A 131,505-nucleotide genomic window follows, 5' to 3' on the forward strand; every position below is an offset into this window, starting at 1 on the left:
CGGTTAAACCAAATACATTTCTTACTTTAATGGAAACATGAATTCTCTTACGATGATAAATACACATCGTTGATCAATATAACATTAGTATAGCATTCATTGAATACTTCATAATGATTTTCTTTACAAATTGAAGGCACTTAACTTTCTATCTAATAAAAGAAACGGGGTCTTAATGTATACATATATTCTAGAAAATTCATGCATTGAAATAATCCAGTAAAAGATTTATATTCAAATTAATTTGTAAAATTGACTTACACTTTGGACAGTACATGGAATTTGAACATTATCTTTCATATGACCACAGAATAGATTGAATTTACTGTCTCACAGATGATATTCAGTGACTGAACAAAAGCAAAATGTAACAATATATAAGTGTATATTAATTCCAAGATTGAATTTTCTATATTTATGTAGGTAAATTATTGTAAAGACGGAAATAATTCTGGAGTGATTTAAAACTATGAAATTGATAATCAGTAAAAATTAGATGTCACTGTTTATCTAGTTTTGTGTCACATATATCCTGATAAATAATCGATTTAACTTTTTATCCCCATGACCTGATCGTTAATATACTGTGAAAATGGTAATCACATTTGCATGCATGTACTTATACTATAGATATATATATACATATTTAAATGTATTACCTAGTGTATTTGTAGGACTATATTTCTGTACGTTTGTGTGTATCGACTTATACATATGTACAGTTTGCATTTATCTACAGCTGTGCCCGTTTGTGTTAATTGACCTAGAAACATATGTATGTTTGTATTTCCCTACATCCTTTTGCTGCTACATCAAATAGGCCATCACATAAGTTAGATGTTGCACTACTCACCTAAGTTTCATGGCGAATTTTACTTAAGAATTTGATGCTATAAAATGTCACAATTGCAAAAATAAATATAAATGTAGATGTATATTCGGATTACCTACGGTTTATGATTCACTGTTTATTACTTTGTGTTATATCCTATACGGAACAACATTGGAATAGACAGAGAAAAAAGAGAAAAGTGCTACAATTGTGCCTGTCTAGTATACAGCATAAAATAAATTTTATAGCCCTACCAATCACTAGAGATTTTCTGTCCTCTCCTCATCTGTCTAATCCATAACCCATTATGTGAGTGCACACAAAAACAACAGTAATAATAATGATAATAACGATGACGACCACCTAATTCAGTTGCTTTGTCTGACCTCATATGCCTACACAATATGCGATAGTTGTGTATATGCTTATTGTGTATTGAAAATAAGGTAAAAAGTAATCTGAAACACTTCTATCGGTAAACATAATAAGACTGATTTCAAGGTGAACAAAAATATTGTTTGTTTAGATAACATGAAAATACCTGAAAACATCTCTTTCTTCGAACAAATGTACTACTAGCTTCTTTTAGTCAAGTAGTATAAAATCATAGGTATATGTTTATTTTCAGTTGTACGGAAAACAACAGCAAGAGTACCTTAGGTTAAATATTTTCATTTCAAATAAGAAAACAGTGGCAGATAATAAATGACATCCCTAAAACGAATGTAATAGTTTTATGCAGTATCTACGATAAAAATGCATAAATTCAAAGTAAATTAGATTTAGAACTGTTTATACAGTTAGTTAGCTATTATATCACATTTATCATAAGCCCATTATTCTACATTTATTCTTTCAACTTCCAGATTGACCTCATAACACTTTCGTTCTTTTAAACTTAGATAAATAGCATAAGTATAGGTAGCATATGTACAATAATTTGACGTTTGATGAGAGAAACCAATCATACCCCGATCTTCAGAGATGCTCCGCATGTATTGCCTTACTTGTGTCTAGGTTAGGTATCAAGATTTTCAGAATCATGTTGTGAATACGTTAAGCCAAAATTTCCTCTTATTGTATCAAGTTTATTTAGTGTTTTAATGTTTTGATGATAAGACACTCCATAAAATTATTCGATCAACACATATTTAGCCATATATTTAGGAGGCGTCTGATATGATCTACTAAGGCTGTAAATCTGTGTGGTAATTACTAACTACTTTGTTATTTAATAAGATATTCCATTCTTTTATAAGGCTCTCATGCTATGGGTCACAATATTTGAAGCTGATGGCTTGGTTCCATATAACAATTTCGTTAATACCATAGTTAATTAATTGAAAAACTACCCAGCTGTGATCAGTATTGATATGAAATATGTAAATAACTTTAACACTATGATAGTTAATAGTCTAAGTTTTTACAAGGTTCTGATTACTTAGTGAAACAAAAAATAACTGTTACACAACTAACTGTCTGTTGATCATACACATTATCAAAACGCAAACAATAAGAACTAACTTTTGGAACTTGTAACCACATATGTGTTCAGCATACCAAAAGGTAATTTAAAACTAAGAGATGGAAATTCAAGGGATATGAAATGTGTCCTTGAATTTGTAGCTGATTTGCTTCTTATTGTCCAATATGTGTGCAATATCTATCATTTTTCTATTCATTTAGTGAGTGGATTTTATATTTAAGAGCATAAGTTTCACTTGTGATTTCATTTTAAGCTCTAAAGTTCACTTTATTTACTTCTTTCCATCCGTCAAATCGGAATGAACTACAGTAGCGCGTTCACAGAGGACATATGTAGATAATTTTACATAATTAATATAAAGTCCTATGCGAAAATTACATTCTTATATGATGCACTGAACCCTTAAACAGACAGAATAATGCTCGAAAATTCTAGATATTGCACTGTCATATGTAAAAAAAAGCTATTTATTAAAGCAACTACTGTTTTTACAGGGTTTGTTACTTGTTCCCTCAACAAAATCTTTTACACAAAATCTCTTTAATTAAATTACACAATAATGAACGCAATTAATCAGAATTTAAAAATTAATTTAATAAAATACGTGAATTTAACTTGAATGGTTTTAGTTTCCAATTTTAAGCCATCTATTAATTCCACTTTAACAGTAAAACTTATGATTGAAATCATGAGTCAATTGAAGCTAGACCACCATGGAAAACGTGGAAGCACTAGATGGCCGTTTCGTCCTATTATGGGACTCTTCAACAGTGCGCATCCACGATCCCACCTCACGAGATTGAAACCCAGAACCTACCTGCTAAGGAGTCCCAAAATAGGGCGAAACGGCTGTCCAGTGCTTCCAAGTTTTCCATGGTGGTCTAGCTTCAGTTGACTCATGATTTCAACTATGAAAATACTGAAATTTCCACAAAACCCCTTCTGATAAAACTTATAATTCAATCTTTCGGTTTTGTTTTTACTGTTTGTAACCATTTTCATTGACATTCATAAAAAACTTTTCCAAATCTATGTTTTGGGAATCGGTTGAATAAATTATATTCCTTCATTTATGAGAGAATAACATGTTTCTGTCCTACTTAAGCATCTCAGTAGAAAAACTTCACAACAGTAGACAAAATAAAAAGTGAATAGTCAGGATTGAATTATCTAATTCATTGAGTTAGAAAATAAAACGATGGTTGGCGTACCCTTCAAACATGAAGATATGACGTACAGAACAAAACAAAAGAAAACCAACTAAACACTTTGAAAGCTATAAGAATAAGCAAATAAAATGATCTGATTTCATAGAATTTTAAAATAAACGTACAAATGATACCGGGAGACTTTATTTACAATGATAAACTGACTTTATTCAACCATGTTTTTCAAAATTCAATGTATAGATTCTATTCTTAAGCTTTATATGGAGTTAGCTATATTCACGTAATACGTAATTTAATTACTCTTCATTCGAATTTGTTAAACCAGTAGTTTTTAATGTGTCAATAAAACTCAATTCAAACATGATTGCTGCGTTCACTAACCGTAATCTTCTTGGTATGAGTTACGTTGAGAAGTACTTCACTAAAATAAAACCTATATGTACATGAAACTCATTGATATTTTCTAAGCGGTTGAACATTAAGGAAGAAAATTATATTTGTAAAAATTTCACCTATTGAAATTTAAGCAAATCCAACGTTTCAATTGTTAATGTGGTCCAGGGCTTGCCAAGGAAATATAATTAAGTATCAGAATTATAGAACATGCATGAATAGTTCACCGGTTAACTTCATGCGAAACAAGTCGTCCAACAAAGTTAACAGTGTTAACTCCTGAGTTCAGTGAAGCACTGGCTCATGCAATAGGGTAATTTTCAATTCACATATATTGGTTGTTTGGGTCTTCGCAATGATATTTGGGACTGTGATTGATCAGTCTCTTTTGGCATTTGGGCATCCTGTGGAGATCGCTTCGATATTCTGAGAAGAATTTCAAGAAAAGATGATATAGATAGTGTGAATTGAACATGTCACAGCATGCATAAAATAATGATAAGTAAACAAACAGATTTACGTTTCATCGTGTTAACCAAGTATTCGTCGTACATTCAGTAAACTAACTGATTAGAACAGGCGAAAGTAATCATTGTTGTCCACATAATAAGAGATGGATTAAATGAAGCGAAATATAATAAGGAGTCTATATTTACTTATTAATCATTAGTTGTCATGAGACAGTTGATATCATTTCATCTCTGCTATTAATATTGTTTGGATTTGCTCGTATATGTCGGACATCAACTACTATTCTCTCTTTGTACGAACTAAAACCCTTCTGCAGGATTCTTATGCCATTGAAATCAGTGGTATAGCCCGACTCTATTGCGTGTAGTACTATCGCTGACTTATTTTCTAGTTTTTTGAGATCTTCTAGAGATTCATAAATGTGCTCCAAGAAAAGTTTGTATTCCTTAACCAACACATTCGTCTCCCGTGATATCTTATTCACATATGTAGCATTACATTCACAACATTTAATCTGATATTCACTAATTTATTGTTCCCCCTTTGCTAGTGGGTCTTTGATTCCTAGTAATTTGGAGTTTAGAGTATTGTTTATTCAGAAGAATAGTCTTATATTGTGACGATTTGGTATCCTTCTGGAAATGTTCTGAAGCCCCTTTGCAATGTAAGATCACCGTGTTCACCTGTTCTTTTGGTGTATCTTTTCTCTGATTTTTCGATTTCTTTTTTTTGTACAGTCTCAAGGATAAATATTCATCGTCATAGTGGACATAACTAAATCCATTTTAGTTTATTTATCACTAGATTCAATGACAAGTTTTCAAACCCTACCTTTCAGAATCTTCAAAACTGCCACCCTTGTAAAAAAAAAAAGCATCTGCTGATTTGCAATCCAAATATTTTACGGAATATATTGATTTCCAAACAATCATTACGTTTCATTTCAGTTATACGATCCAGAAAATGCTGTTTGTGTTCATTGGGTCCCATCTCTCCAGTAAATTTGATGCCATCAGATATACTGTTGACAATTTCTAAGAAGTTCATGTAACTCATTCCATTTCGTAAGAATAAAAGTGTCATCTGCGTACGTCAATCAGATTTTTGTTGGATGAACTTAGTTCAGAAACTAGTTGTTCTCCTATATTCATTTCGACGAAAATAACAAACAAAGAGAATTAAATGGAATCTACTAAATACATATAACATTATATTAATGGATATGGTTTATATAACTAAATCTTTAGACATCATTACATCTAAGAAGCAAAATAAATAAGAGTATGACTTTAAAAAGATAGGTGCCTTGAATATATTCAACAGTAATTACAACGGTAATTACATTTAATTATTCCGTTTAGTACAGAAAACACCTTTAACTTCCAAGTATTACCGCTATAAACCATAATCGTAATGAATCATAAGTTGCTTTTTCTTTAAAGAAAATCGCCATGTTAATGAATACGTCAAAAATCAAACACAATTTAAAAATAAGTAAATACATGGTCTATCGAATGAACAATCTAGATTAGGTATGATATAAAGAATGTTTATTGAATCCTTTTGTGATTACAATACTAACTGAAAAATACTGTCAAAGGATTTATTACAGTTATTTCTAACTGAAAGAAATGTTTACAGTTAGATATAATATACATTAAAACTTTATTGACCAGATTTATTGGTATAAACCCCAATTATTCTAATATAAATTTTATTATATAAGAACTTTCGTCTAAATTAGAGCGAATAGTTTCACAACATTTGGGCGCCGTGTTGATGTAAGACATTAAATAGGAAGAATATATTTGTAAAAATCTCAGCGAATGAATTTTGAAGTAAATCCAACGTTTCGCCTAGCAAAATGGTCCAAGCTTTTTCAAGGAAATACCTTATCTTTTCGAAAACTGAATATAGTTGAATGTAAACATAGATCGAACGCTTTAATAATATCTGAGGTAATTAGAGGACAGCGTTATTTAAGTTCATTATCAGAATCTAAGAGATTATAGGTAATATCTAAAGCTTTCTTAACTGCAACATTAGTGAATAATGAGCATACATCAAAACTTGCCATTATTTCATCTTCTATGCGAATATCAGTGATAATGTCTTTGAAATCATTAGAATTTTTTATTCCGTATTTGATTACGCTTTCGTATGATTTTAGAATCTTATCTAGGTACCTGGAAAGATTGTAGGTTGGTGAATTTGTATAATCAACCACAAGTCTTATTGAGACATCCGTTTTATGTATTTTCGGTAGTCCATAAAATCTACATGGTTTGTTGCTTTTTGGACATAGAGAAAACAATAGAGATGGTCCTAGTTCGGACTTTAAAGTCTGTAGTATTTTGGCTGTTTCGGCTTTCAACTTATTCAAAGTTGCTCTACATTTGTTATTCTTGATTTTTCTTTTATTTCCTTGAAAAAGCTTGAACCAGATTGCTAAGCGAAACGTTGGATTTACTTTAAAATTCATTCGCTGAGATTTTAAAATATATATTAGTCATATTAAATGTCTTACATCAACTCGGCGCCTAAATACTGTGAAACTATTCACTCTAATTTAGACAAAAGTTCTTATATCTATTGATATAAACCCCAACTATTCTAATATAAATTTTATTAGTCATAAAAACTCAATCGAAACTGAAGTTCATGCTGAATTATCCATGTTTATATGTTTATATATATATAATGAAACAGTAATCTTAAGTAGATGTGTAATTAATAAACCTTGGCAATCACATAGAATTTTCAAAGTTGAAAGCGTGAGTCAGAAGGGGTTTTGTGGATATTATAGTAATTTTTAATGGTCGAGATCGTGAATCACTTGAAGCTAGACCACCATGGAAAACCTGGAAGCACTGGACGACCGTTTCGTCCTATTGCGGGACTCCTCAGAAGTGCGCATCTACGACCTCGCATCGCGGGATTTGAACCAAGGACCTACCAGTCTCGCACCGGAGCACTTAACCGATAGACCACTGAGCCGGCATCTAACGGTGTTAGTGTCTAACTCCAACCAATACACGAAGTTGAGCAACCGTTCACCAGTTGTCTTCAGCGAGTTCCTACCTCACAACAGACGTGGTTTGAATGTTATTTAAATAAAAAATTATTTACTAGTCTCTTACATAAAACAGTATCACAGAATATTATCACTTTTGTTGTAGTCATTAGACATAAATTAGAATATCTTGATAAGTTCAAACTGTTGTATCATAAAATTTATCAAATAGCCTCATGCGTTAATATGCTCAATATAACTAATAGCAGTTCAAGCTGTTTAATCTTACAATCAATATTTTGAAACCATCCTTCACAAACCGTTATCTCACAATTTATAGTACTCTAGATGTTAACACATCAACTTTTTTTTCTATGGAAATGCATCTAATCTTAACGATAGAATATCGTTCTGAATTAGCCAATAACATTAAACAGCTAAACAATTCTTCAAGTAACAGAAATAATTTAATGCTTCATTGAAGAAGAATGAGTTAGATCAATACACAGAATATTCTCTTCGTTGATAAAACTGTACGATCATGTTTACAATTATTTCTTAAATTTACGAGTCTAAACAACAAATTAACAATTAAACTATCACTTGTTAAGAGTAAATAATTAAACATTTATCAGTAAGATGTTTTAAATGGTGAAGATTTGTAGCTCAGGTGGGTGATTTCGATAGAGTTTTATTCTCTGAGCTTGATGGTTTGATCTTCGAGCTTTCATCGTCCTTCTAAACGACATCATCAGCACAAACTTCGAGTAGAAGTGAAGTGTTTGAATTTCTCCACATGAAAGCTCCACCACCAAGCCATCCAGCTCAGAAAACAAAACTCCATCACAATGTTTTAAATGTATATTCCACTGGATAATGATACAACATTCACTGTTCTTTTAAATGATCATTTCTAAAAATAGATTTATGTCAAAACTGATTTCATATACATGTTAGACAGATTAATTTTATACCCTTGAAATAAATCATAAATACATAAGACCATAACTGTTATATAAATCAAATAGACTTTATTTCCAAATGTTCATTTTTGTTCTGCTTTCAATGTTGTTGTATTAAAATCTTTATCTAGGGGTGAAAAGCTTACCGATAATAATAATAATAATAAAAGGAAACTTTCACACATATTGATATAGATTTACATCTATGTGAAACTTATCTATTTTTCCCATATGTCAAAATTCATTTTTAAGTAGAACTTACCTCACAAGAAGTAGATATATTAATTTGATTGAATTATTCAACACATGTTTGGTTGTTCTCTGTGTTTTTTTCCTCTTTGTTTTCAATGAATTATGATTAGAAACATAATTAAATAAATCTATTCTCATACATTTACATCATTTGTCTTGAAAAGTAAACTTTCTTAGATGAAATATGATTGAATGCATGAAATAGTTTTGTCATAATTTAAAGGAGATGTTGATGAAGAAGAAGAAGAAAGGACCTACATGAAAAGCACACTTATTTCTCTTTCCTACTTTATTCTTTACTTCATTCTATTCTTGACACTTTGATTATCATTCCTTCTAGTCTCTTTTTTATACATTTATTTACTATTTCATATTTATTTCTGATTTTTGGTTGTTTACTTATTTCACATTCAATTTGTTTCTTAATAAGTAATACATGATTGTAATATTCAATTTACTCTGTCCTTAATATTGGACTAAAATTAAAAATCCATTTATGATAGTTCAATGATTATTTCAATGGATAGATAGATGGATAGAAAGACAAAAAAAATTTATGCCATTAAAAATAGCCAACATTATCATCTTTCATTTATGTATAGGATAGTGAATTTGACACATTCGAGTAATGTTTATACAAATGTCAATTATATAAAGAAATAAAATATCTCATATATATTTAGTTCATTCTTTTAATGTTTTGATAAGATTTTGTTTCTTCCATGTATAAATCTTTTACCACTATTTCCCTTCTCTGATACATACTTCGTATCCATCCATCCATCCATTCATTCATTGATCAATTCAATGTTTTTCTGGGAAATTTGAAAAATTCAAAAGTGGATATCATTTTTTGGCACAATTTTGTTACAAGTCAACAATATTTAAATTTAAAAGAATGTTCGTATATAGTTTTTTTGGTTGAAAATAACTTTGTTTCTAATGAAAAACATCAACAGTTAATACTATTTAGTTATCTGTAGTATATGAGTGAATAATTTGAACAAATGGTTATATTATACATCAATATATTTCTCTCCAATGAACAAATCAATAAACCCTGTGTAACAACCCGAAAATAAGAAATACAGCTATAATTAAACATTTTGTAGAAAAGTGTAAGGTGAAACAGATGATATAAAGAGGAAAATGAAGAAAAACAAGAGGGGAGATCAGAGGGAGAAGAATACCAACTAAAAGAAAATCAAATGTAAGAGGAATGAATTGATAAATGAATCCAAATGGATAAACATACATACGAATAGTTCAAATATATTCATCATTAGTTGTTGTTTTTTTTACAAATGTATACATATTAACTAATCTTCATTTGTGGATATGTATGCGTATTTGGGCATGAATAGATGAATTTACACAAGCTTATATACTTATAAGTACAACATAAAGATTTTCGCGTAACGAAATTTCACCATTCAAACCTACATATAGTAGTGAATAACTTAATCTTTCTATTTGTGATATTCTTTATGATTGGTTACATTTCATTAAGTGCTGTCATTTGAGGTTGATGGACTTGGCACTGATAACTGATTCGAAAAGTTTACTATTCGAAATTCGGTCAGGGTTCGAAAACACTCTTTTGAAATCTGAATCTTTAGTAAATTTGCCGAAAGAATTCTTTTTATTTATCTAAAATATGGGTGATCAGTGACTGGAAAGAAGAATATGTGTCTAGAATTTATTTAGAAGTTATATAAAATTATGAGGCAGCTCGATGCTCTTTCTTTATGAAAATTATTGCAAACCCAAACGACATATTATCCACCTCGCTATTGATAGCTAATTAGTTGTTCTCTAGTTCTTACATACCAAACGAAGCTGGAGGTGTGGTTCGCGAGTTTAACGCACATAAAACTCCCTTGGGTTTTGATGTTAATTAGACTATACGTTGTCTAAAGCCAAATCTGTATGTGAAAAAATTATTTTACCATTTCTTTAATCAAAATGGTTATTGTCTTCTTTATGCTTTCTCATTTTCATCTTGTTTTCCATCTTATTTTCATCTTTGAACTTCATCAATGATTATTTTCCTGAATCCATATCATTTTCAACCAATAAACATAAACGTTGTTGATTTGTATTAGTATTATTGGTAATTTTTCTCCTTTAGTCAAAAATTATTCTCCTATACAGTTACCTTAGTTTTCCTATTTCAAAAGTCACGTCATAATTTCCCATCATATTATATCGCTTACTTTCTGGTACTTATTCTTAACACATCTACTTAATCTCCTGACTCATCAGGTCACTCTCTTATCCACTCGTATAGCTTGTCATGGATTTACAAACTCTATATACTGGTATTACACAAATACAGTTATGTGGCGTTAAAAAGTATGAAATTATTACAAAAGGTTTAGTTTGCTAACCTATTTGTTAATGTTTAGATGACTAATATGCAATGTTAAACATGAATAAGTTTGTAAGCAAAGATGGATAGCAGCTAGCAGTGGAATCCAGGACGCGCGTTTCGTCCTATTTGGGACTCGTTAGCTGGATGTACCTGCATCCTAGAGTTGATGTTAACTTGACGAATCTCAAATAGGACGAAACGCGCGTCCTGGATTTCACAACTAACCACCATCCATCTTTGCTTATAATGCTTGTAACTTAAGGCAATATCGAGTTAATACTCACAGTATGCACATATGCCAATAAGAAACTGATCAATTGCAGTCCGAAATACCAATTGGAGGATTCAAGTAAACAGTACAAAGTGAATTTGAATAAGTTTATATCCTAAATGAGATTGTAAGATTAATGAGATGAATAAATATGGGTAACATAGGGTGAAAGAGATAATAACGTAATTAAAAACTAAAATCTATGTTTGCTCTGGGATTACGTAATGCATAGGATTATATGAACTAGATAAGAATTAGTAAATAGGATTGCGTGTTAAATAAATTTCCCAAGCGTTTGCAAGCGTGATAATAATAATAATAAGACAAATTTATGATAATACAAAGAGGAAGATCGTGTGTACATTAGTCAAATAATATTCTAATTTCTTCAAAATATATTGACTACTTGAGTCAAAAATTTCCCAAGTTAAAAAAGCGGTTGAAAGCGGACACAGATCTGCGACTTTTTAATATAAGCAGCTATTAATTCAACAGTTTAGAAGATTCTGAGCTTGACAGACTTAAGCAGATAACTATTAACATGATTTGTTACAGTAAATGGCTGATCCATATTAGCTATATAATCCTTTTGCTTCAACACTAAGTATATTACAGTAAGTATTTTACAAAAAATCCTATAATTTTAGTCCATTCATTTACCTTCAACTTAGTTATGTTTTGGACCATTAGTTTAGATATATAACTACAGAACCTGAAGGGAATTTATTGAAAATGGTATTCGTCTTTAACATATAAGTATTTTTAATACGAGGATTTTTCACCGATTGAACTATTTGTCTTAATTATTTTTAATAATTGAATTCATGAGTCGATGTATGCCAAACCACATTGAAAACTTGGAAGCACTGGACGGCCCTTTCGTCCTAGTATGGGACTTCTCATTAATGTGCATCCACGATCCTGCTCGCGGAATTCAAACCCAGGATCTTCGGTCTCGTGCGCGCGAACGCTTAACCTCTAGGCCGCTGAGCCGACACCCAACAGTGTTAGTGTCTAACTTCGATCGATCCATGACTTATTAAATAATTTAATTTCTAACACCAAAACAAATTTCATAAAATATACGACATAATCATGATGAATACATGCTTAAAATTCCATAAAAAATACACCTGAACAAATAAACAATGTTTTTGATTTATGTTGTCAGTATGCCGTTCATTCATGCAATCTTGAAAAAGTAGAATTATTTTAAGGGGCATTTGTCTATTTGTCTTACATAAATTTAAAAAAGTGGGGAGATATTTCTAATAAAAATAAAACCAACCTTCTATACGGGAACACATTTACTTTAAAAGAGCCCCAAGCTGTTTAAAATGTATATCCGTATATATATATATATATATATAGCTACCTATATATAGCTACCGATTATTATTATTTAGGTTTGTTCTTTAATTGACACATGTATGTATGACTCTAAGACAAGCTAGAACAATGAAAATGTAGTATCATAATTAATAGTTACAGATGAAACTTTCCGGAACAATAAAAGTTAGTTAAAGATAAATATTTGTGAGTGAGCGAATGATAGTAAGTTCCAAACGTAATTATCCTAATTTCTAATATGAGTGTTGTAAGTGAGGGAAATCTGGTGCTTGATTCAAGAAACTGCAATTTGGACACCATAAGACGAAGGTGATATATGAATATTTATTATACACTAAAATAAATTAAAATTATAACTGAATATTAATAGATTAATAACTTATTGTATGAGCATAAATTTCAAATATCATAAGATATAACTAATTTACAATGTTATGTAATTACTACTTAAACTAAGATTACATGTCAAGGACGATCGCTAACAAACAATCGATATTTTCAGATCACACGATAATTACCTATTAAGTTCCTTCACAGATTTCTTCGATTCTGTGAAGTATGTTCATGCATCATCATTCTAATCATCTTAATCTTTGAAACATTTATCAAAAGCTTCCCTGTTAAATTAGATATCTAATTAACATTTATATCCTCTATATCTATTTCTTTTGAATTAAAATTGGTATTATTCAATATATCTTTTTAACGATCTTATATTTTAAATCAAAATGTACTGGAATAATGGAATGGTAAAATAGAAGATATTATTGCGCAGTTACCATTAGGTGACGAATGTTTGATTTGAAAATAGCACAATTGAAGGACAAAATGTTTCTGGTGCCATTTTTCTGTTTATTTTATTAGCATATTGAAGATAACTAGAATAATCTAATCATGTAAAAAAGATAGTTTCTTTTTTCGTGGATATTTTATTATTTAAAATTCCAAAATCAGATCATGATAACAAAACGTCTAATAGCAAATGACTATGATATTCACACTTTTGTCACTTGGGCAAATACAGGCTTAAATAACTTTTCCAAGTATATTTCACTTCACATTATTGTCTATCTAGTTACTAAGTTGAAGATATTATGGTGGTATTCCGTTAGGATTGGATAAATCTCGATCTTAAAGTGTACCGAAATACTAGTTTATCTAATCTGGCGGTTTAATAGTAAATCACCCCTAAAAAAAGGTAGTAAATAATAATCTCGGTCAAGTAAGTGTCATGCTGATTATCCAGACGTAATCAATACTAATTAAGGTAGATTTTCATCATAGATTAATATGGATTGAAAAACTATCATAATAAGGAAACATTGAACGGCTGCTTCATTGTATCGTCAACTCAATAATAAGTTAATCTAACCATTCCACATAAGATGGAATCTTAGCTATACGGCAAAAAAAATCACTGAGTTGGAATTTCAGTCAGTTTGAAGTTTGGCGGAATTTTCATCTATCATTGGGTCACTGTTTTCTTTAGGATTTGGTTCATCCCACAAACTATTGTTTAGTTGTTTTGCAAATACTTCTGTTAAATGCTAACTCTAATATTAGTTGAAAGGTGAAGATGATTTGAAAACAAAATATTACACACTGGTAAAGATTACCATAAACATAAATGAGATTTCCCACACTAAATTATAAATTAGTGTATGTATGATAGATGAAATTCCCTATGTATGAGAAATATACTTGTGACGCAAGGGTAAAGTAAAAAATTATTATAAGTCACAAAAGCAGATGATTCCATAGGCGTTCTCAGCACTTTCATTATTTTCTAAGTGTTACCTAGTCTGGTTATGGTTACTTACTTCTGTTTATAATGCAATACTTGTTTTTTTTTGATGAAAATCTTTTACATTGATTGTTCATTGAATACCAATACGCGTCATGTTTATCGAAGCATTATAAGTGATATTCTATTGACTGCGTTCCAAGGTGGCCACTAGTCTAAATGATATGATATCACGTGAACATTGTTATGTTTCTAGGTAGTTGAAGGCAGTCGATAAGCTCCTTGCTAGCCAAAAAACCTTCGTATCACTAATAAAATGAATAAATTTCAGTGGATTGGATAGGTTTGAATAAAATACTCTAAAGACTGAAAAATGAATTTTAAAGATTTTCGCAATTTTCGTCTGTTGGGTTACAAAGATTGATAGTTTTTCCTATTGGTTTTTATCAAACATTTAGTTATACCCAGAATATCTAGAAATAATTAACGAAGTAACAATGCAACATAGGTTTCAATAAAAATGTCATATAAGTGAATAGTCAATACAGTGTCTTAATTCCTACTACGTTATTATTGGCCCTATATTTCTTTTTTGATTGATAGCTTAGAAAGAATAAACTACTATTATCACACACTGTCGAAATAAAGTGGTTTTCTCTACTAGTCAAAACATGCCAGCTGACTAAAGTGATGTGACAGGCAGGAAATTTGGAATTAGTTTCATCATAAAATGATGTCAGCTAAAACACCACTGAAAATCAAAAGACATCGAATACATGTATTATTCGAGTTCTGAACTCCATGGTAGTACTCGCTTACTAGTAAACCGTTGACTAAACCCAAGTCCTTCTAGTTTATTGGGGAATATTACACTATTTAATGTTCTATATTTCCAAATTCACATTCCTTATTATAAAGAGCGATTTTCGATCACTGTCATTGGAGAGTTGTTGATTCGTTTCCAGTTTAATTTATTCTTATTACTACAGTTTCTTACTAGAAGTTCAAGAAATGAGTCTCGAAGCCAGTTATAATTTAATGAATAGTTATAGCTTAGTTGGACAATATGTTAAGACTATTTGCACTCAAAGATAGTCACAAGCTAACTGAAGAACTATTTAAATTAAAAGATCACCGGTCAGCTTATTCTACATACACTAGGTTAATGACATTCCTATTTTTAAAAAATATAATCTTCAATTTTACAGCTCATAATAAAACTGTAGGAAACTTTGTTACATTTATTCAAGTATCTTTTAAGTAATTAATTTTATATTTTTAGTTATCGATTATAATTATTTCTCCATGTTTACAAAATCTGATGAATGACATCAATTACAAGCTGAAGTTTTTTTCATATTATCCTTTATCTTAAAATAGACAGGGCACCAATCTCAAATGATTGTATTTTTCAATAACTATTATACATATACTATGGATTATTGGAAGCATACTTATTGTTAAATATCCAGAGGGGAAAAACTTCAACAATTTGCATGAACCTATAAATGACGACAAATTAGTTTTATAATTATAGAAATACCAAGCAGATAGTCGAGTATACAATAAAGAATTGAATGTATCTTTCAAACTCTGATCATTTATATAGGTCATTGACAAAGCTTCACACTGAGACAGAAAATCTTTAAAAATTAGTATATTAATTACATTTTACTCACAAGACAATAAATGTCTTTCTAGATAAGTATCATTCTTGTTAATTGTATTTTAATCCTATGACCATGTTTGAAATTCATTAATTCTCTGAAGAAACAGCTTGCATATCTACTCATAAGTTTACATCAGACATCACGTTTATATTATTGCCATCTTACTATTCATAAATAAATCATTATCCATAATGGAATGATATCAGTTGAAGTCAATAAACATATTTATTCAGCACCCTATAAAACCTAATTGTATGAATATAACTGGGGAGAAATGAAAAGAACAGAAGCTTTATATTTGTCAAATAATTCACTTAAATATATTTATTCGCACAAAATTACACAAAGACTATAATCTATAACTGATTAGATAAATCTATACCTTTACTTACTATAAGTAAGATTACATAATTATGGAATATAGAAGTTGAAGTAACAAATATTATTGTTTATTACATTGTTCTATTACTGAGATCCAACCATGTACTGTAAACGATGCTAGATTTTTTGTTTAGATACCTTTGATCCCTATAATATTATTGCAATTAATTAATAATAATGCATTACAGTATTTAATAAAAGCTGTAAATTTTAATGGTATCAATAGTTTAATGGTATTATTAGTAATAACAAGTATTAATAGTAAGTAGTATAATTCATTTAACCCTAATAAACAATGAATAATGGTATTTATCTGATGATAATGATAATAATAATAAGGAAAACATTCCAATCTTAAAAAGTACTTTCTTCGCCAAACTAAAAATAAAAGAGATCTAATGAAAAGTATATAAGTACACTGGATACTTGACCTTTAAATTACTAACCGTTTATTTTCGTTTTACTGTATGAAGCATAAGGTGAAATATAACTAAATAGTTATTCATATTACATTTTCGATTAGTTTATTTCACTACTAAAAGAATATAAACGGAATAGGATTCTTTTTCCAAACATGTTTTTTTGTATATCTCTGAATAACAGTTCTCACTTAACAGATAGATTTGTTAGTTTCATATGAAAGAATTCTTGACAGAAATAATCAGTCTATGAATTAAGGCATGATAACCGTAATCATAATCATCATAAAGATACTAAATATAAGATTGTTGACCTGAATAACTGTGTATTACCTTAATATTTAAAATTTAGAACAAATTCTAATCTACCAGTTCGTTAAGATGAATGGTATTTTAAAAAGTTGTACCTAGATTATATATCATATATGTATATGTGTTACACATATTGTACTTTTCTTCACTTTACATTTTTTCTTTATTTGATGAAATGCTTCGACAAGGGTTAAACATTATTAATGGTCTTTGAAGTTTACTGACCTTATTTTGTAAAAAAAAAACTAACGTAATAACAGCATGAAGTTTTCTTGCTTGTGAAAGAAAAACAAATAAAAAATCGTTTCTCTTTAATATTTTCAATAATCTTTAAAAGTATGAAGTTACAGTTGTAAAATGTTTTTAAATTGTCGAAAAAAAATACCAAGTGACTTTATATGACGTGATACATTTGTTTGGACCACTTAACATTAGTTAAGGTCGTGACTTAGATCGTGACAATCCTCAAAGTATGTAAATACACCGACGAAGACTGATCAAATTTAGTCACGAATAGAAACCACCGGATAATACAGTCCATGACAAGTTAAGTTAAAATTTAAAACCTTTAAAGAATTGATTAGTTCTCTGGACTCTATAGCTCAGTGCATAATCAGTTGAGTCTATAAGGCGAAAGGTCCTGGGTTCGAGTCCCAGTATAGACACCAACATTGAGATGTTGGTACATTCAGATGATGAGTCTCGAATAAGACAAAATGTGCATCCTGAATTCCACCACAATTGACACTCCATCTACTCCATAAAATCTCATCAAACTTTAGTTTTGTTAACTACAAGGTGAATATAATAACAATTCTATAAGTATGTGAGAAATTTAAAAATGATCACTTTAAATTGTTAATCTCCTTGATGAAATATATGTTATGAAGATACATGATTTGAAATAAAATAATCAAACAATTTATTATTATCAGAAGGGGTTTTGTGGAGATTTAGTATTCTTATAGTTGAAAGCGTGAGTCAATTGAAGCTAGACCACCATGGAAAACCTAGAAGCACTGGACGGCCGTTTCGTCCTATTGTGAGACTCCTCATCAATGCGCATCCACGATCCCGCCTCGCGAGATTCGAACTCAGGACCTACCAGTCTCGCGTCAGAGCCCTTAACCGATAGACCGATAGATATTTACTAAAGCTTATATCTAGAAACATGATCATAGGATTACCAAGTGTAACAAATACTTATTTGAGATAATAATCCGTCCGCCAATAAATGTGCATTAATTCTACCTTCAAAATATGAAGACGAGAAATCACAACTTAAATCAACAACTAGTATGTTTAGAGAAAGACGCTAATGTTTTGTTTTTTTGGGAAAAGCGCTGATATATTGACATTCACGTTCATTTAAGTCATAAATTTCAAATGAGTTAAAACTCACGACTTGAGTGTTACCAGAAACTTTTGTATATATATAATAGGGCTTATTTTGTTGTTAGGTACATAGTTCATCATATAATGTTTATTTTACTTACTTACGCCTGTTACTCCCAATGAAGCATAGGCCGCCGACCAGCATTCTCCAACCCACTCTATCCTAAGCGTTCCTTTCTAGTTCTATCCAGTTTTTGTTCATTCTTCTCATATCTCTCTCCATTTCTGGGCGAAATGTGTTCTTTGGTCTTCCTCTTTTCCTTTGGCCTTCAGGATCCCATGTTAGAGCTTATCTTGTGACGCAGTTGGGTGACTTCCTCAAAGTGTGTCCTATCCACTTCCAGCGCTTCTTCCTGATTTCTTCCTCCACTGGAATCTGGTTTGTTCTCTCCCACAGTAACTTGTTGCTGATAGTCTCTGGCCAGCGGATCCGAAGTATCTTGCGTAGACAACATAATGTTTATTCACACTTTAATATAAGTATTTTACACTTTCAATATTACTATTATTATTATATTTTACCGCACTAAATCGAATTCCCTTGTGATTCAATATCTTTCTTCGTTATCTTTATTTCCTTAATCAAATCAGCGTGATTTTTGTCAAAAGATTTTCGTTTCTCTCCCATTCTCTAATATTAGTATTTAAATAACTAATATGAATACTGCTATTATTAATTAAACACTTGATTTACATTTTGTATTTATACCAAAAAATGTTAAACTATTTAATCTAAAATAAATATCTCGAAGTAAATTAAGTAACTGAAAACTGTGGATTACATATCTATTGATGCTATTAATTTAGAATGATAAACTGTTTCTGTTTAAGATTTCAATTAGATGTAACTGAATATCTTAAGACATTGATATTTTCACTAAGATTTAAGCATAACATTCATTACTTTAAGGGTCAAAGCATTTACATGCTAAACTAAATTATTCATAACGCTCGATCGATGTTCACTTTATAATCCACTGGTAGCATCGTGGAACAACTAATTAACTGTGTAAAATGAATAAATATTTATAAACAAGAAGTATTCATTAAAATTTAGTGATCCAATAGCTTGAGTTTAAAGTAATCGATAAGTCGAATTCAGGTTACATTAACAACAGATCTCTCAACAAAAATCAATTATATATATTTGAACCTCTGTAGTTACGGGTGTATGTATGTGTGTTTAGTTTAGTTTAATATTACTGAACTATACTCAACCAGGAGACTTGGAAATTCAGCTCATTGGATAAATAAGATACCATTCAAACACTATGACATATATTCTAAAGTTCATTTGACTTCTAACATGTCATAATTTACATTCAATATCATTAGTGTTACTATTTCGCGTTCAGTTTATTTGATTACAAACCCCACCACTTCTCATTACAAATTTGAGGAATCAATCACAAGGCTAGTCACTAGTACAGATGCATCAGTTATATCTTTTTTTGAATATTCTGGAAGAAAAATTCTATCTAATTAAAAGATAATTATTATTACTATTCAATTCCCCATCCAACTACCTGGAACATCAACTCTGAGAAGCAGGTACATCCAGCTGACGAGTCCCAAATAGGAAAAAAACGCGCGTCCTGGATTCCACGGCTAGCCACTATTCATCTTTGCTTATAATGCTTGTGAATTAAGGCTATATCGAGGCAATACTCACACTATGCACATATGCCAATTAGAGACTGACCAGTTGCAGTCCTAAACATCAATGGGAAGATTCAAACAAACAATACTTAGTGAAATAAAACTATTTGTGATCATTCTAATTTTTAATTATATTCCATACGTATTTCAGTAAATTTTATAAATGATTTCTTTACTTTCAACTTGGCCACGATCCAAGAAAAACAAAAAAATCAAAAGGATAGATAAAGTGGAAACAATCCAATAGAAGCACAAATTCTATTTAAATAATTTCTAATATTTTTTAGAAAGAATTTGGCTAAGAAGAGTCGATATTATGAATGAAAGTATAATTCTTTTTTGGTTCATTTCATTTATTATTTTATATCTAAACAACATGTTGTTATGATACAGTACAAACAATTCATTGACTTATTTCAGTGATAATAACAATCATAATAGTTAATCTTGACCTCAGTTATGTTTTCATTTCGATTATTCCAGTGTTTATTTTTCGATCTTATTCATATAAACAAATAACATGTAAAGTGATTCATCAGTTTTATTCTTGGGTGCATATAGATATGGTCAATGAATAATAAAAAAAGGTGAAATTAATGTAGGCAAAGAATTTCCTAGGTTGTTCATTTTTAAATCAACATTGTTATTATTCAGAACAGATCCAAGATAACAATTTTTTATCCTTCAGCTATGAAATATGAATATAAGAAAAGCTTCATACAAATAAAACGATTAAAGTTAAAAGAATACCTGAATTGTAACAAAGTCGTCGGGTCAATTGATATCACGTTACTGATTTGATGTCATATCAATTTATCAAAAGGATATAACTATTAACATTATATCACTGATTGAACCCAATCCTAAATAAATATGTTTTCTACTATTGTGTGATGTATATATAAGAAACGGTTTCTTTTTTTACTGATTTGTAGTGAACGAGAACACAAGTGGGGATAATCGGATGTATATGAATACATTACAGAATATCTTAGTAAAATATGAGAACTATACAGTGAATACTTCATTTGTAAACGTCCATTAGTTGTCTCAGACTTCATTGTTCTTGCATTTCCATACTAATTACTTTCTGTTACCGTTCTTTCCTCCTCGATCTTCGCAACTTTCTGCTCCTAGATATTCTATTTCTGACTAGCGTTATATACTACTTATGTTGACATAAGTAGCACACACCATAATACATACTACTTATATCTGACGACATCAGTAGCACACCACAGTTTTATTTCAAATCAAACTAGTCAGTGAGTTACTATTCATAGGATTACTTGACAAGTTAAATTTGTACATGAAGGTTAGAAGTTTCACTAAAATTGTGAAAAGAGCAAAGTAAATAATAATGCAGACCGAATTTCTCCCAGATAGGTATATTTTTTAATCTTCAGTCCTGTTTCAATCAAATAGTTCCGTGAACACCTATATTCAGGTCAATATAGGATTACTCCATGTACGATAAAAAAGGGTCACCCACTGATAGAATATTATAGAAGACATGTGTGTGTTGGGTAAATAATTGGTTCTATTGTATCGTGGAAGGTTCCGCAGTAGCAGCTATGCACATAACACTGAAATTTTTTACTTATTTACGTCTGAAAGTTGAAAGTGTTAAATGCTTGTAAGTAATCACAAGAAAACCCTGAACCTAGGCTTCGTCCCAGATAACACTCATCCCCAATGTGTATGTAGAATTTCCATGGGAACTGATGTGTTACTGTCCAACTCGAATTCATCCCGCCCAGCATAACGGTCAAAGAAGTTGAAATAGAAATATATGATAGGTGACGGACTTGCCGAAGAACTGAGGTATTTAAACCAATAAAGCGGTTTTCAAAGTTTCATTTTATTATCTGAATAATAATGTTGACTGTAAAAGGTGGGATCATTTAAGTCTGACTACAGAAGTAGTTGGTGAAATTTCTTTTATTTACAAGATTTCGAAGAGTATCGTTATAATACTTTGTTACTGGAATACTAAAATTTACATTTCAATATATGTTACAGAACTATATCATTTGTCCTGCCAAGCAACACTGTATTCCTCACGGTGTAGTCTCCGGTACTAATTGCAATCTGTAGTCTACAGTAAAAAATATTTAATTCACAAAGTAACATGTTAGACAGTTAGTTAAAATCAGCTACATACCTGAGACTTTCAAAAATTCGATCATAAACAAAAAATCTAGTTTAGTAGATGAATTCATGAGTCGGATAAAGCTAGACCACCATTGAAAACCTGGAAGCACTGGGCGGCCGTTTCGTAACTGGCATCAAGATGTATTTCCTGGAGTTCTAGTGAGAAGTAAAGACCAGTGGAGTTCAACCAGGTCTGTTGTGAGATAGTAACTCGCTGAAGACAATGGTGGACGGCTGCTCAATTTCGTGGGTTGGTTGAAGTTAGACATCAACACCGTTAGATGTTGACGCAGTGGTTTAGAGGTCAAGTGTCCAAGTGCGAGATCGAAGGTCCTGCGTTCGAGTCCCATGTGTGGAGTCGTGGATGCGCACTGTTGAGGAGTCCCGTACTAGGACGGAACAGCCGTCCAGTGCTTCTAGGTTTTCCATAGCGGATTAGCTTTAATCAAATCATGAATTCTTCTGGTAAATTACTACAGTCTCTATAAAACCCCTTTTCTGAAAATAAATAGTTTGTTACGTCCTCAACAGTAATGGTCAGCGGTGTATGTTGAAATCTATAAACTAAGTTTATTTGAAATAAGTAGATTATCGAACCAATCGCAATTCAAATAAGCTGACTAGAAAATCGAAGAAGTCGACAGTCATGATTTGAATAATTTCTAGTTGCCTCGCGTACACTACTGATCTTTATAAGAGGTTATAAACTTCATATTATATTTAATATTACGAACCCTACAGTTCCGAATGCAGAAGATTTTTGTTAGTTTTGAAAAGAAACATGATTTTATGGTTGGTGTCATTAGGTGAACATTTTAGTTTCGGTGTTCTCTAGCAGTAATAAACTATTTTTGTATGCATTTTTTTATTATGTTTCATGAAGAAAAGTAGTATTTTCTACTACTCAAATAAACGTAACCTAAAAATTTATTTTCCTCACGAATAGAAAAATATGTACTGATAAGAAAGAGCATTAGGAATAGGAGAGATTTTTCTGTTCTATCAGTTGAACAGATTGTATACCTAACTTAATCTTGTTGGAATATCGGAGCTAGCCGTTCCTGCCATCTAGATATTTCAACAAGTTATTTGTCTTCTTGTATGTTTTAACAGATCATTATATCAGTTAGTCACATAACCTTTTGGGGTGCGTTTTTGAAACGTTTACGATCTTTCGCAGCACAAGTTACAAAATAGCCCAATCAGGGGCATCCTAATTTCTAGCAATATGCGTCGAAAAGAATGAACATTATTCAGATGTCGATTCCTGAAATCCTAACATCTAACTGGCTATCACTCAATATTTATCGTCAATATCGATCAAGAAATAAGAAACGGAAACTCATTGAAATACTTTGTGCTGAGAATTTTATATTGTACTAAAAATATAATAATGAATAAGGTCAATAATAATGATAACAACAATAAATCTGTATCCCCTTAAAATATAGTGTATTAGCTCTTCATGATTACATTCAATCTTGTATACATGAATATTGGTATTTACAAAAGCATATTGAATTTCAATCGTTTAAAGATCCCCATCATATTAAAAGATTAATATTTGAACGAAGAATATTCTTTATTCACAAATCATTCTATATTATTATTATTATTATTGGTTAAATATCATTATTAATCTCCTCTAGACATGATTCATTCACTTCTCATTGATCCCTCCTTATTACGTCTTACTAGTTTTTCACACAATTTAGTCTTCCACTCGATCGAATTGTAATTGCACTATCATATCTCTCTCATCCTATCTGACCCATATTTATTCTGATCATGGATCTTAAATTTTCACTTTACGTATATACAGATTCAAGTTAACATTCTATACGAGTCATATCAACATTAACAATTTTATTCTATTTTGTTTGACAATCCTAAATTTACATGCTTTAAACGATGTACTTTGCCTTAAACCAGGCCATTTTTTCGGATTATTAATTTGGATATATTGAATTTCATTTTAAATCTAGGACTTTAGAGTTATTCAATTTAATAAGGTCTAGTTTCGATAAAACTCTATTGATAATTTAGTTCCTTTTTGTAGAGAACTAGAAGAAGTAAAACTACTTATCTTCACTTTTTCATCAGTTTCATTTGTGCTAATAATTTGTTTGTCTTCATCTATTTATGTCTATTTTCTTGGTTCTTTGTTAGTGAATGAAAAAAAAAGAAACGACGAATAGATAATTTCATAATTAATCAATTAAAATAAAAATTAAAATAATGTACTGACTATTAACAAATACTTTATCATTAATTATGAAATTTTTTTCTCTTTTTTTTCTTTTCCACATACACACACACATTCACTCTCTCGGTTTCCCTCTCTCTCTCACTCACACTTTGTTCAATTCTCCTATTGTTTACATGAAAAAAATGAAAACGAAAAAATTCTATTGATTTCAGTTATGATTACCTTATGTGGGGGACGTTCTACAAAACGGTAATAATAATGTTAAGAAATAAAAACAGAGTATAAAGTTGTAGTGAGAAATCAGGAGGGAGAGAAAAATGAAATATGGAATTTAAAGATCGAGAAATAAATTTATTTGTATAGTAAATTCTAATAATTTTAGTTTGTTGTTTTTTTTCACTTAAAAAAAGAATAAACTAATGAAAGAAAATATTGAGGCAGTTTGAATCTTAATAGTTGAATTCATTAGTCGATCTAAGCTAGACCACCTTTGAAAACCTGGAAGCACTGGACGGCTGTTTCATCCTAGTATAGAACTCCTCAGCAGTGATTATACATGATCCCACATATAGGGCTCGAACCCTAGACCTTCGGTCTCGCGCGTGGACGCTTAACCTCTAAAATATTAAAATTAATACAATCTACACAAACCCACATTCCGATATTAGTTTGAATTTTCATGGTTAAATTATTTAAACATACAAGTATTGTGTATATTACATTGGTAGAATGTAGTCAGTAAGATACTCTAGATAGTAACAATGACGTATCTTAACAACTACAGGGATTTATAATCTATCAGAAATTTATTATATGAAATTTAGAAATTTTTTTCATTGTTTAACCGCTAAAGTTTTCTGATGTGGTTATTCAGAGTACATTGAGACTAACGTAATTTTTGTAAATAGTATTGAAGCACAGAAAAGGATGATAAGGTAGAACAGTATATTTTGGCTTGAGTTATTACATTTTTAAACCGTATGGAAAGATAAAATTAACAAAAGAAAAGATGGAAGATAGAATGAAACTTTTCAAAGAACGTCTGATTGATTAGTGTATTGGAAATCTATTTCCCTAGCTAGTGGCCAAGTCCTGACTGATTTCCCAAAGAGAAGCAATGACCGATAGAGTTTAACTACAATCGGGGTATGACTGTGCTGGATGGTTGTTGCACTATTTCACTGGGAGATCAAAGTTAGAAACCCAGACAATTATTTCAAAAGTATCGTAATAGAGATGGGACCTGACTGTATTGTTGACATCCAGTATCGAAGATCCCAAAGTTATAAAAAAAATAAGGTCAAATGTTTCATAGTTAATTTTAGTTCTCCAGGTGATATCAGTCTGTATCAAAAATTGACTTGGTGGGTGAGTAACTATGGTACAATATCAAGGGTCTATAGAATATCTAAGTAGTTAAATAAATAGTTCACGGCTAGGAAGTGAATAGAAATTGGGGCATCTAAATATAAAACTTACTATTTCATTAAAAAAATTAATACTTAGACTCGTAACTACTCGATTTTAAGCTGAAGAATAATCATCAGACACATTTCGATACATCAAACTATTTTATTTCAATATCGTGAACAGCATTTTATTAGACGGGTAGTTATATTATATGTTTTACACCATTTAAGCATACTTTCTATGTGTTCTCCAACAAATGTATCCTTCTGATGACTGTTTATCTTCATGAGTCATTAATAATCTATTTGTTACTTTATCTCTATTATTATAATATTGTAGTCAGTCGTATGATTGGCTATGTTATTTTCACAAACGACCTCAGCGCTGTTGAATTTTTGTCATTTGAATATTTGTATACTGAATAAGAAGAGTTCTAGTTGTAATCATATTGTTTTACTTCGATTTACCTTATTTCGCTTTGTTTGTTTGTAAGCTCTTGATGGTTTTCTTGAACTATCTTGAGTTATGTTGTGTATATAGAGAATGTCTCACTAGAAAATGTTACAGTTGGTGACTTTTCTTTTCTTCTTTGTATTTAAAGCACTGCACTTTTTGTTCAAAACAGTGCTTGTCTAGATTTTTTAAATTTCATATGATATAGATTCCAGTTGCTTGTATAATTTTTCTGTCATTGTGATGATAAGAAGTGTTTGACTTATTATACAAACTGGGGTTCCTCGAAATAACATAGTTTTGACCAAACATAACTAGGTGAGCACAAATGGACGTGTTGTACTTAGGATTCAAAATCAGGCACACATCGAATAAAAAAGAATCATTAGTTCATACAAACATCATAGCCAATCTTTATGATTCTCTTTTATTTAATCTAACTCATTTATAATAAACAAATTTCTGTACTTCGCTTTGAGTTACAGTCTTCATGCAAGGGCAAATGATATAACTCTACTGAGGAAACCGAAGAAGGTGAAGCATGCCTGGAACATTCAGTTACATGATTGTAAGTTAAGCACTTTAACTAATTAGTTACTGCTCCATACTTCAACTTAATCTCAATATCACCAAGATTACTTACCAGGTAACAATTACGTTGACTACTGATAAAATCAAATAGCAGCATACGCTATATTATATTTTTTAAATTTAATTATGTCTCTACACCATATGTTTATTGTATAATCTCAGTAAATGAGTGCTTACATTTACGAAACCAAAATCTCTACTTCTAAACTATCAGAAAATAACACTTTATCCTCATAAATTGACTACGATTATTTTTTCGTGAATCCAAAAATTAGGATAGATGCTTATCATAAAGAAGAAAATATCCGCAAACACACGTGGTCACAATGATATGAAGTACCATTTTCATTTACTTTATATTATCTAAAGCCCAAGCTGTTATGTTGTAATACATATGGTTTTTTGAAATTTACCAGAAATATTCCAGCTAAGGATTTACAATCATATCGTTATTTCTGTGACCGAAATACATGGTGGATTTGTAAATCTAAGCTGGTTATCATGAACGTTCAATTTGGACTCATCTATATATGATATGCCTGTTAAAAAGTATAGTCTCAACAACTGTATCATCAAGAATAAATGTGCTATTTTATTATTTCAGGACCAGAAGTTATCCTATACAAACAACCAATTTTAATCTAATAAATAAAACCTGAACTGTATGTACAGTAAAAAATGGGGTATATTTTTTATGGACCATTTACTAACCTGAATATACTACATCGATCACTTCCATTAGTATTAAACTATGAACGATTTATGGACATCTGTTTTTTGGAACATTGTTTCTGCAATGAAATGATATTAGTTACAGGACCATTACTGAAAACTAGGGAGCACTGAATAGTCGCACGGGTTTGAGACTTTCATGAAGTATGGAGATAACATCTCAGCAGAGATTAAACAGCAGTTATAAGTTGTCAATCCCCCATTTATTTGTAAATTTTTTTCTCTTTTTACATTTTTTAAATAAAATGATCATAGTTATTAGCTAGTTTTCTTGAGTCTCATCTTGTTCGCTTTTTGTTTAAGTCGTAGTCAATGGCTTCCCATACCTTGCAATTTAATTGTCTTCCAAACTATTCAGGTTAGTCTACTTACCAGTGACCGATTTCAAAGGGATTTATGAAGTTCTTGTGAGGACCTGTAAATATTAAACTGTGACCATGTAGGTGATGATGGATGACTGTCGATGGACATTGAAAACCGACTGAATTTGAAAGTGTAAACCATTGGATGCAACTCTTTCCATGAAGCCTGATGGTCTTGGGTTGAATTCTTGGTCGGATTCTTGGTGTATATCTCTGAGGAGTCAACCACTGAGACGACGTAACCATCCCTGGTTTATACCAGTTGTCTAAATTCAGCCAGTTTTGAATACAAATTACTTGGTTAAATCTAATTCTTGATAATCCGTCATTCTTTGTCCCCTTTTTACTAGGGGATTCACCGGAGTTTGGGAAAGTAGAATCTGATAAAATTTCAACTACATTACAAACTTCCATAATCTTCAGTCTTCCGGCTAATATAAGAAAGTTATTTGATACCCTCATTTACTCTATGATATATATATATATATATATATATATATATATACATATGAAGAGACCTATTTCTGCAATCAATATTTACATGTCTGCTTTGAAAAACTTAGTTCATTAACAATGTCTATTTATAGGCGGAGACATTTATAGACAATAATTGAATGTTAATCTTAACCACATGGAGTTTTAATGAATAACATTTTGTTCAACAATAAAAGGTGAATTTTTAAATATAAAAATACATTTTTTTGTTTAAACATAAATTAAGGTTTTCTTATGATGATATTAATAATAATAACCAGTGTTGTTAAGAAATTTCAAATACATAGATTTTGTTCTTATTAAGGGACGATATAAATAAAATTCAAACAAATGGAGAAAAAAGGTGAAAAAATTTTTTTGTGTAAACTAGATAAAAGAGAATTCCTCTGGATAAAAACTGTGTAAGAATTGGAGGAATAGAAAGTCATAACTTGAAAAATTAACTCCACCTCTAGCCCCTCCGGAGGCTACTGCCGGTCTCAAGCCTGGATAAAGGAGGAGGGTTGGGCATGGAATTAGCGACCCTATCCCGCAGAAAACTAACTCGCCGAAAAAATGCTAACCAGAAAATTTATTCAAACCATTTAAACTCTGCCCTGGGGGTTGAAGGAAGAATTATGACGCCTCATGATGAAAGCCGAGTTCCTTCGGAAGTCATGAGGCTGATTCCCCTTCTAACAACCAAAAGGAAGGTCCAGGACAGAGCGGGTTGGAGAATGCTGGTCGGCGGCCTATGCTCCATTGGGAGTAACAGGCGTAAGTAAGTATGTAACCTGAAAAAAATTATTGAAGTTGATACTTTCACATTAGTAATAGGTGTTTATTTTAAAGAAGAAATAACGAACTGAAACTAGTTTATCAATTAAATTGAGCACATATGTTTATAGTTTGTATGAAGTAAAAAAAAGATTATACAATACAAAATATGAATCAAATGTAACGTTGAAGATATAAATTTAGAACAGACAAAATTATGATACAATGAATAAAGAAAGATTCATTTTAAAATAGCAGCAGTATTTTAATTTAGTTAGTGTAAAGTAATACATCATTTAGTAACGAAGTGAAATTATGAAAAATATAAATCATTCACATCAACCGGTATAAGTATGTTATGTGATTCTTTTTTTTGAAAGAAATCACAGTAATAAATCTCCATATGCGGATTCCGTTGAATGTAAAGTTTATAACGTCTAATTATTGATTTATGAGTTGTTTTGTCTTCAGAAATTATTTTTTTATTAAAAAACATTAAACATTGGTACAAGGGAGCACTAAATATATATGAGCCACACAAATCAAGTGATTTGTGTGAGAGTTGGGATACTGCCCGTTTGCCAAAGCCGAAGTAGGGGGTTCTCGTAGGGGGCCACTCCTCAAGCCTTTGACCTAAAGGTCTAATCCACAAGGGAGTGGAGCAACTTTAGGAGATGCAGTCCCATGATAGTTGAAGACCAATAATTGATTCATACGCCATTTGTTCCCTCAGGATACTGGATCCCATGTGCACTATTGGTTTGGAATCAGGGTTTTCCGATTCCTCTAGGTGTATGCTCCGTATCCACCAACCTGAAAGAAAGTAGTGTGTAGGACTTCTTTGGCAGTGGCTGTATACGTGTGGCCATGTGAAAGCATTTGGAGATGGATCCGAAGTATTTTGCGTAGACAACTATTAATAAACACCTGTATCTTCTGGATGATGGCTTCCGTAGTTCTCCAGATTTCTGCCCTATACAGTAGAACTGTCTCGACAATTGTATTGAAAATTCTTATCGTGATGTTGGTTGACACTTATTTTGAATTCCAGATGTTCTTGAGTTGTAGATATGCTGCTCTTGCTTTGTCAATCCGCGCCTTCACATCTGCATCAGATCCACCGTGTTCATCAATGATGCTGCTCAGATATGTAAAGGTTTTCACATCCTCAAAGCATATTAATTGAAACAGGAAGTTCAGCGAAGAGATCTCTTTTCAACAAATTTATTATTATTATTATTCGCTGAACTTCATGTTTTAATTTTAATGTTTAAATGGAAAGCATATTCATTGATCTGAAATTAAATTCAAAGAAAATTGAACATATGACATAAATGTCATAATAATCAATGAAGTAACCTAAAGTATTAAATACCGTTTTAATTATTATCACATATAATCAACTTTTAAGTAGAATCTGTTGTAACACATTATTAAACATGCATTATAATTGTTATTTAAAATATACACTCATATTATTATGATTATCTGTTTCAACTAAATAAACAATAATAATTCCACTATCAAATAAGTGAATTTTCATGTAGTTAATTTTGTTTTAATTAAATTGTATTCCTTCTTTTAAAAGATTGTTGATTCGTTTATTTATATAATATACCAATAATAACAGAGTAATAAATAAACATGAATTGACTTTTATTTATTATCAGGGTAACTATTTTAAAAGACTAATATTTGAACTATTTTACTTAAAAAGAAATAAGATGGTATTCATTTCAAACTAATAAAGAACATATGATGCTTAGAAAGAATTTAAGAAACCTTCATATATGAAATTTTGGATGATGAAGCATTTGTGAATGTGTAAATCAAATGAAAGTGTTCTATTTAGTTGTTTCTTTGGTTTTCATCATACCTATCAATGACTTTTATTATATAGTTTTAAATTTTGATTTTCAGAAATATTGGTTTCTAGGGGGGAATCATATTATTGTTTATTGTAAGCATACAATCTACTTGAATTCATCATAAACTTTCAGAATCCATTTACCATAACTTTAACAGTCCAATACTCTGACAAAGCGTTTAAATTTCGACAGTATCTGGTTAATATAAAGCGGTGGCAGAAATAGCATGTAAATACACCGATAAAACAATTAAATAAAATGGTCCCGTCATTATGTAATGTTTTTTTAGCAGTAAATTTCAAAGAGTTAGATTTTTGTTTTTACCTACTATAATTAGTCAAGATAAACATTTTAATTTTCTAGTGAATACTGAACATTTTTTACCAATGAATCAAGTCTATACTGTTTATAGATTCTATAATAAAGAATGTGTTGTTGTATCCAAATATTTGTAAGATGCCAAATTTCTATGGAGATATGCATTAATTTACCTAAAGTAATTACTTGTTAAATTTTTATATCAAAACATTATGTTTTCATTTTCATTTCCTATGAAAAAGATAGAAATGAATGAATTCAACGGTAAATTTGCTCCATTTTTGTTTTATACACATAGTATAATAGAATAACAAAAGTATGTTTCCGTATTCGATCATTAAAAACTTTAATGTTAATGGAATGTAAGGTTATGGCCTAGTTGGTTAATACAATCTTTCATAGTATCACCTTTTAAGAAAAAGCACAATTTAATTAATTAATTATAAAACTCTTTATTCTGAGAAAAATAGCCCCCCCCCAAAAAAAGTTCCGTACTTCATTTCTTACTATATAATGTAGTAAATGATTCTCCACTTTAGGAGAATCAACAATAATGTTGTAAGCCCCTTGAGAAATTAAAATTCTATTGAATAATATAATATTAATTGGGTCCACTCAATTCATTTCATCCTTTTTATAAACGATTACAAAACATGATTACATCATACATCTTGTTGAAATGTAGTAAAGATTTACGTGGATATAAAATAGTATTTACGAAAGTGACTATCAAGAGAATAATTATGATCTAAGTGCAGTTTTCACAAATAATTAACATTACTTAAATAGTTGAAAGCATGAGTCAATTGAAGCTAGACCACCAAGGAAAGCCTGGAAGCACTAGACGGCCGTTTCGTCCTACTGTGGGACTCCTCAGTAGTGCGCATCCACGACCTCACCTCGAGAGATTCAAGAGATTCATTCTGTTTTTCATATTTATCAATACTGTCTATACTATTACACTTCGTATTTTTTAGTCCATGTTGTTATTCCAAACATAAAAAAGTGATTGATAACTCTTGGTTCCAACGATATTTGTTGTCGATTGTTAATGCTTATTATTGAGAATGCTGGCTTCCGATTTCCTTGTTTATTCCTATCCTGTATGAAAATTAACGTCATCCTTTTTACTTATATAAGCTACAGTTATCAGGTTACTATTTCTATCCCATATGTAAAGGTTTCTCTAATTTTGGCAGTTCATTCATTAGGAAACAATTATAATATACTTATTCGATACCACATGTCTGCACAAAATAAAGAATACAGGTTCATTCAGCTGGCGAGTCTCACACAAGACGGAACGCATGTTTTGGATCCCACGACTAGCCATATTCCATCAGTTCTTTTTAAAGAATTCTTTGTTCAAAGTGTAAAACATTGTGGCGAATTTCCCTTAGTTCAAATTGTATGTGTAATAGATATAAATATCGTAGATGTCACCACAACACTAATTCTCGGGTATTTACAATCACGAAAGTTCTACTCTCATAACATTTACATTTTAGATATATGTGTCAAATGTGATGTTGTACAGCTTCTTTATTTTGCATTCAGTTCATACATTTTTAAAGTACCTGCATTTCTTTCTCCTGGAGGATAGTCAGGAAGGAAAGTCATTGCTATTACAGTGCTTAATATTCGCAGTATCTAACATTAAAATATTTAGAAAATTGGAAAACAGATATCCAAAAAATTTGAGAAGGAATCCTTGTCCCATTGTTGCTAAAGATTATTGTTAGACAAGGAAGTAAAAATTATATGCATTGATTAGATCATTCACACTTAAATAATGAAACTCATGAGTGATAAACTCTAGAATAAAAACGTTGCATAGGCGACATGCTGAACTCACAACATCAGTCCGTTTTCGGATTGATAGTTAAATGTCTTTTCAAAAACCTAATCTTAATCAATGTACATGTTAGAAACTAATTTTTAGGTTCCGACAAGGAAAAACAATATTAACTTTATCATGTATATAGCATAATTACTTACGCCTATTACTCCTTATGGAAAAGTATATGCCACCCATCAACAGTCTCCATACAACTCTAGCCTAAGAAATCCTTCCAAATTCTTTCCACTTGCTATTCATCCTTTCGATGTCTGCTTCAATACCCGATACAATGTGTTCTTCGGTCTTCCACTCTTACGTTTCCCTTCAAGATACCAAGTAGGAGCATGTCTCATGATGCAGTTTGGTGGTTTCCTCAATCCATATCCTATCCACTTCTAGTGTATTTTCCTAATCTCCTCTTCAGTTGGAAGTTGGTTTTTTCTGTTCCACAGTAGACTATTGTTGATAATATCTAGTCAAAGGACATTGAGTATCTTTTGTAGACAATTGTTTATCATTACTTATACATTCATGATGATGGTTGTAGTGGCAGCACATAGTATATTCACCGTAAAATAAAGAGAATCCTTAGTTAGTTTAATATTTCTATTCAAACATCTTAAAAAAATACATTGAAGAAAGAGAGGTTTCTTTGCAATTAACCACATATACTGATAAAACACAACTATATGTAGAAACAATAACGGGCAATTTGCTTTAAGCTAGTTATTAACGTTGGTAAAATTTATAATATTCGTGAAAATAACGGTAAGTTAATGATGATATATTTCTAAGATCTACAACAATAAAATAATTAAACTCATACGAAGAAAAAAAGAGAGAAAGAAAAATGTCTTTGTAAATTCTCAGGAATATGAAATTTTTGAAGGTACTGAAAACCACTAAATAGATGAAAATAAAAGGAATGTCAATTTAACGTGTTTTACGGCAAATTTTCACTTTGTTAAGCTAGAACATAAGGTTTTCCTTCTTTATTAGTGTTTTCATTCAAATATTCATCTATTATTCATCAAATAATTTATCTATATGTAAGATACATGGACGACACATTTATCATCTGTGATATAATATTGAATTAGAAGATATTTTACACTCCTTCAACACATGCCACTCTTCCACAAACTTCACGTTAGAAAGTAAGCGAGACCAGCCAATTTCTTTTTCTCGATGTGCACCTGGTGAGAAGGAGTAATGGTTCCTTCAAAAGACCATATATAAAAAACAAACATGGAATGGCCAGCTCACCAACTTCTATAGCTGGGTTTCTTAAGCAGAAAGAGAAATCTCATTCACTCTTTATGTTACCGAATACATCGGATATGTAGTACGAAATGTATTGACGAAGAACTCGCATTCCTCAGGAAAACTCTGATAAAAAATAGTTATCCGGATCGCTTCATAGATTAGAATATGAAAAGAAGTATTTGTAACAAGGGATCCGGTTGCTCCGTTCCAAAGAAAAACCTTTATATAAGTTTGGAATTTAAAGGGGATCGAACATCCAATGCAATCAAAAATCGTTTAATGACAGCGATAAAAAAACATTCCATATGATAAAACTGAGAATAACGTTCACTAGTATGAAATTGCATTCTGTATCCATAAAAGATAAGCTTCCCCGTCTGGTCGCCTCCATGTGCATCTACCAGTTCACCTGCTCTTGTGGAGCAAGGTACATTGGCCGTAGCCAGCGCTGGCTTTCAGCTCGGATAGAGGAACATATCCCAGTGTGGTTCTACAAGGGTGAGAGGAAAGCAGTTAGGTGTTCTATGCTTAAGCATCTAATCGACCAAGATCATTCTACTGATCCACAGGTTAATTTTAAGGTTGTACATACGATTCATCCAAATCTACCTAGATTTCTTCGTATTTACTTCCTAAAAATAGCCGGAGCTCTTTCCACCCACGAGCTCAAGCCACAACTATGCGTACAAAAGAAGGACGTCCTATCGTTATCGTTACATTGGACTCATTATTATTATTTTTACCAATATTATTATTATTATTATTAATGGACTCCTCCCTTTACTTATGTCTCGTATTCTAATTATTCTATTCAGAACTGCTCATTATATCACCTTATTTATTTTTTACACCTCTATGACTTTTAATTATTGTCACAAAAACATTTTAACCACCATACTATATTCACGTTATTATTCTTTACTAACTTATTAAGTCTATTGTTATTAAAACACAATTATATGAACGAAGAATATCCTTTTTCCATTCATTCTCTTCAGGTTCTACAATTATATATCTAAATTAATCATCCAAAATATTGGCCAGGTTTAATGCAAAGTACATCATTTAAAACTATAACATGTGAATCAAGGACCGATTGTCATATAAAATCAAATGGTTAGTGTTTGGGTGACTTCTATGAATGTGTGTTAACTTGAATAAGTTGATACGTTAAATGAAATCGACAAATAAGTGATCAGAATAAAAATGGTTAACATGGGGTCAGAGAGAGAGAATAGTGGAATTATAAATCAGAAGTTTCGTAATATATAGGACAATATGAATTAGGTCAGATATAGTAGATAGGGCTGGATGCTGAGTAAATTTCTCAAAAAGGTTAGCAAGTGTAATAATAATAATGACGATGGTAAGATGTGTAGATAAGATAAGTTTAGGATATAAAAATGAACATCAATTAAATTGCGTCACCATATTATAAAATTAATTATTAACTAGTTGGCCAGGGTAAAAGGAGTGGCTGAACATATTTCTTTTGAATGTAAAGCTCCGGGTTTTTTTTATCTGATTAGTAATTGTCTCAGCCGTTTGCAGGATTTTCAGTCTGACTGAATTAGGTATACTGCTGTTAACACGATATATTATTGCGAAAGATTGCTCCATGTTGGCTGTATATCCCGTCTGAATCAAGTGAGCTAAAATGGAGCTGTTCACCGTTTTAACTACACCTTTGCTCAACCACACTGAGAGGTACACACAAGTCCGAATATACAAGTTCCTAGAATATCTGCCAATATAACTTGCTCCACAGGAGCAGTTGAATTGATAAATACAGAAAGAAGTAGTTAGTCTAGGCAATTTATCTTTCAACTTCGGAGTGATCATTGGACGTATGGAAAGCATTAGTTGTAGTTTACCTGCATTAAAAGTTCTTTGGATTGATCGGCGTAACTTTAGTCTTAGCATTTCACTAGATGCATCGCCTCTCAATTGTAAGCATATATACGGAGGCTTTCTATGCACAGTTTAGCATTTTTTATGCTCTCTTTTACTGGCTATGTCTTCGTTTATAAATTTCTCCGAATATCCGTTTTTCTCAAGGTCGTGTACAATGAATATTAGATATTAAATTATAGTAGATTCTGCATTCGAAGACATATGTAAAATGACAGAAATTCCTAAGAAATATTTGCTTTATTTTATTTACAATATTAAAGACATGTGTTTACACTCAAGTGTTAAATTACCAACTGTGGTATGCACATACAGAATCCACTACAATTGTCTTTTCTCTAATCAACTTAAGTTTGAATTTATCTATCAAATCAGCGTATACGAACTACAGGACACCTGTACTGTATAGGGCTGAAATTTGGAGAACTACTACAACCATCATCAAAAATGTACAAATATTTATAAACAATTGTCTGCACAGGATACTCAATGTCCGTTGACCAGATACCATCAACAACAGTCTACTGTGGGGGAGAACAAATCAACTTCCAACTGAAGAGGAGATTAGGAAAATACACTAGAAGTGGATAGGATATGGATTGAGGAAACCACCAAACTGCATCATGAGACATGCTCCTACTTGGTATCTTGAAGGGAAACGTAAGAGTGGAAGACCGAAGAACACATTGTATCGGGTATTGAAGCAGACATCGAAAGGATGAATAGCAAGTGGAAAGAATTTGGAAGGATTTCTTAGGCTAGAGTTGTATGGAGACTGTTGATGGGTGGCATATACTCTTTCATGAGGGGTGATATGCATAAGAACAAAAAGAAGAAGAATGTTTCGTTTCATTATTCCTTTTCCTATTCAGTGTTGATTCATTCTTATCTTTAAGTCGTTTCTGATGATCAAACTATTATTTTGAAAATATTTTATATGTATCATTTTGTGCAACTTCTTATTTAATATAAACATTTTTCCATGCAGTATGCATTTTCTCTTACTCATCTAAAAATTCACTCGTCATACTACAGATAATGGTTTTATAATTAGTTTATATCAGAATATTGAAGATGCCACAAGTATTTAGAGTTTGACAAAGTTTTAACCAGTAACACCTATTATGAATCGTACCCACCAAGTGAAGTCAAAAGTCAGAAGCGAGGAAGTTCGAAGATATATTTTATGGGTTATCAATATATCGTGGATCGACTGATCCAATCTGGCTAGCAATTAGAGGAGATGTTGAGCACGGCATTTCCACCCGTGATCTGGTACGAATGCATGACCAAGCGCCTTCAGTTAGGTGAGTCCATTAAAACTAATGTGATCAGCATCCAATGTTGAAGACTTACAGAACTATTTATTTTGGGGATTTATTTATCGCTACAATGTGAATGACTTTGGGAATTAGTTATGTTACATGCTTTGGATAAATTCATGTAAATTGATCCATCAATAAGTAAATTAGTTGCAACACGGAAACTATGAACTAAAAGGAAACTAAATTCTATAATTAAAAGTTCTTTAACATGCAGTTTATATTAGACACTATCTTACTTGATAATAATTATCGACTTTTTTATCAATTATAAGTAAGTTAATTCACCTGTCAATGTTTTAGCAAAAACATACAACTTGGACTCAAAGTTTAAGAATGATTCTCTAACAGTTACAACTATTATCATTGTTATTATTATCATTAGTGTTAGTATTATTACCATTATCTCTATTTTTCTTATTACTACAATAAAATTTCTATTTAGACGTGTTAATAAGTATATTATGTAATTATTTCTCTTATTGAAAGAAACTCGGATCACTAATTTATTTTTTTAAATTTTAATCTACTGAACATGACAGCATAACTTTTATCATGTATATTTGATAATAGAACACCTTATCTTATATAATGAGGTATTTGTGTGAAGAGTTCCTGTAATTGCAAATTATTTTTCAACTAACGAAACAGTGAAATACAGAAAAATTGAGTCAAAGCTTCACTATAGTTTGTGAATTTTTTAAATGAACAACCATAGCCCCACACCCTACCTAACCCACCATAACTTTAGTCTAATGAACCTGATCCGAACGGTACACATTACTTATTTCAGTTAGTAGTCTGAAGTTATTGTGCTCACGTTTAGAAATAAGAGTTCTGAGTTCCTGATTAAGTTGATCCGTTTCAGTTGAGTGGTGTCATCATGAAGCTTTCTTGTCTATTTAAACAAAAAATATTATTACAAAATTAAGATGGAAGTGAGCTATCTGAGTTGTTATCCATCAAAAAATTTAAAATTTGTTCCGATATAGAGTCGTGGTTGTACATTATTGAATATTCTTGGATATTGAGGAAATAGATGTTCTTCTTTTGACAATGGTTCTTCATTTTTCGAAAGAGATTATTTTTTAAAAACCACTTAAAAAATTCATTTAGTTGCTTTGCAAACTTTTTATATTGTAGAATTTACGATGGTGCACATATATATTGTTATCATAGTTTTCTAATCCAATAGTAATTTAATTATTTACATAGTAAATTATTTTCTAATAATCAGAAGGGGTTCTTGTGGAGATTTCAGTATTTTCATGGTTGAAAGCATGAGTCAATTGAAGCTAGACCACCAAGGAAAACCCTGTAAGCACTGGATGCACATTTCTGAGGAGTCTCACATTAGGATGAAACGGCCGTCCAGTGCTTCCAGGTTTTCCATGGTGGTCTACATTCAATTGACTCATGCTTTCAACTATTTTCTAATAAACAATCATAAATATAATCAAAATTTTATCTACTAATGACGTCAATTAATTTTTTTTATTGTAAAAGATGAAAACAAAAGTGATGTAATCAAAACAAATGAAAAAAAAATGTATTAATATTTTCTATACTGTAACTTGTGTTATTTAGTTCACAAATACTTTGTATTATAAACAATAATGAATTATGAGTTAAAATATCTTCATTTCCCCAAACAAACAACAACAAAAAACACTCTATAATACATATCTATGTGAATACAGTTACCCGACGATATGTTTTTTCTATTTATCTAACTATTATTCTGATGGGAATGATGTATTTAATAACTATGTCTGATCTACTTTCTATTCTCGAATAAATTCATTTTTAAATAACGTTTTCAAACTTCAATGAACGAATATCTTTACTTGTATCATTTAAAATTGGAAAATATTATTCTAGAAGCTAAGTGGTACTCTGTCAATGAAGATTTAATTTGGTAGTATTCGGGGGAGGCGGAAGGAATTTATGATTATAATGTCATAATAATACTCCTATAATATGACATTATTGTAATATTCAAAATTATTCAATGATATTAATGATTTACTTTCTTTTTTTATGATGTCATAAGAAAGTGGATGTCATCTTAGAAAAAAACTCTCCTTTTTTCCAATCAAAGATAAGAAGGGAAATACATTAGGGTTGACACTAAATTTTTTACCATAAATTAATTAAACACAAAAAAGTTCTGAAAAGAGATTGGGAATTTGTTAAGGTTAGAAAAATGAACCATGGGATCTCAACTCAATAGTCGAAAGGTTAAGCAATCTTCACAAGTCCTGGAGGTCCTAGGTTCAAGACCAGACAGAATAGCGAATGAGCATTGTTGTAGAATTCTATACTAAGATGAAATAGTTATGCAGTAATTTCTTGTTTTCAACAGTTGCCTAACCAAAATCACTCAATTATGTCAAACCATAAAAACATGTGAACCGCTAGATTCCAACTCAATGACTCAGTTATTTATTAACACTAATCATAAGATTTTAATGTTGTAGTTTTAACCCAATATGATATAGTAGGAAGAAAATTGTTGAAAAAACTAGTAAACGAAGACGAAAAGGTGTTATTTTCAATGGTTTTTCAAGTACAATATATTCGTAATAAAAATCATCTTTGAAAGAAAAATGGTAATGAAAACAGATACAAATATTCGATAGATTGCTTAAAAAATATTTTCTTTTTTAAAAGAAATGACACTTTGTCTTTAATTTCTAACCAGTGAATACAAACGGAACAAACGGATTATACATGGCTGATAAGTAGATATGTGTAACAGTTTAATTTAAACAAATAATGATACCTTTTAAAATGTAGCTTAATTATGTAGTCACATTAAATACACTAACACCTGTCGCTTAGCCAATATGATTTTCATGTGTACAGTCAATCTAATAATTCATCCATACACTTTAATGACAGACATATTCAACTGTATATAAATGTACTCAGTGGCCTTTCTCAGCTAACGCTGTGTATGTTTTATATTGACTATTAATGATGTCTTGTATTTAGGCTTTAAATGGGAACTAAACAATCAGTTTTCTGGAGTGGAAGAAAAGCTAAATAATAGTATTTTCAGTACCTTAAGTTTATTAGTCATAATCAACTTAGGGCTTTGCACGTATGTTCAAAGGATCATGTTAGCGAAACATCAAAATGTGGAGACGAAATTAGTGATAGTAAAAACGATTGGACATAAAATATGGTTGGAGAAGAAAACATGAATTGATGGAATAAAAGATGTGAATTTTATAACTAGAAATCCAAAGGAAGATAAGGACTGAATACATCTGCACCATCTCGAACGACTCTGGGAAATGTCATTCAAAACCTCCAGGCAAATATCGCCGTTTTCTTGCCAAACAAGTAGTCTATACCTACCTACATTAATCACATCACTAGTCAATTAGTGTGTAAAATGATTTATCTGCTCCTAGCTTCCTTTGAACCTAACTTCACACCAGCAAACAATGCCTGTTAATGTGTGTGGTGATAATTCATGTGTAAAACATCTCCTAACCACCTCAGTTGATGAAGATTAGCAACCTTATCAACCAATCGGTTATCTAGCAACCTATGTCTAAACTCAATATTGCTCACTAATTGGTCACACAAAAACGTGAGCAACGCTTCGAAGGCACTTATGATCAAAGGCCTCTTTTCTACAGATATTTTTATTTCCACAGACCATAGTCCACAACTATAGAGTAGTAAAAAGCGTATGACCTCTCAGTAAACTCGTACCCTTTTTGAGAGACGGATATCTCAACCCCAAGTTGGCAATATTCACCTTAGATTGGTAGTATAAAGTTGTTGTTGATTAAATAAGAATGAGATTTTACTTTTGCAAAAATATTACCAAGATAACAATCAATGGAAACGAACACCAATCCCAACTATACTTGAAATAAACAAACAAAAATTATCACTGAACAAATATCCCCTAGATTAGTGTTATCTAAATTTGTACTGTATATTTCATAATTTTAAAAAGCCTATTTTGGTCTTTCACGTAGGAAAAATTCATGCCCCTCCCCCATTAAAATTTTATCTCTGCATCATCGTTCCTATATTTTTACAATCACACACACACACATTCGTACCCACTCATCTAGCAAACGGACAATCGGATAAGATAACCTTCTATATTTTTCAGTTTTTATACAACCTAGTTAGAAGACAATCAAGACAATGTATACAGATTTTAATCTACAATGTATTTTATTCACATGTATAAACTGACCCCGGTACTTGATTATTAAACAAAACAAGCATACAAACATTATATATATATATATATATATATATATATATAAACACACAAAGTAGTATCTACTCATACATGTAGGCGCAAACAGGCAATATGTATATACACTCGTACACTAAATTTACCCCTATGTAGGTACATTTATCCATTCAGCTAATGCACTAAACTTTTTACCTAAGGTATATATATGTATATACGTATAAATTATGTGTGTGCATGCTCTTCAAATAAAGTAGTTATAATAAACTGTGACATTTTAGTTTGGGGGGAAAAATATTAAAATAACAAAAAATTACTTCTTATTCAGTTGTCTTTTATTCCGAATAACTTATTAGTATTAGCATCAATTAACTTCTTTTTAAGAGAGAAAAAAAAGGAGAACAAAGAGAAACAAATTTATGTAATTTGTATGTAATAAGTAATTACATTTATAACTATATTTTGTTTTTATCAAAAAAATTTATCAAATGAAATGACAGTAGATTACTTTTATGGACAATCATTACTATATAGTGAAAACAATTTTTTAACTATATAAAAGTGACTGGATATTAAATAACCAGTAACAAATCGCTCTCAAGTTTGATTAAATACAATGAGGGGGTTTTTGTGGAGATTTTTAGTAATCTTTTTATATATGGTTGAAATCATGAGTCAATTGAAGCTAGACCACCATGGAAAACCTGGAGGCACTGGATGGCCGTTTCGTCATATTGTGAAACTCCTCAGCAGTGTGCATCCACGATCCCGCATCGTGAGATTCGAACCCAGGACCTATCAGTCTCGCGCGCGAGCACTTAACCGATAGACCACTGAGCCGGTATCCGATGGTGTTAATATTAACGTCTAACTTCAACCAATCCATGAAGTTGAGCAACCATTCACCAATGTCTTCAGTGAGTTGATATCTCCCAAAAGACTGGTAGGTCCTGGGTTGGAATCGTGGATGCGCACTGTTGAGGAATCCCATAATAGGACGAAACGGCCGTCCAGTGCTTCCAGGTTTTCGATGGTGGTCTAGCTTCAATTGACTCATTATTTCAACTATATATAAATCCAATGAGTTTGAAATAATAATTATGTGCACAGATTTTCACACTTTTATTTTTCCATATTTGTAGGATTATTTATTAAACCATAAGCATAACTGGTCGGAATGGATAAAATAACTGAAATACTAGAAAGTAATGGACAATCTAGGATTACTACCGACCCAAGACCGAATAAAGGAGAGCTGGACATAGGCATTAGTAACCCTACCTCTATAAAAAAGAGCATTACAAAAATCCTAGCCAGAACAAACTACTTACACCATTTAACTCTGCTCAGGGAGTTGAAGGGTCTTCATATCGAAACGTTATGACACTTCATGATGAAAACTGAAATTATTTGGAAGCCGCGAGGCCAAAACCCCTTCTGACAACCAGAGCAACAATTAATGTCAGTATGTGGGATGTCCGAATAATGAAAGAGACTGGGAGGGTCACTCAAATAGCAGCACAAGTGAAAATATTCTAACTGACCGTGCTTGGAAAAGGTAAAACTTATTGGACACAATTTGGACCAAATAAATCAACTTCGGGAACTCTTATTGTACTCTGGTCATGAAGAACAAAGTCCTCCCGACACCTGGAGTTGCAATGATCTTGTCCAAAGAAGCACGAAATGCGCTTATGGAGTGCGGAAGTCTTGGTTCCAAAATCATCAAAGCATCTTTCAAAACCAAGAAGGCAAGGATTACAACGAATGTCATCCAGTGCTACCCTTTCATAAGTGATGGCGGCGAAGATAATGAACATAAGTTTTATGAGGCTGGAGTCTATTGTAAAGAGATTGACAAGAAAATACTTAATTATCCTGATGAAGGACCCAAACGTTAAGGTCGAGATGGGCAAAACTTGTTGTTGTGTCTGAATGAAGAATAGATGACTGGTAACCTCCAGGGCTTATTTATAGACTATTATTATGTATGTTTACTTATCGTATAATTATTAAGTAACTAGATTACATATATATTCCTTTCATCATAAGCTTTAATTGGACTAATTGGTTACTGTTATACGATTAACCATTCTTAATTTATTCCCAATCTATTAGTTACAGTCTCCTGTACACACAGTCACTTTTGGCTTGATCTTGTATAATTAATATTTTTCATTTTGTGGTGTGATGCGGTCTGGTCTATTTGTACATGAACCACGTATGTCTGAAACATACGATTCATATAGTGGAGGCTGGTATTTGTGTTCTGGACTGAACAGGCTGCATTGGACGAGAAGTTTTTTTACACAGAGGACCAATAAGGATTCACAATTTACTCAACGCTGCTCGTGCTGGTTGATGTACCATTAGTTTGGCACAGAAACAAGGTCATAGAAGCCGGTATTCTGATTGGCGATTTTGTCATTTGATATTTGATGGACCATAGGACACAACACTTGGCATGGATGCATTATGGTGTGACCAATCAGAAGAGAAGGAGGAAAACTAACTATTTGAGGTTCAAGAGCAGCAGAACAGGTGCGTAAAGCAGCTTGAATGGCTCTTGAATCAACCAACTTAATTGTATCTACCGAACATTGAAGTAGAACATGTACACCTCCCTGAAGATGTTACCTCAACAACAATAAAAAAATGACCAAAACCATCAGGCATATCAAGAGTAAGAAAGCCACAGAACCAAACAACGTACCAGCTGAAACAATGAAGTCAAACACAGAGGTAAATGCAATGATATTTAATGAAGAGCAAGTACCAACAATTTAGAAAGAGGTACGTTTTATCAAGAATCCTAAGAAATGAGATCCTGGCACGCGTGTGAACTACATAGGGAGCATACTAATATCGATAACAGACAAGGTTTTCAAGTGTTGCTGAATTGAATGAAAGATTATGTAGACGCCTAACTTAGAGGTCAACAAACCGGCTTTCGTAAGGATTGATCGTTTATTGAAGATCACTGTTGAACAGTCATTCGAATGGAACGTATTGCTACACATCACACTCCTCGATTACGAGAAAGCATTCAACAGCATGGACATAAAAACCTTATGGGATCTTTCCAAAACTATGTAGTTCCTTAGATCATCACTATCATATTGAACTCCTATGAAGGAATGAATCTCAAAGTCATGTATTGAGAGCAGCTCACGAATCTACTCCACGTGAAGACTAATATCAGATAAGGTTGTCTATTTCTGTCTTTTTGCTAACTGTTGACTGGATTATGGAGACCTGAACATCTCAGGGTATGCGCGGAATGCAGTGGATACATTGGAAACAGATGGATGATTTGGAATTGATATGACTTTACGTACCCAGACAGATTTGTCAATAAACAAGGAAGATCTGATGCATGTTTCAATGCACGAATTGATAAAGCAAGGGCAGCATTCCTACAGTTGAAGAACATACGGAACTCAAAACAACTGCCAGCCAATGTCATAGTCAGAATTTTCAATGCGAACGTCAAGACATTTCTACTGTACAGAGTTGAAACTTCGAGATCTACCACAACCATCACCAAAAATGTATGAGCGGTAAATTTATAGTGTTTTAGGAATTCGTGCAAAAATTCATCTCATAGAAAATTCTCTTTCGTTTTTCACTGAATATTTTCTAATGGTTTTATTTTACCATAAGGGGTTTTGTGGAGATTTTAGTAATTTTATAGTTAAAATCATTAGTCAATTGAAGATGGACCACCATAGAAAACCTAAGAGCACTGGAAGGCCGTTTTGTTCCATCGTGTGATTCCTCAGCAGTGCACACCCACGACCCCACCCCACGAGTTCCGAACCCAGGACCCACCGGTCTCGCGAGCGTGCGCCTAACCCCTATACCACTGAGCCGGCATTCAACAGTGTTAATGTCTAACCTCAACCGATCCACGAAATTGAGTAGCCATCCACCATTGTCTTCAATGAGTTACTATCTCACAACAGACCTGGTTGAACTCCACTGGTTATTGTTTCTCACTAGAACTCCAGGAAATACCTCTTGAAGCCAGTCACCAGTGATAGAATGGGAATCAGACATACTTAAAAGCTGCTGCTAAACTTATGCAGTGTACAAACTGAAATAAATATTTTTAAGGGGAATAAATTGGTCAGGTATAAGTCGTTTGACATATTTCCTCTTCAATATAGACGGTTGTGGAGACTGTTGTTTTCTGTGGATTTTCACCTTCCACAAATATTAAGAGTTCAACGTGTTTCTTCTAGTGACTAAATTAGAAGGGTGATTTCCAAATTTATGCTGAGAAAACATGGGCAGTGGATGTACAGTAAACAAACTGAGGTTAGCATTGGAATCCATGATGCACGTTTAGTCCTGTTTCGGACTCGTCAAGTAGACCACTGGAGTTTACTCATGTCGAGTTTGAGATAAACTTTGCCTACTGTTAACAAATGATGGTCGACCAGTGTTGCGAATTGACTGAAGTTACAAATGTGAACTATTTTACTCCCAATCAGAGGTCTGAAGGTCCTGGTTTAGACCCCAGATAAGGTCTTTCAACTACACTTCCGAGGAGTCCCAAACTGGGTCACGATACTTTTCTAGTGCTTCCTGGGTTGATATCAGTCCATGATATATGACCACAATGTACTGTCAGTCGAATAAACCTATTACCTGATTTATATTCGTAATTCAAAGGAAATTGAATAAATAGAATAAATCACCACATTTACTTTCTTACTAGATTACTTAATTGTTAGCTGTAGCATGCTTATCACTTTTCTTGAGGTGTGAGAAATTTAAATAAGGGACAAACGAGTATGCCAGATTTCTTTTCATAATTTTGATTTACGTAGGAAATCACGGAACTGAATATTGTTGACAAAGTAATCCAAGTATTCATGTATTATAATGTACTTAATTATGCCCATTACTCCTCATGGAAAAGTATATGCCACCCATCAACAGTCTCCATACAACTCTAGCCTAAGAAATCCTTCAAAGTTATTTCCACTCGCTATTCATCCTTTTGATATCTGCTTCAATACTCGATACAATGTGTTCTTCGGTCTTCCGCTCTTACGTTTCCCTTCAACATTCTAAGTTAGAGCATGCCTCATGATGCAGTTTGATGATTTCCTCAATGTATGTCCTATCCACTTCTAGTGTATTTTCCTAATCTCCTCTTCAGTTGGAAGTTGATTTGTTCTCCCCCACAGTAGACTGTTGTTGATGGTATCTGGTCAACGGACATTGAGTATCCTGTGCAGACAATTGTTTATAAATATTTGTACATTTTTGATGATGGTTGTAGTAGTTCTCCAAATTTCAGCTCTGTAAAGTAGAACTATCTTGACGTTATTATTGAGTATTCTGATTTTGATATTGGTTGACAGTTGTTTTGAGTTCCATGTGTTCTTCAATTGTAGGAATGTTGTCCTTGCTTTGCCAATCACTGCCTTTACATCTGCAACAGATCCCCCACGTTCATCGATCACGCTACCCCAATACGTGAAATTTTCCACCTGTCTCAGAGTTTACTCCATTAAGTGTGATTGGGTTGGTGTTCTCCGTGTTGTATTTGGGGATCTTGCTTTTTCCCTTGTGTACATTGATGCCTAGTGATACAGAGGCTTTTTATATACTACTCGTCTTCATCTGCATTTGTTGGTGTGCATGGGACAGAATGGCTAGGTCATCCGTGAGGTTCAAATCGTCTAGTTGCATGCAAGCTGTTCATTGTATTCCGTGCTTCCAGTGAGATGTGTAGGTCTTCATAATCCAGTCAACTACCAGAGGAAAAAGAAAGGGAGAGTATAAGCAGCCTTGTCTGACTGCGGTCTTCACTTTGAATGTATCTGTCAGCTGTCTTCCATGCACAACTTTGCACTGTAGTCCGTCTTATGAATTCCGGATGACGTTGACGATCTCTTCAGGTATTTACACCATAGCGTCGAAGAATGTTCCATAATATTCTCCTATCCACACTGTCAAATGCCTTCTTATGATCAGGGAAGTTAATGTATAATGACGACTTCCATCCAATCGATTATTTAACGATGATCTGTGGTGTCTCGATTTGGTCTGCGCACAACCGATCGTTACAGAATCCTATCTTTTGATCTTGTAGTTGTGCGTCTACTGAATCAGTCGTCCGGTTCATCAACACTCTGTTGAAAACTTTTCCTGGTACTGATGATAGTTTGATAACTCTGTGGTTATCACATTTTCTCAGATCTCCTTCCTTTGGTGTCTTGATGAGATATGCTTCTTTCCAGTCTGTCAGTGGCGTTTGTTCTTCCTCCCAAATCTTCCTGGATAGAACGTGGGTTCGCTCATCCATAAGATACTTAGATAGATAATCCCATGTCGTTAGAGTTTTAATCAAATCTCAGTCAATAGTACTTGTCGCTGTTAACCGATTAGAAAACGGTGCTTTAAATGGATCATGTGGTTAACAAATAAAGGGTTGCACAAGTATATTTATTTAAATTGTCTGAATATATTTCTTACAGATGAGCAATCTTCACATAAATAGGAATTCTGGATGAATGCTTCAACCATTATGGCAAATCTAATCGGAATATTAAACATAAGAAACAGACTGGAGATATCATTTTAATGAAAAACTTTTAAAGTATATTTGAGTGTATGACTGAATAAATATCATGATAAAATGTAAACAGTGTTGGTTAATAAGAAAAGTTGTTATACAGAGTTTTGAAGATACTGATTTACGTGCTTTTCAGAGTAAGATACAAATCATGTAAATTACTGGGGAGCGATGAGTTCCTTTTAATCGTTTTTCTGTACATTACTAATTGACTTTGATCTTTCACACATAATCCTGAGATCAACTGCAAAGTTGTTTACATAATTCGCTTAACTTTCATATGGTCTCTTTTTTAATCTGATAAGACTTTTGTATACTCAAGAGATATATTTATTAGGTAATTTAATTTTAATTGGAAACCTAAAATAATAAATAATTTATTACGTCTCACTAATTTTTCACACATTTAGTCTTCCACTCGATCGAATTGTAATTGCACTATCATATCTCTCTCACCCTATCTGACCCATATTTATATTCTGATCACAGATCTTAAATTTTCACTTACCACATATACAGATTCCAGTGTTAACATTCTATATGAGTCATATCAACATTAACAATTTTATTCTATTTGGTTTGACAATCCTAAATTACATGCTTTAAACGATGTACTTTGCCTTAAACCTGGCCATTTTTTCGGATTATTAATTTGGATATATAATTGTAGAACCTGAAGAGAATTTATCGAAGAGAATATTCTTCGTTCAAATATTAGTCTTTTAATATGATTGGGATTTTTAAACGAAAAAAATTTCTATTTATTTAACTTTATGCTACTTTGATTAATTGTTAAGCCTTCATTTCTATGCATTCGTTTCATATAACTTGACTTATAGTTGCTTGTTATGCATTATTGCCCAAGTTCAACTTCAGAATCTCAATCTATTAATAGTTAAAGTTTACTTTTTTTCTGGATTTCTTTCTTTTTCTCCTGGATGAACTTTATTTACATACAATGCTTATATGCAAAGTATTACAAAAGTATCTATCCTCTGCAATAGTTTCTTTTTTTATATTTGTAAGTTAAAATAGTGTTGGCACTTAGTACCCTTGATATATAAGATAGTTTTCTCAATTATGCTATTAATGTTATAGATATTTCTCTAAGGTTCATGTTGTTAATATCTAAGAAGATGATAAAATGTAATATTTGTGGTGATGATGATGATGATAAGACCTGTTGTTATTGTCGTCACTATTACTATTACTACTAGATATAATAATAGTAGTACTATTAGTAATAATTGACTATTAATATTATCAAAAAGTTCTAACATTATTATGCAAAAGAATAAATAAAAAATCTTTAATTATACTTTTAGGACTTGCAAATAGTCCCAACTACAGAGATTTGGATGTAACCCTTTCCCATTTGTATTATGTTTGAATAAATAAATAAATATTTTTCGGAATTTTTTCAAGGTTTTTCTTAGTTAATTTCGTATGATAACATGAATATTAACATCGGAAAAAACTTTTCCACCAAATTATAAATTAAGGAAATTAAAAATTTACTTAATCTTTTATTCATGCCTGATAATGTTAAAGATGATTCTATCAAATATTGACGGTATTGTAGAAGTACCAATTTTTTTTCAAATATCTTTAGTCTTGTAACTTCTTAATGCTTGAATGTTATTACCTTTCATCACATTAATTAATAACGAACCGAGCGAAGAAATTTCTTCTCAATTAGTTTTTCATCATGGTTTTACACTAATATATATATATGTATGCTTTACAACAATAAAATAATACTCACCGAGTAGTTACGTAACGTGATAATTATATAATGACATATTGATTACAGAATAACATTGAACAATTGGAAGGAAAGGGGATTATAATAATCAAAGTAATTATTCGAAAACCAATCAGTTGCTATGTTGCATAATATATAAAAAGAAGAAAAAGTAATAAAATGTTTTGGTTCTTCTTTTTTACCAAATGTCAAAAGGGGAATTTTCATCATATTAAAATAAATTGGACAAAATTGTTAGCTGTACAATTAGAGTAAAGTTGACAATACCAATGTATATAGGTCAATGCTTAAAACTCACTGAGAAGAGAAAATAATTAGTAAATTTCTGTTGATTGCATCAATCATTTCCCTACAATTGAACTTTATAATCAGGTCATGTTTCTGCGAAACTATAAATCCAATCCAACAGTAATTGTCAACAGTCAAGAAACTAATCTATAAATTTCCATGTTTACAATTCTCAATTTTTTGAAACAATTAACTAAGTAGGTGTATTTAGTGTCTTGGCAACTAGATATCTATTAAGTTTAATAACCACATTGTGCTGAGGAGTCCCACAATAGGACGAAACGGCCGTCCAGTGCTTCCAAGTTTTCCATGGTGGTCTAGCTTCAATTGACTCATGATTTCAACTATGGAAATACTGAAATATCCACAAAACCCCTTCTGACTTACTTATTTCCTTTTGAAGATGTAATTTTAAATTACTTAAAATGAAGATGATTTACCTAGACAAGTTTCTTCTTAATAATATGGTGATGTTCAAATAATATTTATATATTTTTTCTGTTTCACACTATTTCACAAAATTTCCTTTCTTATTGAAATGCTTTGATATTTTCATCTTAACCAAGATTCAAAGTTGTTCGTCAAAAAAAATTGACTAGTGATATTAACAATTATTTATTGGGTAAATCTGATAATCTTGGCTTTCATCCGAGATTAAGAAAAGACGTGGATAGGACATACATTGAGAAAATCACCAAACTGCGTCATGAGGCATGCTCTAACTTGGAATCTTGAGGGGAAGCGGAAAAGAAGAAGGCCAAAGAACACATTACGCCAAAGGATTGAAGCAGATATGAAAAGGATAAATAACAACTGGAAAGAACTGGAAAGGATTTCCCAGGATAGGGTTGGATGGATAATGCTGGTGTGCGGCCTATGCTCCTCCACGAGGGGTAACAGGCGTAAGTAAGTAAGTAAATAAATCTGATACTCAATGATATACAATTATGTTAGATAGTTTCTGAACAAAACCAAGTAAATAAATAACGCTTACATTTTATTGAAGTTAATGTAAACTTTTATGATGAAGATGAAATTTTGAAAAAATATTAGTCCTATAACTTATAACATTTTATTAATGAACCTTTCTTACGATAATTTATCCCGGATTCTTAAATGGTAGGGTTTTTTCATAACAACGAGTTTGAACGTTACAAGATTCTAATAAGTTTTCAATTTTTTCGAAAAGGATTATACTGTACTTATTTTTGTGTGTGTGTGTGTAGTGATAGAGAGTGTATCTATTTGGCTAACTTGAAATGATCGGATTCAGCTGAATCCCTTAAGAGAAATACATGGTTCAGTCATAATGAAACTTCCTTTCAATCACGAACAATTATTATTTTTTGTTTGGAAATACTTTAAAATTTAATTAGATTTAACTATTGTGTCAGAAAATGTGCATAGTGTTTAGCTTCGATAAGAAAATATTTCTTTATTATATAAGATAATCAGTATTACACAATGATCTATGTTCATTCAATTATAAATCAATGGACGCTAAAATGTGACCTTCTAAACACCGGTATATAGTGTTGGACCCATAAGCATTTGATTGGTAGACTAACCGGCCGGCCGGTTTAGATTTACGACAGGCCAATAAGGAAAATCAATACTTTGTACTGAACTATCATGAAAGATAACCAGTTAAAAATTAAAGTATTTTACACGATTTTGCCAAAATTATTAGACGGACCAACAAGAGAACTCAATAAAGTATTTTATTGTTCTGATCGTGGTAATTTTAAACATTTCCCCCTGATATTTTTACTTTATCTTCCATCGGTTTTATGTTAAAATACAGGTTTGGATCAAATACTCAGTGTGTATAATTAGGAAGGCATGCAAAAGTAGGCACAGAAATAGATTTACATACTGACTATGGTGGGATACTATTGGAGTTTTCTAGCACAAACATACATTCAAATTAGGGAAGCACATATTTACACAAATGTATATATATATACATGTCATTTGTGTGCATGTCTATTTATCCTATAAAAATAAAGAGACACCTTGAACATACACCGACTGTGTGTCAGTTAGTAATGCCGGTAATAGAAAACTGCCTGAAGAAGAATAAGGTTATCGTTTATCAAGCATAAATTTAACAGAATAACTTTAATCGATCCGTAAACATATAAAAAACAGTGAACGAACATTACGAAAAAAAGTTATTTTCAATCTTAAGACAGTAAACTGAAGTGAAAGTTGATCATTAATTTACACATAATTCTATTCTATTTTACTTCTATCATAGAAAATTATATTCAATAAAATTTCACGTAACTTTGTATTGTATTCAAGATTATGAAGCCTCATGATAACTATCAATTTACAAATAAGTATAATACGTATGGATTTATTCTCATATCTATTTTTATATTATCGAATATATGCATAATATATACAAATGGAGCAGCGGTAAGTGAACTATTTTGCTCAACTTAACCTTTGGAATGCTCTTTTCAAACCTGTTTGGCCTAAATGTTCATGGATTATTTGATTCAGTAGTGTTACACAGAAACAGTGTTAGTCAAATGAATAAGTTAAACTGAAATAAGGTTAGTGTTAAGTTGTAGTAAATAATCTGAAAGGATATCAAACCACTAATTTGAAGACTTTCGATTGGAATCTACTAACCAGTTAGACAATGTTTCGATTTCAGTAATTGTCATGATACTTTTTATATTCCCTACAGATATGTTAAATAGTTAGATTACTATTTATACTAATTTAGTAAGGTTTTCTGTTATGTATTCTATAATCAATTCATCATATTGAAAGTGCACTACATAAACTTTCATATTTCCAATTTGTAGAAGAGTTATTTATGAGATTATGTGTTTCTTTTTCATATTTTTCCAACTATTACAGACGTGCATACCATCGCCGAATTGCACAGAATGCACTTGTATGGGAATTCCGGGGCCAAAGGTACGTATTATATATATAACATTATCAATTTCCTCGTGTTAACTATTGTTGATAATGAATGGTTCAGGTTATATATATTAGTTAACTAACTTATTTGATTGTTTATTTGGTCGATTGTGAAGATTTTATTCAGTTTCAAGATACGTTTTGTCAGTCAATAACTTTAGCTGGTGAACTAGTGAAAACTAGGGAATAATCGACTAGAATTATTCGTTTGATTGATTCATTCATTCGAAAAGATATTGTTTTTGGATGAAGGTGTCAACATTTATATAGCTGTTAATAGATGAATTTTTTATAGTTGTTAATCAAGTATTAAAATAACTTAAGCTAAATTAGGAAGTCATATTAATAGAAACAGAGTATAAACAAAGTGTGCAACATGTAATTAATAGTTTGTGAATATTACAGTCCCAAACTAAACAACACTACTTGTGTGTGTCTATATATACTTTCAAATATATTCTTACCAAGATTGTTAGGTACACATGTGATCAAGCTAAAAAAAATATTCAACTGGGTAGATGATCATTATCGTTCAGTCTAAAAAAGAAATACTTTTTTATTTTTAGATTATCAAAGTTGTACTACTTTCACTGTTTTTATGGATCATTCTTAAGGTACGATTGAAAAATAATTGACTTCAAATGTTTTTTAAATCTGCATTAATTGAAAAAAAACGTTACTAGTTGAGGGAAGGAATCTGTTATGTTTGCATATTTCTAGGGAATGTTATCTAGAACGATCCAATATGTTTATTGGAAAATAATGAACAAAGGGCGAATATCTGATTAGTAGATGTAAATGTTTTTTTTTAAGTTCATACCTATTGTGTTCATAATCAATAAAATTGAATAATAACTTTTAATCTATCCTTTTGGCTAATACATGACATATGTAAAAAAAGGAAAATATAAACTAATATTGATTTATGAATCAGTTGTATTCATTATATCAATTATAGCCTTATTTCCCCAAAATATTCCATTCTGTATTCTATTAAACAGAGACTGAATTGCTTAGGTATAATTTATTGTTTCATGGCATTCAATGCCAAATGAATGCAGAATGATATATATATATATATATATATATATATATATATATATGAAGACGTTTCAGCAAAGAGAAGAGTAGTTTTGATGTCGATATCTCTTCTAATTGATAAACGTGTTAAGCATTGAAAGAGATGACATAACATGTAAAGTAAGAACAATGCTTGTAGAGATTGCATCAATTTTGTATATTCATAAGTGTGTGTGGGACAGTAACATCAAGCTATGTAGTGTGTGGGCCAGTAACATCAAGCTATGTAATCCACTATACAAATAATTACATGTAGATGTGTGAATTTAGTTTACTCACAATGAATCAAAACAGTAATTATATTAACAATCAACAGTTTCGATATCAATGACGTGATATGAAAACACCAGATTCTATAAGGTAAACAATGCAATATTAGTCGATATTAGTTTTTTCTACAGTACAGTACAATTTCTTTCTCCGACTATCCCAATCATGTTTTCTAACATTGTCTAACTGATGTAAATTAATCTGATTGGTTGGAGGTATTTGTATATTCAAGAAAAAAGAAAAAAAAGTAGGATCATATTTGGTTACATGGCTTTTATATCATTTTGTGTGCCCTTTCTATTTCATAACAAGAAAATAATACGAAAATATTGGTCACAAGAAGTAATTTAGTGGTGATCAAATTATACACTTATCTCATTTAACATTATCACATGGATATTCAGTCTGCACTACAATGATAATAGAAAAGAAACATTAATAATAATATTGTTAGTGTATGCAGTTTAACATTTTACTTAAAAAACTATAGAAATATGACAGAATTACCCTTGACGCACTCACACATTCATGGATATGAAGGAGTTTTTGACTTGACAAGTTTCTTAGTTGTTTAATATGATGATGTATAAATAGGATTTATAATTCACGTCATTTGATCATTCATTTATTGGTTTATATTTGCATCAGTACTTCAAAGGTCACTTGGTTTGATTATATTTGATAACTATGTACAGCATTTTACCATACTGTTTGTATTGTTTAGGCTTTTTATTGACCAAGCTGACTTTAGACTATATTTTAATATATCCATTAAAAAATGAGATAAAATAATCGATCTTGCACATTTTTTATTACTGTTTTTGTTTTATTCTGCCACTCATTTTTGTGATAAAAAAGGGTGACGTTGGTGCTCGTGGACATGTTGGTAGACCAGGTCCTGTTGGACAACGTGGATTGCCTGGTCCACCTGGTCCAGAAGGTGAACGGGGTATACCTGGTATACCAGGTGATCCTGGACCCAAAGGAATTATGGTAAGTTAAGTTATTATTATCATTTAATAGCCGCTAGATATTTGTTTGAATGTTTGACTAGAAGATCTGTGATCATAACGACTGATTCACTCATGAGAAATGATACATGTATTGGCCAACACCGTCATAGAATAGTTTAGGTTACATAATTTGCATATACAATCTTATCTACATACAAATATGTTTGATGTAATTGACAGGTAGTATCGAAATATATGTGTTTAACAAACAAGCTATGGAAGTCATTGAATTAAAGTACTTTGTCGTGGTTTCTGTAGAAAATAAACCACATAGTCCACTAATTTTTCATCATTCTCAGATTGTTTTTTTCGATAGAATATCCAGTGGACTTGATCAGCAAATCAGACTGGTGTAGATTTTTTAAAATGTAACATAGTAACCAAATAAAGATTTGTATCTTAAAACTTGAGTTACGCTTATTCAATAGTTGAAGTTTAAATGGTGTAAGCCATTATCGCAAACCTAGAATGTGTATCTGTCGATCTCTAATTAGTTTATTTGATCTAAGTATATAAATTATCAGTTTTGATAAAGAAAGATGATCAATGACTACAGTCCAAAGTTTGAGATAAAATCACTTTCTTTAATACACACCAAAGAACACATATGTTTATCTACTCTGATGAAATAGCTCATATTAAGTCATCAAACATCAGAAATACAGTTTTCTAATTATTGGAGTATCATAAAATATATATATTAATTATATATGTTAAATATTAAGAAACTAGATATTGCATTTCAAAGGAGCTTGTCAACTATGTCTCCAACTAACAAATATCAGTTATCTTATGAATTTATCATTCTATTTCCAAAGAATCATTAAGATAAACTTATACTCGTCTACTGCATACAAACATATTTGGATTAACCTATCCAAATAATATTTGAAATGATTAATTTATAGAATCATAGTACAAACGACTATACATCAAAACAATATGACTAATTTAGGTGATATTTCTTTATTGAATATAATGTGTGGTGTAATATCAGTCACTTAGTTTTACGGAGAAAAAAGAGAAAAAAACCCAGTTGATATTTCCAATTTGATCATATTACCGAGTTTTGCCTACTAATAATTTTTGTTATAAAAAATTGTTCCGAAAAGAAATGAGAAGTTAATTTCTATGGTGAATAATTGATGAGTATTATTGTGCTGTATAAGTCTACGTTAACTATTTCGATTTATTTATTATTATTATTATTGTTGCTCAGCTAGTCAACAAACATATATTTACAGTAAAATAATTATCAGTATAATGTACTTATACTTATTGGTAATAACTAATATAAACTTTAATAGTTGAGATCATGAATCACTTGAAGCTAGACTACCACGGAAAATCTGGAGGCACTGGATGGTCCTCAGTTCGGATATCGCGAGGTGGGATCGTGGGTGAGCACTTCTGAGGAGTCACACAGTGGAACGAAAGGGCCGTCCAGTGCTTCCAGGTTTTCCATGCTGGTCTAGCTTCAAGTGATTCATGATCTCAACTATTAAAAATTGCTATAATATCCACAAAACCCCTTCTGATAATAATATAATCTTGTTTGGTTCTTACTACTAATTGAATTCTGTTAATGTTATGATTATTTGACTGGGTACAAATTTCACATTTTCAAGTTATTTAAGTGTATCGTAGTTAGTTACTGGGGTTATGTCTTCGTTTACTTAGTCGTTTAATTGTAAATATTTTGGAATAATTTCTATTATAGAATTAGTCGGAGGTAAACTTATGCTATATTGTAATTTTTCTTCCATTATGACCTAATGACCCACACATGAAATATACGTAGCATGATTAAATGGTATTTTCGTCGTAAAAACTTTACATTCTTTACCTCATCCAACAAAAATGATAGAGAACGAAACAAACCCTCAATCATGGATTATGATAGTGTAAATAATCATTCCCTCTTGATTTTGGTAGGTTACAGGTACAAGGTCAAAATTGAGAACGAGAGTGGGGTTTATCCCCACCCAATTACTTTATTGGGTGTTGTCTGGAGGTTAGACATCCGCGCGCGAGACTGAAGGTCCTGAGTTCGATTCCCGTACACGGGATCGTGGATCCGCACTGCTGGTTAGTCCCACAATAGGACGAAACGGCGATCCAGTACTTCCAGGTTTCCAATAGTGGTCTAGCTATGATTAGTACGCGATTTTAAAGGTGGTGTTAAATAGTTGAAAGGACATATAAACGGAAAAAGACATAAGATTCCGTGTCGTTTGGGACTGACTGGTGATGTATGTTCTCAGTCTTTGAAGGGAACCATACTTTTCGACTGATTCGAACCCACTTAAACAGGATATTAGTTATGATGTTGCCACGTTATTCAACTATGATCTTGGATGTATTCAAATGATATTAATTGAAGCTTTTCTTTTGTAGTTAACTTTTACATTGAGATTAATGTACATTATTTGAATTTTTTCAATTGCAGGGTGATAAAGGTGTTTTGGGTGTACCTGGTGTTGATGGTCTTAAAGTAAGTAACAGTTATTTAGGAAGAAAATGGTTTGTTTTTATTTATTTCATTTACATTTTACAAGCGTACCACTATTTATTATTTCACTGTTAACATACATAACATTAATGAATAAAAGCTATCGATAAGCCAAAATAAACACCAAGATACTTAGAATGATTTACATCGATCAGTTTTATAAATATATTCGTGACAAAAGAATTGTAGCAGTGCTTACCTGTGGAAAAAATCTTGTCAATTCAAAATGACAGTTTCTAATAGCTCCTTACGAGGACGAACTGAATTTTTAGGTATAATATATTTTCAAAAGAATTTACATAATCAGAGGCTATGCATTTTGTACTTAGACCATGATATAAAGTAAAATAACCATCATTCATACTGTTGAGAAGAAATCTTTAGAAGATGACTTACTGTTTGATTAATCAAAAACGATAAGTGAAATGCTCAAAATTTCGACTGAATGAAGACGTTGTTAGTAGATGGATTTATACAAATTCATAAATTGAGGATTGTTTTCAGTAGATTTCAAATTTATTTTGAGTTGGGATTGTTTGTATAAAGTGTCTCATTGATATTATTATCTGTAATCTTTAGTGGAACCTCATATCCAATATTTTATTAGAATGAACTGAAGAAAGACACTTTTTTGCTATAAAATTAAGCTCCATATGCACTGAACTAAATGAGTCATGTACATTAAATATTGTTATTAATATCAAAATTAAAAAAGTACATTACTATGTAGAGTTTGAACTAAATGTTAATGTTCTAAATTTTATACGTTGAGGCCTAAAATACGGATTATAGTAAATTCTGCTAACACGAGACCAGATAAAACACGACTAGATAGTTCAGAGACAAATAGGGAACAATATTTCAAGGATGACAACTTCGTATGAGTAGAATATAGGAGATGAAACATTGGAAATCATCTTTTATGTCTCAAGAGAGAATGAGATGAGTAGGCATTGTAGTACACATAGTATTATACAGCGAATTGTAACTAATAAGAATCAGTGTTAATAATGTGATTTTATCACATCACAATAATATTTAGGTGTGAATAATTGTTATTGAGACAATCTCAGCAAGTCATGATAAGATTACTTCAGATCAACTTGAACAGTTAGACAATAACTTTTATTCGATAATTAGACGCATAAAAAGTAATTTTTAATTATAACAGCCAATCATAAATAATGTAGCTTCTGGCTCTATTGTGGATTGACACAATTCGCCACAGAAAATTACCACTGTGTAATGCAAACCGAAGTAATCTGAATTAGAAATAGTATTTACGATTATAAAATAGCTTTAGAGAATATGATATTAATAAAAGAAATAGATTTGGGAATTGAAAAGCACGAAGTAACATTAAAACTGAGGATGTGTACTACAGAGACTAATGTTGACACATATTACCTATGAATGTTATATGATTCACTACATAAATAAATAAGTGTTATATTCATCCAATGAAAAGTTAGCAGTTATTCTATTAGTATTCTCTCATTAAGGATAATGATAATAGTTACAACCCAGCCAAATAGATTTTTTTTCACAATAAGAGTTATATATCACAGTTAGTTGAATATGTAAACAATCAGTTAAAATTTTAGATATACTAGTTTTATATTTTGCTGCTTAGGGTAATTTCTGAAATCAAGAAAAGAGTAGTACACTGATAATAACCAACAGTTCAGTGAATTTTATGGTATTTTTCGAATTCTTAGATAAATTTTAGTTTACTCAAGGTAGTTATATGGAAAACTTTCGAAGAAGTTTCATTGAAAATTTAAACCTTTATGTCTCTGTACTCAAAAAGGAAAATTTTGCTCAGGTATTCCTTAGTACTTTTATATAATAGGAAAGCTAACGAAAACTGAACATTAACAAACAAAAACCAGATTGTTCACATTAAAACAATCCAGTTCACTAGACAACATATAGTAACGAAAGTAATGATAAAAGACAATAATCATGTTTGTGAAAATTATAATTGAAATAATCTCAGCGATTGAAATTTAAAGAATTCCAACATTTCGTCCAACAAACTTGTCTAAACTTCATCATGGTAATGATTGAAATCAAAATTATCAAAGAATATTTAATGTTTAACAATTAAATCATATCTATACTGTGTTGATCCAATTAAATTCAGATGTCGACTTTAGTCGGATTAACGGTGCATATCAAATAAACAAGTTGGATAGAGATACGGTCCAATTACTCATTAAAAGTCATTTGCCAAACTCTTTCCAATGTATTTTGGTCCTTTCAAAGTCGATCTCGTATCCTGTTTCTAACGCATTTAACTTTATTGCCGACCTATTCTCAAGTTTCTATAGATAGACCGAGGATTTTGGAACATTTTCCAAATATTGTTTGTGTTTCTTCGACCTGGTATTCAACTGTCTAGATGTTTCTCTCACATAATCTTCATTTCAGCAATAAAAGTTTATCTCATAGATAACATACTGTTGTTCTTTCTTTGGAAACATATCCTTAACTTTCCCTAACCCTGATTTTATGGTATTAATGGCCCGAAAATACACTCATAGATTATGTTTGTTTATAATCCATTTAATTTATTTCGATGTTCATCTTATACTCTAAAGAAACAGGGATAAATTAAGAGGATTTAGAATAAACATAATCTGAGAGTGTATTTTCAGGCCAGTGATACCATAAAATCGGGGTTAGCGAAAGTTGGGGATAGGCTTCCAAAGGAAGAACGGTATGTAGCATAATACGAATATCACAAATTAAAAATCATTTATCAGTCTAAAAATACCAGAAGTAGGTACAAGAAAGACCTGCTACTAGTAGAGTTTTCACACTGTAACTATAATACTTCTGAAAGATGATATACAATTGTTAAAAGCTTGTATAAACACTAAGAACCCTAAACAACATACTTATGTTTAAATCTGCTAATTTTTATGAAGAGCACATCCAAGCCGTGAACACTAAATAGGATAAAAAGCTCATTCTGCTTTCCACTAGTAACAACTATCTATCTATTGTAAAATTAGAGTCTATCATGTTTAAAATCGTTTATAGCCATTTTTAATTTGTGTCATATATCATTGTATACAACTGAATTTTTTATTAGTCGTTTAAAGATCCCCATCATATTAAAAGACTAATATTTGAACGAAGAATATTCTCTTCGATAAATTCTCTTCAGGTTCTACAATTATATATCCAAATTAATAATCCGAAAAAATGGCCAGGTTTAAGGCAAAGTACATCGTTTAAAGCATGTAAATTTAGGATTATCAAACCAAATAGAACAAAATTGTTAATGTTGATATGACTCGTATAGAATGTTAACTTGAATCTGTATATATGTTAAGTGAAAATTTAAAGTCTGTGATCAGAATAAATATGGGTCAGATAGGGTGAGAGTTGCGACAATGCGATTACAATTCGATCGAGTGGAAGACTAAATTGTGTGAAAAATCAGTAAGACGTAATAAGGAGGGATCAATGAGAAGTGAATGAATCATGTATCGGGGAAATTAATAATGATGTTTAACCAATAATAATAATAATAATAATACAAAGGTTTGTGAATTAAATTAAGAGATACAATTATATTTGACTATGAAAGGTCGTAAGTACATAGTCAAATTAGGTCATCCAATAGCTAAGATTACTATTGATTAATTGGCCTTTTGGTTAGCCAAGGGAGGAGCAGGGGTTGGAGATATTTCTTCTGTACGCATAGCTCCGGTTTCCACACCCTGATGGCTACTGCCTCCGCCGTTTGAAGGACTTTAAGCTTGACAAGCTTTGGCAAAAAATTACTGACCCTATAAATAATTGAAAAGGATTGGTTTATACTGGCACTATGACCAGTTTACACTAAATGGGCCAATATCGAGCTGTTTACTTTCTTCACCAAACCTTTGCCTAGCCACATTGGGAGGTGTTCACGAGCACGAAAATGTAAATTCCTAAAACTTCGACCAATATAACTTGCTCCACAGGAGCAAGGATTATTGATTTGGATATATAATTTTTTATTAATTAGAATAAAATAATTCACATATTCGATGTTCAATCTGTTCATTATTATTATTATTATTATTATTATTTATATATTCGCGAGGGGTAACAGGCGTAAGTAAGTAAGTAAGTAAGTAATATATTCAGTTAGTTTATACTAATAATTTGATGTCAGTTAGTGACAATCATTAAGATCCCATTAACAGTTTTGTTATCATTGTCAAAATAATATTTTTTTACTATATACTGTAAATTTTATTTGTTCATACAGAAACTTTCAATCAAATGTCTACAATAAAATCTCAAAAGGCCTTGTAAATAAAAATTGGAAGTTTTTTTCTAGTAAAAATATTCAATGATAAAATTTCTTTTTTTTTCTACTTAGTGAATATTTTTTTGATTTTCAATAGGGTGCAGTTGGTATTAAAGGTCCGAAAGGTTTTCCAGGTGAAGAAGGCTGTTGTGGTGCTAAAGTAAAATATTTTTTTATTTAAATTACTTTATTTTTTTATGAAATAAATTTTGTGATCTATTATATTTAAGTATTTATTGGTGAGTTAATATTAGATTAGATTCTGTTTATTAAGTCTCTATTCGTCACCACGGTTGAATGACCTATCTGTAAGGAAGTTGAAAGCAACGATACTGAATACAAATTTTATTATCGACTGAAATTAACTGGGGAATCATTGAAAGCTGTTATATCCTAGTTCAAGACGTCATAGCAGTGCACATGAGTCAGCCTACTTATGTTAGGCATCTGTAGACAGTCGGTGAGAAACTCTGGACTTAGGTTTTATTCTAGTAGGCACCCACCATGAAGGTATACCTGATTCCTTTTTGGAACTGATGCACCTTTTGGTATTTGAACCTTCATCATCCAACTTCACAGTATGAGATGTTACCGTTGAGCTATATGGGCCCGCTACCGACCTTCTGTATGACTGAAATATTTACATTAGTTGACCTCTGAGTAATGACTAGTGCCATGTTTGTCTAGTTTATATATGAGTCTACAGATAATTAAAATAACTCATTCTGTCATTAAATAAGAATAAAGAGAATTCAGAGAAGGTTAGTATTATATATTTGGACAGTAGAGGGGTTTCAGGGGTCCACATTTCCAGCTTCAGTCAACTCAAAGTACCAGAAGTGATATCTGATCTCATTTGAAACAATGGAAATCAGCTAATTTTGATCTCTCATTGGAATCTGGAAACATCTGTCATGATGTCAATCATCAGTAGACACACAATTATTTATTTACCTTGAGTGATTTTTAGAGTATAGTTCAAACTGAAGGTCGTTTTGTCTTAAATTGAACTAATGTTCGCTCAACTAAAAATATTAAACTTTTGTAAACATTCCTTACTTAATTAGCCCTTATATTTTCAAGGAATGATTATAAAACGTTTGTGTCCTCAATGTTTTTCTACAGAGCTAACCGTAAGCTTCCTCTCGACTTTTAGTTGATGTTATGTCTCTGAATGTTTAGATATAAAAGTCAGGCAAAAATTACCCACCTATATTTTACTTGGGTATCAACTGCAATTTACAAATTACTATACGTAGTGATCTTATACCATAACTACGTAATTTCATGAGTCATAAATATAAATTGTTAGTAACTAGTATTTTGTTTCCCTACCACATGTTGTATTTTGATTGGAAGTTTAGGAGAGAAGGGAAATTCTACGTTGTATCGAATCTGTAAAAAGTGTTACAGTAGGTAAGATGAAAAATTTAGTGTTAGTGGGCGTAAGAAACAGTAACACCAACGACATACTATTTAAACTTAGATTGACATAATAAATTTTTTGTGATCATGTCACTATTTTATTTTGCTGTCAACTTATAATTACGAATTTCACAAGTTTCTGATTGTATTCTATTAAAAATCATATTTAATCGGGAGGGGTTAAGAGATTACTTTAGATTATTGATATTGTTCAATGAAATCTGGAAAACCATTAATTTAAAAAATGTGAAACCAAAGGTCCTAGATTTGACATATGGACAATTTTTGATACTATTAAGTTTTAACACTATTTAATGAATATTTTATCCATGGTAGTGTAGTTTCAATTGACTCATAATCTCAACTATTGTATATCTTATCAGTAAACAATTTCCAAAAACCTACAACTTAAGAAATTCCAGGTTTTCCATGGTGGTCTAGCTTCAATTGACTCATGATCTCAACTATATAAAATAAATCTTTGCATAAATTCAAAAGTATATATATAAATATATTTTTATATATTCCTGATGACAAATGTCATGTATAACTTGAACATATGTGGATTACTATGATAAACACACAGTGAAATGATTGAACTAAATGAATTTACTAACTGATTAAATATGGAGTAATTCACTTGCATTAGAGTAAACACAGAAATCATGTTTCACACTTAGAATCTAATTTAGCTGATTAGAAAAATATTTATATTCATTAAGATTGATTATTTGTCATCTAGAATATTCATTCTTAATAAGTAACCTTCGATAAGATTACTGAAAATATAAATTGATAATTTATCAGAAGGGGGTTTTGTGGAGATGCTCACTAGTGACTGACTCCATGAGGTATTTCCTGCAGTTCTAGTGAGAAGCAGTAACCAGTGGAGTTCAACCAGGTCTGTTGTGAGATATCAATTCACTGAAGACATTGGTGAATGGTTGCTCAATTTTATGGATTGGTTGAAGTTAGACATTAACACTGTTAGATGCCGGCTCAGTGGTCTATTGGTTATGTGGTCGCGAGGCGGGATCGTGGATGCGCACTGTTGAGGAGTCCCACGATGGGACGAAACGGCCGTCCAGTGCTCTCAGGTTTTCCATGATGGTCTAGCTTCAATTGACTCATGACTTCAACTTGATAATTTATCGTTAAAAATGTATATAAATACGTCTAGTTGTATAAAATAGATACATGTTACTTTTAAAGATAAATGTTTCGTAGAAGATAGTTGTCAAGTCACTATAAGCTTACCATTTAACAGACAAGTGGAAATAGTCTAAATTAGTGTATATATATCAAATATATTTATTGTAAATTAGTTAATATGATACATAATTTTTAGAAAAATATTTTTTTAATATACTTTTTATATTTCAACTTGTATTTAAACAATAGGGGCCTAAAGGTTTGAAAGGTACTCAGGGTAGTTATGGATTCGATGGACTTGCTGGTGAAAGAGGTTTAAAAGGTCCAAAGGTAAAAGTTTCTTTTTTTCAACATAAAATACTTGTATTTTTTTGCACAAATCTGCACATAAACTATTCATGAATATTTATGAAAGAATATGAATGGATAATGGTAATAGTTTTAATGAAAACTATTGCATGACTGGGTGTATATATGTTCAAAACAAGGAAACATAACAGGACACTTATTTACATATTTTAGCGGTATCTATTCATCTGTTATATCTAAAATATTGCCATCATCAAAAGTTATATCAGTCGGATTGTTACAACATTTGATAAAGATAATTCCATAATGAACGCTATTTTCCTTCCTTTTCCTCTTGTATTTAAGTACGTTTATTAATAATTAATAACCTAACGGGAAGTATTAGATTTCACCTTGTTGATTTTGCTGCTTTGCATTTATTTACTAATTCAAGCAATTCTCTAGTGAGAAGCAGTGACTAGTGGAGTTCAACCAGGTCTGTTGTGAGATAGTAACTCACTGAAGACAATGGTGGACGGTTGCTTAGTTTCGTGGATTGGTTGAAGTTAGACATTAACACCGTTAGACACCGGTTCAGTGGTCTAGATGTTAAGTGCCCGCGTACGAGACTGATAGATTCTGGGTCCGAAACTCGTGGGTGCACCCTGCTGAGGAGTCCCACAATGGGACGAAACGGCCTTCCAGTACTCTCAGGTTTCCCATAATGGTCTATCTTTAATTGAGTCATGATTTCAACTATAAAGTTACTAAAATCTCCACAAAACCCCCTTCTGAAAATTATAAATAATTATTTCAGGGTGATAAAGGGGAACCAGCTGTTGTTGATGGCATCGATGGTGTGGGAGAAACTGGACCCAAAGGTGAGAAAGGTGAACTTGGTCCGAAAGGTATTCGTGGCCGAGATGGAGCTAAAGGACAACCTGGTATGGCTGGTCCAAAAGGTTATCAAGTGAGTTGATGAATTGTATTTAAATTGATCATGTGAAGTCAGTTTTTAAAGACTAAACAATTTTCTAATTTCGATAAGGAAAAGCACTCTCAAGTTTGTAGTAAGTAGAACTAATAGTTTTATCAGTCTGAGATTCTACAAACTAACATCAGCGCTTATATCTATTCCATTTATAGAACTAAAACTATCAGTCTCTGATACCTCGAGATTGTCTGTATTTAAATTTGAGGATTATACAAATTTGATCTACATTCCTCACAGTTGATTAACCTTTTTCCAAAAACTCCAAACATGAAACCTTTCAGTGAAGGTTTCAGATAAAATCGGATCCAAAAAATAGTCCCACAAATGAACAAAAGCTATACTACTGAAAGGAGTTGACTCTTATCTGACCAAATTTCCATTATCAGTGTTCTATTCGCCTGAGTCATATAATTCGATTTAGATAGTTTCAGTTTATCCACTCTCTCCTAATGATATTATGGAAAAATGCCCAGTTTTAACTGAAGACTGAAATGAAAACATGCTGCAATATTCCACAACGAATATTCTATTTTGGATGTTTGATTATTTTGATCGGCAAATCTCCCCTACTTATAAACAACGATTGTAAAGTAAAGAATTATGTTAAATATTGATAGTCTTAAAATCTAAATTCTTGTCAACATAAATGTATTTATAAACACTTTTTTCTTAGTGTCAGACTGTGCGAGTAAGGTTTGCATTCTAGTGTTTGTAAATAACAAAATTGTGCATTTGCTAACATTGTTTTGAAATTTTCCTAACGTTTATTTTTTTAACTATTTGATTTTCCAAAGGGATTAAAAGGAGACCGTGGTGAACCAGGTTTAAAGGGTGAAAAAGGGGATACTCCCTCACCAATTTCTCTGCCATACGTAAGTATATAAAAGGAAATAAAGCATATTTTCTTGTCACTTATAAGCACAAATTTACATTGAAATAAATTAAACCATATCTTATACTTTATTTTTGTTTTCATTTCCAAATGTCACTAAAGTTTCCTAACCTGGGAAATAAATGACATTCTAGAACCTGGGAAAAGTAGTGTTTAATATTTACCATAATTTATGCTGTAATTTACTGCATCGTCGGGTGAACAGTCAGGAAAATATATTTTAATTTTATACTACCCATACATTTTCAGTAACATAGTATGTAACTTGAAATTCACCCCAAGTCTGTGTCCAAATAAATAACTCATTTTCTGTGATTTTAGGCAGAGCCGGGTGAGAAAGGATTCAAAGGTGAAAAAGGGACATCTTACGATGAATCAGCTTTATTTAAAGGACAGAGGTTAGTACCTGTTTTCACTGCAATGTACTGGACAAGGAGTGTTTTGAAATTTTACTCACTATTCAGTCATATGACATAGGTAACAGATTCAGAAGTGATCATATCAACTAATGAACATATTGTTTATTTGCCATTAAGCTCATTATAAATGAATCTGAAGTGAATCATTTTAGACGAACGAATAATCCAAACCAGTTACCCAGGATGAGAATTACAGAACTTGGTGAAAATATGTTACGCAATTTCTATGCTTTTAGCTTGTGAAATAGAAATATACATGATGAGGCGTCTAACATCTTTTGTTAAAAACTGGTGAAGTAATATTTTAGATAAACTTAACTACGAACTTTTTTTGTTTTATTTTTTGATGAAGAACTGGGGTTAAGGGTATAAAAGGGCTTCCTGGCCCTCGCGGTGATCCAGGTGATGAAGGTCCTACAGGTCCACGAGTAAGTTTTCTAAACATACGTTCACACAGATATATATTCATTAATGTTGTGCTTTGAATGTATATTTTATGCATTTATATATTGAGCCTGGTAGACTTAACTGTCCGTGAACTATTTGCTTTTTGTACTTCCTACTTTTAGAATTAGTGAATAGTGGTAAAATGGAAATGATTTACGACTCCATATTAAGCTATACGGATGAAAAATGAAACAGGAGTTAGTTTTTTCAATACTAAGTAATAAAAATAACTTTGCCATTTAGACAAACGAAACTGGGAAAAACACGCGTTATTTTTAGAAAACTTCTAAAAAATTCCTTCAGTATAATATAATATTACGCACAAACGTTGAATTCCTTTGTTTAATCTTTGAAAGAGTGGTAGGTGTGCACTCCTGAATTTCATTATGTGGAAGTTACTGGTTATATAATCAAACCAGCTCATAGTTTGATCTGTCTACTGATTAAACAATCTTTATAGGCTAATAATAGAAGCGTTTGCAGTAAGAACGGTGAGAACCTAAATGCTAAGCCAAAATATAATAATGAAGAAAATCACTACTATATAGTCACATTCACAAAATCCTGGTCAATTATTTTACTATGTACTGCTGACCAATATCTAATGAATAATCATATATTAAACAAATATAGACATTAATGTTCAAGATAAAAATATTCAATCTAAATGGATTTTATTTCTTTTCGTTAGGGCAGTCCAGGAATAAATGGTGTGCCCGGAACTCCAGGTCCCATTGGTGATGAAGGTACAATGGTAAGTGTTTTTTCTTTTGAATAAGACAGATTTCAAGTTGTTTTCCTCAGTTCATTCAAAGTCTTATTAAGAAAAGTCGTAATCAACATTAAGTATCTGATACTAACTGGGTGTATGCACAAACAGTTACAAAGGTTAACTCATCCAAGTTAAAGGATCAATGTACCAATAAGATTTGAAGATCAAATCCTATTGATAGTTCAACTTAAATTGGAAACTTCGGTTAGATCAAGTCAAACAGAAGGTTTGTTAAAACATTTACTGCTATGGTTTATGGCAGCGTAACGTTTTAATTAGAACTGGAGAAATGTTATCTATTAGAGTATCCAAACAACTACTAAATGTTAAAACTTCAGTTAGTTTTTATTGAGCAGCAGCATCATGCTGATTATGACAAACGTGCTGCAATTGCTCATCTATGCATAAAGATAAATCTATAAACCCATACGATCCTATAGCTACACAATATGAGACGATAATAAGCTATATTGATTAAATCTGTACTCAGTTATAGAAACCCGACAATGGCAACGTGTTTAGACGTAATTTGTAACAGTTTTTATAATCTACATTAATATAACTATTAAAATTTTTACGGATATTCCAGCATTTTAAAGTGTGATATAATTTACCATGTTAAAATTTGATTCATTTATCTTTTCGATTAATTATAAATAAAATACCATCCATATCAGATTAAACCAGGAAACAAGCGAATAACACCTACAAAACACTAAATGACTATTGAAATCTACTAAATAAACTATTGTAACTGCGAGAAACACTACACCTGATAAAATGGGTGCCCTCTTGATCTTTGTCTTCCTGAACAACAACTAGTTGCTAAACATCATAGTTTATCTTTGTTCGTGTCAATTGTGGACACACATTCGATTGGGAACATGATGGGATTTTTGACAGAGTTAACATGAAGATCAGAGAGAGACTTTAGTAGTTTGGTATTCTGGTTAATCAACAAACAATAAACATGTCGAAATCGATTCAATTTATCAACTAATTAGAAAAGTCATGGACAAATAGAAAATCAAGAATCAGGTTAGAGAGAGGGATTGAGACAATCAAGATAAATATCCAGACAATGATAGAATAAAAGTCAGCAATAACCAATTAGGATCAATGTTGACAGGTCAAGGTGTGAATTATATGTAAGGAAATTCACATAACTCACTTCTACCTGAAGTTTGCGCTGATAATGTTGTTCACCAGAACAGTGAGGAATTCACGGCCCAACCAACCGGCTGAGAGAATGAAACTTCACCAAAAGCAAACGAAGAGCATTTATGAAACGTTAGATGAGTGTCGAAATTTAATAAATTTTACCTTAGGTATTTATAAATAATCAATAATATTTGAAAATGATTCAGAGTTTCTTATGGTTGATGAGTGTTCACATTCACTCATTGCGAACTGGTATTAGCTAAATAACTAGTTACGAGATACTTTCTGTGAAAATTCTAGTAAGAAATCAGTAATCTTTAGGGCCATCCCAGTTTTTACGGAGATGGGCAATCATCCATAGCATAAAACGAAGATAGTGCTATTTAACAAATTGTGTTCAAAATGGGGACACTGGATTTAGATTCCCTGGGGAAACTGGAGGTCATGACTTCGTACTTTTATGGAAGTGTAGATATATATTAGTGAGGAGTCTCAAATGTAGCAAGCATCAGTTGACCAGTCTTTTGCCATACTTTTTCTTACGCCAGACATTGGTCAGTGACGAAAATTTTCTGTAAGTAATAAATATTTCCAAAAAAAACACCTTAGTAAATTACATGTATACACAAATATCAATCAGTAACAACCAGGTTTTCCTGAAAACAATTGTTTAGAATTCAGAGGTAGTTTATTAAATAATTTACTTTCTTCTTTTAACCCAGGGGAAATTCGGAAAGCCTGGTGCACCTGGTATACCTGGACCACCTGGAAGATTAGGCCAAGACGGTCTACCTGGACCTCCTGGACCAGCTGGTTTTCCTGGACCTAAAGGCGACAAAGGATATTCAGGGACTCAGGGACCCAAAGGTGAAAAGGTTGGTAGCAAGTTATTTTATGACATTTAATGCATAAGTATAAATTGTTTTTGCATTTTGTGAAACTTATTATACTATGAGTTTCCATGTAGAGGAACTCAAATGTTTGATCAGTAATCCTATATTTGACCATTATTAAAGGATAAAGCTATCATCTAGTTGACTTTACTATGGAAAAAGTGAGATAAGCATAGTAAATACCCAAGTTAATATAACTCTCTAATTCAGTGATGCAGTTGATACTTGCGAGCTTACGTAGCCAGCATGTATAGTGAATGTATTTGAATTAGTAAAACAGTTTCATAATTTGATGAAATATTGTACTAAAAATAATTCAAATAACATGTATATATGCATACAGTTTTGATATTTTGCGGCTTTAGTAAAAACACATATTCATATTTGACAGTGTTTTGGATTTGTACACACTAACTGATACACGAATGAGTAAAATATGTGACAAACAACTTTTTTAAACAATCTCATTAACATAAGTCTAAATTATTTCCAACTTGAACTAATGTAATTTAGGGTGTAAAAGGTGAAACAACTGATGTGGATGCAATGCCTGGGCCAGATGGAGACATTGGTGAACCAGGAGTGAAAGGGGATCGTGGTGATCCAGGTATGAAATTTTCATTAAAATAATCTTTATTTATCAGATCACACATGATTAATCAAACTCAAATAATTCTGTGACTATCGGGACTAGCTAACAAATATTCTTCGATTTCACGTATACAAGTTAGTGTTTTTAATCTAGGCAAATCAACATTTATGGAATATCATCGGAATCATGAACCTAAAAAGGTTACGTCACCACTGGAAACCTAGATGCACTAAACAAACATTCAGCCCTATACGGGATCGCTCAACAGTATGCGCCTACGATCTCACAAACGGGACCCGATCGAAGAACCATCGACCTGTAGTGCAGTGCTTCGTTAATAGTTCACCCTGATAACCGTTATGGTACAAGTCTTAACGGTGCATAATATCAGAAAGCAAATGGAAGCAGCAACTACATTTTTACTGATAATTGATGCAGACCAGAAGGTTGTAAGCACATGAGCAAATGTTAGCGAGCGAAGCATACATTACACGTATTGGAGATGGCTGGTAAGCCAACTCGAGAGCGAAGCGAAAATAATGTGTATTAGAGATGGCGGGGAAGCCAACTCATTTTAAGAAAGCGTTAATTAACATTTATAGTCAGACAAAAATGAATGACAGACATATGATGAATAAGATACGTAGTGTACATACACATGCGCTCACATAAAAAAGTAGTCAAGGTTAATAAGCGAATAATTAACAAGATCAAAATATGACTCATAATGGACGGGGTATTGGCTTGGCCAGAAGCTAGAATAAAGTATATGGGATTAACATATAAACTGGTACTACAGACCTCACGCGCGAATACCTAACTCCAAGCCATCTGAGCAGCAATCCAACGGTGTTAGTGTCTAATTTCAATCAACACATGACATTGCCAAATTATTTTCCATTGTTATACGTGGGTAACTACCTCGCGCCCGACACAACATAGCACTACTGGTTATGGCTTCCCATCAGAAATCCGGAAAATTTCTCTAGAGGCTAGTCACTAATGAGCACTTCATAATTATTAGCATGGGGTTGTGGCGATTGTTGAATTCCATTGAAATCATGAAACGATCTAAGTCAGACCAATGGACTTCTGCTCAGTGGTCTAGAGATTAAGAGTTCACTCAAGTGATCAAATGTCCTGGGTTCGAATTCTGAGCGCAGGGTTGTGGATGAGCATACCAAGAAGAAATGACCGTCTAGTACTTTCAAGTTTCCAATCATGGTTTAACTCAGATTTATTCATAATTCCAAAGTCAACAACCTCTAAAACTCGATACTAACATTCCTGAAATAAATGTTCAGGTTTTGAGATCAAATGTTTTGATAATTAATTTTTCCGACTGTTCTTATTTTTCAACCTGAAAAGACAACTATATACTGGTCCAACATGATTTCCACTCTCATACTGATAGTTAACTATTGGATAAAAATGTTTTATTTCATCGACCATACAATGGAATTAAATATATTTGAGTTAAACTTTATATTACTTATAGTTTATAAAGAATTATCATTACAATCCGATGTTATTTGGAAAAGTCATTAAAAGCATAGGATCACCAAGAGGGGAACGTACTGCTCAAATTGATAAAGTGATGATCATTGTTCTTGACTCATGGTACATGTGATTTCAAATGAATATGGGAAATAAAATACATTCGTAAATATACTAATAACATCACTATTCTACACTTTTTAGTGAAAATGAGAAACAGGTCTAGGATTTTTAAAATTACTGCAAATCGATAAATTACGTGACAATACTTGACAATAAAGATGTAAATAAACTGAAAACTTAGACTAAAAAATTTATGAAAGTACAGTAATTTTGGTCGCTTTATGATTGTTTTTCTTTGTTAAGAAAAGTTTATTCTCACATTTATTTCATAGGCCCTTATGGACCAAGAGGCTTACCTGGTGGACGTGGACCACGAGGAGACCCTGGACCTAAGGGTGATCCAGGTCCTGGATATGCACAAGTTATTATAGGTGAACCAGGAAGGAAAGGAGAAAAAGGTAAGATATATATGTCAGTCAAATACTATTGTTACGATGACTAAATTATCTTAATTATTAAATTTTAAACATTAATAGTCTGTTTTGTCTTACTGGGCACCAATTATAACTAATTCAGTTTTTGAGTATTGACACATGTGTCGGTTCGAAAATATAATCTGTATTACTGTATATTTAAGGAGAATGTATTTTAATGGTCAAAAAGTATACTATAATGTAGTTACTTATGTATAATAGTATTTCATTTGCTTAACAATGTAGAGGCTAATCGACTAGTTTCTCAAATGAAGACATGATCTGTCCGCCTATTACAGTTCTATCTCAAGAGTACATTTATACATACTTTAAAGTGTACGTTGATTGTTTGAATTATATTCACACATATCTTAATTACTGAATTGAAATTGTAGACCGTAATGGCAATACAAGTGCTAAAAATATCAAAATAAAGTTGATAAAAATTCTGCTTAATTTCTAAATAATTATTGACAACAGATTTGTATTTCATCGTTAAACCGATCTCACTACTTAAATATGAATAAATGAACCTGTACAACTTAAAATATAATTCAATTTAAGTGGTTTTTCTCACCGTCGCTATTAAAATAAGTTAAAATGATGGTGATTTCTAATTACTTTTTACTGTCAACTAGCTCAATGAATATAATTTTCCTAATAGTATTATCCCAAACAGGTAGTTGTATGTTTCATAATCAATAGCTTTATATATAAATTATTTTAGGTCTGCCAGGATTAGATGGAAAACGTGGAAAGACAGGACGACCTGGAATTCCTGGAACGAAAGGAGAAAAAGGTTTCCCTGGTCGAGAGGTATATGGAAGGAAAGGTGAAAAAGGTTCACGTGGATTTCCAGGACCCATTGGACCACCTGGTTAGCTATTTAGATTTATGTTTTACCCATGACATAAAGTTTACAAACTAACTTTACGAGTGTTTTTAACATACTTCCAAATGAATTAATTTTCCTTCATCTTTTGTAGGTGATCGAGGAGCTTCAGGTATACCAGGTCCTATTGGTGACCAGGGGGAAATAGGTCCTAGTATTGATGGTCCTCCTGGGCCTAAAGGAGTTAAAGGTCAACCTGGTTTACCTGGTATACGTGGGCGTGAGGGTGATCCTGGTCCTGCTGGAGAAAAAGGGGATTGCATTGTGTGCCCAGACGGAAGACCTGGTTTACAAGGACCGAAAGGTTTCCGAGGTCAACCTGGAATCCCTGGTGAACCAGGCTTGGATGGCTCACCAGGACAAAAGGGATTACCTGGAGCCCAAGGACGAGATGGTCTTGTTGGGGTGCCTGGTCAAAAGGCATGTAATTTATTTTTGATAACATGAATTAGAATTTTTGTATTTCTAATGAGTCAGCATGTGAGCATTTTGATACACAATAGGTGGCATTAATCATTTTAAAATTATCTACAGTAAAATATTTGGTATATGGTAAATATTTCAAGATCAATTGACTGAGTGAATCTTATCGGTTGTTTAAAATAATATATATTAGCTTGGTAAATTATTGATTGAATTACATTTAAATGAAGTTTATATGTTCACCTGACTTATACTTAATTGAGACACTGAGCAATGATTCGCAGAGAACGTATTGTTCACTTTAATTGGTCTACTGTTTTGCTGATACATTATATGGTTAATTTCCATAATCTATACCCTTATATCCTCCTTATGGAAATTTATTTAGTTGATACCCTTTTCCAGTGTCCAGCTTCTTATCATACTAAATGGTCCTCTTAGTTTTTTGTATACTATGTTGAATGATTAATGACAATCAATATGAAGTCATGGATTTTGATTTTGCACGTCTGTATTTATTAGCAAGATTCAATTATAATCTCATAAGATTGACATTTAACGACGGACATTCTATGTGATTCAGTGCAGTAGTCAAAGCATGACCACTGGATTCAGTTATTCGTAACCAATATACGACTTGAAACAAATGTAGATTAACTAAAGTCGCCATTTTTACATCTGCACAACGAGATATGATTAATATAATGAATACTAAAGAATTCAATATAATAGTAGTGTCAATGATAGTGAGAGATACTACACATTAAGAATATGGTTTGAGAAGGTTAAATGGAAAGATATGCATAAAGAAACACTGGAATTCAAGATCAAAAGGAAATTAAGGAGTAAATAGCTCTGCGTCACTGATCTACTGTGATCCTTTTTACTCAAAATCTCTAACCAACAACCACAGTTATCACGTAACCCTCAACCAGGCCATCTGTGTAGTCTAGGAAAGCTCATTTACTGATGCAATGTCTTGATTTGGTTACCTTCGGTCTGCTTTCGATCCATTCTTACTCTGACCAACACTGCTCATCGAGGTGCTTGATGGTTGCGTAAATGTAACACATCCTAATCACATTGGCCAACGTAAACTCAGTCTCCTCAACTGATTTACTTCTATCAGTATAAACCATGGTATCCTGGTGTTCACCTCCAACAATCTAGTTTCTAGTACACTGTGATTTTGCATCTTTTAGTTTAGCTTAGACATTATAAAGGTGATTACTAGAATTAAGACTACTAGCTAGACAACGTAATGCTAATTAATATTTACAAATAATCTACCATTTCTTTCAAATCTATTATATTACTTATCTTGGGTTATATAGGCATTTGTACTCTAAATCTTTCACACATCTAACATTTTATAACCAAGATGTCTTATACATGTAGTCTTGTTAGAAAATAATTCAGTTCACCAGTAAAGATAATCATGAACTATGTTTACAGTTATGGAAATTCAGCTTATTCAGAAAGAGAATGATGGAAAGAGTTCATTATGCAGTCAACCAAAGGGAATATATCCAAACTATTATTAAATGGAGTAGAGAGATAGATTAAGACTTGTAGTAAGAACAAAATAACATTGAAGTAGTGGTGCAGATATGATAAACCTATAAAAAAGTAAAAACTTGAATGGTTATGGTTAGTGGAGGGGGATTACGTGCTTTCGACATGTTGTGAATAATAAGATTATTTATAATAATTCCTATAAAACAGGCATGACAATGTAGCTAAAATGCACATTGTGTTAGTGTACTTGGCCCCACGTTGATATAGAGGATGAGGAATGTTTGTAAGGTTTATGAGTCAATCACAAACATTATCGTAAAGATTCAAAGCATAATATTCAATAATCAAGGTAGTGTTAAATGTAATAAAACCTCTTTTTGCGATGAATAATAATTTCTTTTTAATAGCTTACCTTATCACTTGGAAGCTATAATTAGATTTATTGTATGTCTTGTACTTACGGTGTTTCCGTCCATGACACGTTTAGGCAGTCTAAGTGTGGTGTATGCTACGTATGTCAACAGATGTAAGTAGTATGTAGCACGAGTCGGAAGTGGAAACCCTGATATCAGAAGGCTAAGAAGATCAAGTTGAAGCGAAAACAGAAACGGATATAGAAAGGAATTTAAACCTGGAACAATCATACAGAATGTGTAGGACAAATGATGTAATTTTGCAAATGAAGTATTCAATCTATGATATCTGTACTGAGTCAAGAGATTCTGTATGCATCCGGTCATCCTGAGTGTTCGTTCATTACATAAAAGCACTATGATTCTCTGGTATATATTCAAAGATTCTGTTGTAAATTTGCGGATTATGTATCCATGCTGATTGATAATTACTGTTTTCTCTCTAAAAATAGCACATTTACAAATCAAGCATAAAATGTTTGTCAATATTTTTTGAAAGTTGATAAATCTTTTCCATATAGTTAACTTTATGGAAGACCATTTATTGAAATTTGATTTAGAATGTCATTTTAAAGCTTATTTTATTTTAATAGGGTGAGAAAGGTGAACGTGGAAATGATGGTTCACGTGGACCCAAAGGCGAACCGGGTCCTGTTGAAATAGTAAATGTCACTGTACCAGAAGCACCACGTGGCGATGTTGGTCGTCCTGGTCGTGCCGGAGTAGTCGGTGAACAAGGTCCGAAAGGTTTTCCTGGTCCTAAAGGCTTACCTGGGCCAGAAGGTCCTAAGGTAAGGCATCATCGCTATAAAGCGTAGTCATGTGGCTCGCTTGTTTTAGATACAATGACCAGGCCTATGCTCACACTTCCTTATTTTACGGTTAAGGGCTGTTCTATTCCTATGACTGCTTATTTATTACCAATAAAAATTTGATTTAAAGAATAATGTAGTAAATTCTGGATTAAGCAAATGATTAATAATTCATCAAATCCGATATTAAATTGTCTATGATATGACATCTACGCTCAGAATATTTGGTGAAGTTGCCATCCTCATCATAGGCCATAAATATCTCTCAATGGAGCTTAAGGTGCTTAAGGTGTCTTGAATGCTAGTTTATAAAATACAGACATTCTACCACATTAATTACTGTACTATTGAAAATGAAAGTAGGCCAAAACTGAGTTGTAGACTTTTGAACGAACATTCGTCAATATTTGAATGAAAGGTTTGACAGAAATTGGGCGCCGAGAATATAGAAGACATTATTTATGGAAATTATGTTTAAAATAATCTCAACGGTCAAAATATAAACAGTAATTGAATAAGCACTTAGTATAGATTTGATTTGGTTGTTGAACATGATGTATTCTTTGATAAATTTGCCCTTAATTATTACCTTGAAGAAGCTCATACAAGTTTACTCAACGAAACTTTGGAATTACTTAAATTCCAATCCCTGAGATTATTTCAAACATAATTTCCATAAATACTAAATTGTTGATTGATAAAAATTTTTTTTCCAGATAACCACACTGGTTCATGACCTGACTTTTGCCCGGTTAATATATCACGTGGTAAGGTAGCCAATCAAAACACGACTTATACAACCTTCACACTGTGCCATAACACTGACGTACTGACCGGTCTGAGCAGCCTAGCGTCCCTATTGATCCTCTCCTTGCCTAGACCTGCTTGTTGAGTTAAGAACGCCAATAATAGCTCCCACTGTATGAATCATATATTTCAAACATACCTGGTTTATATACAAACCAATCAGACCACATCATAGATAAAATAGAAAATAACATTTGTACAAGATCAAGCCAAAATATGGCTGTGATTGTATGAGACTGTAATTGATAAACTGGGTATAACTTAAGAAGAGAAAACCGTATAATACTAGTCTGTAGGTTAAAATAAAGCTTATAATGAGGGGAATATATATATATATATATATAATATTAGTCCATTAATAGCTCTCAGAAGTTGCCCATTATTTAATCTTCGCTAGGATATAACAGTTCATACTTATCACAGAGCCTTGGTTGTATATGGTAATGAAGTGAATAATGTGAGAGGACTGACTGATTAATTTCTAATTAGACTGTGTTTGGTCGCTCAAAATGAATGAAAAATTTATAACATTATTATTTTATACCGTACATCCTAATTTATAGTCATCCAGTATGCTTATAAGTAGAATTAACAATGGTGTAATGAGGTGATTTTTTGAACCACCAAAATCAATAACTTTCATTTGCTATTTTGAATATTTTGTTTATATAGGGCGACAGTGGACAGCCAGGGTTACCAGGTTTCAGTGGAACAGTAGGAAAACCTGGAAGACGTGGTGAACCAGGTCGTGATGGAATTGTATTCGATGCACAAAAAGGAGCTTCGGGTATTCCTGGCAGAGATGGCATTAAGGGTGAAAAAGGAGAAAAAGGAGACAGAGGTAAGTAAATGTCAACACATATATTAACCGATTCCCATGGTTATATATATATATATAGTAGTTAGTTGGATCTTTTTCCATTACCAAGCAATGACTGTACATATTACCTTTAAAACGACAGTTTAGTTTTTGAAATAGTGAAGAAAGCTTCTAGCTTGTACAATCTCCAGTGAGTGCTTTTAGTGGTGTCTTATTTTGTTGGATAGATGGTTGAATTGGGAAGATTGTGTTGTTATTCTGAAAAACATTATCAACATCTAATGAACCTGGAAACCAGTTTTATAATTAATCTATCAGTTTCGGTGGCCTTGCTTGTGACTGATTATCATCACGGGTTTTGTAGTTTTCATTTGATTTCACACTTCCATTGACTGTCTCGTACGTTTACCTCTGTTTAAACGAGTAATTAAATTTTCCAATATGGATTGACACACCGCGTCAATGTAGACATGTTTGTCGACTGACTATTGATGTGGCATTGATGGTATTCTTGGGATCTTCATTACCCAAAATTTCGACGTTAACCCGAACGAATTCTTGTCTGTTTTGATTGAATGCATTAAATATTATCTTGTTTGATTGCTAATCTATATCAACTTTGTCCCATATAGTGTTTATCTTAGTTGGTACAATTTCTTTTGTAAATGACTTATACTGATGTCTTTTTCAGATTCCATAAGTTTTGTAGTGATTTCAGAAACGTTTTCCACACATTATTTATCTTCCTAGTTTCTGAGTATAGTCTAAATTAAAATACAGAAAAATCAAAATCAGTTTATAATAGAATGTCAAGTTTTTATAAAAAAAAATTATATCACATTGTTACTTGTATATTGTTCCTTTATTTAGGAATGGATAATATTGTTGATCAAATATTCGAGTATATCAAAGGTGAAACCGGTCCGAAAGGATACCCAGGAGACAAAGGATTATCAGGATTCCCAGGAGAAAAAGGTGCTTCTTTCTTAGCACAATTTTTTCCAAATTAGATATTGATTCTCAATTATGTAATCTTATGATTGAGCTGTACATGTCAAATACCAGAATAATGGTTCTTTTGTGCCAAGTAATTGTATACATGAATTGATAGCTGAATAGTTTATTAATAAACCATTTACACAAATGTACAGTATTACACATCTCTAAGAGCAATCAATTGATTTACTGTTATATTCTAATCTCTATTACCGTTTGCTTACTAATGTTATACATTTAGCAACACAGAAATTTAGAAGAGAAAAATGAAACTATTTCCTTAATTAACGTATAACCATAATACCGAAGATATGCTTCACTTCACTTACTAATAACCTTACAGCTAACCGCACTATTTATTACATAATAAATATGCTGAACAATCGATATTTAAGAAAAAAATTCACTTGGTATTATTTGGTTGAATCTTCCCATTGACGCTAGTCTTGGATTCCACTGCTAGCCACTATCCATCTTTGCTTATAATGCTTGTGAATCAAGGCTACATCGAGGCAATACTCACAGTATGCACATATGGCCAATAAGAGACTGATCAATTGCAGTCCTAAACGTTAATGGTAAGATTCAACGAAACAATACCAAGTGAATTTAAACTTCACCCCATTGCACAAGCAAGTGGCTATCAGGACTCAGTAGCTGAGTGGATAACGTGGTGGGCTTTGAGGCGAACGGTACTGGGTTCGAGTTCCGGAGTAAAAATCAACCCTCTGATACAGGTATATCCAGCTGACGAGTCCCAAATAGGACGAAACGTGCATCCTGGATTCCACTACTAGCCACTAACCATCTTTGATTATAATATTTAAGAAAATCTGATGGTAAAATGTTATTCATTTTTATATTGTAAACTTCACTGAAATTGCCTCATTGTCTTATAAAATTAGTCGTACCAATACTATTTTGTTTTTAAAATAACAAATACTATTTTTAGAATAACAGTCTTTGTACTCAGTTTTAAATGTTTAGCATTAAAGTAATTTTGTATGCAAACAAAAAAGATTAAATGCTTGACTTTTATGTTTCATTACATACTACTAAAGTAAGTTCGTTAATTAGTGCATACCTTCAAATGTCTTACTACAAAACTAAGTTAAACTAACGATGATTGTGTAATAGTTCTGATCAATCAATTTGTAATTTGTGTGAGTGAGTACATTACAAACAATGTGGTTTTAACATAAAGTGATCAGAAAATTAACTTTTATCAATAATGTAATATTAATAAAGTTTTATCATTTTCTAAAAACTGAAAGAGCTAATAATTTACTTTATAAACGAAATTTACTACTAATTTGACTAGAGATTACAGAAGATAATCATTTACGATTAATATCATTGACTATATAGAGATAATTTGTGAATTAACATGGAATTTATGTAGATACAAACGAATTTATATTAAAGAATCCCTATGTGAACCTATCCCCAATATTTTGAACATCAAACTCAGTCGAGTTAAGCTTGTAACTCGAAACAAATAGGAAAGTATTTTAAATACACTCTAATAATAGCTAGGTCCCAAATGAATACATTTAACTAGGGTATTACTGCTAACCGTACGTTAGTAATGCCTTAACCTTGAATCAGAAATGATATTCACAAATTTCGGATATTTACAAGTACATAGATACACAATGATGCCACTGATTTAGCTTATTCGTTTTTGAAAAAAACACTATTTAATAGTTAGATACAATGAGTTAGTTTTGATTTGCGACAACGAGAATCAGTACTTCAAACTGATAAGATTAAATGTGATAGCTTTTATTAAAACTGATCCCTAAATTCATAAAATGAATCGTGTGCACTGACTTAAATATAATACTCAGCTTTTTATTAATTTCTTCTAACTGATAGTTTTAACTGAATTCATGTTTACACTGACTACCGTTTCAAAAAACTTCAGCGACTAGGAAAAGGATCCATTAAAACAAATGCATTCCCTTAAATATCCGAGAGTTACAATAACAATGCTGTTTACTTAGTGTCTTAGAGATGTTAGAAACAGTTTTGATATTGCAAATGGATTTGAGCATGACTATTTCTATTGTACCTACTTTGAAGACTCCAAATACGAGCCAAGAAAGGTGCATATTTGATCACCTAATACTGAAAAGAGAAAAATTATAAGAATTAAATTTGTATGTTACTACGGTAACTTAAATGTGATCTTTAAAATATTTTGTACTATGTTTTATTTCCTAGGCAGAGAAGGTGAGAAAGGAATTGCTGGAATACCTGGAAAACAGGGGAAACCAGGTTTTCCTGGTCTACAAGGAGCTGCAGGTGAACGGGGAGACAAAGGTTTTATGGGCCCCAAAGGACCGAGAGGTATTCCAGGTCCATCAGGAGAACCAGGAAGAAAGGGAATAAAAGGTCTACTTGGCCCAAAAGGTCTTCCTGGACCTGCTGGTGACATAGGTGAACGTGGTCCATCTGGTCTACCAGGTTTCTCAGCGACTGGAGAAAAAGGTGAGGAAGGTACACAAGGATTCCCCGGCCCTCCAGGTAGAAAAGGAATTCCGGGTATTAAAGGTGAAAAAGGAGTTAGAGGAGCTGATGGACTACCAGGATTAAATGGTCCAAAAGGTGAAATAGGTGATCGAGGACCTAAGGGGGAAATTGGGGAACCGGGCGAGGTTTATCAGGGAATGAAAGGGCCAAAAGGTATAAAAGGTGAAACCGGTCTTCCTGGTGTTGATGGCCCTAAAGGAGATCCTGGAGAAGACAGATTCCCTACAATTGCAATGAAAGGCCTTCCTGGTCCATCAGGGCCTCGTGGACCTGAAGGACCGAAAGGTTTACCTGGAAATACAGGATTACCTGGGAGAGTTGGTCCTAGTGGACCTAGTGGAGCACCTGGGTCTCCTGGTGAAAAAGGTGATGCTGGCCAACCTGGAACATTCGGCCCCAAAGGGTTGCCTGGAGAGCCTGGAGATGATGGTGTGGAAGGGCCGAGGGGTGAAACTGGTGACGAGGGGCCAAGAGGTCTTCCTGGATCACTAGGACCTAAAGGATTACCTGGTTTAATGGGTCCTAAGGGACTTCCAGGAGAACCAGGAGGAATAGGAGTTGGAGTTAAAGGACAAAAAGGTTTACCAGGACTCAAAGGCAAGTAATTATTACTTTCGTAAAACAGTATATCTAGTGCATCTTGTCATTTATTTTGGAAGCATTTTTAGTGATATAGTATGAAATGATTTCTGTGATAAGTAGAGGAATGTTTAATAACTCCAACCTTTTTAATGACACGAAACAACACAATGAAAACAAAATCATAACTTTTTTTAAAAATTTAAGTATACTTAACTTTTGGTCGATTCTACCAAAAAAATTGACAATGAATCGTGATTCAAATGAAGGTATCAACTTACTGAATTCGAATTACAATATTTGCGTGGATTTTTCTAAAACGAACAATAGTAAATTCAATATACTGTTGGAACTCCAAATGAGTTTATAACAATTTATTTTAAATTATATTAATTATAGTCAAGTAATCATATAGTATTCCTTTGTATTCTGAAATACTTCAATAATTTCATTGCATGTGTGAAATAGAACTAATTTATTCTTTTTGGATCGTTTGATTTGATACGTCTTGTAATTGAACGCTATACTCGGATCCAAAGCTAGTCTTGTACCCCCTAGCTAGAACTACACAGCGACTTGAACAAGAGAGTTAAGGCACAAAACATGCTCGAAACACTTTACTCCAAAGATTCATTCATGTACAGAAAATATACAGCTTTTTATAGTATTTTAAAAGTCCATGGGTTTCCTGAAAATTCTAGAATACTACTAAACATAGTAGCAGTGTAGTAATCAGCCAATCAGAACCTCTACATGTGACTTCATTTTCGTGATATTTCTAGCGAAACTTCTAATCAAACGCCGATTGGATGAAATGCTTCTTAATGTTTTCCTGAGCTTGTCATGTCTATCGCGAGTAATTTTCAGGATCGCCCCAACAGATTTAGACAATGATTACATGTATTATAGGTTAATAACAATGAACAGTTAACTAACTTTTAATGAGATCCGATATAAAAAGTTTGAAACCACAGAAATATAAAATAAATTGACTAGCTGATTTGAATAGTAAAACATCTAATTCATAATTCTATAAGAATTTGTTCATTTTGTTTCATGGTTTAGTCAACTAATTAAGTGATATAGCTGAGTGGATGTAATGCTATGAGCAAAATACATTTGGATTGATAGTAGACAAATCGATAGCGAATATAACTATCTCCTCCTTCCCCCAGTATTTTAAGTATTACCTACCTAAAAAATACCAGAAAGCACAGTTCAACCTGTGATTGATAAAGATTAATATTTAGGAAAAATATTACCCTCTGGAACTATTTTAAAGTAATATAAAACTGTTATGAGAAATTGATAAAATGGATTATAGTGATTAGTTCAGTAGAAGAATGAACTGTTCTACAAGATTATCTGAAAAACGTAACAGTACGAACTAAAATCTAAAGTAGAAAAATTAGTGAAACTATTCATTACCGACCAATAAATCAAACAAAATGACTTCAATTTTTTGCACGAAATTTAAAACAAGTTGATAGCTAGCTTGGACTTTATTAAGAGTTGAGTAAAACTTACAAATATTTAATTCTTAAGAGACCTAAAGTTGGTATCCATATCTGTTATGCTATATAAAGTGATAAGAAAGCTAAATTACAGGCAACACCAGTTCCTGAATAGAAAGTCATACAGTGAGCATATTTTAAGGCATTTAAGGTTTACCCAGTGGTGTATGTAGGGGGTTGCTCAAGATACATCGTACAAAAAGAAATCACTGATATATAAATCCGACTTTATTCTTCTGGAATGTTTCTGAGTATTTATAATAAATAATCCAAGCATTTAACATTTCATAATGTCAGATAACTCGGTAAAATTTTACAGTCTCTTGAAGTCGTTGGTAAAGTATATATTCACAAAAAATGTTCTACCACTCTGGCAATTGACCTAAAGTATTGTTTTCTGCTTTAGTTGCTCCAGGTAGTTTTAACATTTACTTTCATATTATTATAGGTATAAAAGGTTTCCCAGGTGAACCAGGAGATGATGGAATACCTGGAAATAAAGGTCTTCCAGGTCTAGCCGGAGTAGCCGAAAAAGGTGAGAAAGGTGAAAAAGGATTAAAAGGTGCTCAAGGACTACCTGGAATAAAGGGTAGACCAGGTCAAATGGGTCCATTAGGAGAGATAGGTGATCCTGGTCCGACTGGCCTCATTGGTGAAAAAGGAGATCATGGAGTGCCAGGTCCAGCTGGTCGTCCTGGTCGAAATGGCATAGCCGGCGAGCCTGGCGATTTAGGACCAAGAGGACTACCGGGGCTACCTGGACCATTGGTAAGATGTTCTGATTTATTATCTTGTCATCCCTACAGAGTCTTGTTTATTGCGTTAAATTTCTATGTCCTGATATTTACTGACCAACTGATTGTTGGATCAATGAAACACGAATTATTTCTGCTTATATTTGATTTTAGGTTGCTTTTTCATATATTAACTATTTTCAAGTTGGTTATATAAGCGTTATGGAAATTTTTATGTAGATATACACATTTTGCAGTAAATGTAATATGATTGGATCACTTATTATCCAGGAAATCATTCATTGGTTTCAACTAAAAGTAAGGTTAAGGAAGACTTACTTGTTTACAGGTATCACATCTCAATTTATTGAATTTTAGACTTCATTGATTTGGTTACACTTTTTACATCAGAAATATGATTGTTGTATGACACACAAAACCTTATGCTCTCTATATTGACTAATAAAATTAATGTAAATTTCTCTTTTTTTCTAGAACATTAGGAAGTCATTTTTAGAGCTAGATTTTAATCGGCACAAGATTATTTAGTCCGACTCTTCAGGTGCTTCAGTCTTCACCATGAATTTCCATTGTATAAAGAAGTGGTTTGCAATGAAGCAGATGACTAGAGTATTTCTATCTCCTGTAATTCGGTGAACGATATTTATAAGTGATAAAAACTCTTCCGCTGTTATAGTCTTCTGAATGGTAACTATGATTTAGATATGAAATGTGAAAAAAGAGATATGAAATAATAACTCAACGCCACGATGATAATAACGGTTTTTATTCGACATAAACTTAGTGTATCATAGAAGTAGTTTGTATAGATAATGTTTTCGAATATTAACATTAAGGTTTTCGCTTTTCAATATAGTACGAACTATTAAATTACTGAGAATACATCTAGTTCACAAGATATTGTGATATATTTTACTTATTTTAGGGCGATAAAGGTGAAAAGGGCTCACGCGGTACAACTGATCGATTAGCTGATGTTGGACCAAAAGGGGAAAAAGGTCAACCTGGTATAGTAGGTCCACCTGGACCTAAAGGTTTACAAGGTCCGAAAGGTGGTCAAGGAATTCAAGGGATATCTGGTAAAGATGGTCTACCCGGTCAACCAGGACCTATGGGCCCTAAGGGAGAAAAAGGTGTACCCGGACCACCAGGACCAAGAGGAACTGAGGGGCAACCAGGTCTAAAAGGTCCCAAGGGATTTGTCGGCCCTAAAGGATTTCCAGGATCAGTTGGTAAGTTTAAGGAATATAATAGTAAACATTTCAGATCACTGACTGTATATGACTAACGTCTTAACTTTTTTATTTTGCTCCATCTTATAATAAACATGAGAAATGTCTTCTATTAATCTTTCAAAAACATGTTCGTCTACTTTTGTTCTTATTAGGTCCTCCTGGAGAACGTGGTCCAACGGGAGACCGAGGTGAATTATTAAGATCCCCAGTCGGACCAAAAGGTGAACGTGGCTTGCTTGGACCACCTGGAGCCGTGGGTCGCAAAGGTGAGCCCGGGGAACCTGGAGCGAGAGGAGCTCCAGGTGAAGTGGGTGAACCCGGTCCAGATTTATTTGGAGCACCTGGAGAGAAAGGAAGTCCTGGGCCTACAGGTAGACCTGGGGTTCCTGGAATGAGAGGACCTAAGGGAGTCAAAGGTGTTTCACCTCGAGAACCTGGTGAACCTGGCCAAAGAGGTGCTGATGGACCCCCAGGTATCAAAGGAGAACGTGGTCCCAAAGGGTTTGATGGGTCAATTGGTAGAAAAGTAAGTTGAGAAGGGATTAATTCTTACAAGTTGGCGTAACTTGATGAGGTTTTTGTTACACATTCCCAGCTTAACACATTTTGTGTACAGACTTAATAAGCATTTTAGCTAAATATCCACAAGTTTTTATATGATAACTTATCTTAGCGCCGAAGGTCTAGTCAGTTTTTGTTATTACATTTAATAAAATCCAACAAACACTTATGGAGTACAGTTTCTCATTCAGGTTCGTTAATAGTAACCTAAATCCAAAACGTCAGTTAGATAATAATTTCCACAATTCTCAAAACAATTTTGTTCGTAAATATTCAATTCGAACGGGATACAGCAGCAGAGATGCTAAATGGCAGAATTTCTAGATCCCAGAGAATGACATTTAATATGGCAGAACTCTAAATCGTTTTCCCCATTAAGTACCTCATTCTATGAAGTGTAGAGGATAGATTTCCGCTTTAGGCCACCTAATTATCTACTTGCCAATTTACTTGTTTTTGTGTAACAGATTATATTGGCATTCAAGATATGCACTTGCCAAACGTATGTCCGAGCACTGTGAACTATTAGATTCAATACTTATGAATGTGTTGACTGTCTTTGATAACGATACATCACTACTTTATAATTAAATATTACCGTATTCAAAATTAGATATAAAGATGATTCCAAAGCTCAAGAAAATGTTGTCGTGGAAAAGAATACTTCACTGAGCTATTTTGCTTTCAATAAAATATCGATTTCATTTTTTAAAAATATATAACTACTAAAATAACTCATAAATAATGAAAGCACTGAGATTCTTTAATATTGTCATCTCTAATTTACATATATAAAGCTTATATATTTAAGTATTGACTTTAAAACCAAGAAATGACTTTTCCTATTCAAGTACAACTTTGAGCATTTGTTAAGAGAGAAGAATATTTTCTCAATATAATAATTAATGTATCACAAAATTTGTGATAAATACCCATTTTATAAATTATTTCTCATATTTTCTTTGTTCATTTGTACAAATAGTTAAATTATGAAGTTAAGAGGTGTAATTGTAAAACTTTATCTTTTAAAAAGGGATTACCAGGTTTAAAAGGTGAGCAAGGTGCTAAAGGATTCCCAGGGAAAACAGGTAGACCAGGTGAAGTCGGCGAGAAAGGTGACAGAGGACCTACAGGACTTCCGGGAGATAAAGGTAGTAAAGGAATAAAAGGTGAAATAGGCCGACCGGGATTACAAGGTCCTAAAGGAGATACTGCGATCTCTGTTTTGGGAATAAAAGGCGAAAAAGGGATACGAGGAGATGATGGTTTCATGGGTCCCAAAGGTTTACCAGGAATCGATGGATCCCCTGGAGCTCCTGGTCCAAGAGGTGAACCTGGAGATGTTGGAGAACCATCACCAGTAGGTCCGAAAGGTTACCCAGGTCCCACGGGTGAGAAGGGATTTATGGGTCCAGAAGGACCAAAAGGTGATGTTGGTCCAGTTGGAGAACAAGGAGCTCCAGGAGGCATTGGCGACACACGTGGTAACACAGGACACTTATTCACTGTGTAAGTTAAGATGTACTATTTTGTTTTTAAACTAAAGTAATACGTTGATGAATATTTATAACAATCATAACATTGTTATTAGCGGTAGCCGAAGATGTTCTATATGAGGGATAGCTTTGGGTGAGTTTAAAAAAACAGATAAATGAAACACTGATCAGTAGATGATTTTCAATGAGATAGTGTGTCCAGCTGATAACTGCTCATAAAACCGAGTTATTAAAGCGAAGTCCCAAGTGAACTGGTATCAAAGGCTAAAACAATTAGCTATCAAGTTATATTTACCAAACATTAAACATAAATGTATGTTTAGATATCACCTAAGAAGTAAACGATTAGTAGATATGGATTTGGAAGGTCACTTACTGATAAAATCAAGACTATGCTGTCAGACCTTGGCAAGCATCTAAAATTCATTACCATTAGAAGATGGTTACGCCCGTCAACATGGTAGCGTAATTTTGAATTCTAATTATCCATTTCAAAAGGTGAATTCAATTTTCGTTCTCTAATTATATCGCCTGCAAATTGATATAACGACCAATTCAGTGTAAACATCGACCACACAATGGAGATATGGACACTGAAACCAAAATATGATAATTTCTTGTCAACTGCATACAAACATAAGTTTGTACACACGTATATTCTTGGTTCAATCCCTGCTGGAATGAATGTATATTGCCAAGGTGTTTCATACTAAGATGAAACAGCTATCGATTGCTTCCTAGTTTTCTGTGTACCTCGTCAGATGACAATACATGATGAAAATAATGTTCAAAGTAGAGTAGGATAAACTCTAATCTAAAAATATATAGATTTCAATGACAAAATACACGTCAATATTAGTAAGCAAGCTTTAATGGTAAACTCATATATATTAATAAAATGAAAACCAAGGTCGTAGTTGTAGGATTGTATCTATACACTGAGACATGAAACGAAGTTTATTTACACAATAAACCAATAAACAAATAAAATATGATGTTTGTTATTATATCTAAAGATAATCATTAGAATTAAGATGACTCGTTCAAATATGCACCTAATGTTTTATAGATACCTGACTTGTACAAACTCGTTTTAAACTGATGACACAAAAGCTATTCATTATGTTTATGATCCACTATAACTTCTACCATAGTTGTTATAATTCTACAAACAACCAAGTTTATGGTATCGACTGAGTTGTTCCTCTTGGGACTTGAATCTGTAGCACCTCGTGTCATATTGAAACATCATCGATAAAAATTCAGAAATCTATTACAGTAGATTTCAATGAAACATGGTTAAATAAATATTAAACTAATCAGTGATTCTTAATTTTGAATTTCAGTCATAGTCAGACTGCACGCATCCCGTCATGTCCGTCATCAACTCGTAAATTATGGGATGGTTATTCATTTTTAAGTATGACTGGATCGGATCGAGCTCATGTTAACGATCTAGCTAGTCCTGGTTCATGTCTACAATTATTTAATCCAATACCGTTTATGTTTTGTGAAAAACAAGAAAATTGTTATTATGCTCAACGAAATGATCGAAGCTATTGGCTGAGTACAGAAGAAGAACCAATGATGTGGAATCCAGTTCCAGCAAATGAAACTCAAAGATATATAAGTAGATGTGCAGTTTGTGAAGCTTCCAGTAAAGTGAGTTATGCTCAACAACACATATTACTATCTCTGCTTTGTTATAATATAATTTTACCTCTGTTTTGTATTTTGAAATTTAGGTTACTGTTTTCTTTGCAAAATTTGTTTAGTGTGATAATTAACACTTAAGAAAGAACTTCATGAGGATAAACTTCTTGGGATATCTGAATTAAAGCGGTAACATTCCAGCCGAATGTTTTTCATTCCAGGCAACAGATTATTGCGTAATAGCTCTGGACAATCTAAACCTATATTACCCTCTCTTCGATTATGTTAGTAATGGACTGAATAAATCAGATGTAGTGCATATTTTAGTTTTTGTCTGGATTGTAAATTCTGCTGTGTATAATTTTATATATTGTAACTGTTCTCATATTATAAGTTTGAATGACAAGTCGATGGATTAGTATATCCTATAAAAATGACTATAATTTGTTTGTGTAAAACAAAATTATTTTTGGAATTTTATTTAAACCTTTTTGCCCATGAAGTACGGTTTTTCTCCATATATATACTACGTTTTCAATCCCCTTTCTATTCAGTCCTGTATTGTATTAATCAGTTACCATCAAATTACTTTTAATCATTAAATTCTTAAAACAATCTAAGGCATTCATTACATTTTGTCTATATGTGCTTGATCCTTTTAAAAATTCTAACTGAACATGTATTTACTTTATCTAACAAATTACTTCCTTTTTTAGCTTTATGCTTTCCATTCGCAAACTTTGAAGATTCCTAAATGTCCTGATGGTTGGTCCACTCTGTGGCCGGGAAGTAGTTTCTTTATGGTGAGTTCTCTGAACATAAAATTGAATAATTTGTTTCGAATAATGTTTTCATTCTCTTTTATGACAGTACTCAACCCAACCAAATATATATTTTATTTCACATCGTATCAGTAAAATTCAGAATAACATAGTTTAATGTTACGATAGTCTAAGTACCCTTATTTTACAGTTCTTAACCGAATTTACTTATTAAAACCAAGCTGTCAGATATTAGTACCATTAATGTGCTCTGACAAGTTAAATTAAAGATGAAATAAGTTTTCCATTAGTCTGTACTGAAAATAACCATACAGACTATTTTTGAACAAATAGTTTTAAGTCTGTTTTCCTCTAAGTATGCTTTCATTCTTTCAAAGTTCAAAGAAAGAGATAAATTAATTTGCTAATGCTAAAATTTCAAATGCAATGTAACTAGTTGATATTATGGACATAAGTAAAGACTCATTGATTTCCTTACTGACTTTCATTTTAAACCTTCTCTATTCACTTGCTGTCTCGAACCCATCTATCATAGCTAACATCTCGATAATATCTTCAGTTCTTTAATTAATATTCATTCAGCTGCCCAATGGTTCCAGTTACTCAAATCACTTGTACTTGACTTTTAGGATCAGTTTTGTGAGTAACCTACCAGTTGCTTTGGTCACCCTTGTGGAAATGTCGAGTCGCAGTTGACTATGATCGCCACTACAGACCAGATTAAATCCCTCAGTAGGATAAATATTAGAAAGACAGTTATAGATTGTAGTTAAAATATATCTGTTGGTGATCTCATGATATCGAAATAATACCGAAATCGTGCCAAACTTTATAAGCGAGACTACCTGAGTAAGTTCAAGGTCACAAGCAGCGGAAAAAGTGTGTTTTTGGTTCAATTAAACAAAAAGGTACAGTAAAACAATTACTGGTACAGTTGCTTATAATAATAAATGTTTTCATTACATCAACCGCGTTCTCCTCATAAAAGTAGATCATTACACCCTAGTAACTGTTTCGATATGTTTGTACCAAAGAAAAAACTATTCAAAATACCTTTTATGAAATCGTGTTTAATTATTAACTGTTACGTTGAATGGATTAAAGGGAAAGATTAGGAATTTTCCTCAGAACTTTTAACCATTATGAAAAGGATTTTCAGGGTTTTACCTTTTAACCTTCACATATCTTGTACAAATATGTTGTCCATCTTTGTATTACAGCTTGAGAAATTAAAGATAAGGTTATATTATTCTAGTTAGCATGAAGTGGCAAGTAAACTTCTCAATCTTACAGAAGGTAATTTGAGACCCAAACAGCTCAGCTAGTACAATAATTGTCTAAAGTTTAAAATCAACTGTCTTCAACCAACTTGTATTATATTAAATAGTTCTTTTCATAAAATATTCGTGAATTTACATAGTATGCTGAGTACTAAATAGAAATAGACCTACTATAAACAATTTTGTAATTATTTTAGAATACTGGTTATGGAGCACAAGGTGGAGGACAACAGCTAGCATCTCCAGGTAGTTGTTTACCACAGTTCCGATCTCATATGTTTATTGAATGTACTGCTAAAGGTTTATGTGGATTTTTTGAAGAACATAAAAATTTCTGGTTACGTGTTATGCCTAGTTCTATGGATGAGCATATGTTTGGCATGGTAATGGGCACTGTAATCAAAGTACGTAATAGTCAAGATTCAGTTGGTAAATGCGCTGTATGTATGAGAACACAACCATTGTCAACATTATTTTATTTAAATTAATCATGCTTTTAATTTCTTTTTTTAAGCATTACATATGATAATACTTTCTCTTTCTTCTGTTTATTAAAACAAAACAAATTATTGTCAGAATTTTTAAATTTAAAATACTTATGTTATTTTATTTTTTGAGAAAAAAAGTTTCCAAAATGTATTTATTATCATGTCGGGATAAATTTTGTTTGGCTTATTTATAACAATTAAAAGTTCCAAGATCTAAGATAATAAAACTAAAGATAGTTACATCATTTAAAACAACTATTTCTGCTTTGAATACATACGCATAAAGTAAAGTTTCATTGGACATTGAAAAGTTAAATGGTGTTTTTTTTAATGATCCAAACTAAATCTCAATAAATCCAAGATTAATTTACATCTATTCTAAAAGAGGTTTTTATCAATACACAATATAATATTATGTTGAAAACTTTTTTCTTAAAGCAAACTACTTCATAATTTACCCAAATACCAATTTTAAAAATAGCAAATTTTTGAATTTATCTTTATTCTAAATATATACATATTCACTGATTTTATTATAATAATTACTACAGTTAAAGGTTTTGCTAACTATTAACTGAGTGTTCAATATGCCCACCCCTCAAGTCAGTCAATGAAAGAAATAAACATTAAGGGGGGCTTGCATATTCATACTATAACATATTTGTGTTAGGCTGCTTTTGAATATATTTCTTCAAATATTTAGGACTTTATTGGATTGACGGATCTTTTTTTTTTGAGCACAAATATACGTGTTAACCATTGCTTCTTTATTAAAAAAAAACTTCTATTTTTCAGTGTTAGTCTTAAGAAGATATAAATATTGTAAAATTTTGACAATCTAGTGTTTTTGTCATTTATTTAATGTTTCTGTTCTTTTCTAGTCTGAAATTGTTCTTTTTTTCAAAATGTTAAGACATAAATAATAAATTCGATGACTTAATTTTAATTTAAATGATTTTCTTTACTTGCATTGATAACTCGAGGTGTATAGTATTGATGCTGGGTAACCAACGAGCCAATTATTATGTCAAAGGGCCACATAAACCCAGTTATGAAGCACTTTAACATACACAAAACGTTTAAATCTTAACTAAAATACTGTAATATATATCACCTATCAATGAAACTAATGTTTACTCAAAAAATTATCAGGATAATCTCTGTTACTACATCAGTAAGATAAGTGCGAATATACATTGTTTCATAACTAGTACGCGATGATCAGGAATCATTTCACTTGTCGTAATGCATAAACCTTTCTCAACATTTGCGTCCGTTTGCTAATATATGAATTCGCAACTGTTGAATTTTGTACATGACAACCTGTTAGTGATTACGGGTTGACCGAGAAAGGTAGATATTTGTGGAGAGTTTGAATTCTATCAATGTTATTATACTAGTGATGAGTTCGTTTATGCTGTTGTCAACTTCGAGCTGTGTTAGTTGCACGTGGAGATCACAATTAGCTGTCTCAGTGAAGCGGTTGGAAAATTGTTGTAAGATGCGAACTCTTTGAGATGTTTGGAACGTCATTAGAATTTATTTTGGAGCATCAAAATCTGTTGACTATATTCCTGATCAGACTGTGAAGAGATAGTTTGTGTGTCTAGTGTTGGAAAATGAGCGTAGTTCTTTAGATTGGTCAGGTAAAAACTGAGTATGATTTCAAACGCTTTAATTTCTGCATACAGTTTATCTGTAAACACACCCTGCAATTTCCTATTGAGGTAATTTAGTATGCCGAAAATATTAGCAGCAAATCAGAATACCATCACGTTGTTTTTATCCTATTAATATTAATCCTGCGTAGAATGTTTTCGATTTCAAGGAATACCACAATTTCTCTCCGATATCCCAAACTCTTTTCAGTAAGTTTCAAAAGTATAGGCAAAAAACTTCAGTACGATAAAGTGCATCAGAGTATTTTGTTTCAGTAGTTCTGTGGAGGGTTTTGAATTTTCACACGGGTGTTATTTTTGCCTATTTCTGATCAATTGAGCAGTAAATTCCAGCTTTAAATATCAATCGTCACTTGTTACATAATCTCCTACACTAGCTGTAAGAAAATTACTTGATTCCGTCACAGTTTTACGTAAACAGATAATATACTAGTGAATGTTTCATTTGTTGACAAAACCATCGGTTTCAATTATTCACTTTTAAAATGAGCTATTTACACAAAGTAAATTCCTCATTAATCATTGTTATCTGAATATATGCTATGCAAGACTTCGCAGATGACCTAGCCCTCCTATCCTATACACACGAACAAATGCAGATGAGGACACCTAGTGTAGCAGCAGCCTCTGCATCAATAGGCCTCAACATACACAAAGGGAAAATAGAAATCCTCAAATATAACAAGGCGAACACATTACGCCGGGAAATAGAAGCAGATATGAAAAGAATGAACACAAACTAGAAAGGATTTTCCAGGACAGGGTTGGATGGAGAATGCTGGCAGGCGGCTTATGCTCCTCCGCGTGGGGTAACAGACGTAAATAAATAAGACTAGAACATTGTGTAAACCTAAAGAAAGATTAAGAACACTTCTAATAATGAACAAAGAAATAAAGCTATAACTGAAGCCGAATTCTTTTTTTGATTCACCTCTATCAAATAATAATCCACTTATCCTTGTTGAGTTACTTAGACCAGTAACCATATTGTAACTCAATCAATCAGTACAAAAGTACTAGACAAACAAGACATTGGTCATTGTTCAGTGATCAATCAATTACAACAGAGCATTATACAAACAAACTCTTACTTCAACTACTTTTATTTTTTGTTGCAAACAAGGAAATGAATTAGCGGTCTAAAACAGGAAACGGAAAAATAAGAGTCTGCACTGCAAGTTATCTTATTACAGGATTTAGTGATAGTAACGATCAATAATAACGATAATAATATTCAAATAACCAAAGCCGGGGGTAAAACAGGATTAAACTAATCATTTTGATTTAAACAATTTACTGTTGTCTAAAACAATTAGTTCCTTTGATAAATTTGGATAATGCGATGAGAAGACGAAGGTTATTAGAATTATGTGATCTCTTTGCGCAATACATTTTGGATAATCTGATCACATATGTACGTAAAAACGATGTATTGTGTCAGTATATCACATAATTCTGATAACCATCTTTTTATCGCACTATCCAAATTTATCACTGTCTCTCGTTTTTATGGTGGAGTATTATTCAAAAATGATTAAGAAAAGGAATTAAACTTTAAATTCACTCAATATAATGATTAGTTTATATGCATTGTGTGTGCTTTATTTAAGGATGACAAGATAGATGTGTTCATTTTCCTTAAAGGTTTGTTCTGAAATGATAAATGTTATTTATATGAAAGAACAGAAGATAGGGAAGGCCTCGCATATACGAACAAAATCGTATGAGAAAAATAATAACCATAAAAGAAGAATCGGTGTGTACAAAGTGTCTGTTAGGAAAACAACATGAGTGAATATAAGAAGATCAGAAAATTATCAGAAGTGTTTTTGGGAGGGAGGGGAAAGAGGGATGAATTACCCATACACGCGCATCTACACCTGGATATTTACTATATACGTTTATAAAACTGCAAAGCAGGTATAAGGTAACCAAAGGAAATCACAGTTGGTAGCGATAGAAGTAGTAATAATAGTACTACGCAAACGTGTATACATATAAAATCGTTTTATTTTTTATCTGTTTTGCAATGTAGATTGATATTAGTAGGTGAGAAAGGATTGAGAAGCATATATTTCGAATAAAACTATGCATTTTCAACTCCTTGTAGTAATGATTCTTTATCTTGACTTTTTGGATAAGTTTTCATGGGAATATTTGATTTACGCTTCGACTGGGATCTTTGTACTCGTGTCACTCCATCTGTTAAACCAGACTGAGACCATCTATGGAAGTAAGAGGGAAAACAGTGAAACATATTTATGGGATTGCATGCACAATTAATTATTTTAAACAAAACAAGTCAAGTACATTTTCTTCTTATTTACAAAGCTATTCACTTTTATTCATTTCACCAACAACAAGTCTGATTGACAATCGTCTAAATATAAGAACGTAGAGGTTGATAGTTCTAAGTTAAAAACAAACCGATATAACAAGTATTGGTTAAGAACTCTATATCAGTGAAATTTAATGGCATAATTAATTAAAATATATCAAGTATTATACCCGGGCAGTATTTCAGTCTTCACACATTCCGAATGACGAAGTGTGGTGTATATGTACTTGGTGCCTCATTGTACCAGTGTTTGTGTGTTTAAATAAATAAAGTACTGTACTACCACTGTAGCGAACGAGAACACAAATGGGGACAATCGAATGTATTTGAACACAAAATTACAGAATGTCTTACTAAAATCTGAGAACCATACAGTAAATGCCTAATTTTCAAAATGTTAATCAATTTTCTCAAACTTGATCGTTTCTTTTGCAAATATCAGTCAATCGTCTCAGACTTCATTGTTTCTGCTTTTTTATACCAATTGCTTTCTGTTTCCGTTCTTTCCTTCTCGACCTTCTGGTGCCAGACATTCTAATTCTGACTACCTTTATATATTACTCATGCCAATACAAGTAGTACACACCACACTACTAGTGAATAATATATGTCATATAAACGGATTCTAGTTAAAGAGAAAAACCACACTGAAAACAATTTTTATAACTGATAAACAACAATGTTTGTTAAAAGATGAAACACTTTTATTTTCTACCTGCTGTTAACTCGACGTGATAGTCGGAGTTGCCTCTCGGAGTTGACAACATAACCAGGTGGAACACTGAAGTCAGACATAGAAGTAACTTCCAGCATGCTTCACACTCTATTCTGGAAGATTTGGAAGGAAGAACGAATGCCACTGACAGACTGGAAAGAAGCATATCTCATCAAGACACCAAAGGAAGGAGATCTGAGAAAATGTGATAACCACAGAGTTATCAAACTATCATCAGTACCAGGAAAAGTTTTCAACAGAGTGTTGATGAACCGGACGACTGATTCAGTAGACGCACAACTACAAGATCAAAAGATAGGATTCTGTAACGATCGGTTGTGCGCAGACCAAATCGAGACACCACAGATCATCGTTAAATAATCGATTGGATGGAAGTCGTCATTATACATTAACTTCCCTGATCATAAGAAGGCATTTGACAGTGTGGATAGGAGAATATTATGGAACATTCTTCGACGCTATGGTGTAAATACCTGAAGAGATCGTCAACGTCATCCGGAATTCATAAGACGGACTACAGTGCAAAGTTGTGCATGGAAGACAGCTGACAGATACATTCAAAGTGAAGACCGCAGTCAGACAAGGCTGCTTATACTCTCCCTTTCTTTTTCCTCTGGTAGTTGACTGGATTATGAAGACCTACACATCTCACTGGAAGCACGGAATACAATGAACAGCTTGCATGCAACTAGACGATTTGAACCTCACGGATGACCTAGCCATTCTGTCCCATGCACACCAACAAATGCAGATGAAGACGAGTAGTATATAAAAAGCCTCTGTATCACTAGGCATCAATGTACACAAGGGAAAAAGCAAGATCCCCAAATACAACACGGAGAACACCAACCCAATCACACTTAATGGAGTAAACTCTGAGACAGGTGGAAAATTTCACGTATCGGGGTAGCGTGATCGATGAACGTGGGGGATCTGTTGCAGATGTAAAGGCAGTGATTGGCAAAGCAAGGACAACATTCCTACAATTGAAGAACACATGGAACTCAAAACAACTGTCAACCAATATCAAGATCAGAATACTCAATAATAACGTCAAGACAGTTCTACTTTACAGAGCTGAAATTTGGAGAACTACTACAACCATCATCAAAAATGTACAAATATTTATAAACGATTGTCTACACAAGATACTCAAAGTCTGTTGACCAGATACCATCAGCAACAGTCTACTGTGGGAGAGAAAGAAACCAACTTCCAACTGAAGGGGAGATTAGGAAAATACACTAGAAGTGGATAGGACATACATTGAGGAAATCACCAAACTGCATCATGAGGCATGCTTTAACTTGGAATCCTGAAGGGAAAAGAAAAAGAGGAAGGCCAAAGAACACATTGAGCTAGGAATTGGGAGCAGACATGAAAAGAATGAGTGGTAACTGTTCCTGCCATCTATATATTTCAACAACTTATCTAATTTTGTTTGTTTTAATACATCATTATAGCTATTAATCGCATAACCTATTCAGATGCGTTTCTGAAAAGTGTACAACCTTTCGTTGTGCAAGTTACAAAAGGCTCAATCAGAAATATCGTGGTTGCTGGCAATATACAGCGAAAAGAGTGTAAATTATTTAGATGTCGATTTATTGGACTGCTAACTTCTAACTGGTGATCACACAATATTTATCGTCAGGATCGACCAAGAAGTAAGAAACGGGAACTTGTTGAAATCCTTTGTGCTGAGATTTCTATATTGTACTAGAAATATAATATTGAATAAAGCTAATAATAATAAAACAAGTGGGAAGGATTGTCCAGGACTTTAAGTGGGAGAAATGTAATTCTGAAAGAGAACGAACGGAATTGGAGATGGAAAAGTTAAGAGTCATAAAATTGTGTACACGAACCAAAATAATACTACTTACATATCTTCCATTTGCATACGTTCCATCACAGTATCTTCGTCTTCATCTTCATCAGAAACAAGCAAATAAGGATTATCATTAACTGGACGAAATTCATAACCAACTGAAATAAAGAAAATGAAAGTCACCGTTTCCTTGAATAATTCCACAAGCCATGAATACGAATAGACTACAGTGATTGTCATCAGGTAGACAATGACACGTGTAAAATACACGTAACAAATAACCTGTGAAATGAGAAACAGTAGGATATTAAAGATACTACTAATGGAAAAATCACATCTCAATTGTATGCAAAACAATTGAATAAAAAACAATACTAATCAAGAGTTTAAGGTTTTTTTTCAGAGCTGTAAAGTGTAATTCCACACAATTTTATTACTTAAAATCCATTCCCCAGGTAATAAATTGTCTTACCCATGGATTAATAAACTGTTAATAGTGTAAACTATTCTTCTTAATGCTAAAAGGTGTTATATTTCGACAAATGAAGACTCGTCAGATAGAGACTTGTAGCTTAATGTAGATGACTATTTATGATAACATATTACCCGATTGTAGCCAATACCATGTTTCTACTACTTGGTGCTGACCAAATTCAATGGACCAATTTAGCGAAATATCCACGAAAAATTCCTGGACAAAGAAATTTACGCTACTGAATCTTACCTTTGGTAGTTGAGGGCAAACCGTAAGCAAATAAGGACAAAGCATACGAAATAATATAAACGTAGATACTAATATAAAACTCCTGTAAGACGGTGGTATTTAGATGGTAGAATTGTAACAATGAACACTACTACATCTTTATAAAAGAAGCTAATCTCTAAGCCAAGAATAAAGAACATATGTACTAGGAGTAGAGAAGGCTAAAGCTTTTCGAAAATTTGTACAACCATGATGTTTAATTCATACGAGTGTGCATAGAACCGTATTTGGAACACAGACAGATTAACACGTGTAACAATTAGATCAATGTCCAACACTCAATGCCATTACGCACCGCTTAGTAAATTTCATAGCTTAAATGGTCGAAAACAGTTTTATTTGCTTGAATTTCTATGTGTGATATTTAATTATTGATCAAACATGGCATAAAATGAAGTAGATGGGGCGAAATTCGAGAATCCAACTCAATGACTAGGAATCGAGTATTTTAACTATTAAGCCAATCACTCGGTACTCACCATAGCTCAAATACATACAGTATTCTACGATAACGAGTTTAAGTATACAATCTTACTGTACACTAAAATCATAAAAAATTAATATGATATAAATAAAACTAATAATTTTAGAAACGACAAAAATTTTAAGTGACGAATGCATTTTCAAATCCCATGTTATAGAAATCGATGGTCAGTTGAGGATTCGATTAAATTTAATGCTAAGTATGAATTCTCAACAATCATATTAATTTAAATGAAACTGACATTTATAAATATGGTTTCTTTTTACAAAAAAAGTAATTGGAATCTAAACAAGTATGTGAAATTTGCAATTTAAACATTTCATGACTGTAAGTGATCAGAAATTCGAATTTACCAGAATGTAGAAATGACGGAATAACCGCAGATTACGCAGATTTATAGCTGCTTTACCATCCGTTTGAGAAGCTGCTTTTAAAAGTTTAATAGACCAAACGACAGGGAATAAAATTGCTCCACAACATGCTAAATCGACAAAAATGAAAATCTCTTTCCATGTAGCATAACGAGCCGCACCGGCTTCAGACTCTTCAATAATTATAGTAGCAATATTGGCTAAAACCTATGCAAAAGGATAAAGATAATGAAGGAATAAACAGACATGAATGAGAAATTTTTAAGAGGTCAGTACATTGGAAAAGACAGGAAACATCCGATTGTCAGGCTAAACAAAAAATATATATGAAATGGAGTATGATTTTCGAATGACCATTTAGAGTCAGAAACTGGTTGATTATCACTGAGATTTTTCTGAGATAGTCTACAGGGATCAAACGATTTTGAGAACACATGCCAACGAGATCAGTTAAAAATATGTGTTATAGCGGGATAGAAGTGATGTAACTTAAACATGCTTTAAAAGAAACATGATGCTTTATACTAAAATATCATAAAATGTCATTTGAAATCAATCAATATCTCCTGTCTAGGTGACTTCAGGACCTTAACCGGCCTCATTTCCCAACACTAGACACACAAACTATCTCTTCACAGTCTGATCAGGAATATAGTCAACAGATTTTGATGCTCCAAAATAAATTCTAATGACGTTCCAAACATCTCAAAGAGTTCGCATCTTACAACAATTTTCCAACCGCTTCACTGAGACAGCTAATTGTGATCTCCACGTGCAACTAACACAGCTCGAAGTTGACAACAGCATAAACGAACTCATCACTAGTATAATAACATTGATAGAATTCAAACTCTCCACAAATATCTACCTTTCTCGGTCAACCCGTAATCACTAACAGGTTGTCATGTACAAAATTCAACAGTTGCGAATTCATATATTAGCAAACGGACGCAAATGTTGAGAAAGGTTTATGCATTACGACAAGTGAAATGATTCCTGATCATCGCGTACTAGTTATGAAACAATGTATATTCGCACTTATCTTACTGATGTAGTAACAGAGATTATCCTGATAATTTTTTGAGTAAACATTAGTTTCATTGATAGGTGATATATATTACAGTATTCTAGATAAGATTTAGGTTTTATATACGAACATATGGCCGGAATCGCTATTATCATTCATACGGTTATCTAATAACAACCCTTCCCAAATCTGAGGTTAGTGGATAAATCAGTAACATTAACGTGTCCCGTAGTGTGAAATAATCCAGTTCAATTAAACATGGTTAAAAAGTTTAAAGATCCTAGTAAGAAAGTAAGCATTCTATGCTATTATTGAAAAATTTCACTACTCTTATAATTAGATAAACAAAAGCAGTGACTCATATGTTTTTCATAATTCAAATGTTCATTTTCCATTAGTTGATTTCATAGAGTTTGATTAGCTGATTTCTTATAAACATAAACCAACAAATTACGAAAAGTGTTTAAATTAAACTGACAGTTATTACTTTAATGGCATAATTAATGCAAATACTTAATCATCCATAGATTTCTTTCTTGAACACCTCACACTTTTTTCCTTATGTCTATTATCTAGGTTAATAACACTTTACAAATACGATAACTATTAATTCAATAACAAGAAAACCAATTTTCTATATTAGTATAAGGAGTTTGTCGTGATTATTGAATTCCATTGTTTACATCATCAACTGATTTCAGTTGGACAACCTTTGAAAACCAGAAAGCACTACGCAGCTATTCCACACAAGTACGAGACTAAGCACTGAACATCAAAGACTAAGGCAGGGATCGAACTCAAGACCTTCAGCTACTGTGATGAGCGCTTAACCTTTAGATCAATGGGTCAGCATTCAATGGTTTACATTTCTAACTTGAATCACTTTGCGACCATCTTTGGTGGGGTCACGAATGAACACTGTTGAGGAGTCCCGAACTAGGACAAAACGACTGTTCGGTATTTTCTGTTTTTCAATGGTTATTAAACTAAGGTCGGTTCGTGGTACAAACTACGAAATTAAGAAATCTTTACGAGCTCTTCGCACTAATAATAATCATGCACGCACTAGTAACTAATTTGGAGTTCTAGTAAGAAATCGTGATTAGCAGTGTTTAATTATGTTGTATATGATCCAAATACCCACTAATTGTATTAAAAAATAGTTGGGCAATATCTCTGATTTTCAATAGTTGACTTAAATCTCAATAAACTTAGATTGATCTATGCAATGATTTTTTCATTATTACTAAAAAGATTAAAATAAAACTTACATATGTACCTAGATATTCTACACAATAACAAGCACATTTGTATAAGCAAGAAACGTTCAGCAACAACAATTTTTCTTAGACAATTATAAAAGTGTTTGAAATAATAATGAAATGAATAATAAAATCTTCAAATACTAGCTAATACAGTGAGGCAGTCACAAACAGGTTTATTTACCAAGCGATAAGCCACATTCACTATGGGAGCTGATGCTGTCAAATGACTGCTAGTCTTGAAGGATGAAAGAAGGCTCGTACACATAAAAAGACGCTTGAAGGTTTGTGTTCGAAACAGTGAGGCAGGCGTCTTGATTGAAATTAATTACGGCCATATAACAGATACTTGATAAGCATTGTGTTGCACTTCCTCATGATGATATATTACCTTAAGGTGTACGAACGCGAATCAATGAACTATTACGTTCACACAAGAGAACTAAGCGTAATTTGTTGATAATGAAAATGCCAAGGTAAATTTTATGCTACGTACATGTGTAAAAAATGATTCCTCTTGAAAATAATTTCACAAGAACAAACTCACTTGAAGAGGTACTACAATCAGGAACACATTACGTTCACGCGGTGTTAACATATGTTTGATAAAGGCCCAACCAGCACCAATCAGTAATATAGTGATAAATAGAAGTGCACCTCGAATACTAAAATTAAAGGAAACAACAATAACCGATAACTTAAAGATCAGCAAAAAAGAGAAATATACAGTATTAGTTAAAATACGTAGAAAACGCGTAAGAAGACCATATGAACATATATGATCATATAATGTCAACCAATAATTCAAGATGACTCAATGTAGTTATATGAATAGATTTGAGTTGAATCACTTTACATTGTATGATATCTGACTAATTTTTAAGGAATGTACATCCCAACAATTAGTATCCACAGCTTTTCCGAACTTCTGTTTGTATTTCACGCTAAATACTAACGATTTAAGATATAATTTTACAATTCTAGTTGCCTATATAGTGTGAAATGACCACGTCGGATGGGGTTCAGGAATGGTGTATTCTCTCTTCAGAGGAACTAATGCTTTATTCATTCAACTTATGAAACATCAGTGTATGATATTGGCTCATGAAATAAGTAACCACTAACTTTAATCACGCAGAAAAGTGCAGGATTTTTGTTTGTTGTTTGTGAGGTAATTTGAACTAATGCTTGGAATATTTAAGTGACGTTTTCTCAAAGTTTGTCTAGTGGGAGTAGATGTATTCATTATTTGTTTTTCTTTCGATTTCGTACACTGTTACCCTATACATTTTATTGACCGAAAACGCTCGCCTCCCTTTTTTTCTTACATTATTTTCGTTACTCATTTAGCTAACTTCCTCTCCTGATGTAGTATGCCAAGTGTCCCAGGTTCAACATTCTCTGTATGTATTTATATCTTGAACAAACCATTTACTCATTTTCTTTGATGATTTCACTTCGGTACTGTTGAAATCATTAAATTTTTTTTTTAAATTTAAGCGTTGTTTCAATCTGCCTTTTGTTCTGTTGATTTGGATCGTTATAACCGGGGTTGATCCACAATTGTATGAGGTCTGGTCGATACTCTTTTCTCGAATTTTGCCATTTTTTACAGTTAGACCTATTACGATCAGTTGATAAGAAGTCAGGTAAACAAAACAAATTCACCCTACTTTAAAGATCATCGTTGATCCCATGTTACGCAAATTGATCAATGAATTCAATCAGGATTCTGTCACTTAAACATGAATACTCTTGTTATGGCCTTTTTCTTATTCAATATAAGAAAATATACAATTTAAGTAATAACTTATTTTTCTGGTAAAATTATACAAAACATCAAGAAAAACGTCTTTGTAAGTGAAGAAACAAGTGGTAATCTTTCATCAATGAAATTTGTTTGTAGTTTTTTTCCTAAAAAAAAGTCTATATTTTGATAGTGTAGGCAATTAAATGACTATAGCTAAAGTTTTGGCTAACTACTGAATAAAAATGAAATGAAGTGGACAACCGTTTTCTAAAAATAATTCTGGTTGTTGGAATACTATTGCTACTGCTGATTAGAATAAGACTAATATAAGCCATAGGCTAACTAGTGTTTTTTTCCAAAGTATAGTATGAGTTGAGGGAAATGGTCTTTGCATTACGCGATTATCATATTATTCTTACAGATCAGTCCGGATTATAGCAAAGAACAATTTAAGATACATTTATTATAAAAATACAGAATAACTTTCTACGATCCACACTCTATTTTAAAGTACAAAGAATGAAACATTGTTGAGTTATATTCTTTTATTGAATTAAAAAATTCAAAATATTTTCTAATAGATTAATTTACTGTAAATTCTAACATCTAACAAAATAAGTTCGATAGGTAAGACTACAAATTCAACAATCTCCACAACTCCGTATATGATATGCTTGATGCTAATACGAGTTCATCATATTCGGTAAACGGAACGAAGGTCAATGACACAGTGATACGATAGGCTATTCTAAACCACTGTCCCCGGCCCTGCTAACTAGATCAAGAAGTCTTGATGAGGCGTAGAGAATGTATTCTACAATCACCCAAAAAAATACGAGGTCACTAAGCACATAAATCAAGCTTATTTATACAATGATAAAAACGCCTTAGGAGAGCCAAAAAATAGCTTACTAAAAAAATCCGTCAACCAATGACAGTCAAGGATTTCCGAGTGGGAAATGTAAGCTGTAGGCCGACTAAGCGTCTCTTGGCGCGAGAACATAAAATTCAAATTTTCAGAATAAAAGTACGAAATTGGGACCTTTATCAAGTGAGTTCTGGGGACCTAACGTCCCCAACAATATACTAAAAATTATTATGTGTTTACTAGTGACTAACATCAAGAGTTTGTTCTCAGAATTCTAGTGAGAAGTCGCGACCAGTGGATTTTCAACCAAGTTGAACATGAGACAAACGACATCAATAACAACGGATGATGGTCACGTGATATTATGAACTAACTGAGTGTAGAAATGTAAACCATTGGATGTCAACTCGGTGACCCGAATATACTGAGGTCGTGGATGAGCAGTGCTGGGAAATTTTATACAACGAAACAGATGTTCAGTGATTGGGTAACTAAAGCCAGTTTGTGATGTAAAACTGCAAATTTAAGACACACCATAGACTGCCTATACTAAAAACTCTCAGTTGGTTATTTTATATGAGATGCTTATTCAAATTGAAAAAGGTTTTGTATACTGAATCCTTTTCACTGTTTATTACAGAAACTTATACTTCAGAAGTAACTAGCTCCGTGAGAATATAAGTCATTTCAAGATTATGAAAATGCCATGCTGATGGGTGTAAACTTCTGCGAAACATACGTATACGACTTTATTTCGATTATAACCACATGACATCAAAACAAAGTGAATCACAATGTCAAGTCAGTTATTTTAGCAGTCATAATCACAAATTGATCGATAGAAAGCTATGGAAAATAAAGATCAGACCAAGTGACATTTGTTATTATTAAATGACCCGAAAGTGTCAGTATTGCAGCCATAGAATAGATGAGTTGCGGTAGTGTGATGCGAGTTCAAGTTCCACAAAAAGTATTAGGATTACAGAAACCCTTCGATGACGAATCCTAACAAACAAAATACTCACTACTCAGAATAATTTTGCTTAATGCCTTGTAAATTAGAATTGCTGAATGATAACTGTAAATACCGGCAAACCAATAATCACAACACACAAGATAGGATCAATCAACTTTTAGTTAAATGACTGACTAATAGTAGATCACTAAAGTTACCAATAACTGCTTGGAATGACTTCTATAGTGTGGAAGAAAACATTTTGTTGTTTTAAGGGAAACAAAAAAAGATTTCTGAAAAGATTTTACACTAGTAATACAAATTACTACACAAATAAACACACATACATATGAGTGATATAATACATAACAGCCCAACTTTCTTCATGAGCACCATGTTTCCCAATCACATAATAATTTACCTAAAATTAAATAAAGGAAACAACAATAATAACATTTCATTATCACTTACATATAAAACAATAACAAATAATCATTTTCTAAAAAGTGGTAAACAGTGACAAAACAGATTGTCATTGATGAAAATTAGTGCTAATCAACTTATGTTAAGCGATTATGGTTATGTAAGCATTGCGGATTTAATGAGTTCCATTCTATAAATTAATGATATAACATTTTGTAAAATGTCTTTTAGACATACTGCAGCTTAAATTTATTCTCTAGTGTATAGAACGTACAGAGTATTGTTGTCTGAAGAGGTTACGAATTCATTTAGTCAGCGAACGGAACAAAGACTTGTGACCAGAGACCAATAAGCTATCTATACTGACACGTCTCAAACCCAGCTAACTAGAGTGAGAAGTCTAAGTTGGAAGTGGGGAAGATATATTCCGTAGGCAGCCAGAAGCAGAAGCAATCGCAACAGGAAGAAATCAAACGTATATATACAGCATAAAATTGTCCTTGGGAAGCATTACAAAATAGCGTATTAAAAGATACAACGGGCCAATAGCATCTAAGATTTTCCAAAGTAGGAAATAAGACTCGAAGGTGAAAAGAGCGCTTTTGGTGCGAAAACGAAGAAATTCAAATTTTCAAAATAAAATGACAAAAATAAGTCATTTACCAAGTGAGTTTTGGGGATTTAACATCCCCAACAAGTATATTGGAAGGAAATTAATAGAATTTTTCATATTTATTTGATAGATTTATAAATCCCTCACAAGTAGGAAAAAAGAGAATGTTACTTGTGTTGTCGGAGTCCGACTAGGTGATCTGGGGTTAGTGGCTAAAGCGTTCGACTTTCAGCTCGTAGGTGTCAGGTTTGAGTCCTCCTCAACTTACTTCAGTTTGGTTAGACAGGAAGTATCCCTGGCCCCCACATTTAAAATATGGTATGAAACCAGGTACACAAATATATACCTGGTAAATGAGTGGTAGTGCAAGTATAGACTGATTTTCAAGAAACATGAACAAATCATTTTTAGTTGTCTAACTCACTATTTTTAGCATTTACGATCAATTCTCATAGATAAGTAGATAAAGTAGTTTCCAACCTTGCAACAGTACCTCTTCAGATTGATTACGGTTGTTGTTACTAACATCATACTAATGTACTAAACAGAACACATGTTTTTCTATAGTGACACTATACAATGCGTGAGAACAAGGTAATGGATCCTCCTCCTACTCAAAGGAAACCTCTAACACTGCCTACATATCAATATGCAACATCCCCAATTATGACTGGCATTATTTCGCAAATAGAGCTTCTTAAGCAGCTTATCTTCGTCATATATCTAATTGTCGGTCAATCAACTAGAGTATATAGAGAAATGTTTGAATTTGTACAATCCAGTGATTGGAACTCAAGTGTTTTAATCACAATCGCAACTAACATTCAATCATCCAGTACTTGCTTCGCACGCCGATTCAATTACTACAGTTTGGACAATCGGTTGGTATCAGTAATCCTTACAAAAAAGTGAGATTCGAAAGAATACACCATCAGTGTTGGTCACAATGACACAAAGTCTTTACAGAAACAACTTAATAATGAGTTGTTAGTTTGTTTGAGCACATAAACATTGGTACAAAAGGGCACCAAATATATATGTGCCGCACAATAACAATGAGGTTGTGAAGAGACAGAGGATGGAAGGTGAGTATAAAAACGACGAACAAAAGTGAACAGAAATGAGCGTATTTGAGTTAAACAAATGAGAATAATAATAATGAGAGAAACAGTTCATTTAGGAAAAATACAACCAGAAAGAACTCTTTCAGCTAGAGTAATTATTTCCACTTTTATGAAGTAAAAGAAAGTTATAGTGTGGTGTGGTCTACTTATATCCATATAAGTAGTATATGGTGTTGGTCAGACATAGAATGTATTTTGGCAGAAGACCGATGAGGAAAGAACTGAAACAGAGCGCAATCGGTAGGAAAATGCACGAACAATGGAATTAGAGAAGAAACAGTGAAGATCGAGACTATTGGTTGTTAATTTGCAAATTGACTGTCCATTGTATGGTTTTCAGAATTTACTGACGTAGTCTGTAATTTTTGCTGAAATACATTTGATTGTCCCCAACCAGTATTCTGTTCACTACAATAGCAGGATTGCCACTGGCTTCTGTTCTCAACCTTTTCTGATAAAGCCTTAAGCCATTGTGTTACACCGTCTCTTGGATCCCAATCAAGAAATCATGAAGGATCAACAGAACCCAGTACTGTACAGATTCCTTTCATACCACCGCATCATGTCGTGCATTGACTACCTCTCCACCTCTTCCAACCAGTCCCAGTATCAGCAAATAATGCGTGACGTGTAATTCTCTGGGACGACATTCGTAGAATATTTCCAAGCCACCGAAGTCGATTTTTCAAGATAGTGACACTAAATGAATGATCGTCGCTGTGCACGAAAACACGTTGCCGAACATCTGCATTAATAACATGGTGTTGCCACTGGATGTCAGCAATCCTTCGGAGACAACAATGATCGAACATTGAGTCGTCTAACATCCTCAGCTCGGAAAGGCTAAATTTCACAAGCATACAGAAAAACTACTTTTACCGACGCGTTGTGGCTCCGATCTTTTACAGCCAAACTAAAATTACGAAGACGCCAAAGATGGGTGAAATTGCCATAGGCTACTTTGGATTTTACTATACGTGAATCGATCTCATCACTCACGCCACCACCAGTACTCACGCAGCTACCCATATACACGAACTTGTCGACTACTTCTATCCTCTCACTATTCAAAGTGAGTTCAGGTCCAGGGCCCTGACAGTTTTGTAAAGATACTTTGCACTTAGAATGTGCAAAGCACATACCATACCTACGGACACTGATTGCCAACTGATTAAGTGCGGATTTCATGACATGGTTATCATCACATTGTAAGAGAATATCATCCGCATATTCAAGATCGAGAAGCCTTTCTCCAGGCAACAGATCCACACCACCATTATCTATATTCATCAGAGCTATTTCCAGAATGTCATAGATGACAAAGTTGAAGAGGAATGGTGAGATTGGACAACCCACCTAAACTTACTGCTTGAATGGAACAAGGGAGAGAGATTATTGTGTACCCTCTGCCTGGGGTTTTTGCATATAGGGCTTTCAAGATATTATCGAACTTCTCTGGCGCACCCGTTATTTGATAGACAAACCCAGAGAACAGTCCTGTTCAACCAATCGAAGGCGGCTCTAATGTCAAGAAACACTACAATTGTTGGCCTATAATAAGTATGGCGATTTTCTAACATTCGATGGAGAGTGAAGGTACGATCAATACATCCTCGACCAGAACGAAAACCAACCTGCTTCTTGCGAGTCAATCTTTCTCGAGTTTTGAACAGTCTATGAAGTATGACGGAAGCCAATAGTTTTGACGCAATCGAAAGTAGACTTATACCCGGGTAGTTGTTGCATAGATGACGTGAACGCTTTTTAAAGATAGGGACAACTATTGACGATGATGAAGGTAATCTACCTGAGAAGTAGTAACTAATCCATTGGAAAGTTATCTTTGAAATACATTAGCAGCTATAAAAATTTTAATTCGCAATGAAATTACATTTATATTTCGATGTTTCATGATAATCACTATGGCAATTATTTTATTGTTAGAGGAAAAAGTGTATCTCTATTTAAAATATGATATACATTAGTGGAACAATTCTACATGAAGTTTGATTGGATTCTTCTCGAAACCACAAAAGATTCGTCGTCAGTAATTTAACGACAAACATCGCATTTTTGATGTACATATGTACATATAACGCTTTTTCAAACATCAAAATAACCTGAAACGTATCGTTAGCTGTTGAACACAATCAATATTTAGGAAATACAATGAAAAAAAACTTGTCAGGTTTATGTGATATATAAGCGCGATACATCTTGAACAGTTTGACCACACATTTACTTGTTAAGAGCTTTATTTACAAAAAGTAAAGGGTAAAACTAGACAAATTGAAAGAAAGAAACAAAGAATATAAAAAAAACTATAAATCGTACCATTCTTAATAATAAATCAGTATTACCAGATTGTGTTTAGTGTGGATACAAGTTGTTTTTCGACACACACACACATAGCGAGTTTGAACATTCATATGGCTAAAGCTTTGACAAATCATCCATCTCTGTTTATAATACTTGTGGTTTCACGGCGATATCGAGGCAATCCGCACAGGTTACACTGATGAGAAAAGAGACTGATCAATTCCAGTTCTAAACATCGATGGGAATATTCAAATAACTAATCCAGATGAACTAAGTATTCACCCTATGAAAATTTCATACAAAACCACAAAGGCTGAGTTAAAACCAACCATTTGACCCATTTCAATCATATGTATAGCTAATGGAGAAGGCGGGTATTTGTCAACTACTCTTATTGAATTTGTTGACTGTATTTGTTTTTTCACATCAACAGAATTATTTTTATTATGAATACGCTATGAACCACATCTAAAATGAAGGTTAATGATCAAAAGAATTTCTTGTTCAAATGTCAACAAGCAATATCTCTAGTTAAAACAAAAAAACAACTGTACAATAAACATGTTAAATTGTCCCTTGTAAAAAAAGTAAGTTTATTCTAAATGAAAAAAAACTTTAAAACAAAATTGATTATGAATGCATACTCGTTTGTTTTATAACTTACACTATGAAAGCCAAGTGAAATTGATTTGACTACAGTAACTGCTAACATGAGATAATGAATTCGATAAACCGAATTTCTAAACAAAAAGTAAATTAAATAACAAATAAACAGAAAGTGTAAATGAAAAAGGAAAAAAACGAAAGGGAAAAAATCTCATGAAATCATTTTATTGGGTTGAGCTATTTTTGGATAAATCAAGATTGACTGGGGAAATTCATGGAATTATGGGATAATTAATAATGAAAATGATGAGCTACAATGAAAGCAACGACGAAATTAACCTTTCATTTCTGTCAGTCAATCACATTAGAAAATATATTGTAATGATGGGAAATGTGAGACAAGTTTAAAACTATGAAACTTTTCAATTTGCATTGACCGAAAATATAAATAAAAAATTTTCGATCAATCACTACTTTACCAAATTCGGATTTAAGCATTTAATTACATAGATATTAAAAAAACTGTACAATAGAATAATGGACAGAAATAAGTGATTCTACAGCCACTTTTTGTGTACATGAATTTTAAAATTATTCCGCTAGAGTTTGTATGCAAAACATAAAATTGATTTTGGTGACTAGTCTGAGAAAAACTGCATTTAATTCTTGGTGGTGTGACAAAATCTCATGTAATAATAGGTGAATTAGTTAAAGTTTGTTGATTCAAAGAATGACTGCTTAAGATCGATTTCAATAGTATTTTTGTAAGCAGATTTTAGTGCATAAAAAATAGAAAGAAACCAGTGCTCACTTTGATTTGCGAAGGTAAACAAACCAGAAAATACTAAGGAACAAATAAGCCAAACAAGAAATTGCATAAAGCGTAGGTAATGGTTGTTGACCAGCAGATAAATAACTGTTTACATTCTTCTCAACCATTTTTAACTACAAAAAGATACAAAACAGAAACTAAGTCATGGAAATAAAACATTGTTATTAAATCTATGCGAAACAAGATCAATCTTAGACACGAGGAAAACATCTTTTTTTATGAAAATCATATCATTCCCATTTGTGAACCATTTACTTAAGTGAATGCATATATTATTCCTTAAAATTAATTTAAATACTTACAGAGTATGTATTAAACAGCTCCGTCGTAATTAGTTCAAGTAAATGACACAAACTTACCTGATATTTCGTTATTTAGAAGATGAAATCTTCTGGTTTTACATTTCATAAAATGTAATCTACATGGTATCAACCGACGTAGAATTATAGTGATGTTAATGTTTCGAACGGATTTTCTACCTTCCAAGTGTCACTTCAAAGTCAATCTGGTTGCAGACTTAGCTTGAAAATAATGAATGAGTTTATTAAATGTATTTATTATTACATCTATTTTGTGAGTCATATTTCTTTCATCAGAAAGTATGCGCGGAAATGAAACCCTTATTTGGATTTATCACTTTATGCTATCTGCGGCACAAGAAATGTACATTTTATCGATTAACAAACAGTGAACACACATTACGCACCAGGTCTCAACTATCACCCAACGGAACACGTAATCACAATCAATGAGAATCTACAGGATTTGAATTTTCAAATACTATTTAAGCGTATAATCAAGGGACGTTATTGAGTAGAATAACATTTAAAATGATCAAGAATTATTTAAAAAACTCAATTAAAACAGCATTTTACATTATACACAGCAACTTAACAAAATGATCAGTGATTAAAGCACTTGATTTCCAACTAACAGATTGCACGTTTGAGCCCCGTCACATCTACTTTAGTTTGGGCAGTCGATCAATAACACTGCCTCTCACACAAACGGTATTTTATCACCCCTAGTGTACAAATCTCTGCTTAGCGTATAGAACGCATCATTATCTTCAACAAAGTCAAAACTTACTGTTAAGTTAACTGAATGACGTTTACCAGATTCTACATTTAATTCAGCACAATTATGAAAGTATAGATGATATAAGCCTTCTTCAGATGTATTCAAGAAACGAACTGTGAACTAAATAAGGAAAAAAAGTTACTTTTGAGAACATATATTACAAGGTGAATACATTTAAAAATATTGCGATGATTATGTGTGTTAGCGGGACATGAATTGGATTAAAGCATATTCCATGCACAATTGCGTTGGCGCACGCTGATTGGTTGATTCCTATCCAATCACCGCTAATCAATACTTGGGGAAGACTCTAGAATCTTCTCATGTAAAAACTATAAATATACTAACATATTTCTTATTGTGCTTCTTACTTCATCTACCCCTTGTTATTCAGAATATAATTTATTTCCTGTTCAACCGTGTTCTGATTTGAGTACTTGTCGAGTGAATTGGTGTCCAAGAATACTAAGCAGTAGGAATAGCTGGGTTGTAATAAGAGCACTTATAACAATGTGATATGAACTTAAGAAATTCATTAAATAGGAATAATATATTTGTAAAATCTCAGCGAATGAATTTGTAGTGTCTTACATCAACTCGGCGCTCAAATACTGTGAAACTATTCGTTCTAATTTAGACGAGAGTTCTTATATATTTAAGAAATTCATATTAGATATTCTCAATTTTCTTCAAGTATCTCGGCCCAATAAGCTAATATAAAAATGATAACATTTGAAGTTGATTGAATAGCTCACGAGGTTACAATCTCTAACATAATAGTTCAAGTATATATGATATTCATGAGTTCCGAATACTTCCACTGCTTATAGTAGGATAATAATAATAATAATAATAACAATAATAATGATGACAATAATGATAGTAATAATGATAATAATAATAATAAATATGAAACTAAATACTCAAGAAAATAAAACAACAAGTGTTTTTTGTCATATGGAAAACCGATGCTTATTAAATAAACATATGCTTTGGGTCATATTAGTTAATATGAAGATTACTTATAAACTATTTCACAGTCGTAGCAGCGGAATGAGTAGTAAAGCGGTAAATTATCATTAACTTTATTTGAGATCATGAACCGATCAATGTTAGACCACCATTGAAAAACTGGAAGCACTGGATGGCTGTTTCGTCCTAATCTGGGGCTCCTCACCAGTGCACGTTCACGATCTCGCACGCCGGATTGAAATCCAGGTGTTAATGTCTAACTTCAATCAACTCACGATATTGCGCGATCATTTTCCATTGTCTTCGGTGGGTAACTGCCTCACACCCGACACGGTTGAACTCCACTGATCACGCCTTCTCACCAGAGCTCCGAGAATTACTTCTCGAAACTAGTCACCAGTGAGCACATGATAATTATCGGTATAGGGTTGTGGAGATTGTTGAGGCTTGAGAGACCGAAAACCCTGGGTTCGAATCCCATATGCAGGATCATGGATGTACACTGCTGAGGAGTCCCAGACTAGGGCGGAACGGTTATCCAATGTTTACAGGATCTCAAATAAAACTTAACAATATCTACAACCCTATATTGATAATTATGATTAACTCTTATAAGCTAAGATTTTTAAGGATTGATGATATGTCCATTTAAATATCTGACTTCGATAAATAAATAAAACCACTCAAGCACGTAAGGAGTTCCCAAACACTTGTCAGCTAGAATAGGATAAAAAATTTGTATTTTTCTATAAAAAAGATCACTCACATTAGCACTTATTACATTGTCTTTCACTTCGTATGGAATCCGCTGTAATGAACCTTATAAAGAAATAGAATGAGAAAGGTATTGCTTTTTACAATCTCACTAAAACAAATAATCTATTACACACTCGTTACAATTTTTGCAAAACTAACCCAATTATTAATGCTTTGTGTTGGTCATCTTTTCTAAAAAATTTCTAACATTTAATGACTGAACAGCCCCAATCACTAGTTTTCTTGTTGAGAAGTAATGTATAAGTTGGATCCGGATGAATAAATTGATCATGGAATGTTAAAAAACCTCAAACGAACACATTTGGAGTTGAGATTATTACGACTAGGTGATGACGGACATAACAGATTGTCATACACTAACACATGTTTTGGTTTCAAATGGTTTCGAATACAGTATTTTAGATGGACATTTTACATTTCAGAATGACTGAATAAAACCTCCCTTTACGTTTTAAATAATCGAACGTTATGACAGTTCGTTGAAACTTATGAATTAACAGTTTACAAAAGAAATTATTTCTTTTCCTACATTTCTGGATTAAACAGCTCAACTAAAACACATATGCCAAGCAAAGTAAGGTTAGATGAATTATAGTCTACAGAAGTGTGGTGCAGTATGTGAAATAACTCAGTAGGTATAACTATAGATTGTAATCGAAGCAAACAATTTATCAAACATATAAAATAATATGCCCTGGTACGGCCTAGAGTGGGGAGAGTCCACTCCCCCTCTCAAAATGCTCTCACATGGCCACGCGTATATAGCCTCGGCCGGGAAAGTCTCGCGGCGGGGGTGTTGTTTACGAAATTGAGAGGACGGAAAGCGAATATCCGACACCTTAGCCGGGTTGGTGGACACAGCTAATCCACCTAGGGGAGTTGGAAAACCCTGATTCCAAACCAATGGTGCACATAGGCTCCAGTATCCTAATGGAACAAATGGCGTATGAATCAATCGTTGGTCACCGGTTACCATGGGACTGCATCTCCTCACGATGCTCCACTACCTTGTCGATCAGACCTTCAGGTCAAAGGCTCCGGGTGTGGTCCCCTAAGAAAACCACCTGCTTCAGTTTGGGCACCTGAGCAGTATCACACAAATCAAATGAGATTTGTGTGGCGCATATATATCTGGTGCCCCTTTGTACCAATATTTATGTGTTTAAATAAAATAAAATAGAATAATATTTGATAATTATTAACATAATCAGATTGCATAAACTTAAGAGTGATCTGATGACTGAAGACAAATGTTTAAACCATTAAGTTCTTTGATTCGTTTGGAAAATATGAAATCTATTTCTAGTCTACACTTTTTCTTTCTCTCTGTCTTGAAACAATAGTTATGAAAGCGACAGAATAGCAACTAGAGTAGCTTCAATCAAAATTCTAACTCCTGAAAATAATGCCAAAATGATTTTTGAATAAAATATTGCGATATTAATAGCTTAAGAGAGAAGGGGTACAAAACAACAGACCTCCATAATGTGATCACTAATGCTTTTTCGTTACTATTCCAGTGCAACCCAACCGACGATACTTTACAAACTTCAGAAAGACTTATTGTACATTAATTTTCCCTAACAACCGAAGTAAGATCACATTACCTTAGAAATCATAAAATAAACTCAAAATAATTCTCAACTGTACTAGTTTTGATATCCGAAACTTCTGTGGATTTAGTTTACAGCACGGACTAGCTTTATCTAGATACCCACTGAGAACTAGTAAGTCGATGTAAACCTGATACAAGTTACCACACCATATCAGTAAAGCGAGATGACATTAAAAAGAGAAATACTAAAGTCGTAAAAGTAGAAGTATCAATGATATTAAGAAAAATTAAACAATGGAAAAGTTAGTTCCAAAAGAAGGGATAAGTTTGAAGGATAGAAGATATGAAATAAATCTAAAACTCGGAATGTAAGATAAGACAAAAAGTGAGTGCATCTAAGCCATCGGGACCGATTCTGAGCCATGTCACCTAATGTCTTTAACCACTGTTTACGATAAACGCGAAGACCCGAACCAGGAAGCCTGTACCTACCAACATGTTTTAGACTGACGGTAAATGACTTAATGAACTGATGTCACGTTTCTTTTGGCAGAGCCTAGTTTTCTTCTAATCTATATCTAAGTCACCAAACAATGCGCGTCGAGGTAAGTAGTGGTTGTCCATATGTAATGTGAGCTTCAATCAGTTTAGTCAAAGATTCAAAATATTGTCAACTAATTTATTTTATTTGTCTAGTACCCTGAATCTAATCTCAACATTGCTCATTCAGTGATCCTAAATAACACAACTAATGTTGAATGGACTTATACTCAAATATTAGTAACCTATGAGTGCTTTTTATCTTTCAGAGTTAAGTTTCACAGACAGGGAGCACTGAGAACACTTTGTCCTGGCAGGGTATTACCCAGAAGCTTTTATATGAAAAACAACAAACTATTTTCGCACAGACAAATACACTTACCAAAAGGAGTAATTTGAGATAAAATGATTCCGAAAACCTTTTGTAACTGTGAATCATCACTTGGTTCAATATGATTTTTAGCTTTATGGTCTGGGAATTGTTGCTCTTCATCCTTAGTATCTTGTGAGTATTCAGCAACTTCACGTAGAAGTTTGTAGACAAGATACTGTTGTCGATGTAGTTCCAATACATTCATAAATTTAACTTTTTCTATAAGTTTCGGTTCAGATAATATTATCTGAAAGAATTAAACAAAGAATAAGATATTCATTACACTTGGAAAAAAGTTTACGACTAACATTATTTACAATAGCTACCCAGTCAATCAATAATGAAATAGTGGATATGTAAATAACTTTCACCTAACAGATTTTCAAATCGATATATATATATATATATATATATATATATATATATAATGACGTAATCCGATAAGAAACTTACGGCATTTATTGCTTTAGCCAACGAGAGGCTTCGATCAGTAACCAACCGCAAACAGGTAAGAGCGTAATGAATATTGTCAATCAAACCTATGGGTTTGATAGCAGGTTGACCATCCTCTTCCATTTCTAAAGACGAGGCTTCAAAGATTACACCTTTATAATTGGGATCGTGATTGTGTATCACCAGTGACCTATTTGAGCAAAAATGTCAGAAAATTACCAGCGAACCACTAACTTGGATGATTTATCAAATGAGAGGTAAATAAATTTAAATGACTTATCCCAAAAACAAGAATTTGACTTGGATTCCTATAGAAGATGAGTAAGTAGAAAAATGAATTTCGACGTACAATAAGAGACGTTACTCCGGAATCCCCAGCCTTATCCAGAGTAAAAGTTATCTGTAAAGCAAAATAGATTATATGTCACATGATACAAAATCGAATTCATTTATTTTAATAAATACTTTGATGTACTTATCATAGAAACGTTAAAAGGCCCATTGTCTCGAGAAATTCTAACAAAATAATGAGAACACCTGTGTATTAAACCATTACAAATCAACCAACAATTTCTAATCAGTTGCTAACAGGCTTTGGTGCTATCGTTAAATGCATAATGAACTTTAATTATATGAAAGACAAGACTGAAGTTTAAGCATATGTTGAAGCAATTGGCCCAGTAGGAATGGAATACAAATCATAATAAGTGATAATCAAGAAGGTTCCAAAGTTAGAAAGAAGAGGAAATAAGAGTTGTCAGTCATGAAAAGGATTACAATCGAAGACTAAGCGAGTCGGTTACTCATCGAATCCAAATTGAATCCCCAAGCATAAACAGCAGATAAGCATCAAACTAAACAGTTTGTGGTATGTTTCTAGTTCCTTTACCTATGACTCCTAACATCTTGTTTTATTCAAATACCCGACAAGTAAAGAGACCTACTTCAATGTCGTTACTGGTACTTTCATTCCACATAGAGTCCAGGTTCCTATATTAATCTCAGTCAGAGTGTTAATGAAAGGTGGGAAATCGGAGAGAAGATGGAATCTACATAAAATGATACTTAAGGCGCTCTGACCATAGTTTTAACCACCGTGTTAGGGATTAGATGAGCTCCTTTTTAAAGAAACTTTATTAACAATCTTTAAACCCCCAGTTTGTCGAACTCTTCCAAATTAATGTATAGCTTTACCCATCGTCCTTACTGTTTAACTTACGTTATCAACTACTACCCATGACCACGGTGTAGAATGTAGTAGCCTACGTTTAAGTTACTTCCGTTCATTGTCGTACTTAAAACAAATTAGAATGAGCTTCGAAGAGTCTGTGAGTTGAATGAATACTAAAACCGCTGACACTTTCTAAAATTTGTTTAGAATAGCCAACACACTGAAAAACACGACACGATCGTTTCCCAAGTTGACTTAACCTTACTACTGGGTGTGCAAGTCATCCATTGTAATTACTCTATCCATGTATGCAGACTTTTTAAAGTTGGGGAGCCCAAGGTAAGAAATACAGAGTAAATTGTCTGAGCCACAGTTATAAAGGGTGTAGCCAGACATAACAATTAACTGGTTTTTTATAAAAGCAGAGGATTATGTACACTTATTCTGCTTCACATCACCGTGAATGACTATACTTTGGCTCAGATTTCGCACTTTAGTAATTTAAATTTGAAACACAAATAATAGCTTTTGAAAGTAATGCACGACAATGACTTTTTAACTGAACACTGACAATCAGTAAGATTCGATCGATTGTCAACAAAAAGAGCCTAGGAAAAGGATAAAATAGACGAATTTATCATGTGTTGGGTCACGACAGTGGGAAGCAATAAAGAACAAAAGGTATGAAAAACAATATTTTCTATGACAGTTAACTATACTGATCTGAAAATCAGACTTAAGATGGAGTATTTCGGGTTTGTGGCAAATTTAGAAGTATACTCGGAGACAGCTGTGAGTAAAATAAGCGAACACTGCCTATATCTAAATATTGAAATGTTTAAACTTGATGATAAGTGTGTTTCATTTAACTGCACAGTGAATGTGACATTTTAACATATAAATATGGTGAGCTTGTTTTTTCGACGATTGCAAAAGTTCATTTACAACTAAAATGAAACCACGAACTAAAATTACGAAAAATTCTGTAATCATTTGTGGGAAACCACATGATGTAGCTAAACTTACATATTGTAAATCACCTTCCAGTTTTTGGATGAAAACAGAGAGAAATGAATCCTTTGCAAACCCGAAATGACTGCACAAAACCGACTTACGACCATCGTTCTAAATTTCATGTAAAATTTTAAATATTTGAAACCTTTAGATTAAGGATATGTTTTCGACTAGCAAGAGGACCACACAGAAGTAAAACTACCCAAAACACACAAACAGATATATTCATCACGAAGGTAGCGCAAGTGTCAGCCAGCGCGCGTCGTAATACGGCTTTGGAAGGAATAGAAGCTTTCGCTTAAAGGGCTAGTAGCAGTGGGTCACTAAGAACCCGAGGCAGAAAATTAGGCATTTGATTGATAAAAGAGGAAAATGAAAAAATTGGTGAATCATTTTAAGATACTATCTTTAGTCCTTAAGAATATGTGGTTTGAAGAATATCTATGACGAAATCACTCGGTCTCAGATTAAAAACTTCTTGGTGTGGAAAAAACGTTGTGGGATCCTCGGTATTGATTGTGGGTATTTTACAAGCTTGTTTTATACTTTTCATCAAATCTAGACCAAGATAATTCAGTGTATATAGGTTAGTAGGCGAAGAATTCCTGTAAGGGAGAAAAACAATTATTCCCAAGAATGTCCTACTATAGTTCGCTCCCAGTAACTGAAGAACTATCTGATCCACCACCACCTTACGTTCGAAGACGTATCGAGGTTTTAAACGGAGATGCCGTATTAACAAAAAACCTTAAAAGAACTGAAAGATGACTTGCCAATAGTCAGTGTTCACCTACATACGTCATTGCTTTTCAATAACACATTCAAAAAGGACAGTGATATTTTTCCTTGCTGATTTGATTCTTATTTTGACTGTTTATCACGCATCAAGAGTACTGGTTTCGCTTTAATCGAATCTATTTCACTTAAAGTGATCGCCAAGAGTATCATTTTTTCCAAAAGAAATTTGTAATTTATCCACATCAATAGATTGCCTTCAATCCCGACATTCCTTAGCTTATATAACAGCCGGTTATGCGGAACTTTGTCGAAAGCTTTGCTGAAATCGATGTAAGCTACGTCCATAGGTAATTTTTGGTCCTTAAGAGCGCACTAGCTTTCACGAGCGACTAATAAGTTTGTGAGACAAGAGTAACCTGTCCTAAAACCATGCTGCTTTTCCGAGAGGATCCGGTTTTCATCGAGATACTTTAACAGTTCCTTCCGAATAATCTTTTCTAAGATTTTAACAACCACACTAGTTAGGCTAATTGGTCGGTGATTCTCAGGCTTATGTTTTGTACCTGTTTTGAAGACTGGACTTACTATGGAGTTCTTCCGGTCTTTTGGTAGACGACCCTGGGTTACGGATAGATTAAAACGTACACTTAAAGGGTTCGCAACAAAGTTAGCTAATTCCTTTAGTAACCTAGGATGCAGTTCATCGGGTCCAGTGGATTTACCTATGTTAAGCTTAACTAGCAGACCAAAGACATCGAGTTCTTTAATGGTCACGCTGTCCAGTGTTTGTGTGGGGGGATTTTTATGGACTGGTGAGAAGGGTGTTTCTATGGTGTATACATTGCTAAAGTATTTAGAGAATACTTGAGCTTTGCCAAAGTCGTCCTCCACTGGTGATGAGGCAGTACTCTCTCCTCATAGTGAAAACGGTTTAGTAAAAAATAGTTGGGTGTGGTTGTGTTAACAATGCTGCTCGGACGCAAACAGCTTGCTATCTGAAGTTATTGTGATAATGAACGCTGCTAAAAGGAGTGTTAGCAAGCTCAATCGATACATAAAATGGTACTCGCTTGTTCGATGCACAAATTGATGTGAAGTTACGTCAAATAAGCTCAGATTCGATTGACTTTCATGGGCCAAGAAAAAGAAGGACCGTCTTCAAAGAGGTCTATTAGAAATAAAAACGCTCAACAAAGGAAGTTCCTTCTGTCCCCTGCTCTCCAAACGGCAACAAGAGGGAAACGCCACCATCTCAAACGCCTAGAAACCTTATCACAAGGCCAGGTCTGTTTCTAACTGGAAAAACAACAACATGACTACCCAAGTCATCTACATTCATCCAGGGCCTCACACTGTGTGTATCACCACCCCAATGAAAGTTGATGAATGTGTACAGATCAAGAATAAGAAATGACCTAACGTTGCTAAAGAAAAGCCAGTTACCCAAACAGCAGTTGATAAATCAGAGACTGAACATAATGACAGCCTACTTGTCTTTCATACAGTCAAGGAGAGTAAGACTCAAAGCCCAGAGCTCATTTTGATCATGATATTGAGTTGATAAAAGAGCCAAGCCGGACGCAGTTGCCGTCTCAAAAACTTGGTTGGCGCAATCTGTAGACAGTAGAGAAGTCGACTTTGAAAGTTTCTCATTAATAAAATATAATAATAAGGATTGATTTACCAACTAGGGATTGATGAAATAGTGCAATTAACAGAATGCAACAATGGATGAGCACCTGGGAAGTGTTATATCTGGAATTCGTAATAAGAGAGTCATCAAGTAAAAAAGAATCATTAGTTCATGCAAATGCCACAACCGCCACGGCTTAAATAGTAATTCGAATTTCCGTGGTCCATTATAATTCTTCTTCTTAGGTTCATTGCGCGTCTGTCAGACTGTGTACTAGATGTGTACTCAGTGTGATCTAGAACAAATTCAGTATTATAATTTAAAACCGGTGTTGGGACAGACTCACATGGTTCATGTAATTGTATTTGATCGATATGTCAGTTTTGTGTACATAAATCACTGACATCTGTAGTCTGAATCAATAATTTTTCAAACATTCTTCTCCACGATCCCCGTATCTGTGTAGTATCAGTTTATTTGTTAAGCCCATATACTTTATCCTAGCTACTGGCCAAGCCAATTCGCCTGTCATGAGTCATATTTTGATCTTGTTAATCATTTGCTTATTAACCTTGGCTATACTTTTATATGAGCGTATATGTGTGTACACTTCGTATCTTATTCATCATATGTCTGTCACTCATTTTTGCCTGACTATAAATGTTGACTAACGCTTGCTTAAATCGAGTTGATACTACATCTGTTCGAAGATCACTTCCACGATAATATGTAACTTCTGCAGACTATCAACACCTCTCCAGCTCAACAAATGTTGAAGCAGCAATAGAATAAACAGTAGTTTTCAGTTTCTTGACAAAATTTTCTGCCTGAAAATTAGAACAAGGGTGCCTGAGAGCTGTGAACAAATGTTTCCACCACATACCACTTAACCAGGTAGTGAGTGCATCCGCAGCAAAATTAGGACCATTGTCAGGCATCAACACCATGGGAACTCCTCAACCGAACGCCCTTCTTAATGCTTGGATTGTGAAGTCAAAATATGGTGAAGTTGTGAAAGAAAACCGAGGCCACTTCAAAAAATAATCAATGACAACAAGTGCATAGTATTCGCCAGGAAATGAACCAAAATATTCTCTCCTAGGCTCCAGACAATACCGACCACAGAGCCCACTTGGAAGATTGACTATTCAACTTATGACATTCTTCACAATCGTTTGCTATACGACATTTATCTGTGCTTATCTCTGGCCACCAACATGTGAACCTTGCCAAGGATTCTATTTCCTCAACATCTAAATGTCCACTATGAAGATCTTCAAGAACAGATTTAGGTAATCAAGAAGGAACAACAACACGATCATTTAGACGCAAAATAACATCAGGAGTACTGAATAGCTCATCCCGCTTGAAAAATAGACAGGAAATCTACGTGTCAGATTATCATTCTAACCTTTTCGGGTGGCACTGAGTATACATCCAAAGTATCTACGAGTTTTTCTAATGTGATCTTGACGTCTCACCGGTACAGGTTGCACTAACAAACAGTCTGGATTATTAACAGAACTATCTTTAAATGGTTGTCGATAAATGTACTCAACATGTCGAATTTGTTTGGCACTTCTGTGCTGATTCATGTAGTCATGGGCACTCAAAGTAACATTCCATCGTCGGACCATAGCAGCTGAGGAACCTGCTAATGATTTTTCAGGATGATAAATGAATCCTAATAGTTTCTGATCAGCAACAATAGTGAATTTCTTTCCAAATAAATATTTGTGAAGTCTTTAGACGGCCCAAGCGCACGCCTGATGCTTCCCACTGAGTTTCTGAAGAACCCAGTTCAGTAAAAGTAAGTTTGCGTGAAACACAGATAACTAGTCTACCTTCCAACTCTGAAACTTCACCAATACCCACAGATGATGTGTCGTTAATATTAAGTGCAGAATATGCACTAGGTGAATAAGTTCGAAGAACAGAATCATTTTGAAGGAACTTTAGTAGACTTCATGAGCAATGCTCATGTTCCTCACCCAATTTAAATGAATTGGATGTCAAAATATCAAATGGACATTCAGCACCACGAGAAAAATTAGGAACAAAGCTGGAATAGTGCTGACTAACAACCACTAGCGAACGTAGTTATCCAATAATTTTCAGAGATGGTGAATTTGTCAGTGGAGTTGATCGCTCTTATATTTGGTTTGAGACCGTTATCGTTAACTAGATGCTCAAGACATTCAAAACTAGATACACAAAATTAAAACTTATTAGGATTCACTGTAATATGCTCAGTTGAACGACGTATTAAAGCAATATGTCTCTGATCATGATCTGCTTTGTCAAAACATTTATTATTGATATAATCTTGATGAGGTTCAAGACCTTTAAGATCACGGACTAAATTATTCATTACTTCTTGAAATATGACTGGAGAACAATTTAAACTAAAGAAAATTGTATCTGAACAGAACAGAATGAGTGTGTTTTGTTTAAGAAATAGATGAAAATTGACCTAAAGGAATTTGAGGAGAAGTATCTTTTAAGTCGACTATCGATAATACACTGGACCCCTGAACTTGATTAAGAAAATTTTCAGCTTCTACTGTCTTACACATTGGCTTCAACAAGCGAAAGTTAAGTATTAATCTGTATTCTTCACATATTTGAGGGGCCTTGCCTTCCGAATTCAATGGCGTAAAAATAGGAGTACCCTATGCTGAAGACTGAATAGGCTCAACTATATTTAGTAGCCCGGAGACCTGACTTCAGTAAGATAGTTCCTGATCGTTATTGAAATATACACGTCACCGATCTCCGTACATAATCATCGACTCAAATCACGTTGGTGAATAACGGAATTAAATAAGTCAAATATGAGAATGAATTTTGAGTACGTACATTTCGTACAATCGTTAATCGGAAAGCGAAGTAAAACGAAGTGACGCGCGTTGGAGCATGCGAGAGAATCAAAACTCAACCAAGCGTTAATAAACGTTTGAAGCAGGACGAAAATAGGTTACAGATGTGTGGTGAGTAAGATAAGAAACGGACACATATACGCTTACATTCCAGTTTGAAAAGCAAATAATTAACGCGGTCAAAATGTGACTCAAGAAGAATAAAAAAATTGGTGTGTCCGGAAGCTAGAATAAGTTACGTGGGCTCAGTATAGCTCAGTATATATATATATATACGTGTCGCACACAAACCGTACAATGTCTTATGTACTCCATCTCAAAAACTATAAGGGATTACTTGTCTTTTAGTAAAGACTGGATCACCTTCTACTTGAAGCTTTATAGGTTCAGTTTTCATACCTCCGCTGCACTTAGCACATGCAGCTATCAAATCTTCAAGTAAAGCATCAGACTTTTCTTTGGAAACTAATATAGACAACTCCAGTTTGAACCTTTTCGGATTTTTCAAACCCAGTATTGACGGTCCTTTTTCACTAAATAAAAGTTCCCAAGGTGTGTATAAAGAATTATCAACTTTAATAAGCAATTCATAGTATCCTCGTATGGACAGCTTGAGTCCATTCATTCTCAATACTGAGACTTCAATGGGTCGTACTAGAACATTAAAATCTAAATTCTAAAGTTCTAAAATGAAATAATGAACCCTTTACTGCCTGTGTCAACCAAGGAAAGTATGCAACTTCTGAATATGGATATAACCTTTCTAAATGGTAAATAAAGATGAATTATCATTATAATAATAATAATAATATATTTCTGCAATAGCAGGTACACGCCATTTTTACAGGCATGATCTACAATTTACAACATATACTGGTTCACAGTATGCATCCCAAGCAAGCTTGTTTAGTAATTATAATCTATAAAAGTTGATAGCAGTTCATTCGTTCAGATATAATGTGTTTTCATAAGAATAGTTTCCAAAGGGGCATAGCGTCCACGTTATATACCAGATCCAATCTCGACAAAAAGTGTAATAGGGTTTCGGTAGTGCTAAGTATTTATGTGATGCAGCTTTCTAAGTTTATAGTTGTTATAAAGTAGGCTTGTGGAGCGCCTGGTTCGAGCTATGACCTTGGGAAGGCGCGTTCGTCGAGCTTGTTCCAGATGTCAGAAGCTACATAGCTTCACCCTAAGAGCAAGATTCTGAAGAGAAAAAAAGATAAACCCAGGAGCAGCAAGGCATTTGGATATGAACGATAACCAATGCTTAACATTTATTAGTGGAACAGATGGAGGTATGATAAATTATTAGATTAAATTGATACTAGCTCATGTTGCAAGAGTGAACTGCGATTAGGGGCTCCAGAAGAGAGAAGGCAGTAATAAAGAACAATGAGTTGTGATATTTATCAAGGTGGAGTAGGTTCCAATGAAGGAGGGAAGTCAAGGTTGGAATGAGGAAGAACAGAGAGTGCATATAGAGAGTAGAGTGTTGAGTAAAATAGCAACCATATCCTTTACAGTCAGTTTTTTTTTATCATCCGATGCCTGCCACACAGTTTTCATGTAAAAGTCCGAGTTAGCATGTTAAAGGTTGTCTTAGTAGAATAGTTAATCCAGCACAAAAATTAGAAACATGAGTCTTAATGGTGAGTGTAGGTGAACAATCTCAATATCACAGATCTATTGACTTATTATCATCCATAAAGAGCCTGATACAAACAAAATGTTCTGCCCCACAAACACGGGTGGATTGAAATCATCGCCCACACCATCAGTGCTTGCTGGTCAGTAACTCCACCCTCCCTCCTTTTGTGATGTTAGGCTCATTTACGCTTATTTTTTGGATACATATCATACCTCACACAATGCTCTGTGTTTCACATCCTGTTGGAAAACACTATTTCTATAAGTACCATGTTACAAGCTTATCAGACAGTTACAAATTATGGATTGTGGGTAAGGCTTTGATGCAATGTTTTTATTGACTATATAGTAAAGTATAGGTTGCGAATCAGAGTATAGGCATTAGGAAGGGTATAGTGTAGGATATTTGTTTACCATAGTAGGCAGAAAAGTGGAGATTTATATTAGTTACAGATAAGGTAAGATAACGAGTGGTGAGATAATATTGATGGTAAGGCAACATAGTGTACAGATGAGTAAAAAACTGATAAGTAGACAAGAAGTAACTCACACTAAATTCGCGCTGAGGTTGTTTTGTTCTATGCTAACCGGTTGATGGGTGACAGGTTCTGTAGTTGTACGACCACTGGCAGTAGGCAGTCGATTGTACGTTTCTTCTGACGTTTTAGGGTATTTATAAGCGCCATTTAGCGACCGAATGTTGATAGGTCCAGTGAGTTGCCTGTCTACTTCAATTGAAAAGAATTAGTGAGGGGAAGGTATCTAATACAACTACAAGGTAGGGAAATAAGGCGATTCAGTCTATATATGTAGAGAGCCTATGATGTCTGTGTGGGACGTGGATGTGTTCGTTTGCACCAGATCTATGCAGGTGAGGGCTTGATCAATGAGTCTTGTAAACGTATGTAATTTGTCTGCCATGCGTACTTCAGAAGGCAGACTGTTCCATATCAATGCGTACTTGATAAGGAAGAAGTTTTCACGTGTTTTCGATCTGTGTTTTTCAATTTTGACAGTGGATACTTTGTCTCGAAGGTTGTATCCATGTGAGTCTTGGTAGAGAGCTATATTACATGTGGAATAAGTAGGGTTTTTAAGGAGTTTGAAATAAAGAATTAAGTTAGACCTAAGCCTTCTTTTCCAGAGGGGTTCTAGTCCTAAGATATGGCATCTGGATTTGTAGTCAGTGAGTTGGTCGTTCTTAAGTATTTTGCGAGTGAAGTCTCGCTGTATTCCTTCCACCTTAAGTATATCAGATAGGCGTAGGTTGGAAGATAAGAACGAGCAGTATTCGACGATGGGTCTTACGCAGGCTTTATACAGGATGATTTTAGTTTCGTTTTGAAAGAAATTACGAAGGATGAAGCCAAGCAATCTCCGCATTTGAGATGCTTTAGTTGAGATATGTTCAGAGAAGTTAAGACTGTCGGAGTAATGTACCCCAAGGTCAGTTACTGATGTCAGTCTGAGCAGTGGGTTTTTGTTAAGTGCTAGTTTTAGTTTAAGTGACGTGTTTCCAATACATAGCCAACCGCATTTCTCTGTGTTGAGCTCTAGCCCCCAGCGTTTGCACCAGTCGTCTACTTTGTTGAGTTCATGTTGGATCGTGTGCATAGTACTTCGTACATCACCAATGTCAGTTTTATAGATGACTTTCAAGTCATCAGCGTAAAGGTAGGTCTTACCTGTGGTAAAGCACTTGCATATATTGTTGATATAAATTATAAAGAGCAATGGGCCCAAGACACTACCCTGCACAACACCACTGGTTATTGGTCGAGGTGTAGATGTTGTAGAGTTAAGCTTGGTTATTTGGTATCTGTTTGTGAGGAAAGACTTAATCCATTGCAATAGGGGGTTTATAATTCCAACTGACTGGAGTCTGTTGATTAGAAGATTATGGGGTACTTTGTCAAAGGCTTTCTTTATATCGAAATAAAGTATAATCACTAGCTTTTTCTGGTCACGTATGCGAGTAACCTCGTTAAAGAAGTCTATCAGACATGTACTACATGATCTTGTTCTAATGAAACCATGTTGTGTTGGGTCTATTAGTCCTTCCTTAAGTAGGTGATCTGATAGTTGACTTTGTATCACTTTTTCCATTATGCGCGAAATAACTGGGGTGATATTTATAGGTCTGTAGTTTCCGACCAGGTTTCTCGGTCCTGATTTGTGTTTGGGAAGAACATACGTTACCTTCCAGGCTTCAGGATATGTACCCGCCTCTAATGATAGTGTGTATATTTTGAGCAAAAACGTATGTATATCCGGCCCCGACATTTTATAGAGAATTGATGGTATATCATCAACACCAGAGCTCGCATTCAGCTTAAGGGTTTTGATGGCGGTATGTATACTCCTAATGTCAAAGTTTATGGTGCTAATATAGCTTTTGCTTATGCATTTTATTTTATTATCTGGGGCATTAGATGTATTCTCGTTTTGTGAAAACCATTCACTTAGCAGTTCGCATATGACGATTTGGTCATAGTACGTCACACCATCGTGCAGTAAAGAGTGAATGTTGCGATCTTCGTTCTTTCTTATGCGTTTTGCGAGGAGCCGACATAAGTTTTGGACTTTAGATGCGGCTGTGAGCGCAGTACGTTCTTCTGTCTGTTTATTTTTGTTGGGATAAATTTGCACTACCTCAAGTACAGAGTATACCTGGTGCAGGGCACTAAAATCTTTTGATATAAAGTACGTCTTTCTTAGTTTTCGTAGCTTAGACTTAGCCTTTAGGTTGATGTAGGGCGCAATTGTTTTGAAAGCAATTTTACAAAGGAAGGTAGCGTCTAGTGCAGATTTGGTGGTAGTATTAAATATTTCCAGTGTTTCTAAAAGGTTATCACTGGTGAAGAAAGTGTTCCAGTCAGAATGCTTCATAAGAAACCAAAAGTTACTCCAGTCAGCGTTTGCATAGTCTCTATATTGGAAACACGTATTTAATGTCTTTAATTTTTTTGCGCTTGGCAAGAATCGGAAGGGTGCAGAAGACTATTTTATGATCGCTGTTATGGAATTTCTTGTCAACCACCATTGATGTTGGTGTGACATTGTGACACCACGGCTGGTATCTTTACTTTTGATGTTTGGGAACCTTACGAAACTTTAGAAAAGGTTGTCCTTGAACGTGTAGACCTGGCCTGACGACAGAGTTGGGACCAACTCTTCCACAACATCAAGCTGCAACATGGCTCAGCAACAGAAACG

The 131,505-nt window shown here is 32.9% G+C and overlaps 2 protein-coding genes across 2 annotated transcripts; one reads left to right on the plus strand and one right to left on the minus strand.

Annotated features, from left to right (window-relative positions):
- Positions 1–53,026: 53,026 nt before the first annotated feature.
- On the plus strand, positions 53,027–93,672 carry Smp_170340 (putative collagen alpha-1(V) chain precursor; the record flags this gene model as incomplete). The annotated part of the gene is made up of 27 exons (XM_018794600.1): positions 53,027–53,140; positions 53,594–53,653; positions 55,868–56,002; positions 58,472–58,516; positions 62,944–63,006; positions 65,673–65,753; positions 66,529–66,681; positions 67,500–67,577; positions 67,919–67,995; positions 68,369–68,444; positions 69,155–69,217; positions 71,119–71,271; positions 71,803–71,896; positions 73,774–73,899; positions 74,642–74,791; positions 74,901–75,226; positions 77,754–77,951; positions 79,452–79,620; positions 80,470–80,574; positions 82,822–83,727; positions 85,672–85,991; positions 86,904–87,210; positions 87,366–87,739; positions 88,808–89,283; positions 90,617–90,932; positions 91,640–91,726; positions 93,183–93,672. 27 exons carry the CDS (start codon positions 53,027–53,029, stop codon positions 93,471–93,473), a joined length of 5,343 nt encoding a protein of 1,780 aa, XP_018648995.1. The 3' UTR covers positions 93,474–93,672.
- Positions 93,673–100,646: 6,974 nt separating this feature from the next.
- Smp_170350 (putative lung seven transmembrane receptor) lies at positions 100,647–121,457 on the minus strand (the record flags this gene model as incomplete). Its single annotated transcript, XM_018794601.1, has 11 exons — positions 121,402–121,457; positions 119,554–119,604; positions 119,439–119,512; positions 119,205–119,394; positions 118,761–118,998; positions 116,273–116,325; positions 114,544–114,654; positions 107,885–107,958; positions 104,512–104,629; positions 101,658–101,882; positions 100,647–100,748 (listed from the first exon to the last, which is right to left on the minus strand). The coding sequence occupies exons 4-11, from the start codon at positions 119,325–119,327 to the stop codon at positions 100,647–100,649; spliced, it is 1,044 nt and encodes a 347-aa protein (XP_018648996.1). The 5' UTR covers positions 119,328–119,394; positions 119,439–119,512; positions 119,554–119,604; positions 121,402–121,457.
- Positions 121,458–131,505: the final 10,048 nt, after the last annotated feature.

The sequence above is a fragment of the Schistosoma mansoni genome, chromosome 1 (genome assembly GCF_000237925.1).
Source record: "Schistosoma mansoni strain Puerto Rico chromosome 1, complete genome".
Taxonomy (NCBI): Eukaryota; Metazoa; Platyhelminthes; class Trematoda; order Strigeidida; family Schistosomatidae; genus Schistosoma; species Schistosoma mansoni.